Source organism: Elgaria multicarinata, chromosome 2 (genome assembly GCF_023053635.1).
Source record: "Elgaria multicarinata webbii isolate HBS135686 ecotype San Diego chromosome 2, rElgMul1.1.pri, whole genome shotgun sequence".
Classification (NCBI taxonomy): domain Eukaryota; kingdom Metazoa; phylum Chordata; class Lepidosauria; order Squamata; family Anguidae; genus Elgaria; species Elgaria multicarinata.
The window spans coordinates 79,565,455-79,684,695 of record NC_086172.1 but is presented as its reverse complement, the minus strand read 5'-3'; the positions used below and the strand labels follow the sequence as shown (position 1 = coordinate 79,684,695).

Sequence of the window (119,241 nt, the reverse complement as noted above, 5' to 3'; positions counted from 1 at the left end):
CTCCTCCTGCACATCTCCTGCTCCTTCCACTCATTTTTCTATAGCAAAGTAGACCCCTTTTATTCTGACTTTTTTTAAAAAACCAGAATGTGCTGTGATCTCCTGCTGTGTGCTGGAAAAGTGGGGCAATAAAAACAGCCTCTGAATGACCATGTGGCCTTTGTTTACTTTCTCTTTCCCCTCCAGGCCCCTGTCTTTACTGCGGCGCATTGACGCCACAAGGCGCCTTGCACTCACACTTGCCTTCCTTCCCGGCATTTGTACGGGAAGGAAGGCAAGTGTGATTTTTCCGGTCCTGGGCCTCTGGAAAAGTTAAAAAAAAAAAAAAAAAATGGGAGGGGGGGAGGAGGAGGAAAGGAATAGGGCTGTTCCTCCCCCCCTTTTTAAATTTTATAATCTCTAACTGTGGAGCTCCGCAGATACATATAATTAAAAATAAAAATGGGGGAAGGAACGAGGCAGCCAGAGGAGGATGTGAGAGGGACTGGGCGAATCACTCATGTCTCCTCCCTCTGGCTGCCCATTCCTCCCCACCCACCCCATTTATTTTTATTATATGTATCTGTGGAGCTCCGCAGATAGAGATTATAAAATTTAAAAAGGGGGGGGAGGAACGGCGTTCTTCTCCTCCCCCTCTTTTTTCTTTCTTTTTACTTTTCTAGAGGTGCGGGGATGCCCTTGGCGACCAATCAGGGCGTGCCATGGGCTCTGCTGCCAAAAAAAGTCAGGCTAAGTGCCTGACTTTTTTGGAGCGGAGTTTCCAGGGTTTGCCCCCGGATGACTTCACAATGGCAGCTGTGTCATGTAGATGATGTACCGCTACTGTGAAGCAACCTCGGGGCAAACCCTTCGTGTAGATGTGCCCCAGGAAGAATGAGGAAGTGCGGAGAAGCGATGGTAAGAAAATGCAATTTAACCTCATGCGATGATGCTTCTAAGGTGCACATCGACCCCTCTCTTTCAGCTCCATCAGACAAGCATTTTATTGCACTCATGGATTTTCATGGGTCCTTCTCATGATGTCGTCTACCTCTCGCCCCTTCTGGCCTTCTTTGTGAAATAAAAACATACCCCAGTAAGTCTGATTTATTTTAAAGGCGGAAGTTGCTGCTATCTCCTGCTGTGTGCAGGAGAAGCAGCGAGATCAAAACAGCCCACTGAATGGGCCACGTGCACATTGTTTACTTCTTCTTTCAAAAGAGGAAATAATCAGGGACAAGCACAGGGGCAGAGAAGCGATGGTAAGCAAATGCAATTTCCCCCTGTGTGATAACTCCCAGTCCAACACTCTAGCCACTACGCCGCATTGACTCTCAACTAACAATGCATGGATCCACCAAGTTCCCATCTTGGCCATCTGGGTCCAGAAGGATACCATGAGTGATGGTATCAAAGACCACCACGAGGTCAAGGACAATTGCCAGAATCACACTACCTTCTGTCCTCCCAACATAGTTCATTCATCAGGGGGACTAGTTGTCCAGCCACCATCTGCTTCAGAACACTACCCATGTGCAATTGCTAGTCAGTACTTTGAACACTCCTCTGGACCAGGCTGGCTTGTTTTTTTAAAGAAGTGGCTAAAAGCCAGACTACTCCATCTCTAAGGCTACAATACCATACACATTTACCTTGGAGTAAATCCCATTGATCTCAATGACACTTACTTCAAAATAGACATGAATAGAATTCCATTGTTAATGTGGCATTAAATACCTCTTGAACCCAACCAGTTACCTCTCCCTCCAACTAGGAGCTCCATCACACCAGTGTTTTATTGCACTTTTGTCCTGCCTTGTTTACTGTTTTGCCCTGTGACCGTCACAAGATGTTGTCTCTGTCCTGCAGTCATCTCGCCTCTTCCCCTCCATTTTCCATGTTTTTCTGGGGCAGGAAAAGTGTGCTATTTTTTTCTCCATGTGGGATAAACCCACCCTTCCATCCCTGTGTATTACTGTCTTTGTGCTATGTCGCAGAACGTCCCTTCTTAGGTGTATGTGCATTGAAGAGTGATGTTGCTGATGGAAGAGGAGGGCAGGGGCGGTTCTCCTCCAGCACGCCAAGTCGGTCGAACAGAGTTTCACTGCTCCAACTTCACTCTCATTGCTCTATGATCCACCTGTTTCATAGAATCATAGAATCATAGAATAGCAGAGTTGGAAGGGGCCTACAAGGCCATCGAGTCCAACCCCCTGCTCAATGCAGGAATCCACCCTAAAGCATCCCCGACAGATGCTTGTCCAGCTGCCTCTTGAAGGCGTCTAGTGTGGGAGAGCCCACAACCTCCCTAGGTAACTGATTCCATTGTCGCACTGCTCTAACAGTCAGGAAGTTTTTCCTGATGTCCAGCTGGAATCTGGCTTCCTTTAACTTGAGCACGTTATTCTGTGTCCTGCACTCTCGGAGGATCGAGAAGAGATCCTGGCCCTCCTCTGTGTGACAACCTTTTAAGTATTTGAGGAGTGCTATCATGTCTCCCCTCAATCTTCTCTTCTCCAGGCTAAACATGCCAAGTTCTTTCAGTCTCTCTTCATGGGGCTTTGTTTCCAGACCCCTGATCATCCTGGTTGCCCTCCTCAGAACACGCTCCAGCTTGTCTGCGTCCTTCTTGAATTGTGGAGCCCAGAACTGGACGCAATACTCTAGATGAGGCCTAACCAGGGCCGAATAGAGAGGAACCAGTACCTCACGTGATTTGGAAGCTATACTTCTATTAATGCATCCCAAAATAGCATTGGCCTTTCTTGCAGCCATATCACACTGTTGGCTCATATTAAGCTTGCAATCTACAACAATTCCAAGATCCTTCTCGTTTGTAGTATTGCTGAGCTTGCCTCTTATTTCAACTTAGGGTGACCAACTGTCAGGATTTCCCCGGATTTGTCCTGGTTTTTGTTCTTTCCATGGTGTCAGGGGGGATTTTCTATCATTTTCAATAATGCCCTGGAATGACACACCTTCCTCTTTAAGGCTGCCATTAGCATGGCAGAAGGGAATGACATGCTTTCTTGAGGCACATCATTCCCCCACCCCGAGCTCCAATTGAGGTCTTAAAGGGGAAAGTGGGTCATTCGTGGACATTATAGAAAAGGCCCCAATTGGAGTGGATGGTGGTGGTCCAGAATGAAATCCTTTCCCCTCCTCCACTCCAATTGGGTTCTTTAAGGTGGCGGGGGAATAACGTACTTTCTGCAGGACTCAAAAAGCTGCTTCCCCACACACACACTAGGCGTCCTCTTTTTTGGTTTCCCAAATATGGTCACCCTATTTCAACTTGCCTCTTATTTCTTTGCCCACTGTACGAGGTGCCCAGCCAGTGAAATGCTAAATCATTAAACTTTAGACAACAAAACCAGAGCGAGGGGGGGAAGGTGACCACATCCACCAGAATGTCCATCAACCACAAGAACCAATGAACTGAAGGGGAAGGAGTGGGGCAGCAATACCAGGAAGTGCAAGCTAGCACAGGTGAAAAGGTAAACAAGGCGAAATACTGCAACAACACACACACATGGAAGTGACAAGTGCTTGACGCTCTAATGAAACAGAGGTGGAAATCATGGATGCACACCAGGAAGAAAAAGTTGGTGTAGAACACAATTACACATTCGGTGAAAAAGTACTTTCTTTGGTTCTGAATCAACTTCAATGAGTCACCCTGTATTCTAGTGTTATGGGAAAGGGGGGGGGAAATCTTTGTCTATTTCCTTCATGCCATGTATAATTTTATGAAACTTAGCAATGATCCCCCTTAGTCAACCTCTTTTTAAACCAAACAGCCTCCAATGCTTCAGCCTGCCTAATAGAGAAAGTGCTCCAATATCTTGGTCATTTTGGTTGCTTTGCTTTTTTAGGCACCCTTTCCAACTTTGCAACATCCTTTTTTAAACATGGGGTAACCAGAAATATATACAGTATTCCAAATGCATCCACCACCACCCCTCACCCATGGATTTATGAAGACATTATATTGGTAGTTTTCTTTTAATTCACTTTCCTAATACTCCATACACAGTCTTGACATTTTCATTGAGCCATCTACCATGACCCCAATATATCTTTCCTAGTTCAGCACCACCAGTTCAGTACCCATATAGCCCTTCTGGACAACTTCTCCAGCTTCTCAACCTCCATTACAAGATGTGATCATTGGAACTGGATGTAGGTATCTCAGCAACATTCTCTGCCTAGCTGATCCCAACAGTTTCCTTAGTTTAGAAAGGCACTTTTTACTCTGAAGATTGACAAGTGCATTCCGATCCTTCAGAGAATGTTTCATCTCCATCATCATCAATCTCATGGGGGACCCTCCATAGAAGATTCTGCCCTACCCTGCCCCACCCAGAAGTATCCAATGACTTCATTCTTCTTTCTTAAGAGTTACATTTCCCACATCCTGTCCATTCACAGAACTCTCATGTTGCTCTTCTTGGAAAGCTATAGTGATGTCAGAGTAGGCGTGTGATCACAAGCAAACAGGTGAGATATAAGGACTCTGGAAGGCAGCAGGTAGAGGAACAATTAAGGAGTGGAAAAGCACCTAACCTGGAGCAAGATGAGACAGTGTAAGTAGAAGCTGCTGGAGGGCACTGCATTCTGTTGCACTGATGTTTCCCTAGCAGATAGTGTGGAGAGTTGGGCTGACTGGGTGAGAAATGTATCTGAGTTCAGGCCGTGGAGGGAATGGGTTTTGAACTAACCGTTCTTGAAGGGAGGAGCACACCAAACAGTGAAACTTCCTTCTGCAGAAGATTTGGAGGGTAATGCAAGTTCTGAATTTTTCATGGGGAAGAGTCAGCAAGGAAAAATGGCTTGGCAGTAACTCAGTGGCAGCTCTTTGAGTACTGAACTCCCGTCAATGACAGCAAAGGTGCCAGCAAACTTGTTAGGCTGAGCAGCACTGAAAATCTGGTTTCTTGTTTGGGTACTTGAACGAAAGCTGAACTGTTTGAAGGTTTGTTTTTTGTTTTTGTTTTTTTAAGTTTGGGTGAGAAGATATGTCATTGCTGGATTCTTCCATTGCTATTCAAGATTTTACTTGGGACCTTTGGGGCATTCTTGATCCACCTATAAGCAAGGAGCAAGTGTGTTGTAAAGCAAGAGAATGTCAGAGGGGTTCTAGGATGTCAACCAGATTGTGTCATGCTTAAGCATAGTAGCATAGGATTGTCACTGTCCACCTCCCCCTCCTCGCAGGGTTTTTGAGCTTTTAACCTGACAAGTAGAATTTAAATAGGTGATTCTCCCCAGCATGAAAATCTAAAAGTGCAGGAGCCCTGCCAGAAAAGAAAAAAGTTATCGCCTTGCACTAGCAGGAGCTGTGGGCTTGGGACAGAAATGAGCAGATGTTGGGAAGTTGGGCTTAGGAACTTGGTAAGTAATTTACAGTGCTGTTGCTGTTTTAGTCCCTCCACCCAGGAAATATATTACTGCTATTACATTTCTTGCATTTGCAGTTTTGCAAGATGATGTTCTGAGTGAATCCTGAGTGTTTTCTGGAATAATTGGAGTTGTAAGATTTTATATGTCTGGAGAGAGTTGACCTGGAATATCAAGGAAGGGGCACAAGCTGGTGTTGGAATGTGGGATGGGGTGGGGGTTCAATTGATGGAGGATGCAGAGAATTCAGCATGCAAACACCATGGAATATCACCAGTATTTCCAACTAGGCAGCCTCTCCCCTAACTTGACAACAGCAGCTATGACCTACCAAAGTATTCTACCTTATCTGCTCCTAGTTCAAATTGAAGCTGGAATCCCACTGTACCTTCTTGCTTGGTAGCGAGGGGGAGTCCCTAGATCCCTGTCTCTGCTCCAGGGCATTAATAAACAGAGTAGCTACACCTGTCTCTTGGCAGGTACTTCTCAGGAGAGGAAGTGGTTTCTCTGTTACTCTACTCAGAGAATAGATTTTATCTTATAGCCGTGCTGTGTGGCTCAAATTCCTAGGGCAGGTATGTGTGTGACCCACCCTTTCTTGCTGCTACCTGGATTCCATCCTTTTGGTTACTCATGTGAGAGATGCTGCAGAGTGTTAGGTGGTTAAGAGGTGCCTAGAAAAAAAAGACAACAATGGAAATAACCTAAACCTACAACCTGGCAACATGTTTATTTTTGCCTTCTACTCTCATTCAAAACAACTTTTTAAAAAGAGAGATGTTTTTATGTGTCTGAAAAGGCTATTCTGTTTTTAGCAGGCTGGTTATCCAACTTTTAAAAAAGAGAGATGTATTTATGTTCGATGATGATGATGATGAATAATATCAGTGTCTGAAAAGGCTATTCTGTTTTTAGCAGGCTGGTTATCCAAAATTGAAAAATATATGACTAAACCTAAAATCTCTCCCCTCTCCCCTCCAGTATTAAAATATGTGACGTATGGAAGTGTGTAAATGGCAGAAAACAAAAGAATTTTAACTTATGCTGTTTGCTACACACCCTGCAAAAAGTACAATCAAGGGCTGTCTATATGGCCTGTACACCCCGTGGTGGCTGCGCAGTGGCACGGTGTTGTTTATACGACGCAGCTGTCACCTAGCAGCAACTGGGCCTAGAGGGTAGGGCGAGATCCCGGGGCAAGGGAGAGATCATCCCTCCCTGATCCCAGGATCCCCTGTGCATCATGTCGACACACAGGGACGATCCAGGGGATCACCCCGGGATTTTGCCCCATCTAGCTATGGCCTTAGTCACTGGTAGGAGTTGCGGATATAGTACAAACTTGCTGATAATATTAATAACATAAGTTCAGGCAATGGTTACTTATAGTTAAAAGTTGCTGATTCTCCTGAGGTAATTGTAGCCACTTCACAGATTTCTCCTCCCTGCTGCCGAGGCGTTGCTAGGCCTGGACTCATCTGGGGCCTGGCCGCCAGTGTGTTTCCCAAGCCCTAGATCTATTCCCTGGAGTCCTGAGTATCCACCTGTGTCAATGGAAGTCCTCCCCACCAAGCTTAATTGCCATGCAGAGGGTGATTTTCAAGGGGAGATACAGCTGGGGAAGGGAGGGTTAACTCTTCCCTCCCCACATTCTGCACCCCTCCCAAATCTCTCCCTAATTGTGCTTAGGGGAAAAAAAACTTTTCCATTGATTTGGGAGACTATCTACACTACTGTTTTAAAATGGTTTATAATGGTATTGATAACCATTGGGGCCCAGGACACACCCCATATACCATTTTCAAAATGTTATATTCTGCTTGGTGTAGATCTGGCCTAAGATTATCTGAGGCAGGGTATAAATTAATTGAAGAATTTAGCTTATTTGAGATGATTTAGGGATGAAACTAATTGTCTGGCTTTGCCTCTTGTGGAATTTAAATAAATTCTGGTAATGATTTTTACATTTGCAGATGTGGATATAAATCAATATAGGCAAAATTTTATTCAGATGTGTTCTATAGGTCTGAAACCCAAATATTGTAAGTGCCTAGTAACGCCCCTGCCCCACTGCATTACACATTTATTTATTTATTTATTTATTACATTTATATACCGCCCCATAGCCGAAGCTCTCTGGGAGGTTTACAAAATGTATACCAGACCAATGGGACTAACTTGACACATTGATTTCACCTGGTCTACTCTAAGCCTGACTAAGGGCTTTGCTAGACCTACCGCCTAATCTGGGCGGGAGGAGCAGCGAGCCTATGCTACAAGTAGCACGGGCGGTCGTGCCTTGCAAGACGTGGACACGACAGGGGAAAGCAAAGCCCCGTCGTGTCCGCCATTTTTAAAATTTTTAAAGGGGCCAGATGCAGGAACGCTCCTGCGCTTACGTAAGGCCCTTTTAAAAAAAACTTTTCCCCGCTCCCCCCTCCCTAGCTATGAGTCCCGCCCCCCACTGGCTTCGTTTCCCTTCCCATCCCCGCCAGCTCCCTTCCCCCCTGCCTCCGATCTTCCCCCCACCTCCTCCAGGCTCTGATCTTCCCCCCTCCCCCGGTTTCCTCCGCTTGTCCCGGCTACCCGCGAGTAAGCGCAGTAGCCAGGAAAAGCTGTGGAACGAGCTAGATGCTCGCAGTCTCAGGCTCAGCCCAAGGCCACGGATAATACCGGGCCAAAAGAGGTTCTGGATCGCTCGGGCCGAAGGAGGCGTCAGCCCTGGCTGACCTCGGGATCCCCTGTGCATCATCTGGACGCCCAGAGGTGAGCCCGGGCTAAAACCTCCAACTAGCAAAGCCCTAAGTATGGATCCAATCTACTGTCTGCTGATGTCAGATCTCCCGGTCCCTTAGGCAAGCACACATTCTATCAAACTGACACGGGATACCCAAATCAGTGAGACTTCTTCATTGCAGGAAATCTCATGGCAAAAGTTTAATGGCTACACACTTCAGAAATCATATAACTGATGGTCAATAGCTACAGGATCTAAGAAATTCCAGAACAGTCAGAAGCTAATCACTATTACCATAACTTAGATCCCCACCAACATGGTCACCATCTCCATGATTCTGAACACAAGTGAAGGGTTAGTCCATACATGGGTTCCAAACTCAGACAAGGAAGAGAAATGATTCCTGGCATGATCCATCAGGCTATCAAAGGGGCAAATTCTTGAAAGGCCTAATAAACCACCCCAAAGAGAATTAGTCCATTATTATTATTATTATTATTATTATTATTTATTTATTTATTTATATAGCACCATCAATGTACATGGTGCTGTACAGATAACACAGTAAATAGCAGGACCCTGCCGCGTAGGCTTACAATCTAATAAGTTGTAGTAAACAATAAAGAGGGAAGGAGAATGCGAACAGGCACAGGGAAGTGTAAACAGGCACCGGGTAGGGTGAAGCTAAACAGTATAGAGTCTGAATCTTTTGTTGGTAACTCCAGGCTACATGGTCAAGGCCTAACAAAATCAAAGGAGGGATAAACTCACAGACACAAGGAGTCCAGTGCTAGCGGTTTTTTTCATTGAAATCTCCACTCCACATGAGTCCAGGCAGAGGAAATTCAAAAGTTGTAGATCAAACCCAGTCTGCCGGTACACCGATCTGATGACAAACGAAGGGCTAATTTACACCAAGCAGGATATTGCACTATGAAAGGGGTATGAAAGTGGTATATGGTATGTGTCAATGGGCCCCAACAGTTGTCAGTGTACTTCAATATTGCTATAAAACAGTAGTGTGACTCCTGCCTTTTATATACCACTTCCATACCGCTTCCATAGTGCTAGGGTGACCATATTTGGGAAACCAAAAAAGAGGACACCTAGTGTGTGTGTGGGGAAGCAGCTTTCTGAGTCCTGCAGAAAGTACGTTGTTCCCCCGCCACCTTAAAGAACCCGATTGGAGTGGAGGAGGGGAAAGGATTTCATTCTGCACCACCACCATCCACTCCAATTGGGGCCTTTTCTATAATGTCCATGAATGACCCACTTTCCCCTTTAAGACCTCAATTGGAGCTCGGGGTGGGGGAATGATGTGCCTCAAGAAAGCATGTCATTCCCTCCTGCCATGCTAATGGCAGCCTTAAAGGGGAAGGCGTGTCATTCCAGGACATTATTGAAAATGATAGAAAATCCCCCCTGACACCATGGAAAGAACAAAAACCAGGACAAATCCGGGGAAATCCTGACAGTTGGTCACCCTAATAGTGCAATATCTTGCTTGGTGTAGATTAGGCCAAAGACACACAATCCACAGCAAAGGAGAGTTTCAAGTCTATGAAAAGTCTCACAGTACTTTTTATACCAAGTTCTTAGCAATCCAACATTCCAAGTAGGGGATTCCATGTGCAGAGTGCCTCTAGAGGCCCAGCCGATGATGGATCCAAACAGAAGACAAGATGCAGACAAGATGTTCCTAGCAAAGGCTCCTCACCTTTGTATAAGCTTAAAAAGGGGAAGCATGACTGTTAGACACATTGTCCGGACCGCTTGACTGACGAGGGCTTTCAGCCTTCCAAACAGGGCATCACTGCTCAACCCTCCAGGATGAAGCTTCAATCTGGGTGAACTGTTTACAAACCCCCATCCCTCCTCTACCAGGTTCTCACCGAGAGCTACCAGTTGGCCTGCTTGTCAGGGTTGACTTTGCAGATTGGTGGGGGGAGTAGAGTGACTCCCCCCTGCTCTGTTCTGAGAACACTGACAGACACATGCTGGCACAGATTCTGACATTCCAGACTGAATAGGCCCAACGCTTCCAGACTACTTCTTAGCTAAAAACTACAAGGCCCACTGCAGTGCTGAAATGATTCCCTGACATTTGATGATTTTCCAAATTTATTTTTAGCTCATAGTTCCCATCCTGAATGATGATGGTTGTTCTGAGTACTGCCCTCCCTGGGTATTAATATCCATCCAAGAAGCTTTGGGTTATGCTTTCATGAGAGCAGTTCTCAGAAAAAGTATTTTGCAATGTCTGACAATGCAGAAAACCACGCATCCTCAGGATGTTAGAAAGCAATGTTTTCAACTCAAAAAACTCTAGTTGCACAGAAGGCTCATCTAAGTTAGAGTCTTCAGATTATCTGAACAGCTTTTCTTATTTCAGCTGTCGTTGGACATGCCATTAGGTTACATCAGCCACTTTTTGAAGGTTTGTTGATGGCAAATTCAGCCTGAAGGTGCTCTCATATGACCAACACATTACAGGCCATGTAATTCAGTCTGTAAAAATAAGTGGCCTGCCAAAGGCTATGAGAATTAATTGCCAATTTATCTGAAAATAAAATCTCTTCGAGTCGCTATAGATTTTTCAGGAAAATAACAGTGAACAATGGAAACCAAAAACCTGATTCTTAGATGAAGTTTGTAGCTCCTCTTTTCCTTCCTGAGAAACTGTGGTCTGTATAACATTAATATGCCTAAAATATAAAGTATATTTCCAGGACTTCACCAGATGGCAATCAAATTAAAGTGACTCACTTGTTCCAAAGAATTGGGAAGAGATGCCCCCACACATGCACCCTTTAAAACATGTCATTGTTAGTAAATTTTGCTGGGTATTTCTTTAGTGTAATGGTTCCTAGTCAGTAATGTGTAACATTTCATAGTATAATATTTTTTTTCCCTTTTCATTTTTGCCTGTCTTTTGTGGCGATGGAGGGGACAATCCTATGGCCCCTAGACAGTGTCCGTAGACATTTAAGCTATGGTGGGATGTTTGATTGTGTGAATCGGACCCATGCATTTTTTCTTAGAAGTTATTGTGTGAGGGTTATTTAAGCCATAGAGGGCTACGGTGTGTGTATGTAACCATTTTGAATATTCAAGATGCAACTATGGCTTGTCATGACATCCAAACCCAGTGGGGGTGAGTTGTGTGAGGATTAAACAACTCTTGCATAACAACTCTTACTTGTTTTAGGGCTGTTTAACCCTCACAAAACCCACCCCTGCTGGGCTCAGACAATACAATAAGCTGCAGTCGTGAATATTCAAAAGCCGCCTGGCATGTGCTAGCATGTGCTGCATCACACCATGGCTTAAATAAGCCATCATGGGTTGTGGAAATCATGTGAACCAAGTCCTAATGTGACACTGCACAGTTAGTCTTAATGGTAACCTGAATAACACAATCCTCGTTCTGTTTCAGTACCACACAAATTTGCATCCCTGATGTCAGTGATGACTGTGCTCTGGAGTTTATGTCAGGGGCGCCCCACTGACCCTGGACCCACATGTGCAGAAGAATTGCCCAACGCCCACTCAATTATCAGTTGGTTGCAGAAGAGCCTGAAGGAATTTAACAAGACGTTGGTGGTATGTAGGAGATCTGATAACCCCTTTGCATTTTAGTCTCTCTTTCTTGTCCCAGGAACTTTGCCCTCTGCTTCGCTAACACTAGAATTCAGTAGAGCAATGACAGTGTTTTAGACTTGTGCCAGCAAATAAGTGCTTTGGTGAACTCTGTGCATGCTCAGTGTCATTGTTAGCAGATGCCATACCACAACTATTGAAGGCAAAGGTATTAGTTAACACAAGTCCAACTACTTTGGCTCAGTGTGTGTATGAATCACTACTTTAAATTGCATCCAGCATTTAGTTGGTTTAAGGCTGGTCATGCACTCATGCCTTCTTCTGAGCTGTGACATCCCCATGCTGCAGCCCAACAGAGAAGGTAGTGCTCTGTGTGATGTAGACAGCTTCTAGACAGGTGTCAGCATTACTCTGTGTGGCATCCCATAATTCCTGGTTTGTAAGGTACAAAGTTCTGCTCATTCTCACATTCAACACTCATTAGACTTAGAGCATCAAGAGCGGAAGGTGCAAGAGCAATCCTAACCATGGGCTGGATCTACACTACTGCTTTAAAGCACTTTAAAGCGCTTTATAACAGTTTTGACAGCTGTATATGGTGTGTGTCCTGGGCCCCAACAGTTCTCAAAACTGTTATAAAGCGCTTTAAAGCACTTTAAAGCAGTAGTGTAGATCCAGATGTTTTACTCAGAAATCTACAGATTGCAATGGGACTTACTTCCATATGAACATGCTTAGGAATGGGCTAAAAGCCTTTTAGTGTACAGTGTATTTTATTACTATTTAATACAGGAGTGGGCAGTAGGAGGCCTGTAGCCCACATGTGATTCCCCCAATGTCCTCTTCTGCTGCCCCTGCTATTGTTGCACTACCTGCAAAAAAAAAAAAAAAAAAAAAAAAAAAAAAAAAAAAATCAGCACTAAATTTATTTTCAAATCGATATTGTCCTTTTGGGGGTTCCGTAGCAGTTTGCTGCAGAACCCCCCTTTTTTTGCTGCTGCTGCTGCATGGCAGCAAGCAGCAGGAGTGTGGCCTGTGGGGTGGGGTGACCCCCCCTCCAATTTAAGACATTATCCCTCCCACTACAAACTTGTGTGACAGTTCATTACTTTTCCAGTCATAAAATTAAAAGTCTTGGAATGAATAAAAAAGATATCAGATATGGCCCTCTGTCACAAATGTTCAATAACACCCGTTAACACCCACCCACATCCACACCCTCAATGTATATGATCTAGGCCAGCCTTCCTCAGCCCGGTGTCCTCCAGATGTTTTGGATTGCAATTCTCACCATACCTGACAATTGACTATGATAGCTGGGGCTGATAGGAGTTGAAGTCAAGAATTTCTGGAGGGCACCTGATCTAAACCAAGTTGCTTGTAGAACAAATACTGTCAGATGGTTCAGGTCAACAAACCATAACCTGCATAACCTAAGGTTGCTAATCTATTTGATGTGGGGGAGCATTTCTTCCTGACCCTGCTGAAGATGATATGTCAGATCCTGAACATAAGCAAAACAACATCCACCATAAAAGCACCTGCATCTGACAGCTGGCAACTCCTTTAAGACCCTTACTAAGTCCACAGCTAAATTGGATTTTAAATCTTGGCTTTATGCTGGCTCCCAACATTCTGCCAAAGTTAGTGATGTTTTCCTGTTTTGTTCATCAAATAACATTTAGCAACACCCCAGAGGTTTCAGTTTAGGTAAAATCTGGTTGCAATAAAATCTTCCAAATGTCTAGGATGGGGGGAAGTGGAGAGAGAAGTATAGAAAAATATAAAAGGAGAAATGTTTATGTTTCAACTTAGTAGAAAAATAATAATAGTGGGACCTGCAATAAAATGTTGCGGTGTGGAATGCTCCTATTCAGGACATCCCATTCCAGCCTCCCCATCAACTTGTTTTTTCTCCTCCCTGCCTGCAAGTATCAGCATTCCATGGCCAGTGAGCAAGTTCGATTTTCACTGGCCTGTTTTAAGGATATTTTTCCCCTAAAGTTTTGTGTGTGTGTGTGTGTGTATTTCTGTTAACCTTGGGGATACCTTGAGCCTGCTGACACCTTACTCTTGTGCATGTTTGGGCTCTATAAAGATCTACAATTCAATTAAAATTAGTTACTGGAATTCAGGTTTTATGTCCATTTGTTTGAATTTTCAGAATGAGGGTTTTGGAGGCAGAGAATTCACAGGACCTGTCTGTATCCTAAGCAATGCTGACATCGAGGACCAGAGCATGGACCTGGTAAGGAGGCATTTGGCAAGAAGGGAGCTGTTCCATTGGATGGAAAGTGGTTGCTGGCTAGGTCCAGGGCCCAATCTACATGGGCAATTTAATGCAGAGGAGATGTTCCTGACAGATGCTGCTGCAGCTTCCCTGTGGAAAAGACATATTTCTGCACAGTCATTTTAGTGCATTGATTTTTCTTAAACAGGCCCCTGAGCAGTTCTGCTGCAGTGTGACCCATCCCCCAGCATTAAATCCTGGGCGTTCCCAGGGGTGTTTCTGGGTCCTGGGTCAAAGGGTAGGACTGCCCACCATTCCCTCTTTTCCCCCAATTACAGCTGGATGCTTTTGGACACTGGCTTCCTTTCCTGTTTAGCACTACTCCCCATTCATAAGCATTCACAATAGCACAGTAGCCTGCTCTCCCATTCACAATTTCTAGCTTCTTTTTCCTATTCACAATAGTACAGTAGCACTCTTTTCACCTTTCATAGTATCCCAACGGTGAATGAGAGGGTAGAGGTGTGGGAGCTTAATTCAGTAATGCCATTAAACTTTCCTGAGCTGGGAAGCACAGACAGGAGTGGGGAACAAGCTTCTCTCATTCACTCAGCAGCATCTATGCAGTTCACAATGTTTAGTTCAACAGGTGGGACTCCACCCACCCAAACCAAAGTAAGGCAGATTAAAATGCAGTTTGACCTGTGAAAGCAGGTTTTTAGGTAGTGTGTACTCTGTTTTTCTTGCTTCTTGTGCCAGTGATGGACCAAAGCAGATTTCATGAAAATCCGGAGAACACCAGAAAAAGCTTCTGAATGCATTTCCGTGTAGATTGAGCCTGGGACTGCTTTTATAGGCCTCGGCAGCAAAGTTGGAATTAACTCTGAGAAAGCAGGAACCAAGAGTATGAACCCTCATTTATACCAGTGGTGTGGAGGACATTCTAAAACATTGGAAAGTCTCAAGTCTGGGTGAAAAAAAGGGAATGATGTTTTTGAAATTTATATGGAGAAAAAAGGCTATGTTGAGCCAGGTGTTGTTAAGCCTCTCATAGTATTTGTGAAATTTCTGGATGGTTTTCAAAGAACCATCTGGTGGAAGGCTAGTCATTACCATACACCACAGAATGCTTTGAAATGGAGCGAAGCAACAATGAGCTGGGTAATGCTTGTGCAACTAGTGGCTGGAGGCTATTGCTCTTCAAGCAATTGGAGAGTAGGAATTCAAGCAATAATATAGAGCTTGGATCTTGTTTTAAACTAGCACTCCATTTGTTAGGTAGCAAACTCTACCAGAGTGGGCAGATTTCTGGCATGTCAGATTTTTTTTTTTAACTTAATAACAGCAACCCCAGGTTCCAACAACTGGAGTCAGGTGCAAAAGACATACACTAAGAATTGAAGAATCAGGGGCCTCTGTCTGAACATATTCTAAGCCAGAAATTTGTTTCAGAACCAGGACTGAACTGAGTTCACTGTACTTCCAAAAAAAGTCCACTCCTGGGGCTTGTCTACACGGGTGCAGTGCCCCTGGATTGCTTCGGAGTGGCGGCAGGTGATCTACATGATGCAGCCTAACTTTTTTAGCTTGGAGCAAGGCTCCACGCCTCTGTGGAGCCTTTTTAAGAAAAACTATATTAAAGGGGTGGGTGGGTTTGGAAATCCTGTCAGGGAGGGAGCACCCTGTTCCTCCCCCCAATTAAATTTGTTCCTTTGCATTTACAGTTTTTTTAAAAAAAAATCAGTCCCATTTTTAAAACAACAACACTCTACTCTTAGAAGAGGGGACGCGGATGCTCCCAGGCGCCCCTGGACCGGCAGCATGAGTGCTTGTGTGGGCGGGCAGCAGAAAAGCCTGCAACTGCGCTCCTAACCAACCACTCACACTGCAGTTGGTATTTTAGAAAGTGATCTGATCCTCCTTACAATTTTTACTGATAAGTGTTTAAATCAGTAAAGTCTGATTTAAACATCTGCTTGGTGCCTTTTCTTTCTTGTGCTACAGCACACCATTGACAGAAGACTGTGCCAATACAACATGTGCTTTAAGCATTTTGAAGGTGTCATCAGAGAGTTCAACACATTGCAAAACAGCTTTGAATTATGCTGGAAGTTCCTCCACCAGCTGGACAACACTATCAAGAAGATGAAGGTAAAAGAGCTATTCATTCAGAGCTTGCTTATGCAATCACAGTCCAGCAGTTATTACCTCAGGGTTGTTCTACTGGGATAACAGCCCCCAAGCTAGATAAATACAACTTTCTGCCACACACAGATGCTGATGATTATGGATCAGGCATGGTTTATTGTTTCATTGTAGAACCGTAAATGCCACCCACCATTATGTTATTCTATAAGGTTGCAACTTTCCATCTTTTTCCCCTCTGACAAATTTGACAGATAGGATTGCATCATTTGTAGAATTTCCGCCTGACACATAGTTGTTAATGACATCAGATATCTGCCAGAAAAATGATTAGGGTATATGCAGACATACATAAAGGGTGCTCACACATTACACTGAGCATGCGTTCACACTGTAGGTGCACTCGTTCAGATGCTTGCAAGAATCTGTTTGCATGTCTTCATCCTGTATTTTTACCCATGTACTAGGATCATATTTAATCCAGGGTATAGATCAAGCATACAGCTATACTTGAGTTGAATGAACGCACATACGTGTGGGTGAATTGATGAATGCATGTTTATTTTAGGTAACCTTGTACCATAGCCCCCGCAGGATGCATGGGGCACAACCCTTTTTGGCCCTGAGGAGCTGCAATAGGAGATTCTGAGGAGGAGCTTTTTCTGAGGCAATTCTGAGGGAGAGTAGATGATATGAGAGAAGAAGGGGACTAGGGAGACCACAGGGGGGAGTGAGTGCATAAAAAGCACCAACGAGAGAAGACAGTGGGGCAAACGTCAGCCAAATACCCTCACACAGTATTTTTCTAGCCGTAGCTTTGAGGCGAGAAAGTAACAGGCTGAGGCCCACAGATGCATTCCAGCTCAGGGCTGCTGTGCAGCAGCAGAAAGGCCTGTGATGAGACCCTATTCCTAGTGCTGGATATCACCCTCCTCCTGATGTTCCCCAGCAACATAGTGCCTCAGATACTGGAGGTAGCATATAGCCATCAAGTCTAGTAGCCATTGACAGACTTATCCTCCATAAATGTGTCTAATTCCCTTTCAAAACCATCCAAACTGATGGCTATCAGTACATCTTGTGGTAATGAGTTCCATAGTTTAACTATGTGCTGTGTGAAGAAATATTCCCTTTTATTTGTCCTGAATCTCCCACCAATCAGCTTCATCAGATGATCCCATGTTCTAATATTATGAGGGGAAAGAAATGTCTCCCTATTCACTTCCTCCACGCCATGCATAATTTTGTACACCTCTATCATGTCTCCCCTCGTTTGTCTTTCCCTAGGCTACACAGTTCCCTAAGCTACACATCTTTCTTCATAGGATAGTTGCTCCAGCTCACTAATCATTTTAGTTGCCCTTTTCTGCACTTCCCCCAAATCTGCTATATCCCTTTTTAGAGGTGACCAGAACAACACCTAAAAAAGAGGTTCCTTCCTTCCCTCTTTGTTAAATAAATAAATAAATAGATTCTTGTCAACAAATATTTTTTGACTTTCATTAACATTTTTATTCAGTTTTCAAAATTGCATAGCAGTGTTTTTGGTGTGTAGGTAATTAAAAACAACAACTCTACACAACTGGACTACTTATGTTTAGAATGGCTTAGGCGGTACTAGTTACTTTTAGAGAAAGCACAATTCTCTGTAAGCCTCCCTGAATGTACTGGGATGTATTTCCATGTAGAAAAGCAGCGGTACTTTTTGGAGCAATTGCTTGAATTGAAAACAACAACATAACTCCTATCTGTATGTACGTCTGTACATATCTTTAGAGAGCAGAGCAGTTGCAAGCACAAGCTATGAACTAGAAGATGCTTGTTCAAATCTCAGTTGAACCATGATCATGTTGAATGCTCTTAGGCAAGATAGTATCCCTCAGCTCATTGCAACATGAATATAATGACAGTGATGTGTCTTACATGTTTGCTATATGGATTATTGAGATAATGTATGTAAAGTGCTAGTACAGGATGGGCAACCTGTGACACTAGGACTGCATGTGACTCTTGGCTTAATTTCGGTTGCCCTAAACCTAATTTCAAAAGCCCTTTGCATGTGATTGATTCAAACTGATCTGTCCTTTTCCTGGCAATCTGCTGGGGAGGAAGAAAAAAGGAAAGAGAGAAAAGGGGATGGCAGAAACAGAGAGAAAGTAAGGTGACAGAAAGAGAAAAAGAGTCACCTGCCTACTTTTGTGCTCACCCTGCCCATCTCTGACTTGGGCCCTAACCACTGGCCAAGAGATTACCTGTGAGGGAATGCGTCCCTCAACAGAAAAAAGTTTGCCCACACCTGTGTTATGGAAAAATAACTGATTTCCCACTACTCCCTTCGCCCATCTCTTCTCTCCCCTCCTTCTTCCAAGATCCCTCATTTCCCTTTCCCAAAATGCCATCCTTGTGTGATTTCTAAGTGATTTAGACGAGTAGAATAGACCCTCTACTCCCAGATAGGACAGAAAAGTCCCATTTACCTACTTGGGTTAGGTCGCTTACTCAGGTGTAAAGGACGAGCCCTAACCGCTGGTTAAATCGCCAGGTGCTTGCTTGCGCAGCTGGCATACACACACACACTTCTTATTTCCTTTCCCCACAACTCAGCAGGAAACCAGGGAGAGAAATAAGAGGTGGGAAGCTCACCCATTGAAAGGAATGTCAGGTGCCATCTTGAGGGCTGAGGGCTTCTTCTTCACCTTCCTTTCCACATGCTCCGGTGGGAATTTGGAAAGGGACAGTGAATACTGACTGGCTGGAAGGAAGGTGAAGCGGGAAAGTTTCTGCCACGTAGGCAAGGTGGGACAGGAATGTCCCAGGGGACATTGCGAAGGGGGGGGGAACCAGGGAGGGAGTGGTGGACAGGGATTAGTTAAAGACAATGGAATATGTGACAGGAATGTCCCAGGATTCATTACTAAGGGAATCATATGATAATGGAGTTTTGCAAGGTCAACGGGGTCTCTCGCCATCTGGGCATGTCAGAAAATCAGGGAGGAGGATCAGCTGTGACGATTTGAGCTAGCAACCAATTATTTGTGTACAATTTTCCCTCTCTATAAAATGAAACGTAAACTTCTGTTCCAGGCCCTTTTCCTTGGCAAGGGAAAGTAGGGTGACCAACTGTCAGGATTTCCCCGGATTTGTCCTGTTTTTTGTTCTTTCCATGGTGTCAGGGGGGATTTTCTATAATTTTCAATAATGTCCTGGAATGACACACCTTCCACTTTAAGGCTGCCATTAGCATGGCAGGAGGGAATGACATGCTTTCTTGAGGCACATCATTCCCCCACCCCGAGCTCCAATTGAGGTCTTAAAGGGGAAAGTGGGTCATTCGTGGACATTATAGAAAAGGCCCCAATTGGAGTGGATGGTGGTGGTGCAGAATGAAATCCTTTCCCCTCCTCCACTCCAATCGGGTTCTTTAAGGTGGAAACTGTAATTTCAATAACGTACTTTCTGCAGGACTCAGAAAGCTGCTTCCCCACACACACACTAGGTGTCCTCTTTTTTGGCTTCCCAAATATGGTCACCCTAGGGAAAGGGACCTTTGTGCAAAGAGATTTTTGGACCTGAGGTGGAAAATAAACTTTCTTTTTGAAACTGCATCCGGATGCCTTTTATTTGATTTTATTGGATTGTAAGCTACAATTTTTGTAACACCTGTGTTAAAAGCACATAGCAAAAGGGCGGCATCATCATCATCATCTTGCCATGAGGTGTTGACTTTGTTACAATTTGCATCACTGTCTTTTTAATGTCTTGAACATGTAAGAGAGTTTGAAGTGAATTTAGTTATTCGTATCCAAGGATAAGTATGTAAACAGGAACTAGTTATAGCTTTTTTTCAGCTTTCTCATGCTAGACGAATTTTCTTTTGGCACACAAAATATTCAGAGTTACATATTCCCACCCCATTCACAATAAAACACTTCAATTGACTTTTCCTCCCCTCGCCCTGCCCCCAGCTTCTGCACTGTAATTTCAGTAATTACAATAATCCTGAAAAGGGGGAAAAATCCCTAGATGTTACCTTAAATTGGGAAAATTTACCATCACAAAGGCATTTAGAAATGTCAGATTAAAAAGAAATAGTTCACACAGGAAGAAGCAAAAATAATTTATTTTCCCACTTCATTTGTTTGTGCATGCATATTGAACTTGCTCAATTTGTATGTTTGAGTTTGTATTTTTGACTCTTCATATCTTTGCTTTTTTCTAGCGACAGCCTCCAGCATCGTGTACGGCTCCCTGGTCCTACAATCATTCAAGATGGGATGAGATCACAAAAGTACCCCACTTAACCCAGGAGCTGCTTAAATATTTGGAGCAGCTAAAACTGTCTTGCCACTGATTTTTTTTATATGCACATATTCCTCACTATAAAGGGTGCTGTGGTTTCTGAGTTTGTACATAATGGCTGTCTCCAATGTATGATTGGTCTTTGTTTAAAAGATGGGATACATATATGCAGTAAGATTATTGCACTGTGTAGCTAGTATCTATGCGCCTGTTCAGATGACACGCTAAGCCATGGTTAGGCCACTAACCGTTTTGCAGCAAATGGTTAGGGAGTGCGTTTAAACCATGGTTATGTAGCCACCATGGTTAGGAATGGTTCACACAACATGCTAAGTCATGGTTGACATGACACACTAAGCCATAATGTTTAGCTCAAAATGTTTAACTGTGGCTAAGCATGTCATCTGAACAGGGTCTATATGTGAATAGGTGTTCTGAGCACATGAACTTCTGACTCAGAATAAGAATATATATAAATCTGTGGAAGAGGCAATTTATATAAGGGATGTGTGTATACATTTTCTGTGTGTGCGTGTGCAGAGGCCGAGTGGCTACAGAATGTAGCAAATGCTTTAGTGCAATGCATTCATGCTATAAGTGCACTTTAGAGATGGAGCCCAGCTTACAAGAAAATGGGGACCCTTTGATTTCTATTATGTGGATATCCTATTTATATATGGCTAATAATAATATTAATAATAAATAATATGTTTTCCCTACATGTTTGTTCACTCACTGTAATCTCCAGCAACTCTGCTTTGTTATGCTGGTGTATGAAACCTTTTTAAATAAAACCAAATTCTTTTTTATGAGCTCCATCTCACCTCCTTTTTTTATCCAGTTTTCTTCCACAGTTTCCCACTCCATTTCTTTAGCAAGTTGTGCGCTGGGCACTTTTACAACTGTGCGTTGTTGCGCTCTTTCAGCTCATGTATCTTTTCACCTGGAGCGCTAATATGCCGGCGAAATCTCTCCCCCCCCATGTTCTCCTTTCCCCTGCCAAATTTCTGCCAAATACAATAGTACAGCAACCTGAAACTGCACAATTATGGTAAAACAACACACTATACTTTCCCCTAAGATCATATTAAACAAACTCCAAGGAAGGGAAGCTGTTTGTAGGAAGCAGGAGGGAGCCAAGACTGTTGCTACCCCTTGGCTTGGGAAAGGTTTACACGGGGTGGGGGGGAGCAAAGGTTTGTTTTGCTCCTTTCAAAGGGTGGGCAGATGAAGAATAATTTTAACTATTTTCACATGGAGGGAAAATAACCCAGACATTCCCATTCCAAAAAGAAACCAAACATGGAGGGGAAGAGGCAAAATGAGTGCAGGACATGGACGACATCATGCAAAACCGCATACCAGGCATGGCAAACGTGTGATGAATCACTGGTGTGATGGAGCTCTATGTCTCTGACCACAGTATATTTCTGAAGATGTAAACATTTCCCAAGACTGGTCTTTGTACCTTGACAGCTGCAGGTGTGTCCAGTATGTCCATCTCTAGCCTAGTTGGTCACTCTCAATTAATTCCATATTCTACCTCTTAGGTGACTCTCCTCCCTTGGTGGCTTCACCATCAAGTTCCCTGGTATGATAGCTCCTTATTACATGGTGGTTTTTTAAAGCTTTCTCAGGATAAGACAGGAGTGAGTGAGTGGCTCATAGGGTGTCGCACTCCACTTCCCACTAGAAAATGGTGCGAGCTCCCTTTATTCAGGTCCCTGGCTGTGCTATGTTAATATCAAACACCACCCCAAGGGAAAACATATGCAGAAGTAATAGCTGGTGCCTTGTGTTGGTGTTGTCATAGCAGGATCACAAAGATGATGAATTTTTGAGAGGTTTGAGGCCTCCTGATCTAGAGAAAGATATCTGGACACGATGGGAATTGTTTCATTAGTTCCTTGGGTGTGCCAACCTAGGGAGTATCAGAGTCATTGGTAGGCAAACATTTAAATAAGTATTCTAATCTTTAGGGTTAAGAGGATAATATACTGACAATCTACTTCACAACCTCTGGGATGGAAAGACAAGTTAACCTCCTCCACACATACACATACTTTTAAAAAGTTATAGGAAATCTATAATAACGGCTAAGCTGTCAGGATTGCTGACTGTTTAAAAAAAGCAGATAGCTTGACGGTGCACCAGTTTGCCCACTACTAGCAAATTCCCAATTTCCCATGGATGTAGAGGGAGTTCTAATTTTTTGTCCAGAAGATGAATCCCCACTTGTAGTCTAAAGTGGTACTACCCAGACACAAGTCTTCCACCTCTGAAGGACATAAGAACAGTCTGGCTAGATCAGACCAATGGCCTTTTTAATCCAGCATTCTATGCCTACAGTGGCCAACAAGATGCCCCAATGGAAAGCCCAATGGAAGACAACATTCCACTCCTGCTTAGGTTTTCCAGCAGCTGGTATAAAGAGACCTACTTCCTCTGATACTACTGGAGGTAATATATACCCATCATGACTAGTACTCATTGTTAACTTTACCTGCCACCTCATCTACTGCATTTGAGAACTAGGCTTTTAGATTTCTGTTTAAAAATAATAACAGGGCAATGGTTCTTGTCGAATCTCTCTTATCCAAAATTTCTCCAGCAAACCGCTGCCTCAAACGTGGCAATGACAATCCAACGAGCCAATAAAAACACTTTATTTCTTATGAAGGCAGAAGGAAATGGATTGTACAGATTGCTATAGTGGTTACATGCAAAAAGGAGGAGGAGGCCCTGGACAGATGAGTCCCTATTTCTCTGCCTTCTTCATACATGGCGTAAATGAGAAAAGGTTGGTTTCTCTTAGGCTAAGACACGCAAAAGGAGAAATAAATCCCAGGAAAATGAAAAAGCAAGGGGAACCCAGATTTTTTAAAGAGAGAGAGAGAGAGGTGGAAATGAGAGGATAAAAGAATGATGTAATTGGATAAAGAAAAGAAGGAAAAACAAATTGCATGCACTCACACCTGTACCATGCTTCGTGCATAAACAGTGCAGGTGAGTCTAGGGCAATCACCCCATTCATAGAAGCTGACAGAAGTAAGGAGGAGAAAGTTATTATAACTGTGGATTGTTGATGCGCCCCATAAAGACTACGTTTCTCCCATCCTTCACAACTGAAAACATGAAGGGCTGCTGCACTTCAAAGTAATTGGCTGTGCGGGCCAAGGAGACTCCTGTGGCAGCAGCAGCCTCCACTCCTTCCTCACTGATTTCTATCACAGCCTTGTGCTGGGCACCAGACACTGCCATCTCTTCATCCTGGGAGATCCCACACAGATTGGCATCAAAGAAAATGCCGTAATCTGAAACAGAAGATTGGATTGAATGCATAAATATCAGCTCACTTGAAACCTGAACTGTCCCTTCTCTTAGGAAATTCACACGGCAGAAGCCAGGGGACAAACCGGAGCTATGTGAGAATATATCTAGGCACAGGCCTGCAAAAATTGTGACTGAGTTGCTTCCAAACTAGAGCTCTGTAGTGCTGCTGTGGCACTGCTTTTCCACAATTAAATGGAAGTAGAATTAACATGGAGATTTCACAAAAGCATTTCATATAGTGCTATATTAACCAGCAAGGCAAACATCCATCTATAATCTTTACTAACAACTAAATCCCATTCTGCAAAGGTCCCCAGTAACTTTAATTAAAAGCTTCCTCTTTGCATATTAATACTTCCTCTTTAGAACAGCTATCAAATTAGTGATGAATTAGCCAACATCTGTTTCCTGCTCTGTGTGATATTATTGGTTTCCTGTCACTATTTCCCAACTTATTTCTTTTCTTTTCTTTCTTTTATAGCAATATGACACTATTTCTCAAAACACATGTGCCACCCCAAGGGGAAGAGACATTGGTTAACCTGCAATCAAGTGCAGGAGCCCTTAAAAGCTTCAACACTGCCTTGCCTGTCCACATTGGACAGGCTGGCACTTCAATTGTTTTATTACAGTGAAATGGTCACAAATCAGGTTTGGGGGAAAAACCCAGAAGGACAACACAAAGAACACTGGGATGCAATAATGTGATCTGGATTCCCTGTAAAAAGCCAGTGCACAAAGAATGGCAATTCCAGAGAAAAGGGCCAGCATGGAAGAAACCCTGTTAAGCCAAACGTAGCAAATCAGAACCTCAATAGAAGTCCTGAATTTGCTGCTTGCCTTGGGACTGCTAAACAAGGATTGGTGAACACCTAGCAAGCCTCAGTTTGTGGCTGGTGGACCTTAGCACATCATAATGGGAGAGGCCATAGCTCAATGCTGGAACACATGCTTTGAATGCTGAAGGACCCAGGTCAAATCATTGCTATCTTAAGGATCATGGGACGCAGGGCTGAGAAATTCCAATTGTGTGGGCTTGACCTAGCACAGCCTTCCCCAAACCTGGTACCTACTAGATGTTTTGGACTTCAGCTCCCATCAGCCTCAGGTAACGTGACCAACAGTAAAAAATGCTGGAAGTTGTAGTCCCAAAAATCTGGAGAGCGCCAGGTTGGGAAAATTTGACATATCATGAGGGTAATGCATAAAATGTTCAGTAGTTTCCCACAGGCCTGGCAGATACAAATGAAATGGGCCATATATTGCAAGAGCATTTTTTTTTATCCAGGAGTCATGTCCTCGCCTGTCATGACTTCTCCTGATGCTCCAATTAGCTTTGCTTTAAAAAAAAACACCTGTTTGTTGAGTTATGTCACTTTTTCAGGCAAGTCTTTCCTGCAGACTTTGAGGATAAAAAAGTTTTAAGAAGTGCCATACCCAGGCTCCTTTATGACAAAGCGGGCAACCTTTGGCCCTCCAGTTGTTAAGCTGTATAACTACCATCAAGCCTAGCCAGCATAGCTAATGCTGTGAGGCCTGATGGGAGTTGCAGTTCAGCAACATCAGGAAGGCCACAAATTGCCCACTCCTGGTTCATGACAATCTCTTCCCCTATTCCCAAATGAAACCCTGGAATCCCTCCTTGAACAATGGTGTGAGAGCAGCTTCCTCAGAAAAACACAAATGGATTGGAGTGAATTAGATGCTCCAGGCATGGGGCTGAGTGGCAAATTGGCTCTCTTTCTATCTGCCATAGAACTCACCTGCCCTTTCTACTGAAAATGAGCATGTGCTTTCTTACCTCTAGCTATCCTGCCACCTCCATTTTTTACTTTTCTTACCCATTTCCCCAATGAGTGCCATGAGGTCCTGGGAGGACTCCACCTTGAACTTGGGTAGAGTCAGTATGGTGGGTTTGAACGAGACACGTTCCAGCTTGTCCACCACCGACTTGAAGACAGTTGGAGTGAGACGCTCCTCCACCTCGGAAAGATTCAGCGACAGGGCGTAAGGCACTATGATAATCAGACTCATGTTGTGGAACAGCTGGAGCCGGGCAACCTGACAAAGCAAAACACCCATTAGCCTCCTGTCCTTGTTCCATATTCGCACACACTCTGCTTTAGAAGAGCATTCCTTTCTCCTTTCCGCATGGCAAGAAACCTCCAGCTCAGCATTCAGAGACTTCTCCAACTCACTGTTTTCCATTGCTCCTCCCCGTCTCCTTGTGACAGTAGGAGAAGGACAAAGGTTGTGTGGGCACCAAGAAATCCATAAAATGGTTGTCTGTAGAAGCCTTTGCAGATGTGGCCCAGTTCAGTAGCAGGAGCCTGTTCTGTGCAAGGAGATGCTCAAGGTGGCACAACTTGTTCATGCAGGTGAGACTATAAAATAGGGATGTCTTGAGAAATTAGAGCAGCGGTGGGCTACTTGTGGTCCTCCAGATCAGCCCCAAACTTCCACCAGGACCCAAACTCCCAGCAGCATGGCTGATGATCAGGGATTATGAGAGATGTAGTCCCACAACATCTGGAAGGCCATCGGATCCCTACTCCTGGGTTACAGTCTAAAAGCACATCCACACTACAAAATTAATCTACTATGAAACCCATTTAACTTTTATGGCTTCTCTCTAAGAAACCTAGAAACGGGATTTTTGCGAGGATACCATTTTTGCGAGGGTGCCAAAGTGATTCTTCTGTCCATGTAGAATGACAACAGCTCTACCCATTAAATGAAGCTGATATTAATTTTTTGTTTATGTAGGCATGTTCCTTGTGCTTTTATATATTGTTTTCTTTGTTGCTGTAACCCACTTATTTGTAAAAAAACACAAGCAAAAAACCACACTTGTCCTTAACAAAAAACCTGGAATAACTGCAACAGAGTTAAGGAAAACAACATAAATGGCACTAGCATTTACAACTTGATTGCTATGTACACCTATTTGTCGACATAGCAATCAAGTTGTAACTGCTGGTGCCATTTATGTTGTTTTCCTTAACTCTGTTGCAGTCACCCACTTATTATTTTTAACCTACCTATTTTCTTATGCTGCTTCCAATAACGCATGAACCAGCTCTAAGAGATTGAAAAGGGAGCCCACTCCACCCCACGGGCATTACCTTAGCCTGCAAGTTGGTGTCAAAGAAGGAAGCCACTGGATATTTCTTGCTTGTCATCATGGGCACCAAGATGGGAGGAAGGCCTGGACGGTAGAATTCTTCCTCCTTTGTGTGTTTCAGTTTAAATACAGTCTTCCACTTGGCTGAAAAGATGAAGAACATGGATCAGAGGGAATGTATTTAGGTAGATATACCAACCATGTAAGAACATAAGAAGAGCCCTGCTGGTGGAGCTCACCGAGTGAGTGAACAGGGATTGCTAACAGGAGTTTGGCAGTGGAGTTTGGTGGAGAAGGTTCCTAATGGATTTCCCCCATAAGGTAAGTAGAGGGTGTGTGGTTAGAAGGGCCCACCAACTGAGAAGCTAAGGGGCCACTGCGCTGATAATGAAAAGATAAAAAATTACAGCAGATTGCTCAGGACAGGAGGCAAGATGCTGGAGCCCTATGGAACAGATGGGATGGAACTGCTCCCTGCAGCAAGAAGAGGAGAAGGATGGTCATGTTTATTGTGAGGAAGAGGCGGGGATGTATGCTGACCAGACCCATTGATTTGAAAAGTCTGTTGTCTCCCAGGAGCATGGATTGGAGATGTGATGGAACAGCTGCCAAAACTCATCAAGTCTGTTGATAATTACTTATACTTTACTGCTTATCCATGTGGGAATGAACAATACTGCCAAACACAGCTATGACCACATTGTGTCAGACTATGAAGTTCTAGGAAGGAAGCTTAAGGACTTTGGGGCTCAAGTGATCTTCTCATCCATCTTTCCAGTCCATGGAAGAAGACTAGAAAGGGAAAGAAGAATTCCACAGGCAAACAACTGGCTGCATGATGGTGTTACTGGAGAGATTTGTTTTTTGGGACCATGGTTTACACTTTTTGGACAAAGGACTGCTGGCAGGAGATGAACTGCATCTCACAAAGACTGAGAAGCATGTGTTTGCCCGAAGAGTGGCAAGTTTGATCAAGAGGGCTTTAAAGTGAATCCTGCAGGGGTTGGAGAAGAAAGCCCAGAGGTAAGGACTGCAAATAAGGGCTCACGCACTGTAGCAGGAGCTGGGAGAACAGCTGTACTGGGGGCTTTAAACCTCTTAATAAAAATGCAGGGAATGGCTTTCCTGCATTTCGATGCAAGATGGCTTTCGATGTCATTATACTAATGCTCAGAGTAAGGGAAATAAACAGCATGAGCTTGAACTCTTGATTCAAGAAGGGAATTATGACTTAACAGGTATAATGGAGACCTGGTGTGATGGCTCCCAGGAGCAGAACTTAGCAACTGAAGGATATAACTTGTTCAAAAAGAAAAGAAGACATAGAAAGCGGGGAGGAGTTGCACTAAATGTTAGAAATGGATATACCCACACAGAAATTTAAGAGACTGAACATGGTGGCCCTAGTGAAAGTACATGAGAAAATAAATGGAGGGAAGAATAAAAGCAATACTGTGGTCAGAGTCTATTACTGATCACCCAAGCAAAGAGAAGAGCCGGATGATGCTATCCAACTGCAAGTTGCAGATATTACAAGGAAGCATGATATCTGTTGGGAGATAAATTCTCCTGACTTGTATTGCTGACAGCTTTCTTTTTCAGAGGGAGGAGCAGGAGAATCAGCCATCCTTGACTTGATTCTGACCAACAGGGAAGAATTAGTTGATGAGGTGAAAGTAGTAGGAACTTTGTGGGAAAGTGACTATGGGTTCCATCACACCAGCATTATAGCTCACTGTCACCCTACATTGTATGTTGATGAATCACATGACATTGTCCCTGTCCTGCCCTGAACTCACCTCCCTCTCCTCTTAGCGCTGTTTTTTGGCACAGGGAAAGTCCAGTTCTTCCAGTAATGCAAAAGGACACCACTCTACCGTCAACGTGTATTTTTAGGGGGCGTGTGTGTCTAAGGGCGGTCTCGTTAACAAAAGAGGAGGGCGGTGCGATTCTCCACTCAACCATGAAGGGGGAGGGAGAGAGGTCCCATTTAATTCTATGTTCTTACTCCTGAGTAGGCATGACCAGGGGTACATTTTCACCTTAAAAGAAATGTGGAAAATGCACCCTCCTTGCCCACAGCTCCCTCATTTTTAAAGATAAAGAGATCAAAATTGGCACAGTGATAGCTCTTAACTAGAGTTTTCAGCATGCCAAGTTTGAATGAGATTGGTCCATCCCTTAACTTTTTAGGATTTTTTAAATTCCCCCCTTAAACCCTTTTCCTGGTAGTCCGCAAATGTGAAGGATCGATCCTTTGATCATGCTAAGCCATGCATTTCCAAGTTTATAAAATAGTGATCTGCTGGTTCCCTTACTCAAGAGTAAATCCTATTGATTTCAACTGCATTTATATCCAATTCATACTAAAATTCCATGCATGCTTACCTTTGAGTAAATCCCATTTTAGTAAGTCTGTCTCTGTTCAATGGGGTTTACTCAAAGGTAAAGAGGTGTAAAGATGCATGGGATTTTATTATGAATTGGATGTAAATGCAGTTGAAATAAATGGGATTTACACAACACTGCAACCCTCTCCAGTTCACGCTCCAAAGCCTCCAGGCAGGGGCAGGGGAACGGGCATAGCCTAGGCAACAGGGAATAACCACGAAAGTACATATGAGAGAGACAGATTTTCCCCGAAGTGAGTTCAGTAACAAGTGAAGCTACTTCCTAGGAAAAAGCAGTGCAAGACCTGGAATGCCCCATGTTGATTACTAGGGAGGGTGAGGTGTCCAACTACCACCAACCAATGAACTGTAGGGGGAGGTACAAAGGAGATCTGAGAGTGCATCTCAATGGAACAACAGCAGTACTCTGGTGTGCAGGAGAGGAGAGGTGTAAAGATGAATGAAACATAAAAGCACAAAGGTGTAAGTGCTCAGAGTTTCATATGCTATGGAAACGAAGGTGGATAATTTGAGGGCAAACCAGGGCAAACGTGTAGGTGTGATGGAGCTCTATGTAATGCCTGAGTTCTTGATTTTAAGAAACACTAAAGCTGAGTGTCATCAAACATGTATTTTGGGCACTGTCTCCACGGGGATGATTTGGCACCGTCTCTCTCCAAAACCCCGCAGTTTTACTCACCTGGGGTAGCATCTGGTATTCCTGATGCTGAAGAGGGAGTGCAGGGTTTCCAATGGTCAACTCGATATTGGAGCCGCCCCCACCCTCTTTCTGGTGAAAGGCCAGTCTCCTTCCACCAGAACCCGGGAATGAGGTCAGACGGTGGAAGAGCTGTACTGACCTCACTCCTGATGAAAATGTCAGGCTAAGTCACTGACTTTTTCAATGTGCAGCTTTGCAGGAAAGCACCGTGGTGGCTGTGAATCTTCAACTGCATCATATAACTGACACAGCGCCGATTCGCAACCACCGTAGGGCTTTCCCCACATATAGACAGCACCTTGGACTTCAGGAAAGCTGATTTTAATACACTCAGAGCAATGATAAGCAGGATTCCATGGCTTAAAAGGAAAAAAGCGTTCAGGAGGGATAGGGTTTTCTAAAAAAAGGTGATACTAAAGGCGCTTGCAGGAACCTATGATTTTATTTATTTCAGAAAATTATTATGCCGCTCTGCATTTTTTAAAGCAAACACCCCAAAGTAGTTCACAAGATGTAATCATGATTAAATACTATAGAATTGATCAATAAAAAGTAATAGAACAATAACATGTCTCATTCATGTTGATCTGGGGAAAATACTGGAATGGCATTATTAGTGTAACATTGAGCTTCATTAAGTGTAGGAAGCCCTTAAAGGCACCTCTGCTGCAGAAAATATATGTGGGGAGTGATGCAGCCCGGAGAGATGCCATGGCGAGGCAAAGGGAGCTATTTGGCATCTATTCAGAGGAAACTGTTTTAGGAGCCAGGTGCCCAAGAGTGAGTATCTTGAGCTACACTTTCTGGATAACCAGGTCAGATACTGGGTGCAGGAGGCTATAGAAACATCTTACTCACAGTGGAAGTAGACAGCATTGAGAAGCACCATCTGGACATCTGGATCCAGGTCATCCAAGAGCTTCTTGATTTTGTAGTTAGTATTTTTGTTCACCCACGCATTGATCTCAACCACATCCTGGTTGCTGTTTTTTGTAAGCGGTGCAAACTTGGTTTTATAGAACATCTCCGACTGGTTGAGGAAATCACTGCCCATTGTGAGTTCTGTGTATCAAAAAAACCAAGGATAGGGAAAGCTAAATGCCCTCTCAAGACAGTGATATTCCTGGTTCTTATGGATTTTCTTGACTAATCTCCCTAACCCTGATGTCTCTGAGGTGGTGCCCATGGGCACCTCTCTTTGAACCTGCCAGGCTCCCTTCCCCTCCTAATTTTTATTCTGTTTCTTAAGATTTAAAAAAATAAGTGGGAGTCTGGCATGCTTCAAAGCAAACAGTTACTCTCCAGCACCACCTTTATTTGGGTTTTAAACAGTGGCCTACTCCTTTAGACCCTACTTCTGCCTGGTACTTAGGGTTTTTTGGCAAGTAACTTTTCTTTTTGTCTCACCAGTTTGCCTTCTGGAAAATGAGTGTTTTGTGTCCAGCCATGCCCACCAGAACAGCCATTTTATGAATGGATAAGACCCCAGCTCGAGGTCAGCCATTTTATGAAAATGTACATAACACTCCCAAAATTCCAAATATGCCCACCACCCTTAAAGGTTGGAGATCCCTGCCCGAGCCAAACAAACAGCCAGCAGATCCGTGTCTGTCACTGCTGTGGAGCACATGATTATTTTTTTAATCAGGTTTTTACAGTTCATTTAAAAGATATAAATTGGTGGTCGGCAGCCACAGCTAATTCAGACATGACGTTCGGTGCTCATGGATTCCTTTTTCAAAGGATCCCATGGATGTCTATAACTATATGTGGAAATGTTACATGGAAATTGGTCTTCCATATAACTTCCTGTAGCCGAATTCTGGCAATGGCAACAGGTACTAAATAAGATCTTGTTCACAGATATATCTACACAAATTCTAGTTGCCTTGAAGCATCTTCATATATAGGGGCTCTCAAAAAACTTGTAGACATAAAACTGCTATCTCAGAATAACTCCAGTGATGTCACATGAAGAAGAGAAGAAACAAGGATCATTATGTAAATTAATAAGTTCTTCACTCTTGCCCTAGAGCCATCCTTCATATTTTTTTATTAAGTGATTTATTTAAATGTATTTATTTAGATATTTATATGTTGCCTTTCTTCACCAAGGCCAGATCTACACCTTATGTTAAATCATTATGAATGTGGAATGAAAAGCAGGAAATAACAGTATGGAAGTGTTATGTGGAATTGGAGCGTCATCAGACGAGTGTTTTATTGTAAGTTCGTTACTGCCTACTCAGTTTTTTCATGGGTTCTTTTGACACTGCTGTCTACCTCCCACTCGTCTCCCGCTCCTTTTGGTCTTCTTTCCGCCACAGAGAACACCCCGGTAAATCCGTGGGGTTTTTTGGAAGCAAAATGTGCTGCCATTTCCTGCTGTGTGCAGGAAAAGCAGCGCAATAAAAACACCCACTGAGTGGGCCCCATGGTCATTGTTTACTTCCTTTTTTCTCCCCGTGTGAAGAAAGAGGAAGTATTGTGGGACAGAAGCGGGGGGGGGGAAAGCAACGGTAAGGAAACGCGATTTCCCCCTGTCTGTTGACGCTCATGGATTGCTCCCCAACGGTTACCAGTGCACTTCAATACAACTATAAAGCAATAGGTCTAGCCCAAATCAACCCAAGGCAACAAACAAAATACAAGAATAAAAACAAAAATACAATAGTATAATATCATTTTAAAATAATTTTGCATTCAAAAATTCAAAAAACCCTCCAATACATTAAAATACCTCTTGGTCAGTATAAATGAAATTTACAGAACCACAGCAGTAACACATCAATGAAACAGCAGCATGACCAGTAAAACACGTCAGCTAAAAAGCCACTTGAAACAGATGGATTTTCAAAGCCTTTTTAAATACCACAACTGAAGACACAAATTGATAATCTCTTGGGAGGGAGTTTCATAAGGCAGGGGCCACAGAAGTCTGTGTCCCTAGATCCCAGTAGCCTAACTGGTCTGAAAGGAGGGCCAGCAAATAGGGCTTCATATTGTAGGTCTGGGGTGTTCTTCAGGGCAGACTGGACTGGAGTTTCTTTGTACATCAAGGGGACATTTGGTCCAGTGGTAATCACAGGAGACTGAACATCTGGTTGAACAGCTCATCCTACTTTCATTGAGTCCAATATTATGTCCTGGATTTCAGCTGCAATCCTCAGATAGTGCATGTGTCAAGTATAACCCACAGGTACGAACCACATTTCAACTATAATCGAAAGGTGCAGAATGTTTTCTGCTTTGAAATACATGTCATCCTGTGAATGAAACCTTACTTGAGAGATGCCGATGTGTGGGCATCTCACGGCTGTTTTCAAGTGCGAGGCCAAGTGGGCGACTGCCTACTGCACCAAGAAACCCAGGGTGCCAAGTGTGAGAGGCAGTGAGCTGAACCAATCAGTTTGCTAACTTTGGGAGGGCCATAGCCAATGACAGCATTGGAGTGGTTAGAGGCCTGCCCTCTCACTTCTCCAGGGCCTTAATGTATGTCCCTAAAGCGCCTTCTGATTGTTTCAGCTCACTGCCAGTCTTACACTAGGAAAAAGGACTTTGATTTCAAATGGCAGGCAGCTGCAGCCTGGACTCACCAATGCAGGCCATTCATTTGCTGTGAGCATCACTTTTCCTGGCCACTATTGCTGCCTGCCTCGGGATCATCCCCCGCCCCCAACAACCAGCAACACCTGCAGTTGCTGCTGCTATGCAGCCAAAGACTTGGTAGGGGGAGAGAACATACAGTTCCCTTTTCCTAACCTTTTCCCCAACTTCCCTGCTCCAAAAAAACTTTGTATAGAGCTTGTTATGTGCACTGGACCTTTGCTCCAATGGCATGTGAAGATGCCCAGCGAAAGACATGCATTTTGGATGCTTTTCTGTGGGGCTCTGATATCATCATCATCATCATCATCATCATCATCATCATCATCATCATCATCATATTTCAGTGTCTCCTTTTGCAGTGTGTTGCTGCTGTTCCAAAGATAGTTTCCTACGTTGTTGCTGTGGGATATCATTCTCAACATAATCATTTTTTGTGACTGTGTGGATTCCCATCTCCATGCTCCACTCCTGATCTGTAAGTCATTTGATTCTCTGTGCAATGGGAGTTGTTTGCGGAGCAGGAGAATGTGTGTCCAAAGAAGGTTTGTGTGTTCCTCTCTTTCGAGATATAAAAAAATGTGAAAGTGGGTCCTATGTTGAAGGTTGGGAATCAGAGGTGGGTCTCAGGTGTGGACAGGTTCAAGACCACTGGTTTAAAGGATGCATAATTTATATAATATATATATTAAAGCACCTTACAGAACTGTGTCACTTATAAATGTTGCCAAGCTAGAGAAAGAAACTAAAATGGAAGATATCAACATTTCAGGAAACTCATGCTCCCCCTCACCCCCCATGAACCTGCTATTCTGGAATAGCAGTAGTGTGTGTGTGTGTGTGTGTGTGTGTGTGTGTGTGTGTGTGTGCGTTGGGGTAGGGTGGGGTAGGGGAGAAATTGTACTTGGGCACCAAAATACCTTGAGTTCATCTTGAAACTGTAGGTTTACTCACCTGGTTGATAAAAAATTGCATTTGCTGAGATCAACGCTTCTGATTTGCTGAGGGATTTCAGCGCTTTATGGACACATGTGAAATCTTCAGGATAGGAGAGCAGCTTCTCAAGACGGACTTTGGTTTCATCACAGGCTCCTGTATGGCAAAGACATGGATGCATAGAGTATATCTATATCACTGTGCAGGATAAGGCTTCCCTTTAGCAAGGTATTTATTGAGAGATGGGTAGCTTCTGTTTCCTTAAGTCAAGAGACCTCACATTGTCCTTAAGAGTTTTAATCCACAGCCTGCTGATTATATCGTATAGCTGATTGTTTTAGCTGTAATATGTTGTTGTTGTTTTTATTGTACACTACCTGGATATGATGTACATGACAGGCAGTATAAAAATATTTAAAAATAAAAATAAATGAATGAATGAACGAGATATTTTTTTCTAACAGTGGCCTTTCACTGTGAGGCCTATTTTCCAAGCCTCTCCAAGAATGTCACAGGCCTAATTCTGAAGTCTAGTTCAAATGTTTGGTTGCTCCTCCCCTCTGGTTGACTTCTATGTTGCAAAGGTAACTTTGGATGTTCCACATCCATCCTATGGCCACCACCAGATCAGATGTCTCCCTTGCCAGTGGGGTGGTTAACCCAGTTGTGAGTTACCACATGGACTTGGCACCAGAGAGCTTCAAACTCATTTGACATGGGAACTAGCCATGGGAGTGGGGGTCAATCATGCCAATGTTTGAATCAGACCTCAAGGTGCATAGGATTGGTTACAGACTTAGAGTGAACTCATTCAAATCATCAGGAATTCAGTTGGCTGTGGCTAACTTGTCCCATTCATTTCAATGAGTCTACTTTCAGTATGACTAAGTATGGGTCCAATCCATGGTGTTCTCATTGATTCCCAAAATATCAACCAGCATAAAGGAAGACACTTAGCATCCTGGCGCAATACAGACCCATCCTGGAGAGAGGCAGGAGAAGGCCAAGCCTTTTCTTTAAGCTGTCTATGCGTCCCTAGGGAGGCCTGTTTCATTCTTGGAGAAGTACTTAAGCTTAAGTGAATCAAGATGGTAATACAGATCACAGTTTCTCCAAAACAGGTATGCAAGACTGTTATGGGTTAAAGAGATGGAAATGTGCATATAGGTAATCATATTTGAATAAGGGGCATCTGCAAGGGCTTTGAGAGATGCTTCATGACTTAATTTTTTCCTACACAGAGAGATAATATCTGCTTAGAAACACACACACTTGAAATGCAGCGTGAGAGATTTAATAATTACATGAATCAAACAACTGACAAATGCGGTGACATTTCCTAGCAGAAGGAACCCTCGTGCTGCATTTCATACATAATTTGAATACCTCCTTTCTCCATGTAGAAAAATATTAATAGATGCAGAGGCCCTAAGTTTGTAGCCATTACGTACCTAGTTGACAGTGTAGCCTTACCTAGCAAGAGGATGGAGAGTATTGTTGAAATGCTGCTAGGTGAAAAGACGAAATTAGAGTCACGGCTTTCTTGTCGGATTGCTGTTTTATAGAACTCTATTGCAAATTCAGTTAGAGCTTCAGACAACTCCATTTCATCCTTAGGAGTGGGATGAGTACATGCTGCCCATGGGTTACTGCGTGGTTGGCAGTTTTTGGACAGGCAAGTGCTTTCAGTAGTTGTCTCTGCTGTTGTGGGAACTGTGGTAGGCTTTGCAGTGGTCGATGCTCTAGCAGTCGGTTTACAAGCAGTTGTGATACCATTGTTCTCTTCTTCCCCTTGTATTCCATTGCATGTAACATTTAAGTTAGTAGTTTCTTCTTTTTCAGGACTAACTTCTTTTTGTTCTTCTGTCGCTGTCTTTATAGTCTCTTCTGCATTCTCTTTATCCTTGTCACCTGAAATCACCTGTCAAGTAGTATTGTTTTATTTTATTATTTACTACATTTCTATACTGCCCAATAGCCAAAGCTTTCTGGGTGACCCCCGTGTGGTTCAGCTACAGTGTGCCCCATCTTCCTGCATTGAATCCTGAGTGTGTTTTGTTTCTGTGACCTGGCTGTGACCTGATCAAGGGGTGGGCTGCCCTTCCCCCCATTATCTCCATTCACGGTAGGGCACTTTTGGACACAGGCTTCCTTTCGACTTAGCATTACTTCACAGTAGGGTGGTATTAACCATTCACAATAGCACAGTAGCCTGCTTTACCCCTTCACAATCTGTAGCCTGCTTTAACCATTCAGAGTAGCGCAATAGCACTGTTTCAGGCATTCAAAACACGCAATATTTATTTATTTATTTATTTATTACATTTTTATACCGCCCAATAGCCGAAGCTCTCTGGGCGGTTCCGAAGCTCTCTGGGCGGTTACAAGCAAACAATAGCTTGCTTTACCCATTCACAATATGTAGCCTGTTTTTCCCATTCATGCAGTAGTGCTATTTTAAAACATCAATGTCGCAGTAATAGTCTTTTAGGAAAGGAAAGGAACCTCTCGTGCAAGCACTTGAGTCATTACTGACTCCTAGAGGGACACCTGCTTTCGCTGACGTTTTCTTGGCAGACTTTGTAGCGGGGTGGTTTGCCATTGCCTTCCCCAGTCGCAGTTACCTTTCCCCCAGCTAGCTGGGTACTCATTTTACCGACCTCGGAAGGATGGAAGGCTGAGTCGACCTGAGCCGGCTGCCTGAGAACCAGTTTCCGCTGGGATCGAACTCAGGCTGTGGGGAGAGTTTTGGCTGCAGTAACTGCCACTTACCACTCTGCGCCACACGAGACTAATAGTTTTTTAACCTTTCACAATATTCCAGTGGTGGTTGAAAGGGGAGAGGTGTGGGCTAAACCACAGGGGCTTAATTCAACGCATCCACTAAACTTCCCTAAGGGCAGATACAGGCAGGGGAAAAACCTCCTTCATTCTCTGAGCAGCACCTACACAGTTGATGATGTTCAGTTCTACTCACTGGACTCTGTCCACCAATTCTCAAGTATGGTGGTTTCAAGTACCATGTGACCCATGAAAGCAGGTTCTTAGAAAGCAGGTTCTGCTTTTCCTGCAAAGTGATTTCATGACAATCCAGATATAACCAGAAAGCACGTCACATATTGTTTCCATGTAGACTGAGCCCAGGTTATCCAGCAACAGCATGCTCAGTAAAGGAAATCCAGAGTTAGACCATCCCCAGATGTTATAATTTTTGGAAGAATAATGCTAAAGAGACTGGAAAGCTAAAGGAGAGCCCAAAGCCTATGAGAACAGAACTGGCACATTCATTCATTCGTTTGCCCAATTCATATCTAAAACTTGGTGGGGGAGGGGGTCTATGTTTAACATTAAAAAAAGAATATACAGCTGAGGACAGCAAAGCCCTTCCTAGCCTTACTTCCCTGTGCTGGGTCATTACAAGCACTTTTCTTGCTATCCTGGATCATTTCTGGTATCAGAGCTTGCGGGAAGGGGGAAGCCTGCAGTGACTGAACACAGGGAGCTATGGCAAGGAATGGGATCCAGGTTCAGCTCCCCTCAGCATGTACTCCTTTGGTAAAGTGGCCATTTATCCTACTTTACAAAGGACAGTCTTCTATTGGAAGAGCTGCCAGAGCATAGTTCTCTATTTTACTGCATGTAGGCCTTGGTCACTCTGTATGCGGGCTGTGGAATGCTTGGGACAACCTGCCTGCCCACTTTCCCCCTCTGTCCAGCTACTGATGTTTCCCCACTTAGTGGCAGCAGGGAAACAGTGATCCTGATCAGCATTGTGTGGGGCATGGTGGGTGAGAACCTCCCTTCTCCCTGCAATCCTCATCACGATTGCTGCTAATAGCAGTGGAGAAACAGTGATCTTGAGTAGGATCGCTGAGAGGGCAAGCTTAAAGCTTCTTTCTTCCCAGCGATTCTCATCAAGATTGCTCTTTGTATCTTGATTGGGATCACTATGAGGAGGGAGAGACTCTAACCCAGACTGTGGAATGGCCTGCCGGAGGAGATTCGTCAACTTGACAGTCTTTTAGAATTAAAAAAAGCAATAAAGACTGATCTATTCCAGCAGGCCTATCCAGTGAAGTTTTAGAATGTTTTCAGGATGTTTTAATCATGTATGGTATGTTTTAATTCGTTTTAATGTGCATTTTATATCATGTTTTTATACTTTTTGTTTTACACTTTGAATTGTTTTAGTTTTTGTGAACCGCCCAGGGAGCTTTGGCTATTGGGTGGTATAAAAATGCAATAAATAATAATAATAATAATAATAATAATAATAATAATAATAACCCTGCCACTCCCCTCCCCCGGCCAGTGATCTTCACCAAGACTGCTGTTTCCTCACTCCTAGCAGCAGTGGGGAAACAGTGATCTTGGTGAGGATTGCTGAGGGGGTGGAAGACGAGGGGAGCTTCAAGTTGACTGTCAACTGAAAACACCTGGCCCCTGTCTTGATGGTGGCGCTTTGGCACCGCGAGGTGCCTGGCTCCTGCACTTGCATTCCTTCCCAGCATCTGCACGGGAAGGAATGCAAGTGCGAACTTTCCCAGCAGCGCTGAGGGAGAAAGGAACGAGGGAGCAGGAATGAGGCAGCCAGAGGAGGACGAGGCACCTGAACCACCTCTCCTCCCTCTGACCTCCCACTGGCTGCCTGTTCCTTCCCCCCTTTTTTATTTTTATTATCTGTATCTGTGCAGCTGATAACAATAAAAAAGGGGGAGGAATGGACCCTGTTTCTCCCCCCATTTTTATTTTTAAAGATGTGCGGGCCCCGTTCCTCTCCTCCCCTCCCCCCCTTTTTTAAAAAATATTTTCCAAAGGGCACAGGGCTCTCCTGAGCTCCTGAGCTCCTCCCCCTTCCCTGTCCAATCCATGGCGACCAATCAGGGGGCACCATGGGCTGTGACAAGCCACTGCTGCCAAAAAAGTTGGGGTAAGTGCCCAACTTTTTTCAGCGGAGTTTCTGGGGTTTACCCCTGGATGGCTTTGTAATGGTGGCTTCGTGTAGACATGCCCCTGGACAGCAGACTGAATAAACACAGAGATCACCTAGTCACAGTCTTCTCTGCTTTTTGGATTTAAATTATAGTATTTCCTCTCTAAGTTTGCATCTATATATATAAATTAACAAATACAAATTCCTTTTTTGTCCTTTTTTGGGTGGTTCAGTTCAGTTCTTCTTCTTCTTCTTCTTTTCTTTTTTTTTTTTGGTGTGTGGGGGGAGGCAATGTTTAAGTACTTTTAGATGTCAGTCCATCACAATACACTGTTTTAGATTTGAATGGGGCAGGCATACGAAGAACCAAGATGACTGTCATGATTACCTTCAGTTTCATGGTTACCTCCAGTTCAGCTGTTAGAACTCAATAACTTAAGCACAGTTCTGTAAACCAGAGTAATAATTGGTTGGACTCCTTTGGTTATCTAAGGTCAATAAAAATTTAAACATGTGTTGGCAGCTAAAATCTAAATATCTGTTCTGGTACCAGCAATAAAGGCAAAATAACTCATTCCCATTCTTATCAAGATTAACAATCATACCTTGAAGAAGTTCAAGACCCACGTCCAGTTTCCCTCAGATTCTTCATCTGTCCCAGCATTTTGAGTAGGGAAAGGAGTCTCTTCTTGTTGTACTTGGCCATCATCTGCCACCTCCTTCATGCAAAATGTCATGGAAAAATAAATCCCCATTAAATAAATGTATGTATTCTTGCCCCTGTCTTGACGGCACCACTTTGGTGCTGTGAGACCCCCGGCTCCTGGACTTGCGTTTGTTCCCAGTATCTGCATAGGAAGGAATGCAAGTGCGGACTTTCCGCCACCAGGAAAGTTCGCACTTGCTGGACTACAGCCCCCTGCTGGACTACAGCAGGAACAAGGCAGCCAGAAGAGGATGAGGAGAGGGACGCAGGGTGCCCGAAACACCTCTCCTCCCTCTGACCTCCCTCTGGCTGCTCGTTCCTTCCCCCCACCAGTTTTTTTAAAACAATTATTATCTGTATCTGCACAGCTTTGCAGATACAGATTTTTTTTAAAAAAAATCCAGAGGTGTGGGACCTGTTCCTCTCCTCCCCCCTCCTGTTTTTTTAAATTATTATTTACCAGGGGGTACCATCAGCTGTGATAGCCTCTGAAGACAAAAAAGTTGGGATAAGTGCCCGACTTCTTTTCAGTGGAGTTTCCGGGGTTTGCTGCTGGATGGCTTTGCTATGGCGGCTACATCATGTAGATGATATGCCGCTACTGCGAATCCACCCCGAGGCAAACCCTTAGTCAAGACAAGCCCCTTGTTTTTCAGAAATAGTTCAACTGTGCTACAATCCGGGTGGGTTCTAGCTCTAAGGTGAATAGCCAATTGAGCTGGCGCTGGCAGCTAAGATTCAAATATGGGTTTTTGTGTAGCAGTAGGTCCTGGGGCATGGTCTGAAGGCACATGAGGCAGCCACCTTGCTGAAGCGAAGCAGGTCTGGCTCTGGTCAGTGCATGGAGGGGAGACTATCTGGGAACCCCATGTAGCCACCTTGAGTTTCACAATGGAAGGAAGGTGGGATAGAAAATGTAATAATAATAGTAGTATGAAGTAATGGCTCCTTGCTTCTCAGGGTCTTTATTTCCATCTTCTTGAAACGCAAGAGGGATCCCTGCTTCTCTTCTTCTGCCATCCGTCACCTTCTTTATACAGGATATCATGGAGAAACAAATCTTTCCAACAGATGAATAACATCAATGTCTGCCACCTTGTTTCTGAGTCATAGTTGCAGAGATATTCATGGCCCCTTGCTGTTCCTATTCTTCACTTACATCATCGTGAAAGGGAAGAAAGGGGGTCCCAGCATCTTTTATGCTGCCATCTGCAATCTGATGCAAGTGGTGTAGTGGGGGGCGGGGGAAATCCTCCACTAGATAAATCAGCCTAGATCTTGTTGGAATTGTTGTAGATCACAAGCTAAATATGAGCCAACAGTGCAATATGGCTGCAAGAAAGGCAAATGCTATTTTGGGCTGCATTAATAGAAGCATCACTTCCAAATTGCGTGAGGTATCGGTTCCTCTCTATTCGGCCCTGGTTAGGCCTCATCTAGAGTATTGCGTCCAGTTCTGGGCACCACACTTCAAGAAGGACACAGACAAGCTGGAGCGTGTTCAGAGGAGGGCAACGAGGATGATCAGGGGTCTGGAAACAAAGCCCTATGAAGAGGGACTGAAAGAACTGGGCATGTTTAGCCTGGAGAAGAGAAGATTGAGGGGAGACATGATAGCACTCTTCAAATACTTAAAAGGTTGTCACACAGAGGAGGGCCTGGATCTCTTCTCAATCCTCCCAGAGTGCAGGACACGGAATAACGGGCTCAAGTTACAGGAAGTCAGATTCTGGCTGGACATCAGGAAAAACTTCCTGACTGTTAGAGCAGTACAATAATGGAACCAGTTACCTAGGGAGGTTGTGGGCTCTCCCACACTAGAGTCATTCAAGAGGCATCTGGACAGCCATCTGTCAAGTATGCTGTAGGGTATATTTCTGCATTGAGCAGGGGGTTGGACTCGATGGCCTTTTAGGCCCCTTCTAACTCTACTATTCTATGATTCTATGACTTCAACTCCCATCAGCCTTAGCCAACATGAATGGATAGGAATCCTGGGGTGCTGTAGTCCAAAACATTTGGAGGACACCAAGTTGGGGAAGACTGAGATAAAACTGCAGGGGTGGGCAACTTGAGGTCCTCCACATGTTTTGGCCTTCAACTCCCATTATCCTCATCACTGGCTATGCTGGCTAGGTCTGATGAAAAGAATTGCAGTCCAAATCATCTGGAGGGCCACAAGTTTCCAGGTCTGGTGTAATGTCTTACTGAAATCAATACATGTGCTTCTTATTTAAACTGAAACTACGTATGAGCCGTGTTCGAGTTTAGAATGAACAAATAATTCAACAAGTGCTAGCAGTTAAAATACTGTGATGTTTTTTGGAGTCATTCATAAAATGAAGTAACTAAATTCCATTCCAATCCAGATGAGAATTCACATCTTCTTGAAGAAGGCAATCTCCAGGGGGCTGTCTTCCCCTAAACCCCCACGGTTTCACTTACCCAGGGTGGTGTTGGGTAATCCCCACACCAAGGAGGGAGCATGAGGTTTCTGGTGATTGTCCAGGTACTGGAGGCCCCCCTGCCCCCTTCCTGGTTTCCGGTAACCAATTGCCAGTCACCTTCTGCCAGGACCGCCCCCCCACCCCGGTTCGGTCATGGAGCGAGGTCAGATGGTGGAAGAGCTGGAGTGACCTTGCTCCCACTAAAAAAGTCGGGGTAAGTCCCCAGCTTTTTTTCTGCACAGCTTTGCGGGAAAGCCCCATGGTGGCTGTGAATCTGCAGGTGCATTAGTTACATGATGCAGCTACAAATTTGCAGCCACTACGGGGCTTTGGGTGGATATAGACAGCCCCAGGTTTCCTGTGGTTGTGCATAGTCAAATTGGTTTATCATGCCCCCTGAAAGAATTAGGACATAACCACAAATGTACATCTGGATATAATGAAGGATAAAATCATGTCCTATGTTCCTTAGTAAGGGTATTTGGGTGAGTGGGGCGCTGGGGGCGGGGCTAGTGAGTGTAAACAACTCTTACTCACCTGTGAGAAACTTGATATCACAGTAGTAGCCAGGTAGATGAGGATCAGCCAGGTCTTCATGGTGGCAGGGAGCCTGCCAAACAAATACACGTGTGCTTAATCCCAGCAAAAGATTGCCCTATCTCCAACCTTCTTCCTTGCAAGGCACTGAAGCAGTTCCTCACTAGAGGAATTCTGAAGAATATCCCCTCCAGTAACGTTGTTTTCTCCCTGTCTCAACGAATTCCTGCCCCCGCTCCTCCTCTGGTTGTTTGTAGGCTCAATTCTCTTTCCCACTTTTCGCAATCTCTGATCACGTGTCTAAGGGAAAACATTCGTTTCGCTGTCTTCAGGGGAATTCCATTTCCACAGCTCCGCTTGCTGAAAAGAAATAGTTAGGAGAAGTGTTGAAATCAGAACATAATAAAAGGAAATTCTCAAACTGGAAGAGAAAGAAGAGGTCACAAAATTACCCTTTCTCTGCAGAGTTCTTCAGACAATAGGACTAAATTGTTGTGACATCTCTTATCTAAAGCTGCTTTCAGAGAGGGGAATATGGGGGAAGGAAAGGAGGGGGGGACTGCATATCTCATTGGTTGGCTGCAGGTAGTAGTCAGTTAAAAATTAAGGACGATTGATTCCCTGACAGATGAGAATTCCTGTAAATCATGGGGAAGGAGGAATGATCATAGGCCAGTTTGGGGAATACACTAAAACTGTTAAGAAATGGAATACTGGTTAAAAAAAAAAGAATTTAAGCAAGCTTTCAAATGAGGAGCTAGCATGGCACATCTTCATTTCCATGGAAAAGAATAGTCAACCCAGCATGCAGCTGCTATGCAAAACACAAATTTCATATTGTGGATCTCTAGGAAAGTAACTGAAAATAAAATTATCAGAGTATTTTTATAGAAATCTGTGGTACAATCACACTTGAAATACTGGGTACAGCTCTGGTCACCAGCGCACTTCAAAAAGAATATTGCAGAGATTAAAAAAATGCAGAAAAGCAACTGAAATCATCAAGGGGCTGGAGCACTTCCCCTATGAAGAAAGTTTACAATGTTTGGGGCTTTTTAGCTTAGAAAAGAGGTGAGTAATGGGAGCATAATGTAACAGAGGTGTATAAAATTATGCTTGGTGTGGAGGAAGTGGACAGGGAGACATTTTTCCTCCTACACTCTTAATATTAGAACTTCAAATCATTAGAACTTCAAATCATGAACTTAGAGTCATTCAAAGAAGCCAAATGGTGGGAGATTCAGGGCAGTAAAAGTAAGTACTTCTTCACACAGCATATAAACTATGGAATTTGTTACTGCAAGATATTGTGATGGTCACCAACAAGGACATCTTTAAAGGGGATTAGACAAATTCATGAAGAATAAAGCTATCAATAGCTATTAGTTATGATGGCTATCTATTACCTCCATTATTATCAGAGGCAGTATACCTCTGTCTACCAGTTGCTGGGAAAATGAGCAAGAAAGTGACATTGCACTTGTGTTCTAAGATTGTGAGCTTCCTATAGGCATCTGGTTGGCCACTGCAGGAACAGAATGCTGGACTAGGCGGGTCTTTGGTCTGATCCAGCACAGTTGTTCGCTTATCCGCACCTTTTTCCTCATTCACAGATATATGCTTTTTGTTAGTTGCAGTCCCCCTTTGGTTGCTACAGACTGTCCATCGGGATTTAGCTGGAGATGCCTCCTTTTCCTTGCAGTGTGTTCTTGGAGAATGATCAACTGATTGGTTGTGGGAGGCACGTTGTGCTATACAGCAACTAGTTGTCGTTACCATATGGTGATCTCGGAAATCAATGCTTTCTCATTGCACTACACTATTTCTCTCTCTTAATACCATTTTTGCTGGGCTTTGTCCAGGGTTTTGTTCTTTGATTTCACTATGCGCTAGGTGGTGGCAATCTCATTCTGGGTTTACTGAAAGTATTTCCACTGGTGATAGGTCATCTTGCATTGAACTAACCCTGTAGTTAAGCAGTGCAATATAAGGATCACAGTTAGAATCCATGGCATTGTTTAGAAGTGTTTTGAGAACATCATGCTCAACCAGTCAATTACACTGAGCATACCTTGGACTGGGCATTTAGTGAAGTTGATGAAATCATGGCAATCAAATTGATTGGGCACTATCTGTTCATAGGTATCCACCGTGTTTCAAAACTGAACTTTATATGAGTGACCACCTGAGCAGGTGTCATGTCATCCAAGTAAGCTTTTTCAGGAAAATGGGGGAAATAATCCCATAAAAGCAGTAGGTTTTTCTTGTGTATGCAAACAGATTAATGGCCACCTGTGACCAAAGAGTTAAGGACTCCTCCCATTTTACCATGAATGATAAAATTACCTCAATTTCGGATGCACCTAGCAGGCTTTTGGAATCCCCTCAATGCTGTTGTTCATATTAGACTAAATATGGAGCATCCCTTGCTCTCTGTTAGCATTTTTCTACCCTCATGTGTTGTGCTTCCTGTAACCTTTGTAACAGGCTTTCCTGTAACATTTTGAATAGAGTGATCTCCTTTGTTCCTTTGAACAACATGTCATCCATTACTGGCCTTTTGTCATGAGATTTCGTCCTTAAATTGAGAATCCAGACTTGGGATGTGGTGATTAGGCCAGTTAATAGAACTGGCTTTGACTAATTTTTGTAAGATATCAACTCAACTCAACTTGGGGCATCTGCATTTACAATCCACAGCTCATTTACACTGGAATCAGCTTATGAAGCAGATTTACACAACCTATGTCCATATGCAGAAGTGGTGGCAGTGTCTTATCATAAACTCTGGACAAAACTTCCTCAGTCAATAGTTATTTCCCAGTCTTATAGTTGACATGCAGAAAACAGAAGGTTTAGTCCAGCTTTCTCTAATACCTTACTGAGAACATGTTCATCCATGGTTTTGCCCCACACGAATATGTAGGCTATATACACTATGACTCCTTCAACTATCAGATGTGTGCGTGTTTGCAGTAAAGACACATTTGCTGGTTTGACTAATACAGTAGGTGTGGGTCTACTTTTATCACTTAATAGAACATGCAGGGGAAAGGTGTAAAATCATACTCCTGCCTTCCCTTCCCACAATCTTCCTGCCTCCCTCAGCCTGGTGCTGATACCAGATGTGAACCTAGTGTTTGAGGAAATATTATTCAAGCAGTGGAAGCCAGGGCCGGATCTACACTATTGCTTTAAAGCACTTTATAACCGTTTTATAGTGCTTTAAGGCAGTTAAAGCGCTTTATAACTGTTATAAAGCGCTTTAAAGCAGTAGTGTAGATCCGGCCCAGGAAGGTAAGATAGCAGCAGCTGGCAGGTTTTGCTGCTGTTCTCCCCACATTTGGTAAGGAAAGTAGTCCTCCATTCCTACTTTACTGCCAAAATCATGAACCTTGAGCACGTTCTTAGCAAATGCATGCATGAGAACCGCCCAGGGAGCTTCGGCTATTGGGTGGTATAAAAATGCAATAAATAAATAAATAAATAAATGTCCAGTTTGCCCCGAAATCAAATCCTTTTGTGAAAGTCTTCGACAGCTGAATGTCTCTTAAAGCAATATCTTCTGAAACAGGTGTTGAAAGTGCAGTATTTACTCCTCCTCCCCCACCAGAGTACCTGCAACAACCCTGAGGAATACATTCTGAGTGCGGGGGTGGGGAATTTGACAGCTGCCATTTCCTCAAATAATTCAACCCTCTTGGGAATGGGGAAATATTTGTTCCTGACATAACGATTGAATTGTTTTGGATCTGCTATTACTCAAGAATACACCCCAGGGAGTTGGCTCATCTGCTTTTTTTCAACAATGCCCAATTTTGTGAGCTTGTCCAGCTCTTCCTTTAGCTTTTTCTTAAAGCTATAGGAACATCCCCACCCATCCCACCCACCCTGGGCATGAATGATGGGGATATTGGGGTGGCTCTACCTGCTCTCTCCCTCTACTATCTTTACCTCCTACATTTTTTGTTCCCTGCTCTTTCTTCACATTGACTTTTATCAATGTGAAGAAAAACAAACAAACAAAAACAAACACTAGCCATCTGTACTTTTGTCCCACGGAGTGAAAGTTTGGGAGAGGAGGCTTGTATTCATCCCTTAAAATAAGCAGAGCAGGCCTTGTCAAGAATATTTTATTGAAATGAAATCTACTGGATTTATTTCTCAAAAGACAGAGCAATTAAGGAAGTATGCTTTAAACATAACTTAGTTTACTGACATCTGAACTGAGCTTCTCTTGATGTGCCAATTATATTTAGCGTTTGTACAAAAGATAAAGAAAGGAACCATATAGCTATAGGGCAGGTATAATTTTGATTAAACAATATAAATATAGTGCATTTGTTATTAAATAATGATTACAATTGTTGTAGCCATTGGAATAGTTATTATCTTTTGTTGATAGGATTTCTGGATTGTGAGCATCTTCAGATGGGGGAAAATTGTGTTTCCTTACTATCACGTAGGATCGCTCTTCCTGCTTTCTTCCGTGTTGGGAACGAGTTGAAATTACACAGTGAAAGAAAGCAGAGACCATGTGGCCCATACAAATCAATGGAATGGCATCCTCTAGTGGGCATTTTATAGTGCAACTTTCCTGAGCACTGCAGGAAATAAAGTGTTATTTTTTAAAAATGGGCTTTTATGTGGATTAATTTACAACGCTAAAACCAGGAAATAGAGCAGGAGACGTGCAGGAGGATCACTGCGTCAACAAAATAAGAGCCAGTGTGATGTAGTAGCTAAAGTGTTGGACTGGTAGTCGGGAGATCCGGGTTCTAGTCCCCACTCGGCCATGGAAACCCACTGGGTGACTTTGGGCCAGTCACAGACTCTCAGCCCAACCCACCTCACAGGGTTGTTGTTGTGAGAATAAATGGAGAGGAGGAGGATTATGTATGCCATCTTGGGTTCCTTGGAGGTAAAAAGGCGGGATATAAATGCAATAATAATAAATAAATAAATGTGACCCATGAAGATCCGTGAGTGGCCAGTCGTGAGCATGCGATAAAACGCTGTTCTGAAGAAGCTCAGTATTCCATTTCATTAGTTTATCAAAACTAATTTAAAGCAAAAAATTCCTTCATTGAAACAACATTTCTTACTCTAGTGTGTGGGTGGGTGTGATGGGGGTAGGGCAAAGGGTAAACAATCACCAAACAGTGAAGGTTTCCATTCAGAATCTTCTACAAGCACGACCTCACTGACTTGCCTTCTGGATTCTGCAACAACATCTAAAAAATGTAACACACCCTTTGTCCAGGAGTGTCTTAAAGAAGCAAGCACATGATTGCTACAACTTTCTGTGGCTTAGGATGGACAGTGTTGTGACATTTCAACCTGTCTGAGAACTCTGAGGTGATCCAAGGGATGGGCTTAGCTTGATTTGGGGGCATTCTGGTTGGTCTCCTAAAGTTGGTGGCTTGTGAGGGACATAGAAACTGATCCCTTAGTTTGCAAATAACTTGTTATTCAGACTGGATGGTTTTATTTCAGTATTGCTTTAAGAATGGAAATATCAAAATATAAACAAATGTTGTTGTAGACCTAATTATCTAGGGCTGGGGATGAAGTGTTTTCTAGCCTCTATTTTTATAATATCATTTCATGTCTCCTTGAACATTTTTTTCCACCCAGGAGAAATGTTGCCTGAGTTTTCTGGCAGAAAGTTACAGATATAAACTGAGGAACACCTTTTACGTGGACACAAACGATGTTCCCTGCCTGTGATATTGGCAGGAGGCAAATATTGCTCTCACTTGAGTTGTGTGCTTTTGCTACCCCCATTACTGCTTGCCATAGAAATGAATGGTAGCAATCTCTTTCTGCGGCAGAAATTATGGCTGTTGTTTTTAGTATTTTTATACTGCCTTTCTGTAAAAAGTATTAAGGCGATGTACAGCAGATTGCGATCAATAAAATTAGCAACAACTTCATGAAAATATTTTTTAAAAACCCAACAGTGTCATCACTAAGAAGATTAAGAACAACAATAAAAATAATTTTAAGGGCCAAGTAGAAAAGATGTGTCTTGACCCCTTTTCTACTTGTGGGAAGGGGAATCAATTGTTGCTCTGAGGGGAATGTTTTCCACAATTTGGGAGCAACACTGGAGGAAATCCTCACATGCATGCCCATCAAGAGGGCCTCTGCTGCAGGCCTTAGTAAGACAGATTCATAATGAGACAAGCAGTCCTAGGCCTAAAACGTTTAGGTGCATTTGCCTAGGCCAAAGCCTGCTTGGGCATCCCAGTCTCCGTTGATAGGTTCTCCATGGAGGTAGGCGGGAGGAGGTTGCATAATGCATAATGTAGTATAGTGTGTGCACAAAGACCCAATGTTAGGGTGACCATATTTCAGAAACCAAAAAAGAGGACACCTAGTGTGTGTGTGTGTGTGTGTGTGTGTGTGTGTGTGTGTGGGAAGCAGCTTTCTGAGTCCTGCAGAAAGTACGTTATTCCCCCGCCACCTTAAAGAACCCGATTGGAGTGGAGGAGGGGAAAGGATTTCATTCTGCACCACCACCATCCACTCCAATTGGGGACTTTTCTATAATGTCCACGAATGACCCACTTTCCCCTTTAAGACCTCAATTGGAGCTCGGGGTGGGGGAATGATGTGCCTCAAGAAAGCATGTCATTTCCTCCTGCCATGCTAATGGCAGCCTTAAAGGGGAAGGTGTGTCATTCCAGGACATTATTGAAAATTATAGAAAATCCCCCCTGACACCATGGAAAGAACAAAAACCAGGACAAATCCGGGGAAATCCTGACAGTTGGTCACCCTATCCACTGTGCCCTCACCAGGAGTCCCTGCACCATACAGGCTTTTCCTTCTGAAACACCCTTCCCTTCTTAATGACAAGCATTTTGCTAGACTTGTTTTAAATGGCTGTTAATTCTCTTCAGCATAATCAAGTGTTTGGTGGACTCTTTTCAAGAATATGACCCTGTTCAGACATTTAATCCATTGTATAACTCATAGTTTGTTGTCCTACTTAGGGTTTGTCTGGCAGATGATCAAACAAACAGTGTGTGTTTCCCTCCTTCTTTGCCCACTTTCTCCCTATATCCGAAATGCATTTGTGGGCCTGTAGAACAACTGGTTTTGTTTTGTTTTTACCATTCTTGCCTGCCGCCTTTGTAGCCTGGCAAAACAATTCACGAACAACCCACTGTTCTGGGTTCACACGTAACTACAACCCAAGGTTTAAATAATCCAAAGTTTACAACTCAACATTAATCCAAGGGTTCTTTGTGTGTGTGTGTGTGTGTGTGTGTGTGTGTGTGTGGTTAACATGGTTTATTAGTACGTTAGGGTTCACACATGACGACAACCTACAATTCAACAATATATGGGTAAAATAAACCATGGGTTAGTGTTATGTTCAAACCACATCTATATGTGATAAATTGACTGCATCCCCTAGAAATCCAGATTTGTGAACATGTTTCGGAGGTGCTTCTTTTGAGCGAATTATAGGTGTGTGTACTTATGGATGGAATAATCCAGAATCACGAATGTACAATGCTACCTACGTCAGTGTGTTATGTGTACATATTTGCATGTGTTTTGCTGCCTGGGGCAGCAATGGTATGTGAGACTGGGTTGCTGGATGATGCATGGCTATTTGCTTTCTACGGAAATACATAGTTATCTTTAGGGCAAATGACAATTGAAATGATATATGCCTTCCATAACACACTGCATAACAAAGAGCCAGCACCTGTGTAATTAACATTGGAGAAGTCCCATGACTCATGACGGTCTCATGACTGAGGACAGGTTGAGGAATCTCTTGCATAGCCAATGATGGGAGACAGTCTGGATTGCAAAGAGTCAGAATGTAAAGAGGCACCAGCCAAGAAAGAAATGGGGGCATAAAGGGTGGCGTTGGCTTGGGAAGAGATGTCATTGATTTGATCATATATAGGACCTGCTGTGAAACTAATTTTCTTGAGGTACCAGTTCCCCACCTTAGAGTAAAACATCCCTATGCACGAGCAGTACAGAAAGGCCCAAGATGATAGCAGTCTGTAATGCAGTGCTAGTATGTTTCGTGGTTTTATCATTGGGGTTTAAAAGAATAATAGTTTATGGATTATTTTAAACCAGTAATAGTGTAAGAATGAGCTTTTCAAATTTGTTTGTTTAAAATAAATTTCAGGCCACCTTTAAGAGTATTCATTCAGTTTATGAGTTGTCCTATAGCTGAAGCTCTCAAGGTGACATACATGATAAAACTAATAAAATAAGAGCAATAAATACAGTAACACATTAAAATATATATTTTTAAAAGCTTTAAATGAAGCAACCATGATCTGAAATAATGTAAATAACAATATTCAGGCAGCTAAAAACGGGAAGAACTTTGTTCAATGCAGCATTAAACATATTAAAACAACACAAGCAGCAGTTAAAATTCTTTTCAATGTCCTGGGAGAATAAGAAGGTCTTTGGTACTAAAAAGCCAACAAAGGAGGCAGCAGGCGTACGTGTTTAGGGAGGGCATTCCACAATTGGTGGGTCACCACAGGAAAGACCTGCTCATGAGTAGCCACCCACTGAATCTCAGCATGTGGAGGCACTTGGAGTAGAGTAGAATCCTCTCAAGGCAGTGTACGAGATAAAAAACAATGCAAAACAAATAGTATAAAAATATAATGAATAAATATTCAATAACAATTGAATAAAAACAGATACAACCAATATAACCTGCAGCCCATGGACTATGGAAAGGCCAGTGAAAACAGGTGGTTCATTGGAGCCTTCCTGAAAATCTGCCAAGAAGGGGCATGGGGGCTGTCTTCATGGCACCGGGTTGGTGTCGCCTCCCTCTCAAATCCCGCACTTTCCCTCTCTTGGGGCAATGTAGGGTAACCCCGATGCCAAGGAGGGAGTGTGGGGTTTCTGGGCAGCCATCTGGATACCAGAGCCACCCCTGCCCTCTTCCTGGTGGAAGGCAAGTGAGAAGGACCTCTACTGATGACATCAGAGTGTGGGCAGGGTGGTATAGATGAAGGTGGTCCTTCAAGTAACTCGGGCCCAAACTATTTCATAACCACATGATCTACATAATATTCCAGATAAAAGGCTCCTAGCACTAACAATCAAAAGGGAATGACTGGATTTGCATGACATGGTGAAACAAACTATAGTGGGTTGTTATTCCATCTGAATCTGGAATGCTTCCTGCAGGGTGGCTTTTTTTCTGCCAAGCCACCTTGACAACCTGTGGCTTGTTTTAGGCATTGTTTTACCCACAATGGGTTGGTGTGTAGTCCAAAGCTGGCAGAGCCAACCCATTGTGGATTGTAGTGATCGGGCAATGAACCACTTGGCAAAAGTGGTAACCCCCCACTACTGGTCTTCCTGAGCGATTTTGATAGCCCACCACCAATGTCCAAACTGCATTTTGGATGGTCTGCCACATGTGTGTGTGCGTGCATGTATTTGGCCCCAGGTATTTAAGCAAACTTCTTCTTCTTCTTCTTCTTCTTCTTCTTCTTCTTCTTCTTCTTCTTCTTCTTCTTCTTCTTCTTCTTCTTCTTCCTACTACTACTACTACTAGTAGTAGTAGTTGGTCTTTCACAGTTGCACAAGTGTGCACTTGTGGCTGTCAAATATGTACAGCCTTGCCTTGTCAACAGCCCTGTATGTTTCAGCAGTCAAAGGAAGTGCTGTATGAAACATACAAGGAAATTGACAAGACAGGACTGCTTAAAGGCTAATTTGACAGCCATTGACAGTGGCATATCGGAAAAGGGAGAAGTTTGGCTGCTTAACAAGGTGATCCCTGTGGTTTTAAGTGGTGGGCTGACACTTGTGAGTGTCCTGCTTCTATTCCACACTTCTCTGAGTCTCAGACAAATCCTTTTAAGGTAATGGAGCAGTAATGGGAGCTGCAAAAGTGTATGTCACTGGGAGAGCAGGTTAGATCTCTCTTAACAGCAGTGCAGAAATTCAAAATACAGATTTAAAACAGTGGAGCTAAAAGACTGGAATGCTAAAATGCCTGGGGAACTAAAAAGGACTTCACCCGATGCCAAAAAGAATGCAACATAGGCACCAGGCAAACGTCTTTAGGGAGCTCCTTCCACAGCCAGGGTGCCACAGCAGAAAAGGACCTATTCCTGGTAGCCACCCACCTCACTTCCTTTGGGAGGAGGTCCTGGAACATGTCTTGATGCAGTGGAAATGATCATCCTCAAAGCAACTGCAGGCTTTTCTACATGAGGCTTTTATTGTGTGCTCGTCATTCTTCAGGCACAGTATTTTATGGGTACTTTAGATGATGACTTCGTTCGGTGATTGTCCCATACCTTCTAACTGCTTTTCCAGTTTTTCCTCTGAAAGTGCAGTGTTTCTTGCAATTGGGAAGTGACACCGCCACTAATCATAGAATCATAGAATAGCAGAGTTGGAAGGGGCCTACAAGGCCATGGAGTCCAACCCCCTGTTCAATGCAGGAATCCACCCTAAAGCATCCCTGACAGATGGCTGTCCAGCTGCCTCTTGAATGCCTCTAGTGTGGGAGAGGCCACAACCTCCCTAGGTAACTGGTTCCATTGCCATTTTTTAAAAATTTATTACATTTATATACCGCCCCACAGCCGAAGCTCTCTGGGCGGTTTACAACAGACCATGCTGCTGTGTCAGGAAGTTTTTCCTGATGTCCAGCCGGAATCTGGCTTCCTGTAACTCCAGCCCATTATTCCGTGTCCTGCACTCTGGGAGGATCGAGAAGAGATCCTGGCCCTCCTCTGTGTGACAACCTTTTAAGTATTTGAAGAGTGCTATCATGTCTCCCCTCAATCTTCTCTTCTCCAGGCTAAACATGCCCAGTTCTTTCAGTCCCTCTTCATAGGGCTTTGTTTCCAGACCCCTGATCATCCTCGTTGTCCTCCTCTGAACACGCTCCAGCTTGTCTGTGTCCTTCTTGAAGTGTGGTGCCCAGAACTGGACCCAATACTCTAGATGAGGCTTAACCAGGGCCAGATAAAGAGAAATCAGTACCTCACACGATTTGGAAGCTATACTTCTGTTAATGCAGCCCAAAATAGCATTTGCCTTTCTTGCAGCCATATCGCACTGTTGGCTCATATTCAGCTTGTGATCTACAACAATTCCAAGATCCTTCTCGTTTGTAGTATTGCTGAGCCAAGTATCCCCCATCTTGTAACTGGGCATTTGGTGCCCTAGTGCAGTTGTGCCCTTGTGCTTTGATATATCACCTATGTTACCCCCCCTCCCCAAATCTGGTAGGGATGCACCTGGTCCCCTCTACTTGTACTTTCTGTATGTTTTCTCTGTGTTAAGAACTTGATTGTAAGCTTTGTTCTGGTCTTTGGCAGGGCTTTTGTGGTTGGAATTTTGTTAGGGGGGGAATTTTGTTTCATGTAGTGCTTCTGCCTTCCACTGCCCCTTCCCTCAAGGCAAAGCTGCCAGCCTGAACTCTCAGTAATGCTCTAGGCTTGCTAGGTGTCCCTCAAACTACATGTGCTGATAATCCTTGATGAACACATGTGGGTGCCCTTATGTTGCTCTTATTGATCCCTTCTCATATTCTCTCTCGGGGTACATTGAAGGGCTCATTCTGGCCAATGAGATAGCCATGGAGGAAGTGGTGGTGAGGGAGGAAGCTAACTTGCTCTGATTGATCAGATGGCTTGTGGTGGCTACAGTGCCCCAGTTCACAGCAGTGTACCATAAATGACCAGTTAACTAGGAAAGGGACTACAACAGGTGAAGCAAGGTCACAAGGAACAGAGTGCTAATCTCAGGCCAGGCAGGTACTGTCTAAAACATGGTGGACCAGTCCTTCCTGTCTTCAAACTTTTTTGCTGGTTGCAGCAGCCTGACTCACTGTCTGCCACTGTTCACAGCCACAGAATTGGTAATGATGAATTATGGAGCACTGCCTCTTTTGAAGAAAGCGATGCCACCTTGCTCAGAGAGGGGAAAAAACCCAGTCATGTTCTTTCACATTTGGAAGTCTTATTTGACATGTGCGGAAAAGTTCAAAATGTCTGTTGCCTAATATTGATGTTGAGTTAAAAAAAACAACTTGGTTGGCAAAGTACCCTGTTAGGCAGGTTTAAGACAGGCCAAGTGGCAACTCTTCTCCCCAAACTAAAGACGTTGAAGGTAGACAACTTGTTGATTTTCACAGGCAGTGCAATATTAGGGCAACCATTATCTTCCACTATTAATTCATAACCCTTGCATGACTTTTCAGACATTTCTTATATAATCCACACTCTGCATCTCCTACTACTATTAATGGTAGCTGTCAGTAGCTTTACCATATAATCCAGTGATTCTTCCAACTGTGAATGAACTTTTGATTGCTCACACAGTGAAAGTAATACGGGGAAATGGTTAGCCAATCACTTTTCTCAGCAAATAGGGACACATAATAAATCACATCGTTTTGCATTCCAGTACCAAATAGCCTTGCCAAATAGTCAAGGGAAAGGAAAACGGAATGTAGAAACTGTTGTAAAGCATGGAATGGATCATAGAACACCTTAAGATATTGTGAAAGACTTAATAGATAATTGGTTTTATATTACTTATATGGTGGTACTGTTTGCCACAGGGACTAGGATACGACGTGCAAGCTTTTAAATAATTTTTTGCTAATTATTTCAACTGGTTTTGGTTTCAGCTGGTTTGCCAGAAAGTGGACCTTGAATCATGCATACAGCAGTGATGCAGGCATTAGTTACATACAGGCTGCATTGCTATAATGTACTCTACTATGGGTCTGCCTTTAAAGATGGTTCACAAACTTCAGTTGGTACACAATGTGGCAACAAGAATACTTGTGTATGTGGGCTAGTAAAAAGAAGCTTTTGTTTTTAAAGTTGGCTTTGCTGCCTCATAGAATCAAAAAGAGGGAGGCACATTTCTTGCAACTGCAAAGTGAAAATATTTCCTATGTATGCTTGTCCTAATCGTGGAGGATATAAAGAACATTTGCCTGCCAGGAAGCTCATTCTATACTTCTGTGTCACTAACTGGTCTCCTAAATTTATTCGCTTTTCCAGATAACTCCATTTTTTACTGCTGCTCATGCAAAAACAAGGGCCTAGTTGAGTTCTGAATTCAATATATTAAATGACTGTAACTCAGAATGGATTCACAGCAACACCGAATTCGGAGCCACCAGCCTCCACTGTGGTTGAGAAGTTGTGGATATATAAAAATGTGAGCTTGTTTCTCAGCGCTGGAAGAGCTGGATATTTAAACAAGCATTTTTGCCCGAAATGCTAGCTGTGGGCAAACCTGCGCCCACCCTTCTCAGGATTGTAACTCTTCAGAGCAGCCTCCCCCAACCCGGTGTCCGCTAGAGCTGATGGATTACGGACTGAGAGTCCGAGCAGCCGCCAATTCACAGAGAGAGCGAGAGCGAGCGAGTAGCTTTTCCTCCTCCGTTACGCGAGGAGCGCCTCTCTTCTCGCGCCCTTCCTCGCCCGTCTCCGAAGCGGGCCGGGCCGGGCCGTGGCCAGCAGCACCCTTGGGAGGGGCCCCTGTGCTACCGCACTTTGCACAACGCCGCCGCCGCCGCCACTTCTGGAGCCGGTTAAAGCAAGATGACAGGGAACATCCAGAGAGTGGCCAAGGTAAGCGGGGTGGGGCGGTGGGTTCAAGGCGTTTTCAGTTCTGCGCATTTGCTTTTTGCAGCCTCTGATGGGGGGGTGGGGGCGCGGAATGGAGGAGGAGGAAGAATTGGAAATAATTGCAGTTGCCAGACGGTTGTCCCTTCTTCATTGTCAGGGATGCCTTCGGTTTGGTGGTTGACCCAGGGAATGTCCCCGAATTAGGATCGGGTAGCAGGGCTCTCGTGGCTTGAACAGGTAGATGACGGGAGAAGCATCTTTCACCGCCGCACCTCGGTCAACGCTTTGCCATCTACCTGTTTAGGGAATTGAAATCCTAACCGGGGGCTGGGGGCAGGGGAAGTGACAACCCTCAATCTTAGAATATATATATATATATATATGTGATTTTGAGTGTGTCCAGTGTGCTTTTCTCTCAGCATTACATAACCCGAAGCAAAGAAAAAAATCTTTTAAAAATCTTTGGTTGGTTTGTTTTAAATGCAAGGGTGGCCAATGAGCAGTGAATTTCTAGGCGCGTCTTCCCTGGATAACGTTTATGTGGCAGCGTCGTCCTTCAATTATTGTGGAATTCACAACATCGACATCTTACTTAATAACCGGCTTCTTCAGAAAACCGCATTTAAGTACATGAAATAGTGATTGTAATTCTGAATCTTTAGCTGGCCGTTGGCGTAAATAGCGAAGCTGAAAATGCCGTTTGTTTGTTTTTAAGAGAAATTGACTGAGAAGCAAAAGGCTGCGCAGGGGCAAACCAGCCCCAGTGGAAAGGAGCGCCTCTCGGTTGCTTTCAGTTTCTATTCCTGCTCACTTGCAGGTTTGTTGGGGAAAGAGGAAGGGAGGGAAACTGCACCGAAACCTAAGGCTTATTTGCAGAACGCCAAGTGGTTAGTGAGGGGGAAAAGTCGTAAAACATGAGAAAGTAGATCTGCCTGCTTTGTCATTTAAGTGGCTTGTGGAAGTTTCTGACTGTGTGATCCTATACATAGGGTGACCATATGGAAAGGAGGACAGGGCTCCTGTATCTTTAACAGCTGTATGGAAAAAGGGAATTTCAGCATGTGTCACTTGTCTGCATGCAGCACCTGGTGAAATTCCTCCTTCATCACAGCAGTTAAAGCTGCAGGAGCCCTGTCCTATTTTTGATATGGTCACCCTGTTTATCCAGAACTAAGCCCCATTGAGTTCAATAGGACTTACTCCTAGGTAAGCGTGTGTAGGATTATGGCCTCAGTGACTTGAACATTATGAGGCTGTGGTACAGACACAGTGTCTAGGTGGGACCAAATCAAGAAAGGTCTCGCTCCCTTTTGGAACAGTACTGATAACTGAAATTAACATTTTGCCATATTTTCTCAAAAGTCAGCTTGGTGCCTGGCTTGAGCAAGGGAGTGGCAAGAGAAATTGAGGAGGTGGATGTAACTGATGCACAAATTACACAAAAACATCCTGGGCAAAGTGTTTTGGGCAACTGAGCCCCCATCGCCTTGACCTGTGGAGGTGGAGATTCAGGGCTGACTTCCCTTTGCTTTCATTTCCTCTATAACAGGGCGGGGGACCTGTGGCCTTCCAGAAGTTGTTGGACTCCAGTTCCCATCAGCCTCAACCAGAATGGCTGATGGTGAGGAATGCTGGGAGCTGTAGTTTCCCCTTCCCTACTCTATGATATGGCATGGCTGCATGGAGAGAAGGAAAACATGAAGTTGCTCAGTAGCAGTTTTATGCAGGCATGAACTGGGTTCAAACTTCACAGTAAACCATAATTAAGAACATCAGAACAGCCATGCCGAGTCAGGGCAAGGGTCCATCTAGCCCAGCACTGTTCACACAGTGGTCACCCAGCTGTTGACCAGAAACCCACAAACTGGACATGGGTGCAACAGTACTCGCCTGCCCATATTCCTATAGTTTATCATGATGAGAACTCAAACTCTCCCTCTTCTTCCAAAGCAGCCATGAGGAGTTTAGAAGCTGCTTCTTCTGTTTTTTTTTAATAACTGTGGCTTGTTGTGTCATCCAGACCTGACAAACTGTGGTTAATCTTACCATGGATTATTTCAACAAACCATAGTTAAGATTAACCATGGTTTAGGGCTTGAATGTAATGCTAAACTGTAGTTAGTTGGAAGCGAATATTTCCAGTCATCTCCTTGCGACTATACTGGAGGGAGGGAGAGAGAGAGCCTGGCAGCGAGACACTTGCCCAGGCATGTTCCCAACACAATAAACCATAGTTTATCATAATACCTGAAGGCAGCCTCTCTTCCTGCTAAGGGGGGAGGCATCAAGAGCATAATAAAGATAATAAATCAAGTCTGCTCCCCTCCCAAGTATTCCTACGGCTGGGACCATTGTTTAATCCAGCTCAACCTTCCCCAACAGGGTGCTCTCCAATTGTGCTGGACTACAACTCCCATCACTCCCAGTCACCATGGCCACTGATGGTAGATGAGGGGAGTTGCAGCCCAACACATCTGGAGGGCTCCAAGTTGAGTAAGGCTGGTCTTGCTGGATGACCATGCCCTGGTTTGGAACTGGTTTTGCTGGGCCATTGTCACCATTGGGCTTAAAAGCTATGTCATGCCATTTGTGATTTTAGGAGCTCGATGAAATTAAGAGGTCAGGATTCCGCTGCTTCCAGAATATTGAGGTGGCTGTGAACAATGTCTTCCTCTGGAAGGGACTTTTGGTGCCGGTGAGTTCCGGGAAGCTGGGGAAATGGTAGGGCCTGAATGGGCTGAAATCATAGTGTGCTAAACAGGGTGTTAGGTAGAGTTGCTGCCTCAGGCGACATATCTGGTGCAGCATTAAAGTTCAGTGAGGTAAAAGAACATAAGAAGAGTCCTGCTGGATCAGTCCATCATTCTGTTCCCACAGTGGCTTGACAGCCACTTATGGGAAACCCACAAGTAGGACATGAGTGCAATTTCTGTGACACGTGGCGATGGCCACCAACTTGGATGGCTTTAAAAGGGGATTGGACAAATTCATGGTGTTGAAGGCTATCAATGGCTACTAGCCTTGATGGCTATATGCTACCTCCAGTATCAGGAGTCATATGCCTATGTACAGCAGTCACTGGAGAACATGGGTGGGGGGGGGGCATTATTGCACTTGTGTCCTGCTTGTAGGTTTCCAATAGGCAGCTGGTTGTTCTCTGTGTGAACAGAATGCTGGACTTGATGGATCCTTGATCTGATCCAGCATGACTCTTATGTTGACACTCCCCCTCATGTTCCCCAGCAACTGGAATACAGAGGCATACTGCCTCTGATCCTGGAATGTTATATAGCCAACCGGACTAGTAGCCACTGATAGCCTTCTCCTCCATGAATTTGTCCAATCCCCCTTTAAAGCCATCCAAATAGTGAATTGTACGCTTCCTTTTATCAGTTTTACTGTAGAGAGGATAGATTTTCCATCAGAGGCACTGGAATATCTTGAGTTAGTGCCAGAAATGGAACAGGAAGGGACTCTGTGGGGTTGGGCTCTTTATTTTTTTAGCTCAGTTCTTAGAGCGGCACCACTCTCTCGTAACTTAATATGAACTTGTGCCTCTTCCTGCTGTTGTGCCCAGGATGACCCTCCGTACAATAAAGGTGCCTTCTGGATTGAGATCAGCTTTCCGAATGAATATCCCTTCAAGCCCCCCAAGGTGACTTTCAAGACTAAAATCTACCACCCCAACGTGGATGAGATGGGTCGGGTGTGCCTGCCAATCATCAGCACTGTGAATTGGAAACCTTTCACAAAGATAGACCAAGGTATGACTAGGAGAGAGGTGCATCGTGGAGTGTGGGGAGAGTGTGTGTTGCACTTATGACAAGGATGAGCAACTTGTGGCCCTCCAGATGTTTTACCTTACATTCCCATCAGCCTAGCCAACTGAGCTAATGGGTTGGAGAATGTGAATTGTAGACCATCTGGAGTACATCAAGTTGCTCATGTGATGGCGTGATCAGGGCTGCTGAGTTTTCTCTCTGCTTTAGGGTGTTAAGTTACACCTGTTTCTGACCCTCCTGCCCTTTTCCTTAGTGATCCAGGCACTGATAGCATTGGTGAATAAGCCTGAACCAGAACATCCGCTGCGTGCCAGCCTGGCCAAGGAATTCACTGAGGATCACAAGCGTTTCCTGTCCAATGCAGAAGATTACACCTGCAAATTCAGTGAGAAGCGGCCACCGTGCGAGTGATCTGTCCACCTCAACCAGTGCCTCCCCAACTTCTCTGCCTTCCTGTTTCACTAGTTGGCAGGAGAGTTTTCCATTTATGCACAGTCCTGGTGGGACAGAAGGTGTGTGGCACTAAGACCGCCACTCCCACAATTGCCTGTCCACAAAGTAACAGATTTAATGGAATCCTGGATTGCTCTGGCTCTTGACATGCAACTCTGAGACTAGGGGAGCAGGTCTCAGGGGGACATGGCATTTGGTGTCTCTACTTGAGAACTGGTGCAGTTTCATTATCAGAGGCTTCTTCCTTGCATTGGGTAGCCTCTCTCTCCTGCTCCCCCACCAAGCATTCTGATCATTTTGCTTTGCACTTTAAACCCCTCTGCTGTTAACATTCCCAGGGAAAAGCAGAGACGGATCAAGACACAAATGACATTCTTTAGTTTGACTCAGACCTTCTCTCCGTTTTGAGCTTTTGAAATAGGAAATGAGGTGGTGACCTGCCAGGAAGTGTCTGTGACAGGAGCAGGCAGAGACATGGAGCCAGCACTGTTGCCAACAATACGTTGTTAAAAAATATTTTTTTCCTGTAAAATATGCCTTAACAGCTCAGTCCTAAGTGCCAGCATGTAAACATTAATAATAATTATAATAAACTCTTCATCCTACTACAGCTGAAGGTCTCCATGGCACCTCGTCTTTTTCATCCTAACTGCTGTACTCACTGTTAGGTTTACCTGACCCATATTGGTGAAATGAGATTCTGTTCTTTATCAACAAAGAGGTAAGTTTTATGAGGATACAGTTGCCCTTGTCTTGTAGGTATCAGGCTATAGAATTGTGATTTACTTGCCTAGGGTCATGCATGAAGTACAAGGTAATATCAATAATAGGTTCCAGGCTTTGTTAAAGGATATGTAGTCTAGGATTCACCAGGCCATAGTCCTACAGAATATGTATTCAGCACCAGGACGCTGCCCGGAATGTTTGAAGCGGCAGTGGAATGCCTTCCCTTCACTAATGAAAAAGCGCAGCTACTCACAAATACATCCGGGCTTAGAGGGAGCATGATTCCCATGCAGACATGGATCAGGTTGCATGTGCCCTATAGTTTTAAACAATTCTAAGAACATAAGAAGAGCCATGCTGGATCGGACCAAGAGTCCATCTAGTCCAGCACTCTGTTCACACAGTGGCCAACCAGCCGCTGACCAGGAACCTGCAAGCAGGACATGAATACAACAGCACCCTCCTTCCCATGTTCCCCAGCAACTAGTGTATATAGGCTTACTGCTTCTGATACTGGAGGTAGCATATAGCTATCAGGACTAGTAGCCATTGATGGCCTCCTCCATCAGGAATTTATCCAACCCCCATTTAAAGCCATCTAAATTGGTGGCCATCACTACATCTTGTGGTAGTGAATTCTATAATTCAACTGGTGCATATAGGCTTACTGCCTCTGGTGTGCCTGGCCTTTATTTTCAAGGACAGCTGTTTACACTGCCTCTCTGGGAGCTCGTCATTGTGAAAGGGTGTCAAACTGCAGTTGCCAAAACAAAATACGGCAGACTTGACATGACTTCTTATAGTTGTGTTTTAATGGATCTAGTGCTTTGCAGGGAGAAGTATGATTGAAGCATGGGCTGGAGGAGGTTTTGCTAAGAGAATGGGATGTGGAATTGGTGGTTGTAACTGCTAGAGTGACTTGCTTGTTCAAAGCTGCACCTGTTTGGGATAGATAGATGCTATCAGTTCTGCTTCCATGCAGGTAAGTTGGCTGAAGATGATGGTCGTGCTTGAATGAAAAGAGCTAATTCTTTTCCTGCCCATCTCAAAAGCACACTGGCACAAAGTCTTTGTGTAGCAGAGTTTAGTGTTAGAGAAGCTAAGCTACTGTGGTTGGATCCAGTGCAGTACTCAAGAAATTGCAGAACAGAGGCCCTCTTCTCAGGGTACATCCCATGCTGCTTTCTCCCTGAAAAGCAAACAAACAAAAAATTCTGAATTTGAACTCTCTTTATCCTTTCAAAACATACACAAGTGTGGCAAGATGATTCCGAGCACACCTTCCCAGGCGCTGCTGTGGTTTTTGGAGTAGGGGTGGCAAACTCAAATGGGTTGGAGGGCCAACTTCACTGGCCAATCAGATGCATGGGGGCCACACCCATAATTTTGCATCAACTCCGCACTCTGTCTCTCTCTCTCTCACACACACACACACACACACGTGCTAATGAGTGAGGGGTCCAGTTGTAGGACTAGTGCTTAGCCATGTGTCCTTTTCCCACATTTTGCCTGCCAATGTCCCTTCACCAGTACTTCCCACAGCATGGGCATTGTCCTTCAGCCCACAACCCACTATTTAAGCAGACTTCCCACAGGCCATTGCTAGTCCTCCAAAATCCCCTTGCATGCCAAAACAACAATGCCCTCATCCTGCACCCCAAAAGAACTGCCTCCCCAATCCAGTCAGCCTTAACATCCTTGTCACTGCAGTCTCCTTTTCCACTGACCGAAGACCAACAACCGCACACCTTTTCTCCTTAGCTGCAGATGACATTCTCCTTGATGCTTAGGTTGCTAACCTAAAACGAAGGGGTGTGTATGTGTGAGGGGACTGTGAGACACGCAGCAACAACTGGTGGCTCAGCCCTGTTCTATTCAGGGCCTCATTCTCAAGGGCTAAAGGTGGCTCGGCAAGTTGTGAGAGGTTTGATGGGGGTGCCGTGGGTTTCAGTGGGAACTCCAAAGGACCTTATCAGGATCCAGGCCTTATGACGGACAGCCTGGGATAAGCCATTGCTCTTTATAAGAACGCAAAGAAGAATCATGCTGGGTCAGATCAAAAGCTGATCAGTCTGGCCTTCTGTTTCCATGGCAGCCAACCAAGTTGCCCCAATGGGAAGCTCACAAGCAGGACATGAGGGCAAAACACTTTCCCACTGTTGTCCCTGAGCAACTGGTGGCTGTATGCTGTCCTGAAAGACGCACATAACCATCATGACTAATAGCCATTGATAGCCTGTCCCCCATGGACGTGTGTAATCCTGTTTCAAAGCTGTTTAGGTTGGTGGCCATTATGACTTTTTGCAGTAGTGAATTCTGCAATTTAACTATCGACCAAAAGCCAAAACTCTCTGGGTGGTTCATAAAAATTAAGACCTCAAAATGCAAGGTGGTAAAACAATATTAAAATTTTAAACCGAGTAAAACCGAAGTTATGTGCTAACTGAAGAAGTGCTTCCTTTTATCTGTCCTTAATCTCCCACCATTCAGCTTCACTGGATGATTCAACGTTCTACTATTATGAGAGAGGGAGAAAAATGTCTCCCTGTCTACATTCTCCACACTATCCGGGGCATCACACCTACTTTTTTTTCCTGCTTTGAGTCCGCGGTTTTCCTCCTTAGCGAGTCTCGCGCTGGGCACTTGCACGTCTGTGTGGTGTTGTGCTATTTCAGCTCACGTATCTTTTCACCTGTATCGCTACTATGCTGGCGAAATCTCCTGCCCTGCCCCCTACGTTCTCTTTCCCCCTGCAGTTAATTTTTTATATATATATTTTAATATATTTTTTATTTCTGTGCAAATACAATAGTATGGCAACCTGAAACTATGCAATTACGGTAAAACAACACACTGTGCTTTCCCCTAAGATCATATTAAACATATATTAAGTGAAGAGAAAGTATTACAATTAGCTTTTGGAGAAGTTTGTGGTCAATGTTGGCACATTGTTCAGGTCAGGAAACCTAGACGTGCCTACTCAGGAGTAAGAACCATAGAGTTGAATGGGACTGAGTCCTGGGCACTGGCGGCAGTGGCCTCGCTCGCCTTCTCCACGGGGTGTTCGGGTGCCCTTTCTCCCTCCCCCTTCATTATTATTATTATTATTATTATTATTATTTATTTATTTATATAGCACCATCAATGTACATGGTTAAGCAGTTGAGCGGAGAACCATCCCACCCTCCTCTTTTGTCAGCGAGACCGCCCTTCGACACACATGCCCCCAACAAAAAATGGGATGGTCCGATATAGCGCAAGGTCAGCAATACATGGGATGGAGGAGCGGCTTTATTGCACACTGAGGGGAAAAAGCGGACTTTCCCCACTCCAAAATAAGACAGAAAAGGGAGGGGAAGAGGAGAGATGAGCACAGGACAGGGACGACATCATGCGAGTACTGTACTGCAAAAACACATACTAGGCATGGCGAGAATGGGATAAATCGCTGGTGTGATGGAGCTCAAGGCATAGTTTTATACACCCCTATCCTACTCCTTGAACGATTTCAGCCACATAACCCCTTCAGATGTTTCAAATTGAAAATGATGGTATGGCACAAATGTTTAATACAAAAAATAGTGACTAAAATTGCACACTGAAGGCAGTATCATCTGTGTCAATCAGTTAGTGCAAATGACATGACACTAGTGAAAACTAGGTTCTGAACTATGTGCAAGAGGAGAAAACAGCTAAAGTTATGTTTGCGCAAACACAGTTGCGCATTATGCTTGTACAACCCGCCGTGCAACTGTTTGTGCAAGCATAATGGGCAACTGCTTGTGCAATTGAAAGATTCAGCGGAGCTCCACTAGCGCTATTCGAGTTTGTGGAATGCCACTTTTGGTCCCAGGGCATGGTCTGAAGGCACAGGAGGCAGCTACTTTGCTGAAGCTAAACAGGTTTGGGTTTGGTCAATGCTTGGAGGGGAGACCACCAGGGACATGCACGTAGACACCTTGAGTTTCACAATGGAAGAAAGGTGGGATATAAATGCATCATCATCATCATCATCATCATCATTATTATTATTAAACAAATCGCTCAGAGAGCTTTGGCTATGGGGCGGTATATAAATGTATTAAATGTAAGTTGTGTTGATTCCTGTACTAACGTTGTTCCCCACCTCAATCCAAAGGGAGAGGCGGATAAGAAATAAATTATTATTATTATTATTATTATTGTTATTATTATTATTTAAAATAACAATAAATACAGCCCTCAGATTGGTCAAAACTGAGTAATAGATATAGCTCTCACCTTGTCTCCCCTTCCTATCAGCTACTGTCCACTACCAGAGGACAGGTCTTCACAATTTCTAGGTAAAACCCTCTCTTGGTGTGGAAACCCACGGAGCCTCCCTCACCTGTCCCACCAGACTTCCCTCTAGTTTCCAGTTGGCCTTGAGCATAAGCCTGCCTTCCATTCTTATTTCTGCTTGGTCTTCACTAGCCCTTTCTCCACCAGGCTGCGATAAAGTTCCTGGATGTAGGTGTAGATGCATTTGTTGTCAGGAACCTTCATGCGCACCATGTCATCCACCTCCAGAAGCTGTGCACAGTCGGCGTGCTTCCTGGGGAGAGGTGATCAAAGTGCAGTCAGGTTAGCTGGATACCTTTTGCCTCAGCCTCACTGAGTCTGCAAGGCACCTCTTGAGCCAAGACCTTCATACCCCCCCCCCCCACACACACACATTAGTCAAGCTCAACTTTGGAGAATTGGTCCAGGATGGAAGGGAAATGCACTCTGACCCAGGGGAAGGCAACCTGGCCCCGGGCTTGATGGTAGTGCTTTGGCACCGCAAGGAGCCTGGCTCCCTCCCACACTTGCATTCCTTCCCAACATCCACATGGGAAGGAATGCAAGTGTGAACTTTCACTGTGGCACTGAGCACTGGGAGGGATGGGGCAGGAACAAGGCAGCCAGAGGAAGACGAGGAGAGGGACGCCGGGCGCCCGAACCACCTCTCCTCCCTCTGACCTCTGTCTGGCTGCCTGTTCCTCCTCCCCCCCCCCCCGTTTTTTAAAAAAATATTTTTACAGGCGTGGGGCCCGCTCCTCTCCTCCCCCTCTTTCCATTGTTGTTGTTATTATTTACTATGGGGCACAGGGCTCTCCTGGAGGTCCGCCCTCTTCCTTGTTCAGCCCATGGTGACCAATCAGGGGGCGCCATTGGCTGTGACACACCTCCACAAACAAAAATGTCAGGGTAAGTGACTGACTTTTTTTCAGCAGAGTTTTCAGGGTTTGCCCCCGGAAGGCTTCGAAATGGTGGCTTCATCATGTAGATGACCTGCCGCTACTGCGAAGCCACCCCGGGGCAAACTCTTTATGTAGACATGCCCAGTAGACATGTCGAGATGTTTTGGACAGTGATTGCTCACTGAAACAAACACTGGCCTACCTTGAAGGGCTGTATAAAGTATTAAGTACTTGTTTTATCCTTCAGGAGCTACATTAACCTGTGAAGGAGAGGGTTCAAACCATGTGGGAAACAAAGATGCCCTTTGTAGAGTAACCAGCATAAAGACTGATTCTGGGAACGGTAGGGGGCGTCACCAGACCAGTGGAGAAAGGAAAGGCAGCCAAATAAATCAAATATAGGTGCCACATCTCCGTTGATTATATCCCTCAGAACTCCAGGAGAACTAACCTCTGTGGTTTCTGGGATACAGAATAGTTCTCCTTACACCTTTTCCATCCTCTTGAGGTACATGGAAGAAACTAGATCAGCCTTCAGAGGTGGGATTCCCCTGTTAATGCACCCTTGTATTTAATTAATTAGATGACCCATGGCTTAGATTAAGGGTAGTCAACCTGGTGCCCTTTAGATATTTCGGACTACCATTCCCAGAATCCCTGACCATATTGGAACTGATGCGAGCCAAAGTGCCCTTTGCCAGTTGCTGTCCCCCTTGGACAGGAATAACCTGGCAACTGTTATGCTCTAATGACATCTAGGTTTGACTACTGCAATGTGTTATACATGGGGCTGCCTTGGAAAATTTTTCAGAAACTTCAAAATTGGTCCAAAATACTGCTGGTAGATGGATGACTAGGAGGGGCTGGATGGAGTATATTTTGCCAGTGTTTAAAAGATTTCACTGGCTGCCAAGCCATTTCCAAGCATAATACAAAGCCCTGCAGCTTGCTTTTAACGGAGCTGTACGTGCCTTGGATAGCTGGAGGACTTCCGATTATGAACTTATCTTTATCGCGTACCAAAATGTCCAACCTCTACTGCTCTGTTCATGTGTTTCACGTGGTTTTGAACTGTTATTAATGTTATTTTTTGTAAGCTGCCAAGGTGTGTGTGTGTGTGTGTGTGTGTGTGTGTGTGTAAAAATCCCTTCAATACATAACTTTACTCATTTACTGTAGTAAACGACAGTTTGTACTACCCAGGGCTGCTGTGGAAATGTGTGGCTCAGCTCTAAGACCCAACCCGCCCTATGGTGGTGGTGGTGCCCTGGGGGTCTTGGAATGGAGGAGACACTCACTCGGCAGTGGAGAAAGCCAGGTCAAAGTTCTCTCTGCGATTGGCTGGGTCCAGAGCTGCGTAATCAAACGCATCTGGGAAGAACTTGTGGATGAGGGCGCAAAAGGCCATGCCGCTGCTCCAGCTGGTGGAAAAGTTCTGGATGTCCACATGCTGGGAATGAGAAAAAGAAACATTAGCTGGGAGGGACTCACCTTTCCCCTCTCTTTCTGCTTTCTCTTACATACATGTACACACATACACACACACATTGCCGCTGCAATATAAGAGGCATATCTGCACTAGTTTGCGGCATTATTATGGATAATCACATTTCACACCATTCCTTTCCTCCTAGCGTCTCTGGGTCACATACATGGAATGAGCTCATCTTTATCTTTGCATCCATCCTGTGAGGTTCTTTGGGCTAAGGCAGGGGTGCAGAACCTCAGGCTCGGGGCCGAATTTGGCCCTCTGGGGTCTCCTAGATGGCCACGCCCCCTTCCATTGGGCCCACTCGCTTTCCCCAATCACTGATCATGTGTTGGGTTCTTCACTTTTGTGCTGTTTCTCCTCATTCTAAAGGGTTGGAAGGCCTCCCCTAAGGCCTAGCTGCTGGCAGGAAGAGCTTGAAACGGAGCTATGCTGGTCTTTTGGCCCTGGTCCATCTTGCTTTTAGCCCTGCTCACCAACAGAATGTGGCCCCCGAGAGCTTCTCCAAAATGGAATTTGGCCCTCAAGCTGAAAGAGGTTCAACACCCTTGGGCTAAGGGAAAGGGAATTGCATCCCAGGCCATCAAGTGAGCATCAAGGCTGAATTGGAATTTGAACATTCTAAACTTTATCAACCTCCAGATGTTTTAGACTACATCTCCCATCATCCCTAATTGGCCAGAAATGCTTGCTGGGAAAGATGGGAATTGTCAATTACATTTGTAGGGCCCCGGGTTAGTGAAGGTTGAGCTGAACCAATATTTTTGCCAGTGCTCTGATTTCAGACTTATAAACATGCACCTGTCTGCACAGTAGCTTTTTAATTTATATTTAGCTGATCTTCTAGCTGTTCTTGTACCGATACAATCTCATCCACCAAAAATAGGCTTAACAAAGGTTTCAATTCTACTCTACGCAGACGATGCGGTACTCATATCGCAAACCTGCCTGGATCTAAAGCGTCTAATGAATAGCTTTGCGGCCTTTTGCCAAAATAACAGCCTTTCAATTAATTATCAGAAGTCCAATGTTCTGGTTTTTTCTAGGAGGAGGGTTACCTTTCCCTGGTCAATAGGGGGGGGGGTAAAAATCAACCAGGCCAACTCGTACAAATATCTAGGCTTATGGTTTAATGAAACACTAAAATGGATTACTCATAATAAATATGCTAAAGCTAGGGCAGAGAACTTAATCGGGGCACTTTCTCGTTTTTTTCTCTCCAGGGGTGGGCAATACATTCCAGCCGCCACTCAGGTCTATAAAGCAAAGGTGGTGTCCCAATTTCTATTTGGTGCCCCGATATGGCTTCCTCTTTATAAGAACTCACTGGAAGGTGTCCAATCTTCCTTTCTAAGGCTAATATTTAGAGTCCCAAGATCTGTTGCTAGTGCAGTCTTAAATCTGGAAGTTGGGTTGAGTACCCTAAAATGTATAGGGTGGATACATACACTCTATTTCTGGCTGTGTTGCAATTTAAGTCCTGTCCCTAATTCGCTCACCTCCATGGTCTGGACGGACTCTTATAAATCTCCATGGGTGAAAGCAGTTCAGCTAAAACTTACCACCATAGGGCTCTCCCAAGACCACCTGTTATCCCTGGACCTGGGTAGCGCCAAAAGGATCATTAAGCAGAGACTCCTGGATATTGATACTCAGGAACTACAGCAAGCTGCACGGGGCCCATGTTCCCCGTATGCCTTGGGGCTATGGGATCACGACCAAAATAGTGTACCTCTGTATTTAGGCTGGTTATCTATACCCAAATATGGGCGGGCATTTTCCCTAGCAAGGCTCAATGCTATGCCTTCTAGGGTAATGGAGGGCAGATTTGGGAAAGTCCCACTATCAGATAGATGCTGCCCCTGTAACTACGAGGAGGTGGAATCTATCTCCCATGTATTATTCAACTGCAGCTTCTATCAGGAGGCAAGAAAAGCCCTTATCCATCCTTTCACACAACGATTACCTGGACGATCGTCCATGACCCTTATGTCGGTCCTTTTACAGGGTCAAGATAAGCATGCCACTGAACAAGTCGCTAAATTTCTTAATCACGCAATCCTTACCAGATCAGTTATGGTGGCAGGATTTTCCTTTGCTTCTAGCACAGAATTTTAAGGAGGCTCATGTAATCATACTCTGTTTTAATTTCATGTATTTTAAATATTTATTATGTGTTTTTATATGTGTTATTGGTCTGTTGACTGCAATAAAAGGAATTGAATTGAATTGAATTGAGTACCTGGCATCACCATGGGCACGACACTATGTAAAACTGTGCTGGTTGGGAAAGGTGGATTTCCTTCACTTGGTCACCTTGATAATGGGCTTCATCACAAGTAATTTCCCTCCCTACTTTGCCATCACATTTTTTTTACCTCCGATGTATAAGCGCGTCAAGCTTATGGTCCCTTTCACCTGAATACGCTGCTCTTTCACTTGTTTGCTCTTCCACTCCGCCTCTTCTCTTTCTCCCTCCAGTTCATTGGTTGTTCCTCCCCCCCATTTAACAAGACAGGTCCTGTCAGATGAGTGCTTCAACCAGACTGCCTTTCTGCCCAGCAAAAATGGAACAACCCTTTAGTCTGGCTCTTTGGAGGCATTAAGGGAGTACAATCCTGTCTCTGCAGCGATTCAGCCATTGTACGTTTTTTTTTTAAAAAAATGCTTTTGAGCCTGGGATGCAAAGTTTGGGTTTTCTACTGAGGTTTGGAGCTGGCTGCTGGGAGAGATCACTTTTCCCTGTCAGGACCTGATGCAATCCATTCAAGTGAACAGCCAGACTCCCGTCACAGCACACACACCCCAACAAAGGAAAATGTGGGATTACAGCACTACACAGAGGTTTAAGGGCGCATTAAACGCACTTAGGGAAAACAATCCAGACTTTAGGCGTTCTAGGAAAAGACGGAAAAGGCTGGGGAAGAGGAGGGGGTGTCAGCAGGACATGCACAGCGTCATGTGAGTACCATGCTGCAAATCTGCACACTGGGCATGGCAAGAGTGCACTAAAACACTGGTGTAATGGATCCCAATGAGTTGTAGGAATATTTTTAATTACTGCTTTGATACAGAAGCCCAGATGTCAACAATCTAATTGAACTTGAAAGAGGCATTAATGTTTGTTTGAAATTAGTGCTAAAGTATTGACTCCGATTAGCCTTCTCCAACCTGGGGCCCTACAGATGTGTTAGACTACAATCTCCATCAGCCACATTAGTTCTATCATTCCAGTAAAAACAGTTTTGCAATAGAACAAGATGTGTTGATCTAAAAGAACAAAAAGTGTGGCTAGAAATCCCATGAATCAGACATTGTGGCTGCCACCTTTGGGGAGGGAAGATCACAGGTTTGGTTTACATGTTTCTGTTGATTTGTGTTTCGTGAGATTGCAGTGTTCTCATACTGTGTGTGAGAGAGACAACACTGCTATTTTGACAAACTGCAAAATATATGTGAGGGTGCTAGACATGTGAATAGTATCAATATAGCCTGAGAGACATCCTATTTCCACTGAACTATAATCCAGCGTGTAGGTAGATGTAAAGAAACAATAACACTTAGCCTTTATATAGTGCTTTTAGAATGTGCAAAGTGCTTTGTGTTCATACATTCAGGGCATTAAATAACTGTGCAACGCGTCGCCTGCAGCATTGTGTGCCGCTTAAAGTTTTCTTTTTAGGAGTAAGTAGCAAAGGTATGTGTGTCCATTTTGACTCAGGACTGCAGTGTTCTGCGAGCAGAGGTTTACTCCTTTCTTGCTGTAATCCTGATGCCAACTGCCCCCCTGCGTTGCAATGGTTGCCATTCTGGTAACTAACGTTTCATATTTTAAATGTTGTATATTTTAATTTTATGTCTTTTACTGTACATAGTTTCTGAAAGGTGCCTTTAGTGACTCTTAAATAAAACAATATAATATCCAATATTGCACATGAGAAAGGGGAGAGTGAGGCTAGGGATACAGTGGCTAGGTAGGGTAAGCTTTGAATCAAGAACTTCCTGGCAACAGTACACAAAAAAAGTGGTCGATACTTATCTAATTCTCAGGAGCTGCTATTCTGCTGCAGCCTCCATCCAGGCCTTTGCTACTGTTAACAACTCACCTGTGTGTAGCGAGCTATCCACACTGGGGCCAGAGACATGGAAGACAACGGAGCCTAGAAGTGTCCCTGGTGATGCCTGCAACATTATATCAAACCAAAGAGGGTAAAGCCAATCTGGACAGGTTGGTAGCAGCACCAGTTTACTGGTGGGTGTTGGCCCAGGTCCGTGGTCTGAAGCTTGGATGGTGGAGCTCCTCCAGTTAGATATCCTGAAAGCTCACTCCTGGGCATGTTTAATTTGAAGTAAGGCCCACTGTGGTCAATGGGACTAACTCCCATGTTAAGTGTGCATCGGAGTGTGGTCTTAATGTCTCCAAAAGCTACTTATCTGCATAAACCTTTCTCCAGTGGCATTAACGGTGCCATTCCCTACCCCCTACGGAAGTAGATATGCCTACTTTATTCCAGGGCAATAGTGGTGTCATGAACCAAAAGAGCACGTGTTGAGCAAGTTCCCATTTTCACAGTTTATGTCAATGTCTTACTTCATAGCCGCGGGTCTTGGCTCGGCACCACTCTAGCAGCATAGTCTTCACAGTGTTTGCCCCTCCTGTCCTCTTGATGTTGGGGGCAGGGCCAGTTGCAGCACTTTTGGGGGAGGAGGATTGTGGTAGGGAGATGAGAGAGAGATAAGGAATAGGTGGAAAACAAACAAACAAGGCATGCTTCTTAAGAATGCACAGAGCACATGGGATTCAGCTGATTTAATTCACATCTTCTAATTCTTTTCTACTGTGTAGCAATTGGGAGAGAGATCTTCCTGGTTGGGATCAATGCCCAATATCTAGTCTGGTTGTGCAGATGTCAACCTACTCAGCAATTTTCCCAAGAGAAAACTCTTTGTCAGGGCCACTCTACGTCTGAGGGGGCCCTGGACAAAGTGTCCCATGGGGCTCCAACTCTGCTATCAGGGACCTGGTTCACACATCACGGTAAGCCATTGTGGTCCGAGATGTGTGCTGGCCACCATTTTGAATGTCATGCGTTCAAAACCCTTGGATAACCCTAGAACATTGGACTACATAACCCTAGAACAATTTCCAACAATGGGTGTGTTCAGAAGACACCTTAAACCCTGGTGGTTAAGCTTTTCGTTAAGCAGCAGGGTTTAAGGGGTCTTGTGTGATGCATTTTGCTAAACCCTGCTCACTCACTAACAGTCAGACCGTCTGCAGCAGGGTTAGCGGCTCTAACCATGGCTTAAAGTGTGTTGTGTGCAACAGCATGGCTTGTGGTTAGTGCTAACCCCAGAGAACCACAGTTTTGCTAACCACAGAGCCTGAAGTGTCATCTGAACAGGCCCAATGTTAGGTTGTGGCATTGTGGGAAATTAAAAGGGTGGCTAGATCTATCCACCTGGTGCTGCATGGAGTACCAGGCTAAAAAAAGAAGAAGAATTAAGATGGTCCAAGGGTCGGCATTGGCTGTGGGGCCTGCTAGAGCACTGGAAACCTGGCACTTGCCCAATGATGCCAGTCCTGCTCTATCTTACCTTTCTTTAACATGTAGCTATCTCTTCCATAATGCTTTGCCGAGCTTCTCCCCCACCATTTTAGGCTGTGCAATGACCAGAAAAAGTAGTAGGATCTCGGAGCAGTGCATATCTGGCTGTGTACAAATGCACCATTTCATGGAAACCTAAAACTACTAAAATTGGCATCCTAGTTTCCTTACCTGAAAATAAGTTCCATTGACTCCAGTGGCAGAGATTTCCAAGTAAATGTTTGTGAGATTAGGCTGTAAACCTGCTCCTGCTGTCGTCTAGTTATTTTGATGGTAGCATGCCTGCACTCTCTGCAAGGTGGGTGCAACACCTGTGGAGCATGTTTGCCATAGGGCAATGAAGAGAGAGAGATTCAGAGTTTCAACAGAGGGGCAGACACAGGCTTACCCTCCAAATTTCTCCATAATGGCCTTGCGGGACTGAGCTCTAGGCGGCACGCGGGGCCTTGTTATCTCCCTCCTGTCAAATGTAGGCCTCTTCTTTTTCTCCTTGGTAGCAGCTGCTTCCTCAGGTGCAGGTTGTTGCTCTCGGTTCCCTTTTGGGCCTGCTTCGATACTGAGAAACAAAAGCAAAGCAGAAACAGGTATGAGAGGCACAGGATGAGACATAGCAGTAAAAAATGGACATATGCGCCAACTCTTAATACAGTGATGGGGTTTGCACATAATGCTAAGCTATATTTGGGTTGTTGAATTATGTATTGTTATGATGTGTGAGCCCAACCATGGTTTGTTAACCACAAAAAACCCAGAGAAAGAACCCATGGTTTGTTGCTGGGTTGTGGACTCGGGTTGTTAAAACCGAGGGTTGTCGTTATGTGCGAACCCAGAACAATTGGCTGTTCATGGGTTGTTTTGTCAGACTACAGAGGCGGCAGGTAAGAATGGTAAAAAAACAAAGAAGCAGCTGTTCTACATGCCAGTATTACAGCGCTACAAAGGCATTTCAGATACAGGGAATGAGTGGGTAAAGGAAGGAAACAAATGACCCAGAGACTGAGAAAAGAAATTGTCTGCCAGACAAACCTTGGGTAGGGCAACAATCCATTAATTAAATAAGCCATGGGTTAGTGAACCAAGTCAGAGGCTCTCAAAATGTGAAAAAGAGAGGCAGGGATGGTAGCCAACCAAAGGTGTTCCTGACCACTCTGAGAAGTGTCCTATCAAACCTGTTGACTGCCAGTTCCGGGGACGTGTGTGTGTGTTAACATTGAAGTGATTCTCTATTGTTACAGTTTCTTTAACCTTTAGACCTCAAGCCTCTACGTGGCCATGTTTCCGTCCTTTTCCTGGGCCCAAAAGAAGAGTGAATTTGCCCATTTAGCAGTCTGCTGTCATTGTTTTCTACTCGTTATGCTGAAATATATTTTTATAACATTTTAAAGTATCTCATTATGACAGTTTAAGAAGCTGTGTTCCACTATTTTAACAAGGATTATTTGGGGACTAATAAACCAATAAACTTTTATTCTGGAACTTAGAAGAAACATCGTGAGAGCATCTGCTTATCAGCTCGTCTTTGTCACCACGCTCAATGTTGAACTTTGACTCCTGTGTGTTTCCCCCACAGTGGTCAGGGATGCTGCCGCCCACCTTGCCAGTGAGCCAGGGTTGCTCTTAGAGACTGTCTCACCTGGCGGTGTCCCCAGGGGCAGCTTCTGGAACTGTTGGGCTTGAAATGGTGCCACCTAGATGGAATTACAGAAAGTTGTACAGTTAAAAATCTCACCCATTTTGGAATTACATAGAAATGATGTATACAGAAGGGAATTAACTGTGACTGAACATATCCTAGGGTTCTCCATCACTCTCCTCAGAACTGGCAGGGGCCCTGTCCCCAAGCTGTGCTATGGTTAGAGAAATGTGAATGAAGGTTGGGAGGGAAATCACCTCAGAGGGGAGCATGCAGTCATACAGGAAGCTCCAGTATTCAGGAAATGGAGCTTCTTTGTGTTATCAGTTCTATCTACAGAAAGACGAGGGCTAGAAACATGCTTTTTGTTTGTGTAAAATGGAAGGTGAGTTTCTTGGGATTCCGTGCCAGTTGCCAGAGTCTGTGCCAGGTACTGTTTCAAGCAATAAATCAAGAATGCCACCACAAACAACAATCTGAAATGTATTTTGCATTACTACCCAATCCTCAATGTGCTGAATTGCGGTTTCCTCACCTGTTTCTGAGGTTTTCACGCTTGTGGGGCTTTGTGGACTTTCATCAGGGGAACTGGGAGAGAATTCCGGCCAAAATTCTTCTTCTTCCTCTGGTTCCAGTGAGAGGGGCTCATTTGAAGTACTGTCAGTTTGGCCCTTTACGCATAAGAGAGGAGGAGGGACAAATTGAAATTTGTTTTAAATGTAGTATTGTATGTTGCCTTGAGGCCAGGGGTGATAAGACAGAGGGAAAATCTTATAAATAAATCAAGGCATAGGAATTGTCTGTTTTGGGTTGTTGGATAGGGGTATTTCAGCAGGCTAAGGTAGGGGGATTAATTCTATTCCAGCAGGCTAACTTGAGGGAGAGCTGGGTTGTTCTACCGTCCCTGCTTAAAGAGTTAATTTCCTCCTCTTTCCACCCCATTCCTTTTTCCTTGTGTGCCCTGTCTTTTAGAATTTAAGACTCTGGGCAGGGGCTGTTTAACTGGTTATTTTATGTCACTCTGGGAGCCTTTTTGACTGAGGAGCAGCAGGAAGAGACCTCAAATAAATAAATAATTTGCCTCCTTGTTTACCCTTTTCTGAGTGTATTCTTATCTGAATGTTCAAAGTTTCCCAGAAACTGTTTGAATCTAGGGCATCTTTACAAATTGCATTGCTTACCTGGGGCATTTCTCCTTCCTCTTTTTTGGCACAATTGTTATGGGCTTAATTACATGGACAGAGAGGGGCGATCACATGGTTTGATTTGACTACTTACCCTCTGTTTAGTTCTATTGTGACAGTGCTATCTAGTGGTAGAATATCCTGCTTTTTTCTTTCTTTCCAGATGTTACCACTGTAAAGTGGTTCATTTCATGACAGAATTTCCATTGGATGCCATAGGAGATGTCCTGGTCCTTCACAATGTCCTTTAAAAGACTCACAGACTTTTGTGAGTGGGCAATCATGAGTGTGCAATAAATTGCTCATTTAGAGGAACCACTAGCATCTGAACTCCTATTATGATATACGAGGACTGCTCATCTGTTTACAAAGGAGGCACTTCCATGAAAAGGTGACTGAAATCGGTGGCTTACATACACAAATTGTGTTGGGGTTTAAAATTGTTGCGCTCCACCTTGGTGGCTTTTTCAGCAGATAAGACAGTACATAAATGTTAAATAAATAAATAAGAAAACCCTTCCCTCTAAAATCAGTCTTGCAGTTCTTCCATTTGGCTTCATATCTCAAAGAGCTGCAGTTCTTCCTGCCCCATTAATACTAGGAGTGTGCACGGACCCCCTCCCAGATCCGCTTCTCTTCCAGATTCACAACTTCTGGATCAGGTCCGCTCCACCTACGGTCTGCTCCGCTTCGCTGTGAAGCTCCGGATCCGGATTGGAGCTCCGCTTTCCCCCCATAGACTTGCATTAAAATCCAAAAAAGCCTACAACTTTTTTTCTGTTAATGTTAGAAACCTCAAACTCAGCACCATAATAGCTTATCCATGTATACACATGCATGCCAAGCCTCAAGCAAATCCAAGCATCCCCTGATTTTCGGAGAATTTTTGAAAATCGGACACCCCATTTTCAGAAATGGGATTTACTCCGACATTTTGACAGATAAAAACTTTGAAGCAAGCACCCTCACAGATGACATCTAGATCCACATTCATGGCAAGTTTCAAGCAAATCCCATCATCCCCTGATTTTTGGCAGGGGTTTAACCACTAAAGCATCACCCCTAACCCCAATTCACACCCCTTTCGATATCTCCGTCAATTTTCATGTTAGAAATGTCAAATTAGGTACTATGACAGCTGATCCATGGATACACGTGCATGCCAAACCTCAAGCAAATCCAAGCCTCCCCTGATTTTTGGAGGATTTTTGAAAATCGGACACCCCATTTTCAGAAATGGGATTTACTCTGACATTTTGACAGATAAAAACTTTGAAGTGGGCACCCTCACAGATGACATCTAGATCCACATTCATGGCAAGTTTCAAGCAAATTCCATCATCCTCTGATTTTTGGCGGGGATTTAACCTTTTAACTTACCCCAATTCAAGTCCCATGCTAGAGCTCCATCAATTTTCACGTTAGAAATGTTAAATTAGGCACCATGACAGCTGATCCATGTATACACATGCATGCCAAGCCTCAAGCAAATCCAAGCCTCCCCTGATTTGGGGGGGATTTTTGAAAATCGGACACCCCCGTATCTCAGGAATTTTTAAAGCTGTAGACAGCTCAATGGGCTTTATTCATGGCCATTTCAAAGGAAATCCCAACATTCCATGAATTAGGGAGTAGATAAACCTAAATATGAATCTTCTTCCACACTTGAAAAATTTATTTGGAACTTCAAAAAGTCTAAGTCATAAGTCAGGAAGGACTTATCCCCTGAGTCAAAGCAAGACACACACAAACCATCCCTGCGAGGTGGGCACAGAGGAGGAGGACAGGCAGCACTGGGAGCAAGCATGCCGGAGACTTATGGGCATGAACCACAAAGCCCCATCATGTAGTACAGCTCCCAGGCACCAGACGGGCAGAGAGGCAGGCAGAGATATGCCATAGATCTATGGAGGAGTCAGTCCCTGCAGATGCTCCACCACAAAAGCACCCAGGCGGAGGCGGGAAGGCAGGCAGGCAGCAGACATTTCTGGGGGCACAAGAAAGTGAGCCAAGAATTGTTTCAAAGCCAGTACTGCAAACCATTCCTGTGAGGCGGGAGCAGCACAGAGAGATGCCTTTTCTTTTGCATCCCATAACTAGGAGGCTAGGAGGATAAGAGTAAAGCTTTGCTTTGCTTCAGAGTTGATTGACTGCATTGTGATCATAGCCATTATTAAACAACAACAAAATAATGTTAATAAGAGCAGTAATAATTAATATTAATAGCAATAATAATAATAATAACAACAACAATAAGGAGTTGAACCACAATGAAAGCCTGCCTGACTTCACTGAAGAGGAAAAGCCAGGAGAGCTTGGGCTATGAGGTGTATAAATATAAAATGTAATAAATAAATAAATAAATAAACAAAGGAGAAGTGGAATTAAAAGCAGCAGTGTTGCTGAATAAACAACAAGAAGAATTTTTTTTAAAAAGGCTATGTCTTTTACCAGTAAGAGGAAAGTGGACGTGCCCAGGGGGAGGGGGATATGCCAATTTGACTGGCCCTAAGTAAATACCAGTCTTTAAGAAGCTACCTGACACTTCAACTCATGACAGGCATAGCTTCTCCAGTCTCCACTGGTTAATCTTTGGAGGGCTCTGATGACCCTCCAAGGGCAGGAGTGTGTGCACTGGGCACATCCACATGCCCTAGGGGACCTCATCCCCTTGCACCACATCTATTCAGTTGTTCACCAAGGTTAGGGTGGGTAGCAGTGCTGTGTTTCCTATCTGTTATTTATTTGCTTAGTATCTGATTTCAGGTTGTGTTTGTGCGTTTGGTGGGACTACTGTTTAAAAAAACACTGGGAAAAGTCCGTTCAGAGACTAAAAAAGAAAAGTTTCCCAGTATCCCAAGTTATTAAGTATCCCGTTTTGCTTATCCCCCCTCCAACTTTGGGATTGGAGGATGCTTCATCAGGTGATCATGATTGGGAGTTGAATCTGCCTCTCAACACTTCAAAAAGGTACCTCTCCCGCTTTTTTTACCCTATTTTTTAAAAAAATTATAGCAAGCAAACCACAGCACACAAAGTGCTGAAAATAGGCTCAAAATGACCCCCACCCACAACTCTCTAAGCACAGCTAGTTTCAAATAGCTTGAAAAACAAAAAAGTTATCCACTAATCTTTTCTGCAATGCAATCCTATGGGCAAAAAAATCCAAAATGGCGGGCGGAGCGCTCCACGAAAAGAGAAGCAATCCGCTTATGGTTGCTTCTCTTTGCCATGCTACTCCAGCCCCCCGATCCACTTCTCCTCTGCCTGTAGCGGAGGCGGATCACCCCAATCCGCTTCTGCTTCTCCGATCCGAGGAGAAGCGGATCACACCCCTAATTAATACCATGTCTTAATTTAAAAACAAAGAGTCTTGTGGCTCTTTAAAGACAAACAGATGTAACAGACCAAGAACCGCATCTACCTTTCTAAATGATTTAACGTGTTGTGTGTACTTTGATGTTTTACTGTTTGTTGTCAATTTATATAATGTAAGTGTATTGATAGGGTGACCATATGAAAAGGAGGACAGGGCTCTTGTATCTTTAACAGTTGCATAGAAAAGGGAATTTCAGCAGGTGTCATTTGTATATATGGAGAACCTGGTGAAATTCCCTCTTTATCACAACAGTTAAAGTGCAGGAGCTATACTAGAGTGACCAGATTTAGAAGAGGGCAGGGCACCTGCAGCTTTAACTGTTGTGATGAAGAGGAAATTTCCCCAGGTCTCCCCTATATACAAATGACACCTGCTGAAATTCCCTTTTCAGTGCAACTGTTAAAGATACAGGAGCCCTGTCCTCCTTTTCATATGGTCACCCTTTGTATTGTGATGTTTAAATGATAGTTGCCCTTCAAGATGTAAGTGCTGTGTGGACTGCAAATACAAGGTTGGTAAGTAGTTAAATATAGTGAGAGAGAGTGGAGAGCATGTGAAGTGAATGCAGATTGGCTGGTGGGTCAAAGGTCTGGATTGGTTGTTAGTAGCGAGGGAGAGTCGTTAAGGGAAGCAGTAGAGATTGTATGTAGAGAGAGTGAGTAGGGTCCGCTGAAGGTGAAGTTAGTTGAGTCTGAGGTTTGTCTGTACAGGGTCTAGAGCAAGTGTAGGAACAATGTGTTTTATTATTTTGGGGGAAACAGTGAGAGGGAGGAGAGAATGTAGTCTAAGGGTTAGCGTAAGCAGGGATGCATTTGAAACTGTATTGAAACAAACAAGTATTGAACCTGATGAAACCATAAGCTTTGCACACTGCATAACCTTACTAATTGTTTAATAAAAGTTACTCTGTTTTATAAACTGGAACTGGCTTCTTGGGAGAACCTGAGGTAGGGTTCAGTGTTAAATGGTGGCACCAGAGAAGAATAATTTATTTATTTATTTATTACATTTCTATACCGCCCAATAGCTGGAGCTTTCTGGGCGGTTCACAAAATAAGGCTGTATAGACAGTGCTGGGCTGGTTGCTGTGGGGCCAAAGAGTTGGTGAGTCACAGAACCAGTGAGCAGCATTCAGAAGTGGCCCTCGTTGGTTGGGATTTATAGAGGAAATAAAGGAAGGATTAATAGGGGGTTGTCACATGAACAATGTGTGCAGATAGGAAGGAGACTGGCAGATATGCTAAATCTGTGCTAAATAAATCAACGTGGGGGGATGGGATGAGATGCACATGATGGGGTGTCAATGGAAATATTGTGCTTATCCACCCATAGATCCAAAAAAGGTTACTTAGACTGAAGTGAAGACATGGGGTGGAGAGGGTATGTTACTGTGAAAGGACACATTAAGAGGTATCACTCCAAAAAAAGAAGTGAAGGATCATGACTTGAAATACACTCTGTTCCCACCTCTCTACTGGAAGTGCTGGTATTTTCCTCCAAGCCATCCGCTTTTCCTCTTCCCCTTCTCTGCAGTTCCTCTGGTGTCTCAGAAACAACACCTTCTTCTTTGAGCTCCGTTCCAGATACACCCACAGCCACTCTATCTTTAGGCTCTGCCTGGTCGCCTTCTCCAACTACCTTCACTTTCTCTACGGTCTCAGATCCCTGCACTTCCTTAGACCCCAAAGCCTCTTCTGTATCCTCCTTAGCCTCATTCCCAGCAGCCCCTGTTTTCCCAGCTTCCCCCTCTCCATGAGCCTCATTCCCAGCAGCCTCTGTTTTCCCAGGTTCCCCCTCTCCATGAGCCTCATTCCCAGCAGCCTCAGTTTTCCCCTCTCCATGAGCCTCATTCCCAGCAGCCTCTGTTTTCCCAGCTTCCCCCTCTCCATGAGCCTCATTCCTAGCAGCCTCTGTTTTCCCAGCTTCCCCCTCTCCATGAGCCTCATTCCTAGCAGCCTCTGTTTTCCCAGCTTCCCCTTCTCCATGAGCCTCATTCCCAGCAGCCTCTGTTTTCCCAGCTTCCCCCTCTCCATGAGCCTCATTCCCAGCAGCCTCTGTTTTCCCAGCTTCCCCCTCTCCATGAGCCTCATTCCTAGCAGCCTCTGTTTTCCCAGCTTCCCCTTCTCCATGAGCCTCATTCCCATCAGCCTCTGTTTTCCCAGCTTCCCCCTCTCCATGAGCCTCATTCCTATCAGCCTCTGTTTTCCCAGCTTCCCCCTCTCCATGAGCCTCATTCCTAGCAGCCTCTGTTTTCCCAGCTTCCCCCTCTCCCTTAGGTGCAATCTGAGCATCTCTTGACTCTCCTTTCTGCTCTAGCCCCTTAATCTGCTGCGTCTCCTCTTGCTTCTTGGTGTTTTCAGCCTCCATGATGCCACGTTCCTGTTTTTTTCAGTGGAGTATGAAGCAGGTGGTCTTTTTTGGCTCCAGTTCTGGAAATGCACAGGGCAAGGAATAAAGTGTGAAAACCAGGGTGCTAAAAGCTTCCACTCTTTTATACCAACGGATAACAACTGTTAGTCCTTCCTAGCTGCATGGGCAACATGTGATCTCTCCAACTTGTTGCTGAAAGAGTGAACTGACTCCATTGAAAAGCAATGGGTGTTTGAGATGATACAAAAATCTATCTGGGGTGGTCTGATTTGTCTATGCAAGTCAACAATTGATGAGGATGCATGTGTGGACGGACCCATTGATCAATGGTGCAACATGTGTGGTCTTCCAGATGTTGTTGAACTGCAGCTCCCATCAGCTCTAAGCAACATAGCCAACGGTGAAGGATGATGGGTGCTGCAATCAAATAACATCTGGAGAGCCATACATTCCCCACAGACCTTTGAAATACAAAGATTTCTTCCTTGAGTTTCACCTGCTGGGTTTAAAGGCACACAAAGGTAACAAGAACGTTCTCTGTGCTGGGTGTGTATGATATAACTACTCTTAAAAACTATAGAAATACCAAGCTACGACAGTAGGATCTTAGCGAAACTGGGAGGCCGGCCATGACAATAATTACCTGGGAGGGTAAATCTCACCCAAGGCAGTGAAAAGAACTGGTTCCCTATTCTGGGCTGCTTTTAGTTCTTCCACCAGTCAGACGAATGGTGTGACTGTACGTTCACCACAAGATGGTAGGACAGCACCTAGGTTTTCCGCTGAAAGGAAATGTAAAATACGTGGCATTTTAGAATGGCAGCGGGATATTCTTTCTTTCAGAAATTCCAGTGGAGGCTGGGCTGCATGCGTGTGCCTCCCTCCACCTGTGCCTCTGGACACTCACAAAGGAAACGGCATAGCTTAAAGGTCAGGGATCTGTTGGGGCTCAGAATATGGCTCAGTGCAGAGCTTGTTCAACATGTGCTTTAATCCAGCCTTCTTTCTTTGGAGACAGGCAGAGCCTCACAGAAGGCTAAACTCATCAAGAGAACCCATGTCAAGTTCTGCATCAGGGCCTGTCTATTATGTTGGAGCAGCAAATATCTCCCCCCCCCCCCAGGAAAGGTACCCTAAGGCAATTCAAGTTATTTCAGCACCTGAGGGAGCGAAGCCCACGGGTGCCTTTCTCCCTTCCTGGCAGTAAAATTACAATCAATCAATCAATCAATCACCATTTGCTGTCCTTTCATGTCAGCTTGTCTCACTCTGCCTAATAGTAGGGCCAGGCTTGTCTCAGAACTACTTAAAGCAGTAACTTATTTGAAGCAGAAATTAAATCCTTTAAGGCTGTATGTGTGCATGTGCACACACATGTGCAAAGAAGTCCACTGCCCCTCCTTTCTTGTCACTTAGTAAATCATCTTTAAATAAAACCTGCTGACAAATGCCAGGAACAGCCAGTGACTCAGTCATGAAACGTGCAATTGGCAATTACGGGGAGAAGGGGCAGGTGAGCTGCCTGGTCACCTCCTAAAAATAAGCCCCTGACATTTGCACACCCAGTTGAGAGGTCAGGATGCTCAGGACATTTGTGCCAAGAGTGGCTCTGTTGGCTTGGTGCCCCCTCCATTCTTCCTAGGGCTGCAGCCCTATTCCCATTTAACTGGGAGTCAGTCCCATTGAACACAGGGGGATTTACTTCTGAGGGCTGAGCGGTAAATGAACTGGTTCTTGCAGTCATAACAGTGTATTATAGCCCTTGTTATTCGATCATGGTGTGTTACAGTCTTATATTTTAGGAAGCATCCTTCTGTCATGTTCAGAAAAGGACGCTCTCATACAGGAAATGGGAAATGGAAGGAAAAGGAATAGGGAGTTGCAAGCTAAGAGAGAGGACTGGGTACAATTTGTCCAATAAAGCTGCATTAGTAATTTGAAGTGGACATGAACAGTTATTTACAAGCAACAGCATACTTCTCTTAGCTTTTTCCGAATATCAACACTCCTCCGGTCCATTCCCCCTGGTCTCTTCCCTCTCCTGGCTCTCAGCCTTGATCTTACACCCCACACTTGCTGTTCCAACTCCTACAGCAGGAGTGGGAATCTGCAGCCCTCCAGATCTTTTTGGACTACAGTTCTCATCATCCTTGACCACTGGCTGTCCTGGCCAACAGGGTGGGTGATGGGGTCTAACAACATCTGGAGGGTTGCAAGCTGCCCATCTCTGCCCTACAGGCACACACATAATTCAATGGGATTCAAAGTCCTTGCACTGTAGCACCCTTTAAGGTCTTCCATGGAAGCACTTCTTCAAGTGCCCCCCTCATGCAGAGGCTTCGAGGGTGATAACAAGAGAAAGGGTTTTTTTTGTAGAGGCTCCCCAGCTCCCCCAAGGAAAGCTCACCTGCTCTTTCCTGTGCTCTCAGGCTTATAAACGTTTTTTTCAAAGTCTTTTAAAACATTAATATTTTTGTGTTTTATTTGGCTTTCCTACACCTTTTCACCTGCATCTTTACTGAGGTTTCTGCTTTTGGATTCTTTGCAGGATTACAATCGGCTCCTTTACATGTGTTTTCCCCCAGGTTTTTTCTTCTGCCTTTCTATATGTTTCATTACACAACCACTACACGGTACTGTGGTATAGCAGAATTGTGCAAATACATGCAAGCCTCATCCCACCATTTCTAAATAATACCAGATTTTCCTCAATCTAAAAAACAAACAAACCCTGAGGAAATGGTTGCAAAGAGCAGGAGAAGCCCTGGAGGATGACGATGTTGTGTAAAGGACCCACAAAATACCGTGTGTGAGTAATCTTGAGCACACAATAAAAGCTTCATGTAGAAAGGCTCATTAAGTCAGTTCCTGCAATGTTGTTGACTATCCTACTCCCTGCAATGCAATATTGTATTTTTAGGCTGTGTTGGCACATCTATTAGTTTGATATTGTTGATTTTATTTGTGTTTTTATAATTACTGCAAAACACCTAGAGAAATTGATTTTATGAGGCATTTGATAAATTAAATAAATACATAAGAAATAAATAATCCTTGCTCTGCCTGAAATTGCTCGGTGTTCTTCAGCTATGGAAATCCACTGAGGTGAGAAGGGTATTACTAGCATCTCTGCAAAGTAAACTCCAGCCCTTAAGTGCCAGACTAAGCCTGCTGTAATTACTGCACAAGCATCGCCTTTCCCTCAGAGCTGTAGCGCTTCAGTGGTAAGTGGTAAAATCCACGGAGTGCTGGGAGCAACTTGAGTGGATTAAAACAAACAAATAAGGGCCATTCACTAGAGGAAAGAAACCCTTCAGACCTGTGTGGCTGACCAGTCACAGTGAATATGAATGTTTTCCTAGAATCCAATGGGGCTGTTAGCCATTATGTGGACAGGTTTTAGACATTATTAGACCTGGATGCCGTGGCGAACTCTTCAGTTCATGAGGGCTAGGGTCTGCTTTAATTTTGCCTTGATTATCTCTGCTTCGGCTGGTTGCTGCTTTCCCATTTCACAACTCTGCAGACAGACAAATCTTTTACAGAAACCCCATAAAGCACCAGAGTTCCTTCTTTCAAATGAAACTGGTCCTTCAGAGGCTGCCTGGAACTTCTCACTGCTAAGGAAGTGGGAGAAGCTCTTTGATTTTGGCCTCTTCCTGCCAGAGACTGGGGAGGCTAGGTTCTTCTGCTCCCCTCTCCTCTGAGCATATATGGAGTGATGGGCGTGGTGGAATGTGTACAGAGGTTTTTATGGGGATTCTTGGAGTAGACTGCTCCACAGGCCAAAAAGGAACAGCATAGGATAAATGATGTATTCAAATTCAACACTCTGCTTCACCAGGTAGTCGGTTGCCTTAGGCTAGGGATGTTGAATCTCTTTCAGCCTGAGAGCCGAATTCCACTTGGAGAAGTGCTTGGGGAGGGCTGCATCCCAATGGTGGGCCAAGCCAGAGGTGGAGCCAAAAATGCCAGCATAGTATAGCTTAAAGCTCTTAGTGCAGCAACTAAGCCTTAGGAGAAGCATTTCAACCTTTTACAAGGAGGAAAGAACTGCACAAAACCAGAGAAAATACCAAAGAATTGGCGGCTGAGGGAAATGGGGCAGGGCCAGGGGAAGGAGGTGGGGCCATTTGGGGAAGTGCCAGACCGGAACCCCAGGAGGGCTGGATTTGCCCTCTGCAGTCTTTCCATCTTCACGACACACTCCTTTACAAGGGACCATGTGATTTTGAATTGAAAACTTCTCTCCTCGGAAAGGATCCATTGCATTTTATGAGAATGCACCATTTAGTGGTGGAATTATAGTGCAATGCCAACTTTACACACCGGGGAGGTCCTGCAATATTCTAGCAATAATTTTAAATACCGCATTATCTCTGATCGTTTTAAAAGTCAGATAATGGGATAGCGTGGGCGATGTCCTGGACATTGATGACATCATGTTATGAACCCACAAACTTCTGTGAGTGGCCAATTATGTGTGCAATAAATCACTCGTTTAGAGAAGATCTTAGGCAGATAATTCAGGCTACAATCCTATGCACACTTTCTTGGGAGTGAGCCCCCACTGAACACAGTTGAACTTACTTCTGAGTAAGCCTGCAAAGGCATGCACTGTCTTTGCATATCTTACTTCCCCACACATACAAATAGTAAGGAGAATAGAATTTCCTTGGCTTGCTGGTGTGTGTGTGTGTGTGTGTGTGTGTATTTTGAATCGAGCAATGGTTTAGGGCTCTATGGCCAATGTATTTAAAGTTAACCAAGAGCCACACACCAAAACATGCCACCTGAGAGCCACAAGGACAGCCCTTGCAACTCGTCCTTCTCTAGCTGCTCTGCTAGGGTTGCTGATAGTGGCTCAATGGACAGAGATTCTGTTCCTTTAACCATTACACCATTGCCACAAATTCAGCAGGTGCCGCTTTCCACATTACTACATCGCTTTGCCAGAAACTTCACCTACAGTATGTCTGCCTGTTGGTCATAGTTCAAAACAACAGCAACACAGAACCGTTGTCCACAAAACTTCTTGGGGGAAAGTGTTTGATTCCCCCACCCCCGGTTTCCCTTCTGTTTTTTTTTCCTGGTTCCCCCACCCTCGGCACTCACATTTCTAGCAACTCTAACATTTTACTTATTTACTTTATAATTATTTATTTTACATATGTATACCCTGTCCTTCAATGACTTTCCAGACCAGCTTATCCCCCCTCCAATAATAATAATATACAATAAAAGCAATTTCAAACAAAACATTGAAAGCAAAATAAAAAACAACCATAAAAGCAATTAGAATTAACATGATTAGCAGAGATAAAACCAGTTGGATTAAAAAGCCTGGAAGAATTAAAAGGTGCCAATTTCACATCAAAAGTAGGCACTAGGTGAGCCTATTTAGGGACAGTGTTCAGTCAGGGAGCCACCACTGAGAAGGCCCTTTCACAAGTGGCCACTTGTCACACCTCAGATGGCTGGGGGACCCTAAGAAGGGCCTTTCTAAGCAGACCCAGACAACTTCATTAGCCTCCTTTCTTTCAAGCCCTACATGGTCCTACTTCTTGCAACTCTTTCTACTCCTGGATTCCTTAGGACAGCACTGTATATTCCTAGTATATGTTCATAGTGAGGGCTTCCTCCCTCCTCTGTTTCTCTCTTCTGCGTGCAAGAGTCACACTTAGAACTACATGGGAGCTACCAGTTGGTTATTCCTTCTATCGGATGAAGAAGCACTTAACTAGATACATACCTACTAATTGCTCTTTCTTGAGCCCGCGCCCCACTGGGAGCTGCTGGTAGGGAAAGAAAGGGCATTGAAAGTGAGGCTGCACCTACCGGACGGCTGGGCTTTCCCTCAGTCTAGCTCACTGACTCGTCCTTGTGCTTCCTTCCCCTGGCCTCTTCTCAGCCTGCCTTCCTCTTCACTGTGCCTGCTGCATCACTTCTTTCATTGTTTACTACTCTGTTGATACACCCACCCTCCCTACTGTGATGGGTAACTAGATGCTCCTATTTTTATCAGGAGGCCAACAGGTGCCTCTTTCAATCACAGCCCCTACTTCTCAGAAGGGTCAGCGGGAGCCAGGGCGAGGTGGAGAGGGATCTCTTCCTTCCAGCAGAGATGCCGGCCGCCTCTGAGCAACTCTGAAGGGCTTAATAGAAATCAGCTTATTACCTAAAGGGAGAGCAATTTAATTTAATTTCTTTATTCCATTTCTGTACTGCTCAATAGCTGAAGCTCTCTGGGGCAGTTTAGAAGGATTACAGACTTTAAAAATACACTATGTCTAGTAAGTTGCCCAAAAGAGACTCAATGTTCTATGGATTGTTCTTTGGAAGGACTGACCCTCCTGGAGGAACGCTCGGGATCAGATGTGTTCAGTTTGTCAGCTCCAAATTTCCTGGAATTATGAGCAACAGGGATGTTTACCATGACCTTTTGTGGTTTCTGATAAAACATAGAATGTGGGGAAGAAATGTGAAAGGTTGGCTACAGAGATTCAGAGCTGGCAAAAAAACCTCGAAAGAAAAAAAGAACACTCTTAGTATAGGGGTGGGAAAACGTATTCCTCTAGATTATGTTGGACTACAAATCCCATCAGCTCCAGCCGGCATGGCCAATGGTCAGGGATGATAGGAGTTGCCATCCAACATCTGGAGGATCGCATGTTCCCCTATCACACACTAAGAGGATAGAGGGAACAACAGAAGAATATCACTGTGTATCTGTTTAAGGGAAGATTTACCATTTGCATCAATTCTCTTAATGTAAACCGTTTTGAATTCTGGAGGCATGAAAGCAGGTTGAAAATATCTAAATAAAAGCAAGAATCTGGCCTCTGGGATTCTATTTTCCACATCTGGGGCTGGAAACCCGGAATGTGGTGGTAGCAGGGAGGCTGGCTAACAGACAGGAGCCAGTCTTCTCTGTGCCCATTTTCCTATTACCTTGTTGACATTTCTTACTCCCACAGCAACGTCCTGGGATTCTCTCTGTGCTTGGAAGGTGAGAAATTCTATAGGAGTGGAGGGTGGCTGGAGAGGTGTTTATTTATTACATTTATATCCCGCCTTTTTTCCTCCAAGGAACCCAAGGTGGCATACATAATCCTCCTCCCCTCCATGTTATCCTCACAACAACCCTGTGAGGTAGGTTGGGCTGTGTGTCTGTGACTGGCCCAAAGTCACCCAGTGGGCTTCCATGGCCGAGTGGGGACAAGAACCCGGATCTCCCGACTCCCAGTCCACCACACTGGCATTGAGATATAGCAGCACCATCAGGACACTTTTGTATCTCGCAAAGGGGTGGCATCAACGGGCGGGATGACTGGGCACCTGTCAAGAGCCCACAGCCCAGCTGGGCCCAGTGGCAAGAGTCCCCTGAACTTTCTCCTCCTCCTCACCATTGCAACCTGCATGTTCACCTGCCTCTCGCTCTGGCTCAGGCAACAGTGAAGATGAGGAGCAGGAGACACCACTGCCCACTGGCTCTCTACCTGTCAAGCAAGCAAGTGGTAGCAATGATAATGATAAATAGAATGAAGAGCCGGAGCAGCCAGTGGCAATGGCATGAGAAGGTAGACTCATTAAGGGTCCATTGAGGGGGTCTTGCCCAAGGGCCTGCAAAACCTGGTCTTGCCCCACCTAGATCCAGGCAATAGGGGGCTTTCTCCATCCTCAGGGTGCAGCTGAGGATGCTAAACTATCTTAGCATAAGAAAATAGTGTTTAGATGTAACAGGAGCGCAAAGGAACCTTCTGCTTAAGTGGCTGGCCTTGGACAGAAGGGAGGCTGGGACAACATTCTCCAGGTCAGGAATTGGAGTCGGGAGAGAACAAAGCAGTTGTGTGGCCTGAGCCTGACCTTCCAACCCCAAATGCCACAAACTGCTCAGATGAGTTCAATGGAACAATGCCTGGTAACTATGTTTAGGGTTACAATCTGATTCCTAGAAAGCAGCCTTCCCCAATTTGATGCCCTTCAGATGTTTTGAACAACAACTCCCAGCATCCCGTCAACATGACATTGGCTGTACAGGCTGGGGATAGTAGTGGAGTCTAACATATCTGGAGGGAACCAGGTTAAGGGGGGGGGGGCTGCCATGAATTACACAGGCAGTAATTAGCATCCCGATGGGAACCACCCACATGGGCCAGTAGCCACAGAACATGTTGAGATCCTGATGGAGACAAGTGCTAGGGATCCAGTCCCAGCATTTCTCTGCTAGTCATGTTTCCTTGGGAAAAGGTTTTCCTCCACAACAGAGATGCAAAACATGTCTCATTGGCAACCAAAGTTACAAATATTGTCCACACCACTTTTTTTGCATCTTTCACAGCCTAGCAGGGCATGTTTCCTGTAAACATTGCTATGGGAACTAGACTCAGATAGTTCTCTGCTGGGAGAAACCCACGGCTTGAACGATTGCTTGCCAAGGCCTCTGTCCCATGGAGGCCTATTTTAAAATGTCTTCCTGGAGTGACAGTGAAAACCTGATGAAAACTATGGGATTAACCTCTTCAGCATCACACCTACTAAATCCACCCCACCCCCACCAACCTGCTTTTCATTTCTGAAGCAGCTCTGACACCTTGTGGCCAAACTAGGAACTGACTGGTCCCCTAAACTGAGGCAATGACAGGGGCAGGAAGGGAGGAGTAGAGAGCAGGAAGAATTGGCTTGTGCCCCAAAGACCGCCATAAATTTATATCACATGACCTTTCTTCATCTGCAGTAGGATTGGCAGATCTTGCAACATACTATGAAGCATCACATTTTCTCCTGCTCTATTTGCACAAGCTACTTTGTTTGGGCAATCTGTCACAGCAGGGGACAGCTCACTTGCGACTGGTGCTGTATCTCCCATAGCTGGCACAGGCACAGAAGAATCATACTGGAGAGACTAGAGAATAAAAACATACAGGTTGTCCTATCACCTCCCCAGCCATGGGAGTATTTTATTTTTGCCCACCCTACCGATCTTCCTGAAGGCCTGTGGCTGTCCTCTACCGATTTCTTTTATGCTTTTCAGATTTCTCTGAGTGATCACTCTAACAGCAAACAGTTTATTTATTAAATTTTTATACGGCCCAATAGCTGAAGCTCTCTGGGCGGTTCCATTGATTGGAGAAGTTGTTTATATTCCTAGCTGTTTGTCTGACTTCTTGTATGGTTGAAGGGGAGGCTTCCTTCTTTTTCCATGTCTGACTGTTGTCCTAAGTAAATGGAGAGTGACCAGAATGATCAAGGGTGAGTTTTCCTCCAAGGCAGACAGCAAACATTTGTTGAGTCATGAACAGCAGAGAAATGGCAGGTGTTACTTTATTTGCTCCTTACATAACAAGACAGCACAAGGGCAGGCTCAAATTACTTACCAAACATAAAAGCACAGAAGGCCATTAAAAGCGTCTGCATGACAATTATGGTTCCTCAGCCTCTAAATATAAGTATCCAGGTTGGCTCCAGCCAAATAGTTGCAAACTGCCTCAAGGAACATCACCCATTCTTTTTGCTTCAGATCTCTGAAATAGACAGATGCCAAGTAGCTGGAGAGAAAACTGAGCCAATTTGTCACTTGGGTGTCAAAATTCAGCCTTGATGAAAATGGCTCTGATGACATGCTTCATACAATTCACCTGAATTGCAGCTGTCTATGTCCAAGAGCCATTGGCAAGCCACTTGGCTTCATGAACTGAGCTAACCTCTAACGCAAAAGGAAATGACTGCGTCTTGCCAACGCTGACTTTCCCTGCTCAGTAGATCAGATTTCCATTTTACAACAGTGTAGTCTGAATGGGTCTACTCGAAGTAGGACATGTTGGATTTTACCATCTGTGAACCCAGCCCCCTCTGCCTTCCAATCTCCAAGAAGTATAGTTCCCAAGTTTCCCTGGGGAGACAGAATTACTGTTAAGCTAATTAAAACTTGTAATGTAAATATATTCTCAGGAGAACCACCAACTACTGATTTTTCCCCAAGTGCTCAGCATTCTGGTCTTTAGCAGTGGCTAATGGGTAAGACCCTTCGAGCCAGGCCTCGGTGAATTCCAGAAAAAAATGTATTATTTCCCATGAAGAGGAGACCCCATAAAGAGGACACTTGCCAGGCCTGCCTGAAACCCAGATATAAGGTTATTATCCAATAAAGGGGAGACTCCATAAAGAGGACGCTTGTCTGGGATGCCAGAATCAAGCCTAGTTAACTCGATGAAGGGGAGACTTGCCAGGTACAAGGGAAGGCCAGCAATAAGCTACAGATTCTAATTGGGCAGGCGTGTTAGTCTGTAGTATGACAACCAAAAAGTGTATGCAGCAATTTAAACACTAACCGTGTTTTATGACTTAGGCATGAGCTTTTGTGGGCCAAACCCACTTTCCTATGTAGGAAAGCATAGGAAAAAGATGGAAAAATCAGTTCCAAGTAGGTAGAAAGTAAACATTCCATTCCAATTTTAAGAGTCATCTACAATATGCACAAACACCGACACACCTGTGGGAGAGCATCTCCGCCTTCCAGGTCATTCGGTAACAGGTGCAGAAAAAGAAGGAAAACCCCGTAAGGGAGTGAAAAACAAGCCAAAGGCGGGGGTGGAACCAAGGATATCTTCTGCAAAATATTATTTGTAAAAAGTTTAATGAAAATGGCACTTTCATTATACTTTTTTACAAATAATATTTTGCAGAAGATATCTTGGTTCCGCCTCCGCATTCGGTAACAGACCTCAAAGTGGCTGGCTTGCAACAGAGAGAATAGAGAGACAGAATTCAGCGTGAGAGCTTCATGAGGATAGTACTGCCCTAAACTGGGGTTAACAAACGCCTGTACTGTCTCCCTTCATGGGGAAATTTTAGCTTCCTCCTAAAAGAGTCTGGTACCTTAAAGGCAGTCTGTGTTTATTTCTAAGGCATGAGCTTTCGTGGGCCAAACCCACCTTGTCTGATGCAGGAATGGATAGGAACAAGATGGAAGAGTCAGTGACACATAGGTCGTAGAAACAAAAAGTCGAAAATAGAAACCTTTATAGTAAATGGGAAAAGTGCATTGTTTGGATACAAACTGCCTCATACAGTTACAGTAATAAGGTCTTGTAGCACATTGGGATATTGAATTAAATTTTAACAACACTGATCTCTTAAGTATTGTGATACCATCATGCACACATTTTAATTGTGGACATAATTCATCACACGTAAGCAATAAATATATCCTTGAAATATCTCACACCACAAATCTGTAGATTCCCAGTCAACATCCTTTCTTGTTTGGAAGGAGAATTGTGCTCACACACATGCCTTGTTTTCTTGAGAATTGGTGCCTTTTTTGCCACCATCATGGCAAATTTGTCAATGTCAATTTGGCCAATGTAGGAGTGCAGCCCCAGTTGGGCGGGCCACTTTGGCCCACATCTGTCACCAGCACACAACAGGAGCAATCAGAGCCTATATTATACACCCACAGTGAAGAACTGCAACTTGATTTGCAAGGAAAAGACTTAGACGTCTTTTTTTTTTGCTATCAGAACATGCAACTGAGTCCCGATCACCTTTTTCTACCTGCATTCGAGTTTATTCCCAGACAGAATATGATGATTATATTTCTTTTGGCTCATTTTTGGTCAATAACAAGTTTCTCAAAAGTAAACCGAGGTGCCTCTCTGTGTTCCAGGTCTTATGAATGTCTTTCTGTGGTCTGCAATTTAGAAACAGCGGAGATAGGAATTTGAAAAAATTCGAATGCTTCAGGACAGAAAGAGAGAAATGTGCAAGAAGCTACAACTGGGACAATTCCTTCATAGGGTTTATTTGGCGCAGGGGCATATACTGAATATTTCTCTCAAGCAGCATGGGCTGGTTTGCTGCAGATCCAACATTGACTGCTGTAGCACCATGTGGAGTTGACCACTCTTTGAGTCACGTAGGAGCAAAGGCCGTCGCCTCGGATCCGGAACCTGCAATGAGATCAAACCAGAGGGAGAGAGTGTTTTTGTTATGCTCTGTACCAAAGTAGACAAATGGTCTTTGAGAAGCAAAGTTTGGCAAATGCTGCTCCCTTTTCCTCTTGAGCAAGCCTCTTAAGTTGTCTCTGCCTTTAAATTGAGCAAAAATGACCACCAGAAACAAAGACAAAATTTCACATAGAATTTCATTCACCAATGACTTGTTAAAAAAAATTCAGAATAAAGTGACCATGCTCACGAGTTGCTGAAGAGGGAACCATCCGGCTGTTTCCAGGGCTGTCCTACTTCCTCCCTTTGGAGGCCAATCCAAGAGTCAGAACTGCCTTTCAAGCACATTACGAAATCCTTAAAAAGAAAAACAATCAGATATTTTATAAACCATACTTAATGCCAACCCTGTTTTGTCTTTGTCTGGGATCAACCTTCAATTGGTTTGCCCAACTGCAGAAGCTGCACAGAGGGCAGCGATCCCAGGATCGTCAGCGTACAAATGTCACTTTGCTCCTACCCATTTCAAGTCTCAACTAGCAGACTTCACAACTGCACGCTTGCATCAGATCTACTGGACAAAGGGATTTAAAAGTCTTTCTTTCGTATGGACTGACCAAGTATGGATGGACAAGAGTGGGAAAGTCCACTCACCTTTTTCTCTTGAGTGTCCAGTATAACTAGGGACCCCCTCGTAGGAAAAGCAAAAGTTCTGACTGGCAGTCCAGTTCGCTTCAGTTTCAGAGAAAAAGTACTTCTTTTTGCCATACCTCATCCAGACTTGTGGGCTGGGAGTGACACCTGATGGGTACAGAGGAGTTGGCCATTCCTCATGGTGTCCTGATGAAACTAATGAAAAAAAGAGAGGGGAAATGCATGTTATCCACCAACTCTTCTAAAACTTGCAGGTCTGGGGAAATATATATATATATATATATATATATCATTGTTTTCTTGAGAATTGGTGCCTTTTTTGCCACCATCATGGCAAATTTGTCAGAGAATTGGTGCCTTTTTTGCCACCATCATGGCAAATTTGTCAGTGTCAATTTGGCCAATGTAGGAGTGCAGCCCCAGTTGGGTGGGCCACTTTGGCCCACATCTGTCACCAGCACACAACAGGAGCAATCAGAGCCTATATTATACACCCTCAGTGAAGAACTGCAACTTGATTTATTTCATTTGTATATCCTGCCTTTTTTCCTCCAAGGAACCCAAAGTGGCAAACATAATCCTCCTCCCCTCCATGTTATCCTCACAACAACAACCCTGTGAGGTAGGTTGAGCTGAGAGTCTGTGACTGGCCCCAAGTTACCCAGTGGGTTTCCAGGGCCAAGAGGGGACTAGAACCCGGACCTCTCAACTCCCAGTGCAACACCTTAGCCACTACACCACACTAGATGTTCCAAGACTCGGCTAGAGAAGCAGGAGGGGATAAGTAATAGTGTTAGGTTTGCCGTGCCATCTTTCTGGAAAGAAAAGTCCCACCAGTTTTGCTCCTTCTGCTCTGCTCCAGAGGAGACAGTTCAAAGAATGTAATCAGCAAGGCAAGAAAAGGGCCCATTGATATCGTTCAAGATTAAGAACTCTTTGCTTTTCCCACCCACCCCTTAACAACTGAAGCTGGAAAACAGAAGAAGCTGTGGGAAATAAGACAAAAAGAACCACAGACTCATGAATCAACAAAGCAGAGTTTAGTGCAGACCAAAGAAATGTTGTGTGAACACATTGAGGTCCAGAGAGGAGGCCAAGGGAGAAGGGAGAACATTGTGGCAATTAAATAGGAATTAAGAACTCACCAGCTATATGAATCCCGACATAGATCAAGGCTAAAAGAAAAGCCGCCAGTACGACTATGACAGCACCTTTCATGTTGAAGTTTATTCCTGCTGAATTCCATTCTTGTTCCCAATGTGCCGAAGCAAAGTTCCCTTGTCCATTTGGTAGCATTTTAATTATGATCTTCTTTCATTTCTGAACCAACTTTGACGGAATTCTCAAATTCCATCATTCCCATTTTCTCAGACTCCTCTTCTCAGACATTCTATAAAAGTATATTTTTTATTAGATACATGCTTAAAGTGTACAATATGAGCTTCACTTCTATGTCATTAGGAAGGTCATCTCGATGTTATTTGGAGGATGGCAACAAGGGACAGGGCCTTTTCAGTGGTGGCCCCCAATTTTGGAACATGCTCCCCAGTAAGGTCCACTTATACCAACACTGTCAACCTTTCAATGCTAGGTTAAGACTTTCCTTTACTCCAAGGCATTTGATGGCATGTTATGCCTCCTTAACTGGTCCTAAGAATTCTATTGTTGAGTGTCCTTAATTGTTTTGTATGTAAATAGTTTTTGTTTTATATTGAATTTTTCAGATTTTAATCTTTTTTATGTTGCCCAAAGAGATTTGGCTATTGGGCACTATAGAAATGTATGATGATACTGGAACAGAACAATTCACATGGACAAGACAATACTTTGCAATTGACCAGACATAACAACTATAGACAAAAAAGAAAAATACACTTACTTCATTGATATAACAATACCTTATGACAAAAATATTGTAGAAAAGGAAGCGGAAAAGAGAGGGGGAGGGAAATACACCACAAGCTATGGAAGTTAAATAACTATGGCAACAGGAAGAGGTCACAATTATGCCATTAGTTACATGAGTCACCAGCATCACATAAAAAAAAAAACCTTCAGAAATTGGGTGTACCAAAATACATCCACAGCGACATCCAGAAAGCAGTCATACTTAAAACATGTTAAATAGACAGGAAATTCCTGAATCAGTAAAAGACAGCATGACTTGGCAAAGCCCATCATGTTCATATAGAAATAATGCCACAAATGTGAAAAGAAAGAGAATCATAATAATTATCTGCTTATGCCCCAAAGAGCACCACCTTACACTTTTTAGACTCAATTCAGGTAGTAAAGTCATGAGGCTTTGCTTGGACATGAGGAGGAGGCAGGGACATCATGGTGCCAGGACTCACAAGGTTACAGCCAGCACTTTTTTTTAATTAGACATCATCTAATAAAAACTACTGTTCTCTCAGAAGTTAGCTGCAATCTTCAAAGTAGCTGGGGGGAACATGGATTTCCCAAACAGCAAAATATTGCACCCTCTTGTAAAGCAAAGTATTTTTGGATTACTTAGTCTTGCACGGGCAACCCATTCACTTTACCCAAAAAGTCCTGCTCCTGATGGAAATGAAAACTGGTTGTTGTTATGGAGCGATAAGTTGCCTGTAATTCTGGACTCTCCTTGGGTGTGTGGCTCTCATCCTCTACACTTCAACATTTACCATGAGATCACTGGACAGAGCAGAACTCCCTCCACCCTCAGTCAAGATGCTTAGTACTATGATAGGCCAAATTATTTTGACCCCCGAGACAGAAAAATCCTACAAGTGCTTTAAAACTTGGAAATCCTTTCCATGCTTTAAAACTGCTTCTCCATTCCGGACATATTAGAACGACGACACAACTGTTGGCCAATCCTGATTAAAAAGAAAGAAAGGGAAACAGCAACAGCACTCTGAGCATGTGTAATTTGGCATGTTCAACTCACTTAAAATGACTATAGGAATAACATGGAGTTTGATTCGGAACCTGCCACTCTCTGGCTGGTCATTTGGGCCCCCCCAGGCTGCAGGTCTGGGCCCCAAAGTCCAACCTTAGTGGTGCAAGTTTCTCTTTAGCACCCCCCCTTTCTTCCTACCTACCTAAAATGAGAAATTTACCAACTTCTTGGATCTTCTTGCACTCCTTGGCATCCACGGAGGAAAGGGCAGATTTGCACTTCCAGCTGGCAAGTCGCCTTTTTGAAGAGAATGTCATTTGAACTGCGATGCCCCCCTGTTCCTGAGTGTATCCCCCCTTGCATTCCTCTCTTGCCTTTTGAAGCATTCTTCGGCCCTGACTGGCAACTGATATCGCCTACCCTCACCTACTGCTGCTGCTCCTCCTCCCTTGCTATTTTCTTTCGCAAAGAGAGGCCATGGTGACTGTCAATCACACATCAGAATGCATAAAAGTATTCACTGCTTTGCATAGCTGCAGCTGGAGAAATCTCGCTTCTCGCAGCTTATCTGGAGACGAAGGAAAAAGACAGGAGAGGGGACATGGTTTGGGAAATAAATCTTTAAGATATGAGATACGGCTTCTCAGTTTTGAACAGGATCTTACAAGGCTTAGAATGCAAACACCTGGATGTCAGCATTGTTACTTTTCTTAACAATCTATAGGAATAACTTTATTCTGGTGAATAAACATTAAGGGGGCAAGAATGTAAGGGCTATAGACTATTAGCTCTGTGTTGCATGGTGTGGTCTGTAGTACTTACATTGTTTATGCATCTGGTTCATGTAACTGCTCCTTAATTAGCAGTGAATTGTGCATTTGCCTGTACTAATAATGCAATGCTATCACATTGCATTATCAGTGAGGGTTATTTCTTTACCTTATCAATAAGGTTTTTGCTAGACTTATGTGCTCATGGGAGGTCCTGTACAAAAATGTTTTCAATCTTTAAGACAAGGGCAAAAAACAAAGTGTCTGGTAGAATTTTGAGACTAACACATTTATTATGGCATGGGCTTTCATGGACTAGAGTCCACCTTGTTAGATTCATGAAATTTTATCCTAAGTTAGCTGGTGTATTTTACGTATAAATACATGCATGAGTACAAAGAAAAAAAATTACATGAATTGAGTCAAATGTCATGAAACGCAAATAGTACAATCTGTGACAACTCAAATGATGTTTAAGTGCATGTAAATGATGCATGTAAACAGCACTCTTTGGTGATCTAAATATTGCTGAGCTAATTAATATACATAGTAGAACAGGAAACCATTGTCCATAACTGCATGCTCACCACACTGAAGCACAAACTCATTGTAGATTTATTCAGTTGTGTATGAAACAACAAAACTAGTATCTAGCTGTAACTTCCAGGGACATAAAATGCTGCCTTATAATAGGCCAAGTTATTTGTGCATCCAGCCTACTTGGGTAGCAGCACCTCTGCCAAAGAGCCACTTCCCATCACCTGCTACTAGCAATTCTTTTGATTGGAGATTTCAGGAATTGAACCTAGGACCTTCTGCATGTACTCCACCACTGAACAACAGCTCCATCCCAAATGCCCATGCCTGATATAGCATCATTTTTTGTGCCTGCCAGAATACACAAAGACAGGAAGACCCAAGAGTAGTCCAGCTCAGTTCAGACATAGACCTTAATGACCAAGTATGTGATCAGCCCACAATTACTGTCCCCTAGCTTCTTGTACCATGCTAACCTGAACCATACAAACAGAGCTTTTTTCTGTGCCCAAACACCACTTCCTACTGAGAAGCTAATCAGACATAATAAACCAAATCAAATTTCACTCAGCAAGGATCGACAGTAAACTCAGAATGCAGAAAAACATCTAGCCTCATAAAGTCATTATGCAGGCAAGCTGTCCTATCTAGGCTGCATCACTGCAGGTTCAGGGAAAACACACACCCAGAATCCCATCTCATTTAAACAGCAGTGCAGAAGTTACAGAAAAAACAATTCAGGGAACAGTTCTGAACATTAATGGATATTTCCCAAGCATTATGCGCTGTGATTTTAGATTTAAAAACCTGTGCTCCTTTTTCATTCCTGGGAGCCATTAATTAGGCCTAAGGAAACATTGTCCAAACAGAGCTTTAGAATAGGATAGCAGATGGTGCATTAGAGCAGCAGGAATACGGCTTCCCCCACTTGTCTTTCAAAGGCATCAATACAGGGTACATAAAGTGTTGACAAAGAAGCTATGCTGTCTCTGTTAGGTCTTACTCTTTTCGGCCCCAAGTCACCAAGTATTTGGGTGTCTTCCAGTTGTGCATCTACTGACTAATATCTACCACTCCCTCTCTCTCAGTCTCTTATAAGGGGACTATCACATATAAGCAGCATGGGGTTTTTATTAGGCTGTCTCTGAAAGTTGGGCAGGCTACCAAAAGTCTGTAGGAGAGCAAAACACCTACTTTGCACTTGAAGAGACAGATGGAACGGTTTTAGATAGCTCCAAAGGTGTCAGCTTATGAATTTCATTTTTTCTCTTGAAACCCACAAATAAGACACACTTAACTGTAATACTTTGTTTATATTTAAATGTCCAGTTAGCTGTGGATGAAAAACTTGCACCTTGCCTTTAGAGTTGAAAACACAGAAAGCAAACAAAAATACATTGAATAGAGGCTTGCAACCTGCTGTTATAAATGTTTGCTTTCCAAGTAGTTCTGCTGTTCAATGAAGCATGCAGCATAATCCTGTGCATGTTTACTCAGAACTAAGTCCCACTAAATTGGATGAGACTTATTATCAAGTGAGTATTCCTGCAATTGCAGCCTTTAAGGCCCATGGAATATGAAAACCATACTGCATTCCCATATTTTCGCTAGAAATTAACATGCAATTCCATTTCAAAAAGTAATCACTGTTGAAAATCCATTTGCACTCACAACAACCATCTAAGTCAAATTGCTGTGATTCTCCACAACACCAAGTCTTGATTATGTTAGGATTTAAATCCTGCTCTCTACAGCCCAGATATTTATGGAGTCAAAATTCTGAGAGCAGAATCATCCTGAAATATGATTTGCCCTCAGCTGCATAGAACCTAGACAAAAAACAATCCAGCTCTGAATTGCTGCAATTCTATGGACACTTATTTATTCATTCATGCATTCACAACATTTATATACTGCTCCACATCTAAACAGTTTGTAGAGCAATAAAAGATAACTTACTTACTTAGGAATAAGCACTACTGAACATAGTGGCACTTACTTTGGATTAAATAACGGAATGGAGGAAAAGCAAATCTTTCTGTGAGTTGCTGCTCTTTCCTGTTGCCTGGCAATAGTCAATATATTGTTATTTATAAATCCCACCTCCTCAGATTTATATCTTTAGAACAGACTTCCTCAATTTCATGTCCTCCAGATGCGTTAGACTACAACTCCCAACATCCCCTAGCCAATTGGGAGTTGTAGTCCAACACACCTAGAGGACACCAGGTTGAGTAAGGCTGCTTTAGAGCAAAGTGGGCAAGAAATATACCAAATACTACATGAAGTAAATAATACATGCAGGCTCCAACAAGCCCTCCCGTGGTGGGCAAACAGCCTCAGAACGGCGACAAGATGGCCCTATTTCAGTTTTCTGCTTCCCACGTTGTATTATTTATTTATTTATTACACTTATATACCGCTCCCATAGCCAGGGCTCTCTGGACGGTTTCCTGGTCTGAGGAAAATTATCCCAGCGCTGCGGGATAATTCATTGATAAATCCGTGCTAAACACAACTGACAGAACTCCCAGTAAATTAAGCTCCCACTCTTTCCCAGGGCCACTTTCTTCTCTATGGTCACTTCCTCTTAAACTCTATGGCAACACAGGCTGTGGTACAGCCAAGCCTCCGGCTCGCAGCGTCCTCCTCTCTATGGTTTAAGTCCTCCAAAGAGGCGGGAATGCCCTCTGGCTCCGCAGAGGCCTCTACGCCTTTCATGCAGTATCGGCGGCCTCACCCAGGCTACGTAATTCGAGCGTTTCTCTCCCTCCGGAGAATTAACAGCGGCCTAAAAGCCGTTATCATTCCTTCCCGGAAGTCTCTATGGCATCCTAGAAGGGAGTGGAACGAAAGGCACGTTGGCGGAAGTGCCTTTACCTCAAGTTTCCGGTTAATACCTGACGCTGAAGGTGAGTATTGCTAGTGGTAAAGAAGAAGTGCTGTCCAGGTGAGAGGAGTTTACGGCTGGAACAGCTTACAGAGAGGGCGTGGGTGGAAAGAAAAGGGAATTGTTTTCTCTGCCTTTGTGTGCATGTGGGGGATTTAGCACTGGCTGAGAAGCTTTGAACAGAGGTGTTCGACAGAGTGACCACTTTTAGTTTTGCAAACAAACACAACTCAGCTCCCTCCGCAATTTTTTGTCATATTCCCGCCATTCCCAGAGCCGCAGCAACACAGTGCTGATGATCTTGGGGAAAATCTCTCAATCAGCTCCTTCTGTCCTTCACTTCATTACAATAGCATCTCCCCCTGTTGTCATAACACTGATCTGCTAGGCAGGGTGGGAGGTGGGGTGTGGACTGACACGTGCTTATTTGCCTTTTACGACATCCTGGACCACAACTAGGCCTGGGCAATGAGAAACTGAGCAGTATTCTAAAATACTGACCAAGTAGCTACTTGACTCACAGTGCGTGCATGTGTGTATATGTAGGTGGAATCACTGGGTTCCTATGTTTTGCATTTTCCAGCAGCATCAAGGACTTGAAACCATGATGGATCCTCTACGAGCACAGCAGCTGGCAGCTGAGTTGGAAGTGGAGATGATGGCTGATATGTACAACAGGTATTGACTAATCACAAACATAAGGGCTGTCTTTAACAGTACTCATATTTGAAATGTCCAACAGGAGGGAAATGTGTTATTAGAGGGGTGTATAATATAAGGAGTTGTGTGCTGTCATTTGTGCTTTCTTTGACCCAAGTGCCCCAGGTATTTTCTTAGGATCTTGTTTTCCACCAAACGTTGTACTACTTTAATGCTACTAGGCATTGTGTAGGAAACCCTTCCCCAATCTGGTGCCCTCCAAATGGGTTGGACTACAATATCCAACATCTTCCACCCAAATAAGACAAAAGAGCCAGGCAGGCACTCTGGCTACCGCAATCTTCACTAGGGCGGAAATAGTTATTGATACCCTGCTAACCTTGGAAGACATGCAGTCCGGTCTTATGCATATTAATTCAAAGGAATTATATGCATATTAATCCCACTGAGTTCAGCGGGGTTTACACCCAAGTAAATATGCACGGGATTGCAGCTATGTAGACTGATTCTATGCATGTTTATTTGGATGTAGCAACTCAGATGTGCCTGGAAATGATTGAGAAGCAAGAAAACCAATTTGAAAGTACTTCTTGTCTGTCTTAATAAATATCTTAATGATTTCACTGTAAATTGGACTGTGTGTCTGTCACAAAATGAACAGGGGTAGGTTTTACCTGTGGGTTACATAGCTGAGTATAATCATATAATTTGTATTTTAAGCTGATGCATTATTGTTTGGGAAATAACTTAGAATCTTGCACTTGATTGACATGAGAAATAGCCTTACATCCAGTTAAGGAAACCTTTCTTCTTAGGAGGAAAAGCAAATGTTAACAGTTAGGTGACAGTTGATGAGAGTTATGACGGGGAGTAGAACGGTGATGAATCTGTGGCCTGCCAAATTGTGTACAACATCTCCCATCATTCCTGACCACAGGCCATGCTAGCTATGGGTGTTGGGAATTGGAATCTAATAACATCTGGAGGTCCACTGTTTTCCCTCCACAGGTTATAGGCATTAGTAGATCTGTAGCTATAAAGGTTTTGAGTAAGAACTGTGGTGTGTTCTGTTTTAGATAAATGTAAAGCAGAGTTGGAACAACCCAAGATGGCTGTTTCCTCATGCTCTTTTCTTTTCCTATTCTACCCCAGAATGACCAATGCCTGCCATCGCAAGTGTGTGCCCCCACACTACAAGGAGGCTGAGCTGTCAAAGGGGGAGTCTGTGTGCCTGGATCGTTGCGTCTCCAAGTATTTGGACATCCATGAGCGCATGGGCAAGAAATTGACAGAGCTCTCAATGCAGGATGAGGAGCTGATGAAGAGGATGCAGCAAGGGTCTGGGCCAGCATAAAACACTATCATTTTGTAATGGACTGTGTGCCCACTTGATCCTCCTGTTCCCCCTTCCCCCACAATGCCTGGACTCAGTGTTGAACCTTCCTTTTGCCAATAAAACATTAATGTTATATTATCTCTGTGTAAGTATGCCGGAGCTTTGCCTTCTTGGATTAGGCCCAGTGGAGGCTGGGAGCAGGTTATGATTACCTTGTAAGGGCCAACAGGCTGAGCTGGAGGATCCATTTGACTCAAGGGAGCGATGTCTCGCACATGAAGTAGCAGGCTGAAGAATAAATGCCCTTGGGCATGCTTGACTCTTTCATGTGGATTTTATTGGTCAAATCCAATTCTGCAGGAATTTTGCATTGTTGCTGCTTTCATTCCTTTGGTGCACCAACAGAGCAGTCATAGAAACAAGGTTTATCATCTTTCAGATATTAGCTAGATTTCAATTACAAATATGCTGTTTAGCCTCATCAGAGTTGAAATGCTTCTGCTGCCATGCAGAACCATCTACCCATTATAGTGGGAGGGTAGATGCACCACATAATGATGCCAGTACAGCAAATGGCTCTCAATTTCTTGATCAAATAATCCAAGCTACAGGGTCAGATTTTTCTTTTAAGTCCCTTGTTTCTAGCCAATCTAGCAGGGCAGAAATCTTTCCTAGCTCCAAACAACAAATATAATATGATGAACTGATTGAGTTTTCCTCAGAGGAATGCTTTATTATAGTGCAATACCTGCGTTAAATTGCCATTAACGAGCATTTGTGATCACTTTCATCTTGGCTGGGCTCAAGAATGGAGCTGGCTGCAGTTGCAGCAGCCAGCCAGTAGGGGGAACTAAAGCCTGCAACATGGACACTTATTTTGCGGCATCGGGTGTAGTACAGCCACAGCTGGAGTGTCCACTTGGGCATCACCAAAAAAAGAGGGTAGAGATTTGCATTAAATTTGCATGTGCCAGTTTAAAGGTAGAGATGCAAATTCAGAAGTAATTGCTAGGATTTACATAGAAAATACAATATATCTCCTCATAGTGGGGAAGACTGACCAAGTGACCCCTATGTCTGCTCAGCCTGCAGTCACGGTGCTCACTGTAGATGGCCAATTTCAAGGCCCCTGATCTGCCTTATGGTCTTTTGGCTTTAAGCCAGACTTGGACTGGATAGAATCATAGAATCATAGAATAGCAGAGTTGGAAGGGGCGTACAAGGCCATCGAGTCCAACCCCCTGCTCAATGCAGGAATCCACCCTAAAGCATCCCTGACAGATGCTTGTCCAGCTGCCTCTTGAAGGCCTCTAGTGTGGGAGAGCCCACAACCTCCCTAGGTAACTGATAGCCTTTCAAACAGAGCACCGTCCTCTGTAAAGTGAGAGATATGGCCACCCTCCCCACAGGGTTTTGCAGAAATTCAAGAAAGAAGGGTGAGATGATGATGGAGAGGTAAGGATGAATAACAGCTATGTCTCTCCCCATAGTTGACAATGAGACCATTCAGAAGACCACAAAAATGGGTTGGAGGGAGAAGCACCAAAAGTGTGTGCAAAAGGAGAGAGACATTGGCTCTGGTGCTGGTGAAAATATATTTTTTTTTTTTTTGTTAAAAAGGTTATTTTAAAAAAACTTTTTAAATTTTTTAAAAAGTTTTAATTTTTGTGAACCGCCCAGAGAGCTTCAGCTATTGGGCGGTATAGAAATGTAATAAATAAAACTTCACGAATAGCCCAACGTTTCAGATGTTGTCAATCCTTCTTCAGGGGCTGTTTAGAAAAGTTGGCTGATAAGCGTCCACTGTGCTGGTGCTTTCTTTCGAGGGAGTTGCCTCTCTAAGCTGCAATGTAGAAATGAAATGCAGCTAATTGTCAGCAAAAAGCCTTATTCACTGTGGTTAAAGCCATGGTTTAAGGTGCCTTCTGAACATGGCCTGGCTTTCTAGCTTAACCACCATGGTTAAAGCCGTGGTTTAAGGTGTCTTCTGAATGGGCCCTGTATGTAACTCTTAATAGGTGCACCCTGAGAAGAAAGGGTTCTAACACTATAATATTTGATGTATGACTACTGACAACAAGGTAAAATACCGACTGGTTAGCTGGCCTTCACCTTGTCTGCTGAAATATACCGTATTTCTTCGATTCTAAGACGCCATTGATTGTAAGACGCACACTAATTTCAGTACCACCAACAGAAAAAAAGCTTTGATTCTAAGAAATAATAAATGACCCGTGATTCTAAGACGCACCCCATTTTTAGAGATGTTTATATGGGCAAAAAAGTGTGTCTTAGAATCGAAGAAATACGGTAGTGCTGTTTTAATAGGCTTGTTAAACCAGCTTTCACCACAACTAATTTGAATTGGAACTCAAATTTCTTTCCACTTTACTGCTGCAAGGGAGGTATGGCACATTGATGTTTTCCCTTAAAATCCTTTTGCTTTTAGTCCATCTTCCTCTTGCATGGCTGAAATTCAAGGATGCTTGAAGAATTGTCTATGTATGTGTTTTCCTAGTTTAAAACATTTGCTATATTTTATTGCAGCCAGCAGGGGGTGTAGAAAAGCACGTGCTTTTCAACCACACAGTATGAATAACAACTTTCAGGCACTTTATTTTTTATTTTTTTATGAGCTTGACTTATAATTGCCTCCTTTTGATTTCTTTTAGCCTCATTCTGTATCTTCTAATTAAATAGCAGCTGCATTTAGCCAAAGGGTGACTTATTCAATTAGAGCTGCTTAAAGCAATTAGAAGTTATTTAAAACCACATGCTGGAAGTTATTTGGCAACTCTTACTTGTGGTTTTATTCCTGTTTAGGGCAGGATGCTGTGCTGCGGTTACTTTCGCTCAGCTCCAACTGCCCCCTGTTGTGGCTGGAAAGGGCAGCAGGAGTTTCAGGCACAGTGACAATAGTAATTAAGAGGACTTGTAAAATTTGAGAATTGCTGTCCCTGGTTGGAGAAGTTCATGGCCTCAGCGAGGTCAGGTATATTTATATGCTAATCTATTGCTGCTGATTTTCTGTGGCCATGAATTTCAAGCTTCTGTCAATACTTTTGGCATCGACTTGAATGTGGAGGAATTTCTATGTGTTTCCTGCAAAATACAGAAGATTTTGAGGCATGTTCTAGATCACAGGAACATAGGAAGTTGCCTTATACTAAGCCAGACCAATGGTCTGTTAGCCCAGTACTGTTGACACCAACTGGCAGGGGCTCTCCAGGGTTTCAGGCAGGAATTTTTTCAGTCCTACTTGGAAATGCCAGGGATTGAACCTGGGGACTTCAGAATACAAAGCAAGTGCTCTACCATGAGCTTCAACCCCACTCTTAGACATCAGGCTTGTGGCGTCTACATTCCCGTCAACTGGAGCCAGGAGCAAAATAGTAACTAAAAGGTTGTAACAATCCTATACAGTAGGGGTGGGCAACCTTTGGGGGTCTTGGAGCTAATTCCCCACATTAAGGGCTTCCCTCCTGCCACTGCTGAATTCGCTTCTGAAATTCGGCAGTACGACTGCAAAAAAATGACCTTTCTGTTTTGCTGCTATGTTGCCAAATTTTGGCAGCAACCCATAGCTTGCTTTTCCTTACTTACAAAGGCAAATCAGACCTTTGGGTCTGTCATACTATTAAATTCCTGCAGCAAATTCAGTGTGTGTGTGCACGCATGTGTGCAACCCCCCCCCAAAAAAAAAAACAAACAAACAAACCAAGGGGTGCCACATGCTGCCTATCCTTGCTATATAGCATGCAAATGTGCCTTAGAGTAAGTCCCTATGGGCTCAATAAGACTTCCTTTTAAGTAGACATTCAAAGGATTGTGCTGTAAGAAGGTGGTAGACTTACACTTAGAAATAAGGAACAGAGTGCCTCTGAGCATATGCTGAACCCAGGGATTTATTTTCAGAACCAGAATTGAGTTCACAGTTCTTAAACATGCATCCTTTCCTGGTTTTCTCCTCAAACTTTCTTCATGCAAGTGGGGGGCAGAGAGGAGAAATGTTTTAGTTATTTGCTATTGGTAAACTGGAGTTGGAAATCCTTGCTGATCTCCTTCAGTTCACTCAGAGATGTACCACTAGGCTAGGAATGTACGGATTTTGTAAAATTCCATTCCATCTGTGTTTTGCAGATTGTGCCTTTTGTTCTATCCATTAATGAATGGAATCAGTTTCCCCCCCAATATTCCAAATTTGTGCAAATGCGGAAATCTCCCCCTTCACAAATCTCCCCAAATGTGCATTTTCATGTTTTAGCCTATGGGGAAAAGATGCATTTTTACTGGTGTTTTTTTTTAATTTCACATAATTTTCTATGACTAAATTTGCATAAAATTCCAGAAAGTTAAAACAACAACATCCAGTCCGCAAGTCCACGGAATCCATGTGGCTCGAGAATCCGTGTGACTTGAGAAATCCATAGGTCGGATTCATAGAAATCCAAACCTATTCGATTCCTTTTCAGATTTTTTTTGGTATCCCTACCCTTTAATTTAAAGAATTTTAGATGTTAGCCTTTGCTAAAATAAATAAATAAATTCTGGGGGGCTTACAAATAAAAACAGTAAAATGCACACACTCTACCTTCTGTCCACCTATGTTTCAGGGCACACATTCTGTTCACGCAGGTACTGGCCAGATCTGTTGTGGTTTACGGGGGAACAGTGGTGGTGGGGGGCAAGCTCTCTTCCTTGCAGCTTCACGAGTGTCTTAAGGAACGCTGTCCTCTGGGCTATTCTTGGAACATGCTGTCACATGTGTTTCCACCAAAGTGGCAAAGAAAAAGGAAGAGGCTTTGCAAAGTTCATCTGGCAGGCCCCCAGTGACCAATATCTGGAATTGCTTCTAATTGTCTGAGTTGGTTTTTGCCTCCTGTATGCTGGTTTTTCTTAATTAATTTCCTCCCTCCATTCCTCCCCACCCACACCCTGCCACAGCTTGTCTTACAGTCCCAATTTTAAAGAGCCACATGGGATCACAGCTAAATTGCTGTCTCAACCGATCCTCTTATGCTGGTGCTGGGATTCAAGACTTGCACCGCTGTTGCCTCCTGCCTTGATGCTGTGGATGCCGTCAGCTTGTTGTACACTCCGTCTTTCTGGCTGCCGGACTTGCATCTGGCTGTGCTTATGAGGGCAAGCCTGTGCTCCAGTTGTAGGGGGTTCAGTAACGAATGGGGCAGAGCAGGTTGTCTCTGCTGCAGTTTCTAAATGTAGAATGCCGCTTTAGCGGCAGGGAAAGTCAACCTGCGTTTCTTCCACTGAAGCAAAAGCTGTCCCTTAAGGTTCAGGCAGGCTTGCCTGATGCTTACACATCCAATTAGGCCTGGAGCCACTGCCCTCAGGCTCCTTCGCCTTGCTTGGCATTCACATTGCGCATAATATATGCACTGTTGATTAATAACCGTTGAAACTCTTGACTGCATTCGGGGGCACAGAGTTCCCTAGTCCAGCTCACCTCGCTAATGAACCACCTCCTTTCTCTTCTCCAAACCTGTGCTATTCAAAATGGGAAACCTTAGTTGTATTTCTGGTTCCATGGGCCCCTTCCACTTAAATTAGACAGGCCTAACTCGTAATCACATGTTCCAAAGTTATTCTGAATAGCTGTTCTGTGTATCATATCCTCATTACTGAGCAGCACTGCATCCACCAGCGTTTACTCCTCTCGGCTGAAGGCATTTAACATCCTGCATATCTAGGAACCTCTGGAGAGGGATTAGGTGGAAGTGTTTCAGGCTGAAATGGGTGATGTTTCTTAACTAGAAACTGTGGTCACGGGTAGGGGGAGGTATGGTGCTAGGGGAGGAACAGGCCAGATGAGGAGAAGAGGGGATAGATTCCTTACAGCTATTCCCTCTTCTGGTTCCTACCCCAACCGGATAGTTCCTGGTGGCCATATCAGCTTGCTCTCGGGTCTGGTGGTGCTGCTGCTGAACGCCAGGTCAGTCCAGAATAAAATCTCCCTCATCCATGATTTGATTGTGGATGAGGGGGCTGACCTGGTATGCATCACTGAGACCTGGGTGGGTGAACTGGGTGGGGTTGCTCTCACCCAGCTCTGCCCTCCTGGGTACTCGGTGCAGCACCAGCACAGACTCGAGGGCCGGGGAGGGGGGGTTGCCGTGGTCTATAGGAATACAATCTCCCTCTCTAGGCTTCCTGTTCAGTCGAGTGCTGGTCTGGAGTGTTTGTACTGTGTGTTGGGTACTCGAGACAGATTAGGGATTCTGCTGGTGTACCGTCCACCCCGCTGCCCAACAGTCTCCCTGCCTGAGCTGACGGAGGTTGTCTCGGACCTGGTGTTGAGGACCCCCAGGATGGTGGTTCTGGGGGATCTCAACTTCCATGCCGAGGCTGCTGTATCCGGAGCGGCTCAGGACTTCATGGCTGCCATGACAACCATGGGGCTGTCTCAACATGTCATCGGCCCAACACATGCAAAGGGACACACACTTGATCTGGTTTTCTCGACTGGACAGGAGGATGGTGATCTGGAAGTGGGGGAACTAACATCTACCCCCTTGTCATGGTCGGATCACTTCCTACTGAGGTTTAGACTCTCGGCGGCCTTTCCCCTCTGCAAGGGTGGGGGGCCTATTAAAATGGTCCGCCCCCGGAGGCTAATGGACTCCGATGGATTCCAGAGGGCTCTGGGGGATTTTCCTGCTGATATGGCCGGTGCTCCTGTCGAAGCCCAGGTCGCTCTGTGGAATGCAGAGATGACTCGGGCGGTTGACACGATCGCGCCCAAGCGTCCTCTCCCTCTGAGCAGAGCCCGGTCAGCTCCTTGGTATACATCTGAGCTGAGGGCGATGAAGCAAGAGGGGAGACGGCTAGAACGCAGGTGGAGGAAAACTCGTGCTGGGTCTGATCGAACACGGGCTAGAGCTCACTATCGAGCCTACTCTGTGGCGGTGAGGGTGGCAAAGAGGCAGTTCTTTTCCACCAGCATTGCGTCTTCTCGGTGTCGTCCGGCGGAGCTTTTCCGAGTGGTTCGTGGCCTGTTACACTCTGGGCCAGGGCGTGAGATAGTTGAACCCTCGGTAGCACGCTGTGACGAGTTTGCACGGCACTTTGAAGATAAAGTCGCTCAGATTCGTCATGAATTGGACACCACACTTAATGCAGCACCACTAGTAGAGGCGTTCAGAGCGCCGTCCGGCTCAGTTTTATTGGATGAGTTTCAGTTATTGAAGCCCGAGGATGTGGACAAGGTGCTTGGCCAAGTCCGGTCGACCACCTGTGTGCTTGACCCTTGCCCCTCGTGGCTCATTACATCAAATAAGGAGGGGATCGCCGGCTGGGTCCAGGAGGTTGTAAATGCCTCCTTGAGAGAGGGAGTGGTGCCGGCCTCTTTAAAAGAGGCGGTAATTAGACCACTCCTGAAGAAGCCTAATCTGGACCCGGAAGATGTTAACAACTACAGGCCGGTGGCTAATATCCCTTTCCTGGGCAAGGTGCTTGAGCGGGTGGTTGCAGGACAACTCCAGGCACTCTTGAATGAAACGGATTATCTAGATCCATTTCAATCGGGTTTCAGGCCTGGTTTTGGAACAGAAACTGCCTTGGTCGCCCTGTGGGATGACCTCTGTCGGGAGAGAGACAGGGGGAGTGCGACCCTGTTGGTTCTCCTGGACCTCTCAGCGGCCTTCGATACCATCGACCATGGTATCCTTCTGGATAGGTTATCTGAACTGGGAGTTGGAGGTACTGCGTTGCAGTGGTTCCGCTCCTACTTGGATGGCCGATTCCAGAAGGTGGTGCTGGGGGATTATTGCTCTGTGCCGTGGCTCCTAAGCCATGGGGTTCCGCAGGGCTCTATTTTATCCCCTATGCTGTTTAACATATACATGAAGCCGCTGGGGGAGGTTATCCGGAGATGTGGACTGAGGTGTCATCAATATGCGGATGACACCCAGCTCTACCTTTCCTTTTCATCAAACCCAGGTGAGGCAGTGACTGTTCTGAACCAGTGCCTGGGCACGGTAATGGACTGGATGAGGGCTAACAAACTGAGACTCAATCCAGACAAGACGGAGGTACTGTTAGCGGGTGGTTCATTTGTCCGGCGAGGTGATGTTTGCCCTGTCCTGGACGGGGTTGCACTCTCTCTAAAGGATCGGGTCCGTAGTTTGGGGGTGCTCTTCGATCCAGAACTGTCACTTGAGGCACAGGTGAACTCAGTGGCAAAGAGCACCTTTTATCAGCTTAGGCTGATATACCAACTGCGCCCTTATCTGGACAGTGATAGCCTAGCTACAGTTATCCATGCTCTGATAACCTCTCGTTTGGATTACTGCAATGCGTTATACGTGGGGCTGCCTCTGAAAACGGTCCGGAAGCTTCAGCTGGTACAAAACAGGGCAGCCCGTTTACTAACAGGGACTGGCTGGCGAGATCACATTACGCCAGTCCTTTTACAACTTCATTGGCTGCCAGTCCAGGTCCGGGCCCGATTCAAAGTGCTGGTATTGACATTTAAAGCCCTAAACGGTTTGGGGCCAGGTTATTTGAAGGAACGCCTCCTCCCATATGTACCTACCCGGACCTTAAGATCATCTACAGGGGCCCTTCTCCGTGAGCCCCTGCCAAAGGAAGTGAGGCAGGTGGCTACTAGGAGGAGGGCTTTCTCCGCTGTGGCACCCCGGTTGTGGAATGAGCTCCCCAGAGAGGTCCGCCTGGCGCCTACACTGTACTGCTTTCGTCGCCAGCTGAAGACCTTTTTATTCACTCAGTATTTTAACACTTAATTTTAACTTAAATTTAAATTATACTGTTTTAACTCTGTATTTTAACCTTATATCAATTTTGCTGCGTGGTTTTATCCTGGTTGTGCTTTTTATATTGTATTTTGTATTTGTATTTTTAACTTGTTGGTTGTTTTATGATGATTTTAATTTTTGTGAACCGCCCAGAGAGCCTCGGCTATTGGGCGGTATAAAAATGTAATAAATAAATAATAAATAAATAAATAAATAAATAAATAAATAAATAAACTAGCTCTGGTGCTATGAAATGTCAAAAAGGTTTCTTTATTTTTCTATATGAAATATAAAAAGAATTTTCTAAAAACTTTAAACCAAACTTGTACAACACTCAGCGTTTCAGATCTTGTGGATCCTTCATCAGGGGCTGTACAACGAAATGAATTACTTTTCTAAGAAATTATACTTTCGAAACCTTATAGATTTTTTTTTACAAGATCGTAGTCGTGTTCATTCTGTCTCCGTCAGCAGTCAAACTGCTGTTGAGAAACGAGGTTCTGTAGGATTGCAGCCCCAAACTTTGCAGCGTGCTGTCATTACAAGTGTTGTTATGGGCACGATTCCATCTAAGTGAAGCTCTTGTGTAGCCTGGCCATATGTACATTTACACACATGAAAACGTCATTATTCCAGGAAGCCTTTCCTTAATGACCAGCCGTTCACTGTACATTTTGCTTCTTTTAAAATCTATTTTAAAGTGTTTTATTCTGTTTTTATTATATTTTATCTTGTACATCGCTCTGAAATTTTGAATGGGGAGTGGTATATAAATATTGTAAGTAAATAAATATGTAAGTCCCAGGGAGCTCAATGCGACTTGCTTTTGAGCAAACATATAGAGCAGTTGTGGGCAAGCCCTAGGCCTAATTTCCAGTGGCGCTCAGCCTAATTTGCAAAGCTAATAGTTAAAACCTCTGTTAAAACTTCTGGCAAGAGCATGTTGCCCCTTTGTTGACTGAAAGAACTGGGCATGTTTAGCCTGGAGAAGAGAAGACTGAGGGGAGACATGATAGCACTCTTCAAATACTTAAAAGGCTGTCACACAGAGGAGGGCCCAGAGTGCAGGACATGGAATAACGGGCTCAAGTTAAAGGAAGCCAGATTCCAGCTGGACATCAGGAAAAACTTCCTGACTGTTAGAGCAGTAAGACAATGGAATCATTTGCCTGGTGAGGTTGTGGCCTCTCCCACACTAGAGGCCTTCAAGAGGCAGCTGGACAACCATCTGTCGGGGATGCTCTGAGGTGGATTTGAGCAGGGGGTTGGACTCAATGGCCTTGTAGGCCCTTTCCAACTCTGCTATTCTATGATTGTAGCCTTACGTCTCATTTATCTCAGGGGGATTTCTAAAAACAACTCTCTCCCATTGAAATCCCTGTGCCATACAAACAGAGGCTGAAGACACCCAGTTTGTTTCAAACAAGGAAAAGGAAGTTAAAGGGATAGCGGTAGAGCTCCTACAACTTGGGTGGCAGGAAAATCAAGCGATGAGAACAGTCTAAGGCTGATGGTGGTTCCTAGTTCCATGTTTCTTAGTTGACAATTGAGCTGCATGAGCAGCTGACTAAGAAACTGAAGTGTATATGTTCCTGCAGTCCCCAGCTTGGTGCCCTCCAGATGTGTTGGACTACAACTCCCATCATTCCCAGCTAGATAAACATTGTCCACTCTGGCTGAGGGTGGTGGAAGCTGTAATCCAACACATCTAGAGGTTGGGGGAAGGTGTAGTCCATATCATACATCTCTATGGCTGGGAGATGGACCCTTTCGAGATATACCAGCACTGTCTCTGGTCAAAAGAGTTATTTTTGCACTGCTTTAAGGCATGATGCTCCCTGTGGCACCCCGGCTGTGGAATGAGCTCCCCAGAGAGGTTTGCTTGGCACCTACAGTGTACTCCTTTTGTCGCCAGCTGAAGACCTTTTTATTTTCTCAGTATTTTAACACTGAATTTAACTTAAATTTAAACTTTTCTGTTTTAATTCCATATTTTAACCTATATCAATTTTTGCTGTGTGGTTTTAATCCTGGTTGTGCTTTTTATATTGTATTTTGTATTCGTGTTTTTAAATTGTTGGTTGTTTTTATGTCCTTCATGGTTTTAACTTTTGTGAACCGCCCAGAGAACTTCGGCTATTGGGCGGTATAAAAATGTAATAAATAAATAAATAAATAAATGCACCATTAAGGAGCTGGAGGCTTTACACCCCAAAGTAAGTCTTGGGCCACCCCAAATAACATATCCACACCATTGGGCGACTGTCCTCTACAAGTCGACCTCTATGCTTCATTTTAGCACAAGATACTCTTAACCATGCTGCTTTTATGCTGATTACTGAAAAACGACATCTACATTGTGGCAAACCCTTCTAATAAAGATCCACAGTGTCCCTTAGAGCATCCAGTCAGTTGACACCCTGCTAGGCAACCTGAATAGTTTTATCTAGCTTTATCTAACTTCTTTGTCTCCCAAGATGGGAACAAAACTATAATCTGTTTCCTTGAATAGTCTGAGTGGTTCCAAACACCTTGGGCTTTTGGAGATGTAAGTGATAATTGTTGGGCCTGTTCAGAAGACATGCTAACCCATGTAAAGAGAGGGGTGCACCAGGAAGAAAGCTTATTCTCTTCCCAGTCATATAATGTAAATAAGGAAGTGGCGGTATACACCCCAAAACTGCCCTCTACAAGATTCTCTAGTATCCAACCCTTTTTGTGGAAAACGCTATCAAGCAGGCTGGGCACGCACCAAAATAAAGCATTGGGTCGGACGTGATGCGAGGGCATTTTGTCAGGAACAATCTCCATGTGGTGGTTATGTCATTTCAGAACCAGCCCTCCCATGGAGCAAATTGAAGTGCCTGATTGGTGGGAGATTTAGGACAAATAAAAGGAAGTACTTCTTCACAAAGCGCATAGTTAAATTATGTAATTCACTACCAATTTGGATGGCTTTAAAAGGAGGTTGGATAAATTCCTGGAAGAGAAGGCTATCAATGGCTACTAGCCCTGATGATTATGTGCTACCACCAGTATCCGAGGCAGTAAGCCTGTGTGCACCAGTGGCTGGGGAACATGGTTTGGAGGGGGTTGTTGCACCATGTCCTGCTTTGTTGGTCCCTGGCCGACAGCTGGTTGGCCACTGTGTGAACAGAGTGCTGGACTAGATGGACCCTCAGTCTGATCCAGCATGGCATTTCTAATGTTCTTATGCCTGTGGCAGAGTGGGAGGGGTGGCGAATTCTGCCCCTGCCAGGAAGGCCCTATGCCATTGGCCCCACCACCTCCAGCAAGTTCTCTGGAGAGCCCCACCAGTGACTTTTCCACCGTGGCATTTGCCACTCTTGAGAGAGCAGCTGGCGGGGCTCTCTGGAGCAGCCGCCCAGCCTTTGTTTCCCTCATTGCATGCCTCCCCCATACCTTTGCTGCTGTGCTGACTCCATGGAGGGCCATGCAGCCAGACATGGCAACAGCAAGGGCAGGGGGAAGGGGGGCACAATGCGGAAGTGATGCCGGTGTGTATTCTTTCCCACCTCATGTGGTGAGAGAGCTTGTGTCATTTGGGGTGTCCAAAGCTTATTTGTGGGTGATGGGAGATATTGCTGGTGCCTTTTCAAAGGGGACAGACTCGCGGCTATGGAGATGTATAATAGCCTAAAACTTCCTTTGGGGTGCAAAGACATATTCATTGGAGGTCCTTATTCGGGGTGCTCGTGCAAATGTGTTTCAAATAAGGAACTGGGAAAACTAGTAACCAGCTTCAGCCCCATGAGCAGACAAGAAAGGCCAGGATACGAGCTATCCTGACGCCTCTTCAGCCTCCTTTCCCCCACTCCAAAATGCTTTCCCTAGATGGGCAAACAGACCCATCTAGTGAAAATGCAGGGCAGGAGGACTGGGAGGCAAAGAATGAGAGCCCGGGTTCTAGTCCCCACACAGCCATGGAGCTCACTGGGTGACTTTGGGCCAGTCACAGAGTCTCAGCCTAACCTACCTCACAGGGTTGTTGTTGTGAGAATAAAATGGAGAGGAGGAGGATTATAAATGCTGCCTTCGGTTTCTTGGGAGGAAAAAAGGTGGGAAATAAATGCAATAAATCATCATCATTGCCATCATCGCCACGGCTACTCCTCCTACCCTGCAATGGATGATTAGAAGCCTCTGAGTTCAGTGGCTTCCCGTCATCGAAGGCGTAACCCATAGGACTGCGCTCCAAAGAAGCACGCTCTCTTGAAACCCATTGTGACAAGGGCCGGATCTTTCTCCCAATTCTGAGAGTGCTATAATGTGTCCTTGCAAATGCAAAGATTGGCTAACAGTTGCCAGAAAATACTTTCCCCAGTGCTGGCTAAAGGCCCTTGGGCAAGACACCCTTAATGGACCCCTTCCCTCAGTGAATCTACCCTCTCACTGCCATTGTGATGGGCTCCATGTGAGCAAAGGTGGGATATAAAAGAATTTAAAAAACAGTCACCAGCTGCTATTGCTCTTCATCCTCTTTCTCATCACTGCTACCTCTTGCTTATTTGACAGGCAGAGAGCCAGTGAGTATGTAGGCAGTGGCATCTATTCAATATTTTATTAAAACATTTATATCCGGCCCTTTATCACGAGCATCTCAGGGCAGCATACAGATAAAATTAAACAAACAATATAAAACAATAAATATACACAGCTAAAAACATATGAAACCATTAATTGAGCTAAAACCAGTATAGAATTTAAAAGCTGTAAAAACCAATTAAAACAGTTAAAACAATGTGCAAACTTGGTGAATTTAACCATCAAAGGCTTTGCAAAAAAGCTGTCTTTACTTGGCGCTGAAATGAAGCCGGTGCCAGCGCCAGTCGGGCCTCCAAGGGGAGGGCATTCCACAGCCGGGGTGCCACCACAGAGAAAGCCCTCTCCCATGCCCCACCATTGTGTATGTCTTGCGTTGGTGGGATACGGAGGAGGGCTCCTTTGATGGATCTCAGGTCTTGGGCAGGCATATATAGGGAGAGGTGCTCCCTCAATATCGAGGTCTCAAGCCATTTAGGACTTTAAATATCATTGCCAGCATCTGCTGCTGCTCCGCTTTGCTGCCTCTGTTGTGTGGGACAGAGCGATGGGCAGGTGAACAAGCAGGTTGCAATGGTGAAAGTAGGAACAACTCCAATGAGCTCTTGTCAGTGGGCCCCAGCTAGGGTGTAGCTCTTGGCAGGTGACTGACCACATCTACCCTTGACGCTGGCCCTGACTTGCCACTGTGGCTGTTTGTCCCGAGTCCAGCCCTCCCATACATCTTCCCCATTCTTTCTTAAAGCATGGTCGGTGTACATTCTGCCTCACATGTACACAGTGATGGTATGTGCGTGCGTGCGTGCACAGCTTGCTGTACATTAGAACAGCAAGCCCAGGAGTCATGAAGTTTGGAGGGCAGGACTGAGGGCTGAGGGATGCACCAGGCACTCTACATCTGAGGATACAGAATCTGTGAGAACGTGTTGTTGTTTTTAAGTTTGTTTTACAAAGGAGAATGTCAGCAGACATATCTCCCTTGACCTGTCTCAAGGAAAACTCCATCTGGTCTCTTCTTATCAAGGGCCTGTGCTGCAAAAGAGTTGGTAGGATGAGAAATAGTGAATACTTGTGGATAGCATGCCACTGTACTGGGTTGAGAAAAACAGTCGCTACCACGCAAGTATGCGGAACTGTCTATGCAAATACACCCTAGGGAGAACACAACTATTTCACCCTAAGCTTAATAGCGAGGACTCATAGGCTTGGTATTGCGCTAACTGGATCTATGGCTGGATGAGGACCAGTGCGTAGCGGGCCTGGAACACAAAATGGTATTCTCAGGAATGGCAAATTCCGCATCCTTATCTCACTTTCTTGGAAAGCATCTTTTTAATTATTTGAATCTGGGAAGGGGGAATTTGGAGATATAACAGGGAAAAATACCCTAAGGCGGAGTTCCTTTGTTGCATTGTGGACTGTGTTTAGGCTTATGGGTTGTCACATTTTCTTAGGTTACAGCTGCTGCATGGAAAGTGCTTGAAAAAGATAAGCTCAGCTTCTTCTTCACTCCAGTGCAGCTGGATTGAATATGGGCAGAGAAATTTTTATTTATTTATTTATTGCATTTACATACCGCCCCATAGCAGAAGCTCTCTATCCAGCTGCACCAAACTTGCTATTGGAACAGCCCATTCTGTGGTAGGTGAGTTTT

General features: G+C 44.3%; 5 protein-coding genes across 9 annotated transcripts; 2 read left to right on the top strand and 3 right to left on the bottom strand.

Annotated features, from left to right (window-relative positions):
* Nucleotides 1–23,040: 23,040 nt before the first annotated feature.
* SERPING1 (serpin family G member 1) lies at nucleotides 23,041–43,662 on the bottom strand. 2 transcript variants are annotated; one of them, XM_063116891.1, is made up of 9 exons: nucleotides 43,576–43,662; nucleotides 43,124–43,483; nucleotides 40,039–40,152; nucleotides 35,974–36,421; nucleotides 34,519–34,656; nucleotides 30,817–31,020; nucleotides 26,849–26,991; nucleotides 25,565–25,784; nucleotides 23,041–23,704 (listed from the first exon to the last, which is right to left on the bottom strand). In XM_063116891.1, exons 2-9 carry the CDS (start codon nucleotides 43,181–43,183, stop codon nucleotides 23,457–23,459), a joined length of 1,575 nt encoding a protein of 524 aa, XP_062972961.1. In that variant the 5' UTR covers nucleotides 43,184–43,483; nucleotides 43,576–43,662; the 3' UTR covers nucleotides 23,041–23,456. The 2 variants fall into 2 exon arrangements, with proteins under 2 accessions (XP_062972961.1, XP_062972962.1); XM_063116892.1 differs by having other exon boundaries at nucleotides 40,039–40,149.
* Nucleotides 43,663–56,531: 12,869 nt separating this feature from the next.
* On the top strand, nucleotides 56,532–61,593 carry UBE2L6 (ubiquitin conjugating enzyme E2 L6). 2 transcript variants are annotated; one of them, XM_063116937.1, is made up of 4 exons: nucleotides 56,532–56,751; nucleotides 59,348–59,443; nucleotides 60,326–60,512; nucleotides 60,784–61,593. In XM_063116937.1, the coding sequence occupies exons 1-4, from the start codon at nucleotides 56,722–56,724 to the stop codon at nucleotides 60,939–60,941; spliced, it is 471 nt and encodes a 156-aa protein (XP_062973007.1). In that variant the 5' UTR covers nucleotides 56,532–56,721; the 3' UTR covers nucleotides 60,942–61,593. The 2 variants fall into 2 exon arrangements, with proteins under 2 accessions (XP_062973007.1, XP_062973008.1); XM_063116938.1 differs by lacking the exon at nucleotides 56,532–56,751 and adding an exon at nucleotides 58,302–58,369.
* Nucleotides 61,594–62,499: 906 nt separating this feature from the next.
* On the bottom strand, nucleotides 62,500–88,685 carry SMTNL1 (smoothelin like 1). 2 transcript variants are annotated; one of them, XM_063116926.1, is made up of 10 exons: nucleotides 88,413–88,684; nucleotides 83,218–83,356; nucleotides 81,672–82,633; nucleotides 76,177–76,312; nucleotides 75,642–75,696; nucleotides 74,397–74,564; nucleotides 72,991–73,093; nucleotides 68,209–68,360; nucleotides 66,076–66,282; nucleotides 62,500–62,898 (listed from the first exon to the last, which is right to left on the bottom strand). In XM_063116926.1, the coding sequence occupies exons 3-9, from the start codon at nucleotides 82,569–82,571 to the stop codon at nucleotides 66,138–66,140; spliced, it is 1,659 nt and encodes a 552-aa protein (XP_062972996.1). In that variant the 5' UTR covers nucleotides 82,572–82,633; nucleotides 83,218–83,356; nucleotides 88,413–88,684; the 3' UTR covers nucleotides 62,500–62,898; nucleotides 66,076–66,137. The 2 variants fall into 2 exon arrangements, with proteins under 2 accessions (XP_062972996.1, XP_062972997.1); XM_063116927.1 differs by lacking the exon at nucleotides 83,218–83,356 and having other exon boundaries at nucleotides 88,413–88,685.
* Nucleotides 88,686–94,115: 5,430 nt separating this feature from the next.
* LOC134393646 (C-type lectin domain family 2 member D3-like) lies at nucleotides 94,116–95,297 on the bottom strand. Its single transcript, XM_063118707.1, has 3 exons — nucleotides 95,177–95,297; nucleotides 94,773–94,879; nucleotides 94,116–94,525 (listed from the first exon to the last, which is right to left on the bottom strand). Exons 1-3 carry the CDS (start codon nucleotides 95,288–95,290, stop codon nucleotides 94,411–94,413), a joined length of 336 nt encoding a protein of 111 aa, XP_062974777.1. The 5' UTR covers nucleotides 95,291–95,297; the 3' UTR covers nucleotides 94,116–94,410.
* Nucleotides 95,298–102,141: 6,844 nt separating this feature from the next.
* TIMM10 (translocase of inner mitochondrial membrane 10) lies at nucleotides 102,142–104,391 on the top strand. 2 transcript variants are annotated; one of them, XM_063118705.1, is made up of 3 exons: nucleotides 102,142–102,279; nucleotides 102,841–102,935; nucleotides 104,070–104,391. In XM_063118705.1, exons 2-3 carry the CDS (start codon nucleotides 102,862–102,864, stop codon nucleotides 104,269–104,271), a joined length of 276 nt encoding a protein of 91 aa, XP_062974775.1. In that variant the 5' UTR covers nucleotides 102,142–102,279; nucleotides 102,841–102,861; the 3' UTR covers nucleotides 104,272–104,391. The 2 variants fall into 2 exon arrangements, with proteins under 2 accessions (XP_062974775.1, XP_062974776.1); XM_063118706.1 differs by having other exon boundaries at nucleotides 102,260–102,317.
* The last annotated feature ends 14,850 nt before the right edge of the window (nucleotides 104,392–119,241 follow it).

What these genes read in the sequence shown, in the direction of transcription:
- LOC134393646 (XM_063118707.1), bottom strand. Translation starts at nt 95,290, where the DNA reads ATGGCAAAAAGAAGTACTTTTTCTCTGAAACTGAAGCGAACTGGACTG. An exon ending in TGGACACTCAAGAGAAAAAG is followed by an intron (nt 94,880 to 95,176) that starts GTGAGTGGACTT and finishes TTTCTTTTTAAG; the next exon opens with GATTTCGTAATGTGCTTGAA. An exon ending in GGTTCCCTCTTCAGCAACTC is followed by an intron (nt 94,526 to 94,772) that starts GTGAGCATGGTC and finishes ATCTCATTGCAG; the next exon opens with GTTCCGGATCCGAGGCGACG.
- TIMM10 (XM_063118705.1), top strand. Translation starts at nt 102,862, where the DNA reads ATGATGGATCCTCTACGAGCACAGCAGCTGGCAGCTGAGTTGGAAGTG. An exon ending in ATGGCTGATATGTACAACAG is followed by an intron (nt 102,936 to 104,069) that starts GTATTGACTAAT and finishes ATTCTACCCCAG; the next exon opens with AATGACCAATGCCTGCCATC.
- UBE2L6 (XM_063116937.1), top strand. Translation starts at nt 56,722, where the DNA reads ATGACAGGGAACATCCAGAGAGTGGCCAAG. An exon ending in GGAAGGGACTTTTGGTGCCG is followed by an intron (nt 59,444 to 60,325) that starts GTGAGTTCCGGG and finishes TGTTGTGCCCAG; the next exon opens with GATGACCCTCCGTACAATAA. An exon ending in TTTCACAAAGATAGACCAAG is followed by an intron (nt 60,513 to 60,783) that starts GTATGACTAGGA and finishes CCTTTTCCTTAG; the next exon opens with TGATCCAGGCACTGATAGCA.
- SERPING1 (XM_063116891.1), bottom strand. Translation starts at nt 43,183, where the DNA reads ATGAAGACCTGGCTGATCCTCATCTACCTGGCTACTACTGTGATATCA. An exon ending in TGATATCAAGTTTCTCACAG is followed by an intron (nt 40,153 to 43,123) that starts GTGAGTAAGAGT and finishes TTTTGCATGAAG; the next exon opens with GAGGTGGCAGATGATGGCCA. An exon ending in GGGTCTTGAACTTCTTCAAG is followed by an intron (nt 36,422 to 40,038) that starts GTATGATTGTTA and finishes ACTACTTGACAG; the next exon opens with GTGATTTCAGGTGACAAGGA.
- SMTNL1 (XM_063116927.1), bottom strand. Translation starts at nt 82,571, where the DNA reads ATGGAGGCTGAAAACACCAAGAAGCAAGAGGAGACGCAGCAGATTAAG. An exon ending in CGTGAAAACCTCAGAAACAG is followed by an intron (nt 75,697 to 76,176) that starts GTGAGGAAACCG and finishes AATTCCATCTAG; the next exon opens with GTGGCACCATTTCAAGCCCA. An exon ending in GCCCCTGGGGACACCGCCAG is followed by an intron (nt 74,565 to 75,641) that starts GTGAGACAGTCT and finishes TTTGTTTCTCAG; the next exon opens with TATCGAAGCAGGCCCAAAAG.